The following is a 144,179-nucleotide window of genomic DNA, read 5'->3' on the forward strand; positions in this document are numbered from 1 at the left end:
ATCTGGAGGGCTGGTTTTCTGCATGCATAGAACTAATGGTATAAGGGGAAATCTATATGTACTTGAATACTTCATATCATAATTATCATATCATAATTCATAACTATTCATATCACAATTATCCAGAAATCAGTATGCAAACAGAAAATAGGAGTTCCTTTTTGTGAGTGTTAGGGTCCAAGAGTAGCAGAAGAATGATACCCCCAGACTCAAATAGTATACAAAAGCAAAGAGTGTTTATTCAGCAGAATTTCCTGCATGCAAGAGTCTCCTCATTTGGAAATGAAAGCCTAGGTGTGTGCTCTGTAGGGTCAATCTAAAGTCTGTTAAGGTAGGGTGGGTGACATTTACTTTTCTTTCCCTTGATTGGTTGGCTGGTGTGGGTGCTTTGGTGATTGGTTAGGGCTCTGTGGACTTTCCAGGGTGGCAAGGCATCATCTGATTGACTGCCTGCTGCTGTGGCTGGCTGAACACGGGTTCCTAGATCCAGGTTCTCATTTCTGAAAAACAGAAACTTGGGCCTAGTCGCCCAAACTGTCAGTTTGAAGCCTGACATAGAGTTAGCCTGGCTCTGGCTAACTCAGTGCTCTCAGAGAGCTCTTAGTTTCGTTAATTTTTAAATGGACTCAGAAAGAAGCTTAAAGACCATTTTGTAAAGTTTGAATGACTACAGAGCAAAGAAGCTACAAATCTTCCTGCCAACTGGTGGAAAGAAAGGGACTGGAAGCAATAAAGCTATGCCTTTTAATTTAGAGTCTATGGGACCACTTTCCAGAGGAGTTATTTCCTAAAAGGGTGATCAACAGGCCCTATTGAATTAGCGAACCTTTTTTATTTTAAAATTTATTATTTTAAAAAAGGTTACAAGTTTAACACTGAAGTTAATAAGACGAAAAGACTATACAACTCAATGAACTTCTTTTTTTTTTTTTACCTCTTTTTTTTTTTTTTAACTTGAGTATTTCTTATATACATTTCGAGTGTAATTCCCTTTCCGGTTTCGCAAACATCCCCTTCCCCCCCTTCCTTGTATGGGTGTTCCCCTCCCCACCCTCCCCCAATGCCGCCCTCCCCCTGACAGTCTAGTTCACTGGGGGTTCAGTCTTAGCAGGACCCAGGGCTTCCCCTTCCACTGGTGCTCTTCCTAGGCTATTCATTGCTACCTATGAGGTCAGAGTCCAGGGTCAGTCCATGTATAGTCTTTAGGTAGTGGCTTAGTCCCTGGAAGCTCTGGTTGCTTGGCATTGCCATACATATGGGGTCTCAATGAACTTCTATACAGTTAGAGTTCATAGCAGAAGCTATGGAACTTCACATTGGATTTTATACTTTCATTATCAAATATATTTCCACTCATGTATCCATTATCAAAACCACAATAAAACAGGGACACCATTGGAACTAGAATTAGATTTATATACTCTTTCACTCATGTCCATTACTAGCACTCAGTCCATCCTCATCACATAACATTTAGCATTCTTGTTCTCTTTTCTACATGTTATACACATACATTTGTTTGCATATGGACGGTTTTGTGTCAATTTGACCCAAGCTAGAGTCATCAGAGAGGGAGGAACCTCCGTTAAAGAAATATCTTCATGAGATCCAGCTGTAAGGGCATTTTCTAATTAGTAACTTATGTGGGAGGGCTCAGCCCACTGTGGGTGATGCCACCCCTGGGCTGGTAATACCTGGGTTCTATAAGAAAGTGGGCTGAGTAAGCCATGGGGAGTAAGCCAGTAAGCAGCTCCTTCCATGGCTTCTGCCCCAGCTCCTGCCTAAAGGTTCCTGCCCTGTTTGTGTTCCTGTCCTAACTTCCTTTCAATGATGGACTACAGTGTGAAAGAGGAAGTATAACTTTAATTTTTTTCAAACCTTATTCTTAAAGATGGTTATTAAATGCTTTAACCTCCCTTTTAGCCCACCACCCACCAGAGGTAGTAGGAAAGAAAGGATATGTGGGAAGTGGACCTGTTTGGAAATGGTTTCGTTAAAATATCCAATTAAAAAAAAAGAAAGAAATGGGGTTGGGGATTTAGCTCAGTGGTAGAGCACTTGCCTAGGAAGCGCAAGGCCCTGGGTTCGGTCCCCCGCTCCGGAAAAAAAAGAAACAAAAAAGAAAGAAAGAAAGAAAGAAATGGTTTTGTTTTGTTTTGTTTTGTCTTGTAGCAAGTCCTCTCTGTGTTGTCTAGAAACCAGCAGTTCAGTTCACAGGTTAGCAGTGGCAGCTCGATCCACTCACAAACACTTTATGGATGCACCAGCAGCCCAGTTTGGTAGATTTGGTTAGCAACAACAGTGACATACCCTAGTAGAGACAGCCAGGCCTCAGCCTCAGTTCAAGTCAGCAGGAGGGACCAGGAGGAAAGCCAGGAGAATTTCTCTGCTGTGCCTCTCTCAGGGAAGCAAAGATCAGCAAAGACTCAAGACCAACAAGCTTTGCACGCTAGCTCTACTAGCAAGCTAAGCTCAGCCTCCATCACTGTCAGTTGAGTCCTTTTTATACTCCAACCATCACATATCCTCCATGGGTCTTGCCTCAGCACATGTCTGTCTCAACTGACATCACTCTGCCAATCAGCCCAAGTCTGCACAAGCAGCAAGAAACTGCAGCACACCACCAGAAGATTTTTGGTGCGTTCCTCTCTATGGAGTCCAGACAAATGCAGCTCAACTACACAATGTAAGGTGGACCAATACATGTGTGTTGTTAGCAAAGAAGCCCTCATCGTGTGTCCGTTCATGTGCTTGTTTTACCAGAACTTCCTTTCTCCTATGTCTGCTTCAGCCAAATGTTTCTTCACAAGTCTGCCTTAGCCTTTCACCAAGTCTACATCAGGAAAACAGTCCATCACATGTTTGCCCCAGCAAAACACCATCCAACACAACTGACTTTCCAAAGAACCTGTAAGTTTCCACTTCATATAAACCAAATAGACCCCTTTCTCCCCGACTTGCTTTTTGGTCATGGTGTTTCATCGCAGCAATAGAAACCCTAAGAAAACATATTTATATAGATTATTAAAACAATCTATTTATTGTTAGCAAGATTCTTCCTGAGGGGGAAACATGCAGGGATTTTTTTTTCTGAGATTGTATGATCTCACTTAATATTATACAATATAATTCCATCTATTTTACACAAATTTTGTGATTTCACTATTCATTATAGCTGAATTGTAATCCAATTATATATAAACATAATTATATATTATATATTTTATATATAATTATATTATATATATTATAAATTTTCATTATCCATTCCTCTACTGATGGGAAGCTAAGCTGATTTTAATTTGTTGCTATAGTGAATAAAGCAATAATAAACACAGGAATACAAATAGCTCTATGACAGGACATGGAGTTGTCTGGGTATATGCCCAGGAGTGAAATATCAGGATCATATAGTAGTTTTAGTTTTAATTTTTTGAGAAACCTCTAAATTGATTTTCACAATAGTTGTATTAATTTGAAACCCCCCAAACAGTGAATGAAGCTTCTTTCTCCTCCCATCCTCTCCAACATTTGTTGTCAGATTAACTGATCACAGCCACTCTGACATGTGGTATCTCATGGTAGTATCTCAAAGTAGTTGTAATTTTTAATTTTTCTCATGGCTATGGATGATGAACCTATTTGTTGACTGAAAAAATGCATTTCCTTGATGTTTAATTTTAATTTTTAAATTCTGAATATTATTAGCCCTTTGAAGTGTAACTGGTAAAGCTTTTCCCCCATTTTGTGAGCTGTCTATTAAGTATGCTGCTTGTTTCCTTTGCCGTACAGAAACCTTTTCTCCTCGTGTAGGTTAACTACCATCTGTTGAAACTTAGGTTTAGTTCCTGTGCTGTCGGTATTCTATTCAGTTATTCCAATATCTTGAATAGTACTCCCATGTTTTCTTCTACAAGTGTCAGTATTTCAGGTTTTTAAATTAAGGTTCTTGGTCTATTTTTAATTGATTTTTTTTTTACAAAGTGAAAGACACGGATCTAATTTCTGTCTTCTTCAGATAGAAATTCAATCTTGCCACCATATTTCTTAAGTAGGTCATCTTTTTTCTCAATATATGTTTTTGCTTCCTTTGTCAAAAATTAAGTGGGACTAGCTTTGGCACTTTATTCTGGATTCCCTTATTCTATCACATTGGTATAAATGTCTACTTTTACGGCAGTACCAGGCTGTCCTTATGACTATAGCTCTACAGGAAAATTTGAGGTCAGGTCCTATAATACCTTCAGCATTGTTCTTATTCCTTGGGATTTCTTTTCTACCCATGGTCTTTTGTGGTTTCATATCAATACTTGTATTATTTTTTTCTAAATTTGTGAAATATATCAGAATTTTGAAAGGTGTTGCAATAAATCTGCAAATTAATTTTGGTATTATGGCCATTTTCACAATATTTTTTCTACCAATTCAGAAGTATGGAACTCTTTTTCCCCCTGAGCTCTGGCTCTCCTGGAATTCACTTTGTAGAGCGGGCTAGCCAGAAATTCACAGCAATTCACCTGCCCCTGTGTCTTAGCCAGGGTTTCTATTCCTGCAAAAACATCATGACCAAGAAGCAAGTTGGGGAGGAAAGGGTTTATTCAGCTTACACTTCCATGTTGCTCTTCATCACCAAAGGAAGTCAGGACTGGAACTCAAGCAGGTCAGGAAGCAGGAGCTGATGCAGAGGCCATGGAGGGATGTTACTTACTGGCTTGCTTCCCATGGCTTGCTCAGCTTGCTCTGTTATAGAACCCAAGACCACCAGCCCCGGAACAGCACCACACACAATGGACTGGGTCCTCCCTCCTCGATCACTAACTGAGAAAATGCCTTACAGCTGGATCTCATGGAGGCATTTCCACAACTGAAACTCCTTTTCTGTGATAACTCCAGCTTGTATCAAGTCGACCCACAAAATTAGCCAGTGCACCCTGCCAAATGTTGTGGTTAAAGGCAGCATGGAACTCTTAAGGTAAGGGACAACATGTAATATTCTCATTTGCAACAGATCAGAATACTATGTCTCCACCATTAGGGCCAGAGGTAGATCTCAGAATCCAGTCTTTTAACAAGATGAAGTAACTTTCCCTTAATGAGCTTTAACAAAGCTCTGATACCTCCACCTTTACATGTGGCATTTTAAACCTTAAAGAAAGGCAAAGCTGAATATAATGGCCCATCCTCAATGGCCTCCAAGCTTACTAATGTCTGTGTAGCTAACTAAGAAAAAGAAAGAAAAGATGATACACGATGTGTGATAGAACCCATATAGAAAATTTAATTCATTCTGCATATATATGTCTCTATGAGCATCTGGTCATGAACCATAATGTTGTAAAAGTGAAGGTCCAGAGATGCATAGTTAGCAGTCTGAGTGAGCCTTATTCAGAGCACCAGATAGTAGGCCATCCATAATAGCATTCGATGAGCGTACCATCAAGTGTACCATCAAGTGTACCATCAAGTGTACCATCAGGTGGCTCAACCCACATCCAATTTCCTGCAAGAAGCAAAGGCTGCCCAACCGTGACAGTCTCTCCTCTTGGATTCTGTCTGTGAACTGGGGACTGACTGCCTTTCCATCCTTGCTCCAATGCAGCTGCCCCCTCTCCTCCCCTCCAACCCTGCTATTCATTAACTTCATCAAATAAAATCTTGCCAGTGGAAACTAAACAGTGACAGATTGCATACGGGTTTTTATCTGTTCCTAGAAATCTCCATTTGCTTTGTTGGTAGGGCTAAAGTAGGCACTTGCCATGTAATAAGCTCGCAGGTGGTACTATCTTGCTAGCTTCTTCTGGTAACTGTGAAATAAGAGAGTTGGGGCTCCACATAGGGCTCAGTTCTCTGCATTCAGAAGGAAGCTGGAGCATAAGAGGAAGTGAGGCCAGAAAACGAAAGGATCATTTATGTTGAGAACATGAGGAGCATTCCTAACTTTTGGGTTTAGTAGAAGTGCTCATTGGTTTTGGGTTTGTTTTGTTTTGTCTGAGTCAGGGTCTCATAAAGCCTACACTTTTGCCTTGAACTCCTGATTCTCTTGTCTCTCTCTGCTACCATACTGAATCAGCAGAGAGGCTCTGAAACTGAGGGCACTTAAAATGTTCAAATACTATGGATTTTCTGAGATGAGACCTTCAGGTCCACTGCTATAAGTGGCAAGTCAGACTTGGACCTGTAAATTTGTCCACTGCAAAGGAGTCAGAAGAAAAGAAGCAAGGAAACCAAATTTTTTCATGTTTGTGTTTAGTTAGTAGGAATTGATAAGTTATGATGCCTAGAAAATATCCCTAAGTCTGAGTTGAAGGGGATAAAGGTCCAAAGTGCCCTCTAACCTTACCACTGGAGAAAAGGAAACTGATTTGTCATCCATGGTGATATCTACCAATAGCACTCATTAGCAGTTGCTGTATGTAACATGTCATACTAGCTAAAGAATTCAAAGGTAGTCAATTTAAAGAATTCAAAGGAACTTTTGGTTAATCAATGCCCTCTTCTTATCACGCACGACATACCCCCCAAACAGTTTCCTTCCTGATTTCCCTATTACAGCCATGAAAATGCTGGTTTTCAGATTTCCTAGGCTCAAAAACACGATTTTCACCTTTTGTTCTTATTTCTTCCCCAGAATCCTCATCCAATCACCAACAGCTGCTTCAGAATCTGTGAGCCATATCTCTTCAAATTCCAGTCTGATAACAAATAATTATTACCTCCAGTTCTTTCAGTTCTCATCATAACTGCCCTAACCTCTCTCTTCTCCGGGATCCTGTGCGTAAAGCTTTAAATTCATCTAACTTCCACTTGCCTACATTCTCTTGAGTTTCAAATATTATGCAAACTACACACTTGGGCTGAGAAAAGACATACTCTGGGCCACCACCGTCTCTCTGATTGAAACCTGTTTAAACTCCAAAAGCCCCATTCAGTCTTTTCTCTAAAAAAGGAAAACAAAAACAATCCCTCTCTCCATTCCTGCTAGTTACTAGTGATGGCTCCTACTTCTGAATTCTGTAGCACTTCAAAAATCTTTTATATTATCCCCAAAAGAGACTGTCAGATCTGGAGAGCTAAGGTTCTGCTCTTGTACACCCTCAAGAAAAAAAAGTAAAAAAAAAAAAAAAAGTCTTCGTTTCCCATTGGTCCCTGTCTATACAATTATAGAACTCATATCTTTATGCAGATACTACTTCTGTTTTTATTGCTGTTATCTTGGCAGAGCATTCCTGGCATTTCTTTCCTTTTGCTATTTATTCACTCACTCAACAAATATTTAACAAACATCTGTCAAATGTCAAATGCTACCCTAGATGCTGGAGATATACCAATGAACAAATCAAGCAGAGTTCCTGTCTCCATGGAGCTTGTATTCTTATTGAAGAAGGTGGAAATGTGATGTAGAAGTATACATCCAGTGTCAACAAATGCTATAAAGGAAGAGTGAGGCAGGCTAGGACAAAGCGTGACGTGGTTTTACTAGTTTATAAAGGGAAGGTGATTGATCAAACTGAAAACTTATGGTCTCTTTAGTATCTTACCCTCAAATTCTGACAGGCACCCAAAAGCACGAGCGCATGTATATAAGCATGTGTGTGGAGCCCATGCCTATGTACCTCAGTCATGTGTAAGTGGTATACATGTGCGTGGAGTTTGACATCGGACATCTTCCTTGATCACTCACCATCTTCTATATTAAGGTAGGGTTTTTCACTCAAACTCAGAGCTTACACATTCAGCTAATGTAGCAAGCCAGCTCGCCCCAACGATTCCATGCTTCTTCTTCCTGAGAATTGACATTCCAGACAGGCTGGTATTTATGTGGGTGCTGGGGATCTAAACTTAGCTTCTCATACTTGCATGGCAAGTGCTTTACCCACTGAGCCATCTTCCCAACCAATCCTTTACTGTTCCTTAACTGAGACCTGACTCAGGACATCCGTATTAACATTCCCAAATTTTGGAAAGCTCTGATTCCAATCCCAGAGCCATGGGAACATTGCTTGCTCTTCATTTTCTTGTAGGTCTCTCCTGTTTCACTTTTAAAAACTCAAGAATTTTTAAAATTCTTGAAAACACAGGTAAAATGGCATTTTGATCATATGTGCTTCTCCCGCCTCCCTTCACCTCCCCCCACTTCCCCTATTGCAGTAAATATTAAAAACAGAACACCAGCCCATGTTATCACCGGCACAGTCCAACCACATGGCATCAGCTGGCCAAGAGCACTCAAACTGTCTCCACCTAACTCGCTAAGTTCCCAATTTTACTGCCAGCTACTCTCTGGGCCCTGCAGTGATCTCACCATGGCTAGCCTAAGCATCAACCACCCTTGTGGTTCCCATGGCTGGTTGCTGCCATGCCAGCCCCATGCAACATCTGCCCAACTCACGACTCTCTTGCTGTTGACTCTGTTCAGTCACAATTCCTAGTAACCCAGTAAAATCAAAACTCTAGAAGCTTGTAATTTATCAATCATATTTAGAGCAGTAAATTCTCACCCCACAAAATGTCCACACAATGAATTCAGAGCCAGTTGATATTGATATAAACTGCCCACCTAGATAAGACAAATTGTCCTATAATCCCTTTTATTCATAGCTACCTGTGGCTATTTAAAGCGGTCGTCCTTCTCCTCCTCTGTCTTGGTTCTTCTCCCTCCTTTTATCTCTCTCGCCTCTCAAAAACTCTGTGCCCGCCTTTCATTTTCACTGCCCAATCACAGGCCTTGCTTTATCTTGTGCCTGACCTCACCTGCATATAGACATCAACCCACAGGTAAAATGGCATCTTGATCATATCTACTTCTCCCTCCCGCCCTCCCCTCCCCCCACGTCCCCTTTAATCACTCCCTCCCAATACCTGTCTTCTTGTCTTCTTCTATTACACACTTACACCACATGCACACACACACATACACACACACACACACACACACACACACACTTATGCCCTCACACACTCATACAACCACTTTTGCCTTTGGTCGTGCATCTGCTGGAAATGCTCTCAGCATAGCATCCATCTACAGTAGTGACTGTCCTCAAGGCCTATCTCATCTGTCAGCCACTTATCTGTATGAACTTCCCCTGACGATCTGTTTTTCACCCTCAGGTCTTATAGTAACAATTATTTCTTCCTCATCTGATCCTGATGCCGGTCACTCACACCTTCCCTATGACATTAACCACTCTGTATTGTGCTTATTCAACCTATAACTTTTAAATAATGAAAGTCTTTCCGGTCACCAGGTTCAGAGAACTCAAACAATTGCTGACCTGGAAGAGTCTTCCTGGTGGTTAGCTCTCATAGTGTCGAGTGCAAGCTGCCACAGGAGAAGAGTAATCAACAGTCCTGCCCAGCTATAAACCCTGCAATCAACAATGATTGACTCAGCAAGATATGCCCAACAGTGCAATGTGGTACTAACATCTTGGATGAAACAAAGCTGTCTGACTGGACTAGAAGTCTGCTCTACAGGAGGGAACCTAATGCTTGGCACTGTTGGCACTGAAAACCTAGCCAGGAACCCATGGCTGGAGGTCTAGAGGAGAACCTACTACCACCATTTTTGCTAAAGTAATAACTGCCTTCTAAATATTTATTCTCATACCCAACGATTAGTGTAGTTCTTAGCCCTCAACGAAGAAGTCTCTTTTTTGCAGAGAATGGAAGTTATTGCAGAGATCCATAACTGGTCAAAGTGCAGAGAATAAGGGACTGTCAAGTGACTGTCCTCAAACATACCGCCAACACTCAAAGCTTAGGGAACATCTCACCCCTATTTGAGGACACTTGTGAGCCTTACCCCTTCAATACTGAAACATTGCCTGGTGTGTATTGTATAGGTCTTAGGGAAGCAATCATAGCTTCGAGCAGCATCCCTGTCAAGTTCAGAAAACACCGTTTTGTAACAATTTTATTGCTTCTCTGGCTCTTAAATATTTCCATCCCCTCTTCTGAGATGTTCTCTAAACCCTTTTTGTCAATTTGACTCATCTAAGAAAAGGAAAACTCAACTGAAGAATTGACTCCATCAGATTGTCCTGTGGACAAGTCTGTGGGGCATTTTCTTGAATAATAATGAATGTGGGAGGGTCCTACCCACCATTGATGGTACCATTCTTGGGCATATGGTCCTGGGTTGTATCAGAAAGCAAGCTGAACTTTCTTGTTTGTTCCTGATGCCATCTACACACCACAGACCTAGCCCCAGGGCCACAGATTAATGATCTGAGTTTATTTGAAAACTATCATTACCTAGAAAGTCTAGCTGTGATGGAGAACATCACAGAAAACCACAACTGGTCAAAACACAGAGAACAACTGATAATAGTGTACCCAGCCCCAATTGATACATCTACAACAGAACTCCTATCCCTAATGGTCAAGGAACATCACAGAAGGGAGGATAACAAGATTACAAAAGCCAGAGGAAGTCTGCTATGAGATTGTGTCTCTCAGAAATGACAGGTAAGCTCTACCCATGACATCACAACAGTATGCCTCCCTAACCAAGACACAAACACAACACCAAGAGACACGGGGGTACATCAAAGTGACCCACACATAGACTAATAACTAAAGGTAAGTAATAACTGCTGAGAGAGAGAGAGAGAGAGAGAGAGGGGGGGGGCCAGGGAGATGAGTCTCCTAGTAAGATATACAATGCCAAGCAGTCAGAAATCTTGTACATACAAGCAACACTAAATTGACTCAGTAGATAAAAAAGAAACCATAATAGGACACAGATTATAGGACACAGATTATAGGAGAGGCTGATGGGGAAGATGTAGGATGCATTGGAAGGAAAAGTGAAGAAAAGGGGGGAAATGCTGTATTTACATTTTAACTAAAATGTAAAAACTTAAAGATGAAAGCCAACTGAGCAAGCTGTTTGGAATCAAGTCAGTAAGCAGCTTTTCTCCACAGTTTCTGCCTCTGCTCTTGCTTGAATTCCCGCACTGACTTTCCACAATAGGAAACTGTGACCGAATGTGAAAGCCAACAGTTGCAGCATCCTGCCATCCTATATTTTACCTGCTTTCGCACTGGGGACTTTAAGGATAATTCTGGTTACTGAAGCAAAGGGTTAATCTAAAAGAATGAATGTAGACTTCCCAGCCCTGAGTTGAAAAAGTTGTAGATGCATATTGGTGTAAAAGGCCTGTTCCATAACTGTGGATTCAGTGGGAAAATAAAGAGAATAATAAATGTGCTATGTCACTTCTTCCAGGGTATTAAGCTGGGATCCATTCATAAGCTCCAGGGAGTCTATGGTGATCCTGAGTTTGGAGGTCTGTATTCATATGAGCATGTACATTTTGAACAGGTTTAGGACGTCCCTTAGATTCTAAGAGAGTACCATGGCTTGAAAACAGCAGCCAATGAGCCCTGTTTTAGAGTATTAAGCATTACCTATGGATACTGCCATCCAAAGTCAACCAAGAGCAGTTCCTAAGTTTTCAAGAAGTTGTTGCAAAGGCATTAGCGTGATTTGTGAGAATTAGCAATATGATGCTTAAAGAGAACCTGGAGAGGATGAACCAAGAACCCTAAAATCTCAAAAAGAAACCAAGGTACTTCCAGGGTGAATATGCCTTTCAAAAGACATACAGTTGACATGTGTTTTGTTTTATCTCCACCTGGCTGCCAGTATTAACATTTAATTCACTTCCACTGTCCAGGTCAAAGCAGTAATTTCCATCCCCCAATCAGCAAAGAGTTCAAAGCTAAAGCAGCCAAAGTTGATTTTTAAAAAGAACTCAGTTCGAGAGAGAAATGGAGAAAGAAAAATGCTTAAGGAGCAGATGGCTGTGACGAAGTAGAAGGCACCATTGGTCACAAATCACATTTATTTCACATTCTTAATGCAAAGACCACATGCAAGTCTAAAAGGCATGAAGGCCAGATTAAAGAAATAGGGATAACAAGATCAGGTATGATAAAATGTGTTACTGGGTCGATCTAAACTAGAGCTCAGTGAAAAAAGAGTTTCAAGTGATAGCAGGAGCCTGCCGAGTTCCCAAATGGCTGTCACAACTGCACTGAAGCTTTGAGTTACTAATGGCCAGTTTCTGTTCTCTGAAAGACTGTTTGCAGGGGCAGTTTTTACCCTTTTCTCAGCCACTTTCCCTGTTTTCAACCCTGATTTTTCCAGGAGTGTTCTACTACTGAGGCAGATCACATGATGGCATAGCATTCCAAAGTGAGGTCACACAGCAGGAGTACCAGGCAGAACTTTGAGCCAGCAGGAGACAGTCTTGCAACTAGGGGAGAAAGAGGATGGGCCAAGGAGCAGGGAAGCCAATTAAGACCTGGCACTGGGAACGTATAAATGACCAAAGAAAAGCCATACAGCAATACCAAAACCTCAGACGAAGCATGGTATGGGCCTGTGTGATGGTTAATATTATCAATGTGATGTGCTCTAGAATTGTGGTTCTCAACCTGTTGTGACCCTTTAGTACAGTACCTTATGTTGTAGTTAGTGACTCCCAACCATAAAATTATTTCATTACCACTTCATAACTGTTATTTTGCTACTGCTATGAATCATAATGTAAATATCTGATATGCAGGATATCTGATATGTGACCCCCCCCCCACCAAGAGGGTCCTGACCCACCTGACCCACTGCACTAGAATCAACTAGGAGAAAAGCCTCCAGGCATGCCGGGAAGGGAGTATTTACCTTCTGAGTATGCCCAGGAGGGATTGCTTAGATAAGGTTGGTTGAGATGACAAGAACCCCTTACCCATGTGTAGCACTCCATGGTCTGGGAGAAGAGAAAGTAAGTTGAGTGGCAGCCTTCATAGCTCCATGCCTCCTGCCATGACTCATGACTTTCCTATCATGGTGGACTGTACCCCAAAACCGTGAGTTAAAGTAAATCTGTCTTTCATTGCCTTGCTTTTTGTTGCTGTTGCTTTGGGGGTTTTTTGTTTTGTTTTGTTTTGTTTTGTTTTGTTTTGTTTTTTGTTTTTTTTGAGAGAAGGTCAGTATGGTCCAAATTGGTCCAGAACTCACTGTACAGTCCAGGCTGAGGTTTTCACTGTATAGGTCAGGCTGGCCTATACCCCACTTTAAGCAGCTTTTTTGTGAGAACATTTTCTCCCAGAAATAAGAAAGTTGTGCAAGGCAGTCTGTCATGGCTCAACTTGCAATGATTATTCATGAAAACCAAAAGCCTAGGCCCAGGTTTTCAGAGCCATAGAACACAGTTTTCATTCTGTGTCTGGTCAGCATCTTACATTCCAGAAAGATGAAGAGGTGTAGTTAAAACCTAGAATCTGAGGTTTGGCAAACCTGGAATAAGCTAACCCCTGCTCCCCTTCTCTCTCTCAGACTGATTTGCTGTTACCAACACTAGCCTGAAACTCTATAGCCCAGGTTGGCCTCAAACTTGCCAATCTCCTACCAGTCCTCTAATCTTATTCCCTTAGATAAAAGTTGGAGTTTGGAGAGGTACTATATAAACGTACTATATAGAGGTACTATATAAAGTCCTTTATTTTATTGGATTTTTTATTACATTTCAAATGTTATTCCCTTTCCCGGTTTCCTGGACATAAGCCCCCTATCCCATCCCCCTCCTCTTCTTCTATAAGGGTGTCCCCCCCAGCCACCCCCTTCCTCCCTTGACATTCCCCTGCACTGGAGGGGGGGTCCAGTCTTGACAGGACCAAGGGCTTCTCTTCCCATTAAAGTCCTTCTTAAAGACACTCTCTCAATTGGAGAAAAAACAAGAAGGATTAGCTAAATATACTTTGTCCCCTGACTACACCTCATTATAGTCATTAACTAAAAATGTGTGTGCCGTATTACCTAGCTGCAGTGGAGGGGAACATTTCAACTTACTTGTCCCAATGATATAAATAAGGAAATGGGTTCTTTAAATATATTTTTATTTTTATGTGTATGTATGGATGAATGGGTGTGCACCGTGTATGTGCACTGTGTATATACATCATGTATATGCACCATATATGACAGAGAGACAGGCCCATGGAAGCCAAAAGATGGCATTGGATCTCCTGAATTTAGAATCACAAATAGTTGTGAGCTGCCATGTGGATACTGGGACCCAAACCTGGGGTCTCTTAAAGAGTAGCCAGTGCTCTTAACCTCTGAGTCATCTCTCCAGCCCCAAAGATAAGTTTTAAAAGAAGAAAAACAGGGGGTGGGGATTTAGCTCAGTGGTAGAGTGCTTGCCTAGCAAGCGCAAGGCCCTGGGGTCGGTCCTCAGCTCCGGAAAAAAAAAAAAAAAAAAAAAGGGAGATAGTTCAATGGCTAAAGTGTTTGCCTTAAAAGCATGAGAAACCTGAGCTCAGTCCCCAGAACCTACAAAAAAATTCTAGGGCTTGTAATCCCACCCAGTACTGCTAAGATGAGAGGATCCCTGTGGCTCACTGGCCAGCCAGTCAAGTATGCTTCAAGCCAATGACAGAGAGAGAGAGAGAGAGAGAGAGAGAGAGAGAGAGAGAGAGAGAGAGAGAGAGAGAGAGAGAGAGAGAGAGAGAGGTCAAAGAGACAGAGAGACAGAAACAGAGAGACAGAAAAGTACTCACGAAACACAGTACTAAGTTCTAAGTACCAAAAATTGTTTATACTTAACAGACTGCAGCTTCTATGAAAGCAACAGCTAAGACGCGGCACAGTTGGAGCAACCCAGAATTGCTGAACTGCATCGATTTCCTTTAGACACCTTTCCTTTGTTTTATCCATGCATAGTGCCCTCTGCTGGATGTTCTTAGTTACTGGCACCTTGGTGCCTCCTGCCTGCAGTGCTTCTGAGGACCCGTTTCGTACTTTGGCAGACAAATGCTTCACGGGCAATTGCCACTACCAAAAAGCAATATAAACAGGGACCAGCTTTTTTTCTCCTCATGTTAATCCTTTAACCTCATGCCTAAGTTTCCTATTATCGCAATAATAACTTATTGTAAACTTTGTGGCTCAAAATGACAGACTTATTTCCATTCGATTGTTTTTTTGTCTTGGTACCTGTTGATCGGTGTCTATTTATTTTGTATATGTGTTATGTATATATATTCATGTATGTGTGCATATGTGTGTGTACCCACACACATGTGTGGAGACAAGAAGTTGATCCTGGGTATCTCTAAGAATTGTTTTTCAAACAAGATCTTTCCCTGAATCTAGAGCTTGCCCATTTGGCTAGCAGACTCCAGGGATCCTTCTACTTCTGCCTCCCCAGTGTTAGGATGGGGAGCATTCCTGCATCCTAATATCATGAACTCCATGCCAGGGTTTTTATCAGGACACTAGAAATCACAACTCAGGTTCCCACGCTTACACAGCAAGCCATTCCATTGACTGAGCCATCTCCCTAGTCTCTGTTTATTTTTATCTAACATGCAAAATACAAGACTAATTATGGCATTCTCATACATGCTTTGTCTGGGCTGATCCTCCCTCTCTCTCGTACCCTTCTTCAGTCAATAGTCCTCTTTCCACTTTCATCATTCATGAATTCTATTGCCCTCTCCATGTGCTCCTTTAAAACCATTTCTTTCCATTCTTGAAGCCAGAATTCCAAAGTGAATTTGCCTGAGCTAACATCAGAGTGTCATCAGCTCTGGTTCCTTCTGCAAACTCTGAAAGAGAAGGCCGACTTGACTGCAGTTCTTTTTGACGGTCTGTTCCTCGCATCACTGCTGGCTCTTGTCACACTGCCAATATTGTTCACTCTGATCACCTGACTCCCTCTTATAGACACTTGTAATAATATTTTTAGATATTATCAAGATCCTTAGCTCATTCTTATCTCCAAAGTAGCTATTTCCATGTAAAGCAGCACGTTTATAGATTTCAGGGATTATAACATGAACACCAGCCAGACACAGTGATGTGTATCTCTAATCCCTGCACTCAGGAGATAATGAGTTTGAGGACAGCTTGGGCTTGTCTCAAAAAGGAATGCCTGGTGATGTGCTCTCAAAGCCTTTTGCTTATGCTAGGTTCTGGTTCTTGAGCTACAGGAGAGGCAGGAGAAAAGGCTAGGCAGTTAAGAGAATGGACTGCTCTTCCAGAGGTTGCAGGGTTGATCCCTAGCACTCACAACCATGTATAACTCCAGTTCTGGGGAATATGATGCCATCTTCTGGACTCTATGAGCACCAGGTATGCAAGTAGTGCACAGAACAACATGCAGGCAAAACACCCATATACATACAAATTTAAAAATTAATAAAATATAAAAATGAAGCAGCAGGATCATTTAACCAGGGGCAAAGAAGACCACATTCTAGTTGCAAATCTACCTCCCTTTCCTACCTGAGTAACCTTAGGTAGGATCCAAGCATCACTTCCTTCGTGTATTAGCAGGTATTGTGAATAGTCCCTCATTCACATGTTTTGACTGAATATGGGAAAAGCTCTTTACATAGCAGAGTAGTACAGAAGATACATTCATTACATTAGCAGGTATGGTGGGTGTTGGCATAGGGAAACAGTGTGAGAAAGCTACAATAGGAAAGAGGAAAGGTAACAGTTTGGATGGAAAAAAATCCCCACAGGCTTTCTAATGTTTGAAAACTTAGTCCTCAGTGGATGGCTAATTTGGAAACTTGTGACATCTTTAGGAAGTGGTGCTGCTAGAGGAAGTGGATCACTGGGGAACAGACATTGCGTTACAGCTCAGTCTCATTTCCAGCCCCAACCTGTCAATTTTCTGGCCAACCAAGATGTAAGCAAGCTACTTCTTGCTCCTGCCACCACAGAGGTATTGGTCTCCATGGTGGGCTGTATCCAATCCAATTGGGAGCCAGAGTAAATGCTTCCTCCCTTAGGTTGCTTCTTGTCAACTATTTTGTCACAATGATGGGAACAGTAATGAATACAATGCTAAGTAATGGAGGTGACAAGCAAGACTGTTAACCAGGAAGAAGTTACATGGTGTACATGAGCCCACATCTGTGTTTCTTTGGGCTCAGAAGAAAATGGTCTTCATTTTTCCAAGGTTACTGGGCTTTATAAACAAAGAATGGCTTCCATTTGTTCTTATTTTGGCCAAGCCACCTTTGAAAAACCCCAAAGCATGAAAGCGATTCCTTAGCTTGTAGGTCAGTTGCAAAGGCACAGAGGAACAAACTGCCAAGAAGAAGGGGACAATACCCAAACTTTCTGGTTGATGTGAGAAAAGACAAATGCTAGATGCCTGTCCACAGGTCCCATGCAAGCTGCTGACCAGTCTGCAGTTGTATAATACCTCTTGATTACTAATTACAGCCTTGGGTAAGCACTTTACTCTCTCCATGTGCTTCAATTCCTTCACAGCCGAGGAGCCGATTACTGGTACTTACCTTTCAAACACATTTTAAGGATAAAGTGAAGCTTCTTATTCTAAATTTATCACTGTATCTGGCAATAAAGAACCCATAAATGTCAACAGGTATATATCTAAGATAGTTATAAGCTATCTTAAATACCTTAGGGGCCTGAGGCTATTTTTTCAAACTGCCTCCTACTCCAAGAAAGGACTAAAGCCTTCTCTCACCCTGTCTTGCTATGCCATTGTCCCCAATCCACAAATATTTCTCTCTACAACTATAGCACAGATAGGAAAGAACAACAGAAACAAATAAATGCCATGTGTGTGAGCCTGTGTCACATAGTGTATATAGATTGACCTTGACGGAAGTTTGGAGGTGACTCCTGTCACCACACCTAACAACTTGTGTTCAATCCCCAAAACACACATGTTGGAATAAAAGCTGCCTCCCACAAGTTGTTGGTTGACACCATATGCAAGCCCCCCTACACAATAAAATTTAAATCTTTTTTTTCAGTTCCCACCAATCCTACTTGACTCCTCCTCAAAGCTATCATACTTCATTCGTGCATTTTGTACCTTCATATGCATCTTCACTTTGTGTTCTGGAGGCTTTTTCATAAATGGATCTAGGCTTTACATACTGATGTGAACTAATATGTCAAGCAAAAATGTGTCTTGGATGTCTATAACAATACATACAAGTACATCCAGTTTTTTTCACATTGCTGAATACTATTTCATACTAACATATACACCAGGGAGATACTAAATATCACTACTACCTTTGTTCTTGAACAAGATGGTGCTGAATCATGGAAAGTAGTGACTGGTTAAGGCATCATAGGAAGCTAGGTGTAGCTTATTCTGACTACTATCCTAGAACTTTTCTTTTAAAAGTCTGGGTATGACAGCAGGCTCTCTTAAAACTTACCTTCTCAAAAAAAAGAAAGAAAGAAAGAAAGTAAGTAAGAAAGAAAGAGAAAAAACCACTTGCCTTCTCTTCCACTACCATTTCTATTTAAAACATCCACCACCACCACAAACAACAATGATAATAATAATAATAATAATAATAATAATAATAATAAACTACTCTTGGGTACTATGTCTGCAGACTGGATGAACTGCTATATCACATCTTTAGTGACATCTCACAATCACCACCGTTTGATATCCTGGTTGTGAAATAGTTTGACCAAGGTCTTACTCAACCTCACTATGTTTGCTTTATAGACACTCCACGAACCCCCAAGAGCCCTCATCTTACTCAAGAGTAGCAAAATTGTTAAGGGCTAGCCACAGCCCTCTCATTAATAAAGTGCTTTTATAGCATGAGTAAGTAGAGATGGCCCCGCTTGGGGTTTAGCGGCAGCTGCTGCCCTGGTACATGTCACCTGCAAACCAAATTAAAGATCTCGACATGAAAGATTATCTTGGTTTGTCTGGAGTCGTGGTTTCTCAACCTTCCTAATGTTTTAACCCTTTAATACAGTTCCTCATGTTGTGGTGACCCCCCCAACCATAAAATTATTTTCATTTCTACTTTATAACTGTAATTTTGCTGCTGTTACAAATTGTAAATATCTGATATGCAGGATATCTGATACACAAAAGGGTTGTTCAACCACCAACTGGTCACAACCCACAGGTTGAGAACCACTGGTCTAGAGAGCTCCAATATAAAAAATGGTCAGTCTAAGGAAGACAAAGAAAGTTAAAGTCAGAGAAGATATGACTATGGAAGCAGAAGTCTGAGTGATATGTCTTAGAGCAAAAGAAAAAGGGGAGCTTCTAGAAGCTAAATGGGCAAAGAAACAGATCCCCCCAGACTCAACTTGTCAGAACATAGTCTATGAATGGAGTCATATGAAAATTTTGAGGACCTGTGAGAAAACAACAAGAAAACATGAGTCTTGTGATGTCAGTTTCTTCAAAACATAGAATTGTTCTTGGAATGTGTTTTCACGCTCCTCCTAGGTATATCAAACGGGAGTGAGTTCACTTGTTATTCATATGGCACTGTGGAAAAGCATGGTTTGGCCACATGTGACTGCCGGTGTGCTTGCATACTTTACTCATGTGATTCTTAACGTCAGAGTATAAATTGTCCAATGCTCTGAATAAAGCTGCCTTTTGCACGAGTTTAGTCCAGTTTGTTTTTAGGCCCAACTCTTCCAGGTTCACATAGCCAACTAAAGCAGTAAGCACCTACAGAAGAAACACATCCTGACACCTTGATTTTAGCCCTGTAAAGACCCAACCCAGACTTCTGGCTGTGAGAAAAGAAGCGATTTGTGAGTTGCTTTGCTGCTGTTATTTTGGAGACAGGATCTCATGTAGCCCAGGCTGACCTTGAACTTACTACGTGACCAAGGATGACCTTGAACTTCTGGTCCTCCTGCCTCTACTTCTCAAGAGCTAGGCTTAAAGGCAAGTACCACCACTTCCAGTTTTATGGAGTACAGGGACCTAACCCAGGATTTAACACACACTAGGCTAGAGGTCTACCAACTGAGCTACATCTCCAGTCCTTGAAAAGATAATACATTGGATTTGTTTTATTAAATGTTGATTTCACTTTCAGTTATGTGTATGAATGCATGTGTAGGTGTAGGTGTCTAAGATGGCCAGAAGACAGTGTTCAATCTCCTGGAGCTCGACTTACAGATAGTTGTGAACCACTCAAGACTAATACCGAGAACCTAACTCCAGTCCCCTAAAAAAGCAACAGTCCATCTTAAAATGCTGAACTATCTCTCCAAGCCCAGATTTGTTTTATTATAAATCAAGTGTGTGGTACTATGGTACAATAGCAAAAAGAAACCAATATGACCAGTCACCTGAGACCAAAGGAAAACAAGGAAAAGTTCAGAGATCAGCTGGAGATGCTGTTGAAGTGCAGACTCTGGTTCGGGTCCTGTGCAAGGCCTGAAACTGCGCATTTCTCCTGATCTCTCAGGCCATACAGATGTTTCTGACCCACGCTTGAATTGGAAATGTGCCAACCACCAATGTGCACATTAACTAGTATTTCACATTCATTTGTTTCTATCAATAATTTTTGATATACAAAATAACGGATTGCATAGTGGCATTTTCAGACATGTGCATCACTGCACTTTGCTCCTATTCAGCCCCTCTCTTACCTATGAGAGAGAGAGAGAGAGAGAGAGAGAGAGAGATATTAAAGATAGATTCTACATAAAAGAAAAAAGTGATATTTGTCTTTTCTGCCCTAATTACCAATGTTTTAGTATCACTCAGATGTACATTTTGGTTCGCATTGTGTTAATACAACTAACAGATACTAAAGGACAGTAACACCCATGCAACCTTTTACAATTTATGTAGCCTTCATTTTGCCATTCTCACAACCCTGTGATATAGAGAGCATCTTCCCCAGAATAAATAGGGGGAAAATAACAAAAGCTAAAAAAAACAAAGATGAAGCCATCTGTCAATCAAACTCAGGAGTATAGATCCCCAGGCTCTAATCCTGGAGCCTGTGTTTTGTCTGTTAAACAGTTGTTCTCAGTCCTAATTAAGTACCTGAATGGCCTTATATGAATCCAGATGCGTATCCCAGACTACCTTTTGTGTGTTGCCTAAATAACAGTATATTTTTGGAATTGACAGGTACTTCCAAAGCACAGCTGGGGGTGGCAGTGCTTGCCTTTATTGCCAGCACCTGGGAGGCAGAGTCAAATGGAAGTCTGTGAGTGGAAGGCCAACCTGGTCTATATAATGAGTTGAGGCTAGCCAGGGCTACATATCCTGGCTAAAAACAAAATTGAATCATCACTCTAATGCCAGGTATTGTGGCCCATGACTGTAGTCCCAGCCAAAGACTGAGACAGGAGGATTGCTCCAAGTTCCAAGCCAGCCTAGGCTACAGAACTGGACCCTGTTTCAGGAAAATATTAGTATTCTAATATAGTTCTTTAGCCAGCAATAGTAGTGATTGTAAACTTAGAGATGCTTATTCAGGAGCTGGGGATGCAGCTGTTAAGAGACAGCTTGCCTGGAATTTGTATCTGATATCCATATTTGGTCCTCAGGACTGCACAGATTGTATTTGGTGGCACATAACAGACCTGCAATCTGAACATTATAGAGGAGGTGTCAGGAGAGTTAAAAGTTCAAGGTCACCCACAGCTACAAAGTGAGTTTTGAGGACCAACCTGGGAAAAATGAAATGCTGTCTCAAAAAACTTTACAGATTTGAAGGCTCATTCAGACCTACTGAATCAAAAATCTGACTTGTAAAAAGCCTTCAAAGTTATTCTGATGTCCTCACAAGTTTGAACATTAGCTTGCAAAGGTTCAAGTTAACGTTACATATAAAGTCAGAGCTGTGGAAGCAAAAACCACAAATTAAGTCCAGGTATAGGATTAAGGCAGATTCAAATCAGCATCCTAAATGAAGTTAACAAAGATTACAATATTGACTCCCCTGACACAGGTTTTTTTTTTGTTTTGTTTTTTTCCTGAGCCTTGGTAGAAGAGACATCTGCCCAAAGCCCTCTCCAACTGTCAAAACATCCTGATATTTGCTCCTACTCTGCACCTTGCTCTGCACTCTCTCACTGAAAACACTAACCTTTCCCATTTGTGCTTTCACCTGGATTGAGTAAACAGCTTCTAACCACTCTTCTTCCCACCCCTCTCTTCTTGGTATCCAAGATGAGAGCAGCAGGGAGGCAAAAGGTTAGTTATAATGTCCCCGGGTAAATGGATATACAACCTGAGGTGGCCTGACTTCCACAGCTGGCCTCTCTGTACTCATCATCTGCTTTAGCAACTGGCTCACCCTTTGACCTAACTCCCAAGAGCCCTATCCCTGGAAAATTCCACTGCCAAATGCTGAGCTCACCTCTTCCTCAGAGATAATACTGGGTCTACAGGATGAAAGTTACAAGGCTGCCAGCCATTCCTTACTGACCACAGATATAACCCACCCACCAGTATGGAAACAGTTACCAACCACTGTACCCATGAAACAACAGAGATAGGGAATTGTCCCCCTTCTAGACCAAATGCTAGCTATTAAGAATTTTTTGCCTTGTCTTTACTGACCTTCTGAATCAATGTGTGGATATCCAAAGGAGAAGAAATAGGGAAGGTGTACATCCTATTTGAGAGAACTTTGCCATACTGGGAATTAAAAAAGCATAGGTTAAATGTGTGGGAACACCCCTGAAAGGATACTGTGCCCCTCAAATAGCATATCTGCCTCACTTTACTTCACTGATTATGATCATTTTTGCTTGATTAAAAGCGATCATAATAGTAACTGAGAATTATTTATTAAGCAAATGTTTAATTAAGCTGAGATCAGTTACTAATCTAGCACTTGACCCATAGGAAGAAATGAAAGTTTAATATGCAGCTACAGAGAGAGAAAAGTATGATTAGAGTCGATTAGATCTTCTGTCAGACAGAAAGCCTGACAAAGGTTCCTATCCCTTCATAGCCCTTGGTGCATCAATGAAGGGAGGGGCCCCAATGGACAGTGTGTGCTAGGTACTTGGGAGTTGTCTAGTAACTTGGATGGTAGAGGGGAGGGACTAGCTCGGGGCCTGGGGACAGATTTGTTCTGAGATTGCTGCCTTCAGAAAGCTAGAAAAGCCGGAGGCTGAGGACTGACAAGGAGAGGATGAGTAAGCCTTGATGACATCAGGAACCCAAAGATGGCAGGCTGCCAGACTGGTCTGCCGGTAATGGCCAGAACTGCGCTGTGACTCTGAACCAGAGCACATCTAATCCTGTCCTGAGAATCTGAGCTCAAGACCCAGCATGCCCTTATAAGTGGAAGTCCTGCTACCTCGAACCATGGAGTCATCTTTCTCATTTGGAGTGATCCTTGCTGTCCTGACCATCCTTATCATTGCCGTTAATGCACTGGTGGTTGTGGCTATGCTGCTATCAATCTACAAGAATGATGGTGTTGGCCTTTGCTTCACCTTAAATCTGGCCGTGGCTGATACCTTGATTGGCGTGGCTATTTCTGGGCTAGTTACGGACCAGCTCTCCAGCTCTGCTCAGCACACACAGAAGACCTTGTGTAGCCTTCGGATGGCATTCGTCACTTCTTCTGCAGCCGCCTCTGTCCTCACGGTCATGCTGATTGCCTTTGACAGGTACCTGGCCATTAAGCAGCCCCTCCGTTACTTCCAGATCATGAATGGGCTTGTAGCTGGAGGATGCATTGCAGGGCTGTGGTTGATATCTTACCTTATCGGCTTCCTCCCACTTGGAGTCTCCATATTCCAACAGACCACCTACCACGGGCCCTGCACCTTCTTTGCTGTGTTTCACCCAAGGTTTGTGCTGACCCTCTCCTGTGCTGGCTTCTTCCCAGCTGTGCTCCTCTTTGTCTTCTTCTACTGTGACATGCTCAAGATCGCCTCTGTGCACAGCCAGCAGATCCGGAAGATGGAACATGCAGGAGCCATGGTTGGAGCTTGCCGGCCCCCACGGCCTGTCAATGACTTCAAGGCTGTCCGGACTGTATCTGTCCTTATTGGGAGCTTCACCCTGTCCTGGTCTCCGTTTCTCATCACTAGCATTGTGCAGGTGGCCTGCCACAAATGCTGCCTCTACCAAGTGCTGGAAAAATACCTCTGGCTCCTTGGAGTTGGCAACTCCCTGCTCAACCCACTCATCTATGCCTATTGGCAGAGGGAGGTTCGGCAGCAGCTCTGCCACATGGCCCTGGGAGTGAAGAAGTTCTTTACTTCAATCTTCCTCCTTCTCTCGGCCAGGAATCGTGGTCCACAGAGGACCCGAGAAAGCTCCTATCACATCGTCACTATCAGCCAGCCGGAGCTCGATGGCTAGGATGGTAAGGAAGGGGTGTTTCCAAGTGCCTTTCCCATCCCCACTCTGGGTCCCAGCTAGGTGATAACATATGACACCCCCCAAAATGTCAGATCTTCCATTAGCAAATTGACCACCCTCCTATGTCTTACACCTTCAGAATGGGGCAAATGAGGCTGGATCCTGACTTTCATCTCTAACCAGTGTCTGTACCTGCGAATCCCCACCCTTTCTTGTCCTTTGAAAATAGGTCTATTTACTGTACAGGTATACTCGCTTCAAAGAGTGAAAGGGTGTTTGTATAGCAGACTCTATTTTTTATTAAATCAAAGCAACACTGTCCAATAGAAATATAATGTAAGGTGCAAACACAATTTTAATGTTCTAGTAAACATGTTAAGAAACAGGCAAAATTGAGGGGTTTTTAGTTTCAGCTTTGATTTCTAAATCCTTATTTTACTTGTATATAGCTATGGGGTGCAATGTGATACTTCAAATGTACAGTATATACTGGTCAAATCGGAGTTACATTCCTATCACATTAAACATTAATATTGATGTTTTATTTAACCTAGCAGTTCAAAATATTACTGACTCAACATTTAATCAATACAAAACTTACTATACATTTTTCATGCCAAGTCTTTGAAATCACGTGTGCATTTTTACTCTTTCAGAACATCTCAGTTCAAACTGACGACACCTCAATGCTCAAGAGCCATAAGTAGTTAAAGGGCCCATACTAGACAGCACAGCACTACCGATCCAGTTCTTTTTAAGTATTTATTTTGGTGATTGACTACAGCAATCACTCTCATCAGAGTCCCTACCATCTCTAACTTAAATCACAGGTTACACATGGCAAGTTCACACTGAATTCAGGAACCTAGATTATAGAAGCCAATGTCTGTCTGTCATCATGGGGCTCCAAACAATGTTTCTTTAGTAAATCCCCTCTCTAGTGATCATTTCTGTTGTTAGCATACCCCATGCACCACCTTTATAACTCTCTGGGTCACCTTGCCCCCTGTTGCCTCCTATGTCACTTTACAGCTACTTGCTGATGACAGTACACAACCCCAAATTGAGACACTGAAAGGGAAGGAAGAGAGAAAGAAGGTAGGAACAAAGGTAGGCACTGCTACGCTCTCCAGCGTGAACCCACGTTGCTCCTCAGAACTACGTTTTTCATTGAATTCGTTCTGAAATGTGTGTTTTCCTTAGAGACTCAATCATGTAAGGAGCCACTAATAATTGCACAGGAAACTAGCTCGTCTGTTTTGTTTCTGAATAGTATAGAAAACGGCAGTGTTGAAGGCTGAAGATGTAGTACACTGGCCTCGAACATATCAGATCCTGGGTTCCGTCCATCTTCAGTGCCCCACCCCTAGCAAATGTCCATGCTTCTCTCAGGGCACTCCAGGCAGTGATACTCAGGGCAAAATTGGGACGGGGGGCATCCAGGAACTCAGGAACCGTGCTTTTCCTTGCTCTGCTTCCCTCTCCTTCCCTATCCTCCTGCTCTCCACCATGGATTACTAGAGTCTGACTCTCAGAACGCCGAGTTTAATGACCTCCCAGAAAGACAGATGATAACAAACAGAGGGAGGAAAGAAAGGAGAACTGTGGATTGATCCTTCTTTGATTCAGACTTTAAACACCCCGAAATGCTATTCCCTCACTACCTTTAAGAGGATGGATTCATGTGAACAAATGCAAATGCTTATTCCGAGACACTATCGGAATTCTTCTTTCGAATCTGAAATACTATTCGGAAGCCATCCTCCTCTCCACAGGATGTCATCACAACATGATGTTTATCAATTGATTTTTCTTAATTCTCCTTTAGTCTTAACTCTCAACTTTCTTGCATCCGCCACTCAGAGGATCATGATGACTTCTTTGCTATTCTATGTGATACCCTATCTTCATCCTCAATTTAAGTATGAACCTGGTTCCTGCTGGTCTATACCATACACATCAACCCTGCTTGTGTAAGGTGCACTGCCTCAGGAGGACAGGGCTTGCTTTCACTGCAGCACATTTTATCTTCCTACACCTAAGGAAGTTTTTGCTTCTTGAATGGATTAGAGAATCCAATGAGACTCCAAGTACAAAGCCACCATCAAGTAATGGTTGGTCCGAGTTACTGTAAACTAACAAAATACAAATAAAAAGTGGATTTCGGGTAAGATTGAAAACAGGCTCAACGCAATTCCCTCTCTGTTGGTGTTCACAGCTTAATTCTTGGCTTTGGTGGAAAAGAGAGATCTTGCTAAGGTAATATAAGTTATGTGGGACAGAATTATTTAATTAACCTGATTTAATCATTCCATATTATAAACATATTAAAGCATTATGTTGTACTTCATACATATACACTTATTTTTCAACCAGAAACTAAAATGTAAAGGTGTTTTAAAGCCATAAGAGAAAAGCAGGGGCTAAGGGGAAGCTAGGTGATGCATGAAGGATTAGCTCCAGTGTAAGAACCCTGCAACCTCTGTGAGGCAGCACTGCAGCTGAGAAATCACAGATTAAGTGTTCAATTGGGATTCACTCAGTAATTCTTTTTTTTTAATTATTTATCTTTTACTTTTCTAGACTTATTTTTATTGTTTTGCATGTATGAGTGTTTTGACTCTTTGTATGTCTGTGCACCACATGTGTGTCTGGTGCACAAGGAAGCGGTAATCCTTCATAAGGGTACTAGAAAAGGAACCCGAATCCTTTAGCAAGAACAAGTGCTCTTAACAACTGAGTCAACTCTCCAGCCCCACTTGTTCCAATTAAAACAAAACTCCTGTTGAACTGGGGTAATCAGATTAACCCATGTAACTACAGTGAGAATCAACTCAGATATGTTCGTGAAGATGCCTAGTAAACTACAAGACATGGTTAGTTTTCTTCCATTCAAGAAAATTCTAAAGAATGAAACATGTAGGTGAAACGTTTAAGGGAACCCATCATATTCAGATATTATGATCTCCAAGGCAAGGGCAATTTGGCTCAGAACTGTGAAACCTTCACCCAATAAATAAGCTTTATTTTAAATAAGGGATAAGATGCAGTGTACAGGTCTAGAGGAATGACTCAATGGTTAAGATCACTTGTTCTAGGGGTTGGGGATTTAGCTCAGTGGTAGAGCGCTTGCCTAGCAAGCACAAGGCCCTGGGTTCGGTCCCCAGCTCCAAAAAAAAAAAAAAAAAGATCACTTGTTCTTTTAGAGGACCTAGTTTTGTTTCCTAGTACCCACATGTTGACTAACAATGTCCTGCTGTAACTCCAGTTTTGGGGGATCTGACACCCTCTTCTGGTCTCTGTATGCACATGTACATGGTTCTCAGCATACATGCAGGCCTACACAAATACATATAAAATAATGTTTTGAAATATATGCAGGAGTTCAAGGTCAGTCTGGTCTACATAGTGAATTTCAGGACAACCAGGGTTATAGAGAGAGACTCTGTCTCAAAACAACCAAAAAATAAAAAAAAAAATAATAAAAATAAAAATAAAAAATATTCAGGAAGAGGGGCTAGAGAGGAGAGCATCCATGTGGTAACTCATGAGTGTAACTCTAGCTCCACGAGATCTGACACCCTTTTCTGGCCTCTACAGACACTGTATACATGTGATACACAGACACTGTACACATGTGATGCACAGACACTGTACACATGTGATACACAGGCTTACATTCTGGCAAGCACTCATATAAATAAAATGAAATAAAAATAAATTAAATCCTCCCAAATAAAAGATTCGAGGTATAAAAAAACACGCAATAAATGTATTATCTTAGCAGCATCAAGGCAGAGCAAGATATCAACAAGGCTGTAGTATTACACACTAGGGTTTCAAAGTGACTGCGATTAGGTACATTATGTTAAATAAGGTTCCCAGACCAGAGATACAAAATGCTATGCAAAAGCTAATGGCTTCCTTTGATGAAGGCTCCTTCACGGAGAAGAGGAAAAAGACTTTATTCACACAGCCAATGGTATCCCACAGACTTACAAAGAAGGCAGATTCTATTCAGCAAGTGATCAAAACATCCAAAAGATATTAAGACACTGGCCTAATCAATATAGAATTATCAGTTATCTTCAGTTTCCAAGAGCAGCTTACTGTAAATTTGTTGGAAAAATTGTCTTACGATCAAGTTTCATATTAAATCCTTGAGAAACCCAACCAATGCATATCACATTTCTGTTTCAGCTTCAGGACTTCTCTCCAGAACATGAAATCACGTACCCTTCTGTATGATGTGCTTTGAATGTTTTACAGCTGGTAAAAGGAGGTTGCCCTAACCTGCCAACACTCTTGCATGACCATTCAGTTCATCTCTAGGAGTCAGCCAGCCAGAACCACCCTTGGGATAGCTTCTCCTTAGATGAAGTATTAACAGACTCAGAGGATAATTAATGTCACAAGCTTGATTTCATTCTCAGCAAGTTTGGTAACTGGCCAAACTGAGCAGATACCACTGAAACGAGCAAACATGAGTGATCCTCTGAGGACATGCAGGGGATAAGAAGAAAGAAGATGTCAACACGTGCACAGTAAAAACAGCGATCCAATCCAGGACAGACTGCAACTCCTCTTGTCAGTCAAAACTGAAGGATAACTTCAGTGCCTTCCTTACTGTTCCCTCAAAGGCTGCTGAGCCATGGGAACATCCCCTTTCTAGGAATTCTCATTTGCTAACACAGTGGTGACACCTACAGAACTGAACTCTCATTCATTAACCATGTCTCTCCTCCTGTCTCTCCCCCAAACATTTCAGAGGGAGGTGCTGCACCATGGCATCTTCGCTGCGATTTCTTTTAGAGGTGCACACTGATGTATGAAAGATATTTATTCTCCCTTCTCCTTATTAAAACTTTTACTCGTTTTAGAAAGTTTTGGAAATAATTTAGGTACTTATAATTATACCCTCCGGAGATGGCCGCTTTCATTCTCCATCTTTTTTTTACACTTTATATTATATTATGCATATATTCCTATGTCACTGTGTCTTCTTCAAAAGTATACCATAATAGCTGTATGTATATTTTCAACAACTGAATATGTACTATTTTAATCACTTCCTATAGTTGTGCCCAGGTTTAGTATTTGTTATATCAGCATAAATAACCTTTGCATAAATCTCTAATGTGCCTCTCTTCAATCACTGCAGGAGACAGTCTTCAAAGCAGCACTATTAAATAAACAATTGTTATGTCTTGATAAGAATTTAGATTCAGGCTGTGTGTGTGTGTGTGTGTGTGGCACACACCTTTAATCCCAGCACTAGGGAGGCAGGGGAAGAGTTTGAGGCCAGCCTAGTCTACATAGTGAACTCCAGGACAACTAGGACTATATAGAGACCTTGTCTCAAAAACAACAAGAACAAGAACAAAATAGATTTAGGCTGCGTTTCCTTGAGTTAGCTACTAAGGGACATCATTTCTAAACTGCACGTGACCATGCAGCCCTGACATGACTATCTCAAGGAAATAAAAGCCCACAAGTTGCTGAAACATAAGACATTCCAAGAAAACTTGGTTTACTTTATGTCTGCTTTAACAAAGGGAAATTTTTGATAAAGCGTGCTTATCAAGATGCTTAATCAATTCAGAAAGCTGGACTACAGAACACAGTAGTCTAAGAATGCCCTTTACCATGTAATTCCATCAATACAGCAAAGTGTGATATTCAGGTATCGATTTCAACATTGCCAGTCAAATTTTTCTGAAGCTATCTTTGTATAGTATCACAAACTACTAAACAGGAGTGAGAGCCAAGCATTTACACACAGATCTAGGAGGTAGTTCTTTATGTTGAAGATAAGCTGTAGTCCTCTGAAAGTCTTACTGAATAGGAAAGATGTGCGCTGACTGCTGGGTCAGGCAGGCAGGATAAGGTGCATGGGAGTTTAACATGCTCTCCAGCCAGATGTTTCCTACATTTACAAGCCGTCAGGTCACACTCAGTTGCTCCGCTCAAGCAGCCCTCTCATGAGGAAGCCTAGAAACGACCAATGCAGCTGCTAAGGCTTTAAGTGTGTTTTCACAAAGCACCCCCAATTTTTTAAAACTCTGCTCCATTACAGTGGGACAGGCAGGATTCATTTGCTCCTGAGTGCTGGAGGAAGTAAGATCAAGCAAGAGGAAGGAAAGCCTGAGGAAATTCCACATATGTTTGTTCCTTTTTGATATATGCTGCCTGACGATTCCATGATTTAATCCCATTTCCCATTCACCATAATAACTGGGTATCGGTCCCAGTTCTGTCTCAATTGTGTTGACATTAAGGCACGACAGAGCTGATAAATACACCGAGACAGCGCTGTCTCAGGTCCTGTAAAAGGCCTTACAAAACTGTTAAATGAATTTTTATAATGTGTTCACTGACACAGTCAACAGATGTGAAAGCACTTCACACAGAAAGGCAATTGACTATCCTCTCAGCTTGGGATGACTTCAGGAAGGGGTGAGATGCAAAAAACCAATAAATTATGGCTGAATGGCTACGAGATTATTTCAAGTGTGAAAAACTGATTCAGAATAACTGGTTCTTTATCCCTCAAAGTTTTGAGCACCAGGTTCCCTCATAATCTTATTACAGTGACATTAAACTTTTTTCTTACTAAGTGGGAGGAACACAGATGCATCATAAAACATTTAGAATGAGTAAGACATGGCCCAACCAACAGGAGTCTGATGCTGAGATAGTGAATAAAGAGAAGTACCCTTTAGACTAAAACTAGAAATGATTATTACAGTTCTGATGGGGAAGTCATTAATTACATACTTTTTTATTAAGGACAGTGAACCTTTTAAAAGATTTGTTTTGATGCATATGGCCTTTTTGCCTGTGTATATGTAGGTGTTTTGCATGCGTGCCTGGTACCTGCAGAGGCCAAAAGTAGGTTCTGGATCTCTTGGAGCTGAAGTTACAGTTGTGAGCTGCTGCACAAATACTAGGAACTGGATCTGCACATTCTGCAAGAGCTGCAAGTGCTCTTAAATTCTGAGCTCCTGAAAGGCAACTTTTTGTTTGTAACCCTCTCTGCCTCTGCCTCTGCCTCTCTGCCTGCCTCTGCCTCTGCCTCTCTGCCTCTGCCTCTGCCTCTGCCTCTGTCTCTGCCTCTGCCTCCTCTGCCTCTGCCTCTGCCTCTGCCTCTGCCTCTGCCTCTGCCTCTCCCCTCTGCCTCTGTCTCTCTGTCTCTCTGCCTCTCTGCCTGCCTCTGCCTCTGCCTCTGCCTCTGCCTCTCTGCCTCTGCCTCTGCCTCTCTGCCTCTCTCTCCTCTGCCTCTCCCTCTGCCTCTGCCTCTCCCTCTGCCTCTCTCTCTCCCCTCCCTCTCCCTCTGCCTCTGCCTCTGGCCTCTGCCTCCCGCCCTGCCCTCTGCCCTGCCCTCCTGCCTCCTGCCTCCTGCCCCCTGCCTCTCCTGCCTCTCTGCCTCTGCCCTCTCCTCTACCCCTCTGCCTCTCTGCCTCTGGCCTCCCTGCCTCTGCCTCCTGGCCTGGGCACCTACCTCTGCCCTGCCTCCGGGGCCCCCTCTGCCTCTCTGCCTCTGCCTCCGCCTCCGCCTCTGCCTCTACCCCTGCCTCCTCTGCCTCTGCCTCCTGCTCCCCTCCTGCCTCCGGGCCTCCTCTGGCCTGCCCTCCCCTCTGCCCTCCTCCCCACCTCTGCCCTCGCCTCCTCTCTGCCTCCGTCTGCCCCTCTGCCTCTCTCCTCCTCGGCCCCGCCTGCCCCTCTGCCTCCCTGCCCCTACCCCTCCTGCCCTCTGCCCCTGCCCCCCACCTGGGCTCCCGCCCTCTGTGCCTCTGCCTCTCTGCCTCTCTGCCTCTGCCTCTGCTCTCTGCCTCTCTGTCTGCCTCTGCTCTCTACCTCTGCCTCTGCCTCTGCCTCCTTCGCTGCCTCTACCTCTGCCTCTGCTTCTCTGTCTCTCTACCTCTGCCTCTGCCTCTCTCTCTCTCTACCGCTGCCTCTGCTTCTCTGTCTTTCTACCTCTGCCTGTGCCTCTGCCTCTCTGCCTCGGACTGCCCCTCTCTGCCCCTGGGCCTCTCCTGGCCTCCCCTCTGCCTCTCTCTGCCTCTTCCTCCTGGCCTCTTCCCTCTACCTCTGCCTCTCTCCTCCGCTACCTGCCACCTCTCTACCTCTCTGCTCACCCCTGCCCTCTGCCTCTGCCTGCTGCCTCTACCTCTGCCTCCCCTGCCTCCTGCCCTCCTGCCTCCCCTGCCCCTCTGCCCTCCCTGCCTCCTGCCTCTCCCTGCCTCTGCCTGCCTCTGCCTCTCTGCCTCTGCCTCTGACTCCACCTCCCCCTCTTGCTTTGCCTCTTCCTCGTTCTCTCTCTCTGCCTCTGCCTCTTCCTCTGCCTCTCTGTCACTCTGCCTCTCTACCTCTGCCTCTGCCTCTCTGCCTCTGCCTCTCTGCCTCTCTCTGCCTCTGCCTCTATCTCTCTGCCTCTCTGCCTCCTCTGCCTCTGCCTCTCTGCCTCTCTGCCTCTCTGCCTCTGCCTCTACCTCTGCCTCTCTGCCTCTCTGCTGTCTCTTATACACATCTAGATGTGTATAAGAGACAGGTGTAGATCAGGCTGGCCTCTAACTATCAGTCAGCCTCTGCCTCTCTGCCTCTGTCCTCTGCCTCTCTGCCCCTCTGCCTCTGTCTGCCCTCTCTCTGCCTCTCTGCCTCTGCTCTGCCTCTGCCTCTCTGCCCCTGCCTTTGCCTCTCTGCCTCTCTGCCTCTGCTTCTCTGCCTCTGCCTCTTTCTCTGTCTCTATGCCTCTGCCTATGACTCTCTGCCTCTCTGCCTCTGCCTATGACTCTCTGCCTCTCTGTCTCTCTGCCTCTCTGCCTCTCTGCCTCTCTCTCTCTCTCTCTCTCCCTCTCTCTCTCTCTCTCTCTCTCTCTCCCTCTCTCTCTCTCTCTCTCTCTCTGTCTCTCTCCCTCTCTCTCTCCTGCCTCTCTGCCTCCTCTGCCTCTCTGCCTCTCTGCCTCTCTGCCTCTGCCTCTCCCTCTGCCTCTGCCTCTGCCTCTGCCTCTGCATCTGCCTCTGCCTCCTTGAATTAAAGATGTACACCACCACATCTGACCTCAGGAAGGCAACTCTTTACTCTAGCTTATATGTAAAATATTACCAGAGGAAACTGGAGTGATTAAAATCTCAGTGAACAGAGAATTATTTATAATCAGGTACTTAATCATTTGTCCTATAAATTTGTTTATGACAAAATATAACTTTACATTGGAAGAGAGGGCTAGATGTCTAGCCCCGTGTCCAAATTAAAATTTTCAAAGTGGATCTATACTAATAACTCCACATTCCAAATATCTTTCTGAACCCTGCAGTGTTGCTCACTGTGAGTTGTGCTGGCTTAGACTGGAGGAAGAAGGGACAGGTAATAGAAGAGAGACCAACAAAGGGAAGTCGTAGAAAGTGGAAAAATAATGGGGAAATTACATAGACAATAGTCACAGTCTCTGAGAAAGCAATCAAGATCCAGTATCACAGTTAAGTGTCAAAGAGTAACGAATCACAAAAATCTACTGACCTCCTTCTCTCGCATGGTGCTGTAAGTATCGGGGAATTAATGGAATCAGATTCTTTTTAGTGCCCACCTGCTATAAACTTTGAGTGACTCCTAACAAGGTAATAGTGATAATAAGCATGGGCTCATGAGCCAGACCTTGCTTAACATCCTGGCACTGCTACTTTCCATGGGCCAAGTTCTTCACTATCCTATTTTCAATTTCTATTGTAAAAAATCCTGAGGTCCACATCATAGGAAAAAAAATGAGACCTGCCTCCAAGGGGGTTTTAAGGACTTGGTTTTATAAATACACTATATTTACAACAGTTATCTGGCATATGATAAATCACTGAAGTCTCCCGATCCCCCTCTATTCCTACCCCTCCCTCTTTCTTTCCTCTCCCCCTCCCCCTCTCCCTCCCCCTTCCCCTCTCCCTCTCATTAGAGATGTGGAATAGATAACAGCACACATACATAAAAAAAGTCCTCAGGTCAGGGGAAAGACATGGGCTGGAGATGTACATCCGGAAGTCATCAGTATTACAGGCAGTACTTAAAATCAAGACAGTGCTGCCTCTAGTATTGGCTAAAATTTGATTCACTCCTTCTCATAAATCATCTGGTAATATTTAAATTAATACATACCATAGTATGTTATGAACCTATACCATATTTTGGGGTAGTCTATCTGATCCTTTGGCTACAGTTTAATTCACATAATCATTTAACAAAGATGCACTGTGTGTAACTTTGCTAGGCATTAAGAATTCAGTAGTGAACAGAGTCAATATAATTTCTCTCTTTGCAGACATTACAGCCTGGACAAAAATGTGGATACTAGTTGAATGGTCACACAAATACAATGTAAAATTATAAACTGTGATACTCTGTAAGAAATTATAACAAGGAAAGGTATTGGCATTAGGTGAGAGGAAATGACTTCAAGATTTTTATTAAGGACTCTTAATAATGAAGAGACCACAGATGTGGGGAACTGGAGGAGCCAGAGAAGATGGGAGGAGGAATCAGAGGGATACATGTAGTACTCAGTTCCAAGTTCTCATAAAACAAGCTTAAAGGCTGGGGAGATGGCTCAGCGGTTAAGAGCACTGACTGCTCTTCCAGAGGTCCTGAGTTCAACTCCCAGCAACCACATGGTGGCTCACAACCATCTGTAATGGGATCCAATGTTTTTTTCTGGTGTGTCTGAAGACAGCGACAGTGTACTCACATACATAAATAAATCTTTAAAAACACAAGCTTGAAAATTACCAAAGGTGAATTTTAAAATAATAAACATAAACAAGGAGAAATTATCACACACCTACTAGAAGGTATCAAAACAATGACACCAACAAATCCGGGAAGGACATAGGGCAACAGTAATTCCTGTTCATTGCTGCTGGGAATGCAAGACTGTACAGCCACTATAGAAAGTTTGGCAACTCCTTGCACAAGTAAACCTTATCATACCATTCTGCAATCACGCTCCTTGATGTCTACACAAACTGAAATGTTACACCTATACAAAATCCTACGCACAAATGTTTGCCACTCCTTCATTACTGGCCAAACTTGAAAGCAACCAAATGTCTTCTGTGGGTAAATAGATCCACTATACTTACAACAGTACCTGGCACATAATAAATCACTGAAGTTTCGCTCCCTCTCTCTAATCAGAGATGTGGGATAGATAATAGCACGAGTACACGAAACAAGTCCTCGGGTCAGGGGAAAAACCCCGGCTGGACTGGAGCATGTAGAACAGAGGAAATAGAGTACTATTCAACACCATTTAGGTTTGGATCTTAAGCATTGTCCCCTTAAGGACTCTGTGCTGAGGAATTAGTTCTTGGCTGATGGTACTACAGGGATGTAGTAGAAAATGATGAGGTAGAGCCTAGTTGCCGGAAATAGATCACTGAAGGTACATCCTTCTGCTGGCTTCTACAAAGTAGTTTTCTTCAATGGTTTTATGCCACAGTGGGCTTCATCAAACACCCCAAAGCATGGCCATTTCACCTAATGGAACTGCAACTTCTCAAAACATGAGCCAAACTAAATCCCTCCTCCTTTATGTTTCGCTGCTATTCTGTCACAGTGGCAAAATGTTGTCTAATATAGCACTAAAGCAAAATGAGATATACAGCCATTAAGACATAGAACAGGAACAAAGAGATGGCTCGGTGGTTAAGAGAACTTGCTACTCTTGCAGAGCATGCACATTCAGTTCCCAGCACCCACGTGGCAGTTCACAATCTCCTGTAACTCCAGTTCCAGGGTTTCCAACACACTTTCGTGGCTTCCAGGGACACCGGGCACACATCTGATGCAGGCACAACACCCATGTACACAAAACAAAAATAAATAAATCTTTAAAAAGCACAGAGGACACTTAAGTGAACACTGGTAAGTGAAAGAAGCCCGTGTGAAAGGCTACTGTATGATTCCAACTATGTGATACTCTGGAAAGGCACTACCATTGAGACAGTAAAAGTCTTATTGGTTGCCAAGGGCTAGGAGGATTTTTAGGGCAATAAAACCATTCTTTATGCTTCTCTAATGGCAGAAATATGTTGGTAAAACACTTGTCAAGATGTAGACAGCCTTATCCACACAGTAACATCCACTCTTCCTTTCACTCAGCTTAAATGTCAACTCCACTATGAGGCTTTGGCAAATCCTCTGAGGCTCTTTCTCCTCCGTCCTACTGCAGCTCATCCCTCTCATAGTACTTAGAATCTCCTCTTATGATTTACTCCCAAACCAGTTTCTACTATAACGAGCTTAAGAAACAGACAGCCTCCTTCTTCATGGCCCCAGCATCCAGGAAATAATAGTCACACAATAAACATTTGAACAAACGCATGAGTGGATAATTATAAAGACCGTCACTCTGAGCACAGGGCTCTAGTTGTAAACCTTGGTTAGCATTTTTTCTGTAGAACCTTCCAAATGATCCACTTGATTATTTGTTTCATATCCTGGAAAAGAACCACAGACTGATATTTAAAAGCGAGTGGCATTATGCTGACAGATGCCCTTGCCAAACACATACGCCTGTTCTAACCCCCCCATAGATGTGCTTCAGGGAGTCCAGTTCCATTTCGGAGTCACATTCTAGAGAATGCAACTTAAGAGTTATGAAAGGAGAGAGTAAATGGAGACAAAATGATTCAATCAATAAATACTTTAATGAGAACTGAGGTCAAAAACACACATAGCAGTAACTGTGCTGGTAGCCTGCTGCTGTAGCCTGTCTCGGGAAAACCAACTACATTGAAGCTACAGTTAAAAAGAAGGCCCTTTTGAATGTCACCCATCAGTATCCATCTTCACAGAAGACACCAATCTGGGGTCACACTCTCAATGTCGAAACTTCCTCTCAGGGAAGAGGGAACACAAATGCATAAACTTAAGTCGTCCTACTACTCTTCAGTCAGGGGCCCTGCGAGACTGCTGGTTCTGTAAACACACACATCTTTGTCAAAATACATCAGGAACACAAAGAGGAACGGTAGAAAGGGCAGCAGGGCTGGGCTGATGGATTTCCAGTTCTTAGATCTGAAGCCTCTTGAGCTGCTCATAAGTAATAAAAAACTGAAGAACGAGTCATGGAAGATTGCTGAGTTAATATTGAAAGCTAAGCCCATTTCAAAAAGTGTGCATTTCATTCTCTTCATTTACTTAGCCTAAAGGGAATTGGCTTAAAAGTCTTTTCTTGAGATAAAATGTGTTGAGTGTCTACCATGTACCCACTATGATCAGGAGCACTTAGCAGTGAAAACGCATCAATATACATAGAGTATTCAAAAGCAAACAACACACACATGCATGCATGCACACACACACACACACACACACACACACACACACACACATGCATGTGCACACCTTGGCACTAGAAAAGCTCTTATACACAATTCCAAATAGATATTCTGCCTATTCAGCCTGCAGATTCCAGAAGGGCAGGGAATTATTTTTCAACCCTGCTAAGCTCACAGGTACACACATAGCACCACACACAGTATCCAGCATGTGGCTCTATATATAGGAAGCACTCATCACATCTGAAAGAAAGAGATGCACACAGCAAAAGATTCCTGCTTGGCTACGGATTCTTTGCTTCTATGAATGCTTTGTGTCCTCTTAGTATTTTCCAGCTATTTGGGTCTCATAGTTATAGGTTAAGAAATCTCAACCACAATAGCATGGACGTCTTGCATCTTCTATCAGTGTTGCTAAAAATTTCATAGCCCTTCTAAAACTGGCTATGCTTGACATCTTGTTTTATTACATTTATTTGCTTATTTGCTTGCTTATTTACATATTTATTTGCTGGGGAGTAGGGAGGGTGTGCGTGTACCCACCACAGCATGTACGTGGAGTTCAGACGACAACTTTATGGGAGTCAATACTCTCCTTGCACCACCAGTCCCAGGGATTAAATTCAGGTCATCAGGTATAGAGGTGAGGACATTAAACCACTGAGCCATCTCAATAGATGGTTTGTTTGTAACACAATCGCTGGGCTCAGCAACTAGCATCCTAATTTGTAAGCCATTCTAAGTTAAATCCTCCAGTATCGGGTCCCAATGGATCTGCCACCTGAACAGGGATTGTGGGGTGAGGGGAGGAGGGGTGTGGGGGGTGTGGGGGGTTAGGGGGACGTAGGGGATGTGGGGGGAGGTAGAGGGGGAGCATTACCTACCTACATTTTGGCTTCCAAGCTCTCTCTCATCCAAAAGCAAGTCACCTTTTTCTGCCTCTCCTCTTGCCCTCTCCAACCCAGAAGTCCCGCCTACTCCTTGCCCAGTTCATCAGATGTTTTTATTTAAAGAGAACATTTGCCCCATCTTTTCTGTTCCTTTAAATGTGTACTTGCCTCCAAGGGAAAGTTATTTCTCTACTTGTTTCCATTCACAGTAGTCTCCAATGGGATGCTTGTTCTTCTTATTTGCCTATAAATGATTTAGTAATAAAATTTGTCTTCTTATTACCTAGAATCACCTGAAAATTTGAAGCACTGTCTTCCATTCTCAATTTCTAAAAGGATACAATGATGTTCCAGGGTCCAAGTCGAAGCCAGTTTGGCCAAAATCCTTTATAGAGTGCAAAAAATCCCTCATGTTTCCACATCTGAGGTAAAGACATAAGCAAAAATAGTGAATTTCACTTTCTTTTTTACATTTGACATCCATTTTCCATGCCCACCCTAGCAACTATCACTATTATAAAGTAGACTCTTTCCTGAGGATGTACTTGGTAGTCTAAAAAATGTGTAGTGTAAATCCATGAAGCCATTCATTATTCAACAATTATTTACTGAGTACCTACTATTTATGACACATACTTCTTACTACTGGGAATATAATTGTAGATAAGAACTGGGCACAGCACTCTGGGAACAGAGGAAGTAAAATCAAGAGTTCAAGGCTATCCCAGCTACACAGAAAATTTAAGGCCAAGCTAGGGGCTATAGGATACCCTCTCTGTCATAAAAACAAAGCACAAATTAAATGTAATGTGTCCCAAACAAACAGAAAAGACAATCAGAAGGTGTTGGGTAGTACACGGAGTTTTGAGGGAGAGAAAGAGGAAGAAGAGAGGATGATGCAGGACGATCCATCCAAGTATATGACAGTACATGATATGCATGTATGTAATGAAACTGTGAAAACCAGTTCAAAAAGGACAATGTCTGCAGTAATAAAGATAGCTTCATAAAGTGATGGCACATGTTAAGGACCCTATCCCCAAGTCCCCCATGCCCCTGTGTAGCCCTCACACATCAGGACTGTTCTGTATCACCAAAAGAACATAGTGTGAATTAACACTACTAGATTATGAAAGGTATTGGATAGATAAGGTACCTATCTCCTCCTTTCTCGAATTATTCACTCTGAAAGAAACCACCTATCACACCATGATGAGAGGGCTACACCATAGGGAACTGAGACATTTAACCACCACCCGTATTAGTCATCTTTGAAGCAGATACGCTAGCTCCATTCAAGGATGACTGAAGCCCTAGCTGGCATGGATTACAACCTTTTAGGGGTCGTAATATAGAGTCGCTCAACGAAGCTGCTTCTCACTTCCTGATCCACAAAACCTAGAAAATAACTGTTCTTTTTAAGACCCCAGTTTTTGAGGGATTTGTTACACAGCTATACATAATTTATATGGTCCCTGTCCCTATGGAATATATATTCTAGTGAAGTTGACAAGCAAATGCATACATTATCATAGACAGGTTTTTTGGTAGATACTAATATGTCGACACATATTATACCCAGAAGTTATAAAAGGGATAAAGAAAAGCAGGGAAGTGAATAAGGACTTGAGAAAGGCACTTTCCCTCTCTGGCTCTTGTCTCCTACCTTTAAAATTAGTGGGACTCCATGGTGGCTTTCATGCTTTGAGGACTGAGGGAGGAATAACACGAACTGCTTTGCATTTTGGTGCCCTGATTTATACAGGAGGGGTCTCTGTATGCATCAAATGGTTTCAAGAACTAGATGACATAGGAAAGGTCAAAAGCTGATGTCATATGAATTCTGCCATACCTGGTATATAATAGACAAATATCTATTAAGTAATGACAATATGTTGGGTGTTTTGTGAGATACTGAAAAATGTTGTTCTGCCTTTCCATTAGTGAAATGAATTTTACCACTGTTAAGAAACTGATACATTTTAATAAGATAATGATATGAGAAGCCAGATTTTCAAAAATCACTCTTTTTCTTATCCCGCCATTTAAAAGCCCAGAAATTAGTGTCATTATTAACCACTTGGGGGAGGGGATAGCTAACAGTGAAGTTACTTATGGACAGCCATTGATAATATGCTTCTACCTCTAGTAACTTCTGAAGGACTCAGGCCAAAATTCATGTTTTAACTTTGAAAATGACTCAAAATGAAGCAGAGGTGCAGATAACCTTAAATTACGGGATTAAATGACGAGGGACCTCGGACATGATCCAAACCTCTTATTTCAATCACTACGATAAATTCCTAACTGACCAAAGATCTCCACCTACACACTAAAATCAAAGAATTATACATCATGCCATGTTGTGGGGGGCGAAAGCACACACCTTTAACCCCAGCACTCTGGAATCAGAGGCAGGCAGATCTCTGTGAGTTCAAAGTCAGCCTGTTCTACAGATCGGGGTTCCAGGACAAACAGAGAGACCCATCTCTAAAAACAAACAATTTTGAATCAGACCACATTACATTTGTACTTAAAAAGTTCTGAGGTGGCTTTCATTCTAATTTTAAGTTTTCTGCAATGGTCCACAGGATCCTACATGATTCAGACCCTGCCCCTTTCTGCAGATTGATGTCCTGTTTGTTATTTTCTCATTAATTCACCACACTCAGTCATATAATCCTTTTTAACTCTTGAATATGTCAAACCCATTTCAACTCAGGCCCTTTATAATCTGTTCTTTATTATTTTCACATGACTACCTCCTTCCCATCATTCAAATTATCCATAAGCCTTTCTTAAGCATCCTACTGTGGGAATTCAGACCACCAAGTTACTATTTCAACATGCTCTTATTTTCTTCCTAGTATTTACTTCTAAAATTATGTAGCTTTCCCAACTACAACAGAACATCCAATAGGGAATGAACAATGTTTGCCGTGTTGGCCTTTATATCCCCACCACCTCATAGATCTTGGCATGTTAAAGTTTTGTTGAATATAAATTTGTTGACTAGAAAGACACACAAAAATAGTATGTTGTTCTAACAGTTCTAAGACTTATCTGAATCCTTATAAAGCTCCAGGATATTTGAAGAATCAGGTTGTGTGTAAACAAATAACTTCTGCAGGTAAAGACAGATAACAGGGCTCTGCATTAAATATATAAAAATATATATCAACACGTTAATATCTACCAATATCTGTCTGTTCTGTTTACATTAATTTGTGCATTTGTTTGTCAACCTCACTAGAACATACATTCTATAGGGGCATGGATTGTATAAGGTATCTATTGCTGTGCAATAAAGGAATTTCATAAATAATTTGTCCTGGAAAAGTGATAAATGGAAATGTTTGCCTCTCTATTTTCATGAAACTTTACTGAGATAACCAGTGAAAGCCAATCCAATAAAATGTAGTAAATATGAATAAAATGTGATATAGCTATAGAATGTAATTAAAACAGTACAATTCAGCAGAAAACAGTACAATTCAGCAATAGAAAGAAGCAAGGAGTTGATATATACTACTACGGATGGACACTGAAAGCACGTTACTTGAAAGAAACCAATTAAAAAGGTCACACAATATGATTCCACTTCTATGAATATCTAGAACAGACATATTGATAGAAATAGGAAGGAAGCTAGCATTTTCTTGAACTAAATGGATAGGAGAAACAGAGGTGGTGTAAAGGGTATATAGGTTGTTTTCAGGTCATAAAAATGTCCTAAAATGTAAGTGTCATGTTTATCTGTTATTTACTACAATGCTGTCTTCTACAAACCATTTTGAATACATTATCTTGACAATATGTTAATTTATTTTCAGGGAAGGTTTAAATTGAGAAAGAGAAAGTACGTGGGGGCGGTAATACTTTGACAGAAACTATAAAAACCCTTCTTGCACACTCAAAAAGCAGAGGTTGGGGAAACTTATATTTGGGACCCGTGTGGGGTAAATTGTGAGTTTCACACCAATCTCAGCTACATAGCAAGATACTTTTTTTGATTAATTAATTAACTAATTAATCACTTTTCAGGAAGATAAGAAAAGAAGAAACTCTAAATTTGCAACCTAGTGCAATGGTCAGTAAAGGCCTTTCTTTGTGGGAAGTGATAGGAGATGTGGAGAATGAAGAGGAGTGTGGAAGGCAGAAGGCACATTTAAAGTGTTGCAGCGAGTGTCTAGGACAGTAAGTTATGGATGGGCACTTGGAAGAAAAACATCTATGCTGGACAACTCTCAGTACAACTGGAATGCAGAAAAGGGAGAGAATAATGAGTAGAGGAAAGCAAAGGATCCTAAAGACTCTACATTTCCTTACAAAAGTAGTGAGCGCCCTGACTGCCACACAGATTCTGTGCAGGATGCCGTTTGGAACAAGACTTTACTACAAACAGTTCTATAGGACTTTAGATCTTCAAGAAGGAAAGAGACTGTGAACTACTCTACCTTCTCCAGTTGGTTATACCCTGTATGCAAATGACCCCACAGATGCTCGCCTTTAACCACAAACTACCCCCAGTTAGAACTATTGTCTCCGAATACCACTGGCTATTCCCCATACACATCAAACTAACCATCAAAAACCACGTCTCCCTGCAAAATCTGTTCTTTAATTTCTTCGTTTTATTTTGTATGTGTATAGATGCCTTGTCTGCATGTTTGTCTGTATACCAAACTGAAGCCTAGCACCCACAGAGGTCAGAAGATAGTGTTGGGATTCCCTGGAATTGAAAATGGTCATAAATTGGCATGTGGTGCTGAAAACTGAACCCAGGCCCTCTGTAAGAGTACCCAGTGTGCTTTGAACTACTAAGCCCTGTTCTTATGATGTGTCCATCACTAAATGTCATCATCTGGTCACCAAATCCAAATCCAGGAAGTCATCTTTGACACCTCCTCTTCCTGTCTATATAATCTCAACAAAACTGTAGTGACTTACTCAACTGAATTAGTCTCGATTCTGTCCCTTCTCTCTGCCTCGGTCATATTGAGGCTTGGGCCTTCATCCTTCAGCACTCAGATAATATAAGACTTCTAATCAACCTTACCTCCAGGTCAGTGGCTCTTTAAGTCAATCAGATCAGCATCAGTACTACCTGGGACCTTTCTGGAAATACAAATTCTCAAATCCCATTTCTGACATATTAAGTTAATTCAGGTAGTTCTGAAGCAAGTTAAACTTAGAAGACCCATTTACTGCCCCACCCTTATGTACTTAGATTGGTGGTCTTTTAGGTTTAAATGAACATACAACCACATGTGAATTTCTAAAAATATTGATAACCCCAGTTCTGAGTTGACTGATTTACGGCAAACATGGGAGCTGTGAGATTAGTAATTCCAATGTGCACTCAAGATGGAGAACCACTATCTTAGACCCTATTTCCACACAGACAAAGTGATATGCTTAAAATAAAAAATGGAACCTGGAGGGGTTGGGGATTTAGCTCTCTCAGTGGTAGAGCGCTTGCCTAGGAAGCGCAAGGCCCTGGGTTCCGGCCCCAGCTCCAAAAAAAAAAAAAAAAAAACAAAAAAAAAAAAAAATGGAACCTGGTTAAAGCTTTCATTATCTCCAGCCATCTCAGTACAACACTCAATACATCTTATAACCCAACCTACAGTCACTAATGGGAGAAAAGTGTCAGGTGTATTAGTAAAGAATGCGTCTATAACCCAAAGGTCTGAGTTTATTGCAGCATTCCTACTTGCTAACCATGAAATTCTGAGGGAGGTGATCTGACCCTTCAGTGCATCAATATCTATCTCAGGGGATAATGGGGAGAATTAAATGACTAAATACACATAAGTCTCATTAGAGCAGCTCCTGTCATATAATAAAGCATACAACAGATGTGAGCTATTATTCCTCAATTTACGAACATCCCCCGAGAGTTTATGTCAAACTTCTCAAGTGTGGGCTATAATTTCCTACCATAGATTTCTGAGTTTATCACTTACTAGGCTATATTGATTATCTGTTTGTAACTGCCAGTGCTTTAGGAGTAGCGATAATTTCCCTGTAGCTGTTAAGATAATGTCCCATAAATAATATATACCTGTTCACTGAAACTGATAAGAGCATGAAAAACCATATGGCCCCTTCATATTTTATCCCTGAATTTGTTTTTATAGCAGTAATGTAACCAATACTTCTATATACATTTAGAATATTCAACCCCAGCAGAAATACTAGAAACAAAATGTGATCAAGAGAACCTGAAACTTAAATCAAGGACTGGGTTTTGAGGTTTCTTAAGTCCCAGGCTTTCTACTACAGAGTCACTCTCTTATTTGAGCTTGGCAGATATGGGTTATAGTAAATCTTATTAAAATATTTTATTTTATGTGTATAGGTGTTTGCCTGCATGTGTATCATACACCATGTGCATGCAGTACTTATGAAGGCCAGAAGAAGGTGATGGATCCCCTGGAGTTTTAAGTACCTTGTGGGTGCTGGGAACCGAATACAAGGCCTTTGGAACTTAACTGCCGGGCTATCTCTCCAATCTCTTAATTAAAAACTGAGCAGTTCACAGATAAGTACTCATTTACATCATTTCTATTCCTCCTTCTCCCCTCTAACTTCCCCTTCCACATCCTCAGATACATTAAATCTTGCTATCAATAATTCTTCATAGTGCTATTAATGTATCTATCTTGTATTTTCAAGCACTCAAATTGGAATAATATTAAGACGCAATAGACATTAACAATTTTCCAAGAGATGGGCCTTGAGATGATTCTCAGAGGCTACTAAAAAATACGTATAATGACTGTTTGATGTTCAGAGTATGTAGCAAGAAGAATAAAGCCTGGAAAAGGTCTCGAACAAAGAAAACAGAAATTGTAACAAACTGCACAGTGTACATACCTTTAAAATACCATCCAAAGTACCCTTGTAGAGGTCCACATGTCCCACTATTGCCCTCTGATTCATCATTCGAGTTCTCACCACATCCACAGGATTAGATGCCAGAGCCCCAGCCAAACCACAGGTAAAGCTGGAACTAAAGGTGAAAACTAATTTAAGATCATAGCTTACACCTCCACTTCCACCACCTGCCCACTTAAACAGAATTCAGGCCAAATGCAAAAAGTATAACTTAGATCCGTCAGATAAAATCTGGCCTCCCTTCAATTATAAAGAGAAAGAAAATCTTTTCTAATGAAGCATCATTCAAAGGTTGTCCCTTTCATTTCCTTCTGAAACTTAGCCTGATTTTTAAAGTCCATAAACCTAACAAGATCTCTAAGCAGGACGTGTCCTAAAACATTGATCAGTTACATAAAGCTGTCAGACCACAGCATCATATGTCAAATACATTTAAGGAGCACAATATTAGAGGCTACATGACAAAGAAAATGTAGTTGGAGAGCAGAAATAGTCTTTGGCCAAAAACTGTTTACCTTCAGAAACTCAAAAAAGATTTACCCTTTTTTCTTGGTTCCATTGAGAGGAAATTTGCCTTCTGGTAAAGAAAAAATAGAAATAACATGTTGATGGGGCTGGGGCTGTAGCTTATTCAGTGTTTGACTAGACAGCACGAGCCCTGGCTTCAATCCCAATACCACATACACACATTGTGGTGGTGCACACCACATATCTATAATCCTAGCACTCTGTGAGACAGGCAGATCAGAAATTCAAATTCTGATATATATGAGACCTTTCCTGTAAAGTCAGTAAGTAAATAAAGTACAAGCTGTTTAAGAATATCCAAAAGCATCTAATAGGGTTCTATATTACACCCAGCTGCTAAGTTCCCAGGTATCCACAGCATCTGAGGGGAAATGTGGATAATGGATGGTGAGAATATAATCAGAGTACTTTATATGCATGTTATGAATATGAACATAATATGTAATACTGACATTAGAAATACCATACTGAAACACATAACCTATAATCAATAATGAAGTATTAATGAGGAAAGTAAAATAGGAAAATTCCACAATTTTATAGAAATACTCACTATTTTATATAATTCGTATATAGCAATAAGTAAAAAATTATAAAATAGTCAGAAGGCTTGAAGTATTGGCGATAGGAGATAAGTGTTAGTAAAAGAGGCTTTTTATGTTGAAACTGTTAAACACAGAGTATAAATCAAACATAGCTCACTTACACAAAGTGTGTTAAAATTGTGTCTCCCAGCATTCCCGAAACTATCAGGTGCTTCTTGGTAATATCATAAACTGGCAACTCTACTCCCACAACGATGGCAGCGCGCTGAGCAGTTGGGACCACACCCTATAAAACCAAAGTGACATCAGAGAACTCACAAGAGTAACATAAGTCTTACAGTGAAAAAGAATTGTCAATAGTGGAAACTGCCAGAAAAATAAACTCTCAAATATATAGTTCTTTCTTAGAAATTGGTGACTAACTCTGGGATGTTGATAATTCTCTACCAATAAATCTTGTACTACAAATAAAGCCATTCATAACACCTAAAGCACAAGAGACAAAAGAAAAATAGTTAAATATGAAAGTTGGACTTCACCATAATTAAAACGTTGTAATTTAAAAGATAACATGAAGTGAGCAAGAAGAGAACCCACACAATGGAGAAATATTTGAAAATCTTAAACAATTTAAGGCATTAGAAAAATGTACGTCAAAACCACAAGGACAGCTGGGTTGTAGTGCTGCCCGCCTTTAATCCCTCCCCTAAGGAGGCAGAGCAGGCTATGTCTGAGTCTGAGGCCAGCATGATCTACAGAGTGAGTTTCAGGACAGCCAGAGCTACACAGTGAAACCCTGTCTCACAAAACAAACAACCACCACAGTGACATGCCATTTCACATGTACTTGGATGACTCTAGATATTTTTTAAATATAATAGTAAGTGGTGGTAAAAATGTGGGGAAATTGGAACCCTTACCAGCTGTTGATAAATATATAAAATGGAGCACGAACTTGATAAATTTGGCATATCCTTAAAATGTTAAACATAAAATAACCATATGATCTAGCAATTCCTTATATGTGTGTGAGTGTATGCATGTATGTGTGTGTATGTGTGTGTGTGTGTGTGTATATATATATATATATATATATATATCCAGAACTGAAGTACATTTGCATGCAAAAATATACACATCAATGTTCATAGCTATAGTTAGCATATTATTGAAAAGTACAAAATAATCCAAATGCTCTTTAATTAATAAGTATGTAAGTGAAAAAATGTAGCATATCCAGTTTGATGGTTTGCTTATGCTTGACCCAGGGAGTGGCACTATTAGAAGGGGTGGCCATGTTGTAGGAAGTGTGTCACTGTGGGGATGGACTTGGAGACCCTCTTTCTAGCTGCCTGAGGATGCTCAGTCTGTTCCTGGCTTCCTTTGGGTGAAGATGTAGAACTCAGCTCCTCCTGCACCATGCCTGTCTGGATGCTGAGATGCTGCCATGCACCTGCCATGATGATAATGGACGGAACGTCTGAACTTGTAAGCCAGCACCAGTTAAATGTTGTCCTTTATAAAACTTATATTGGTCATGGTGTCTGTTCACAGCAATAAGACCCTAACTAAGACTTCTCCCAAATGTAATTGCTATCTATCCATAAAAAAAAATGACATACTAGGACTTGGGGTTTAGCTCAGTGTCAGAGTATTTGCTTAGAAAGAGAGGAGGGGGGGGAGGGAGGGAGGGTGGGTATACATTATGGCTGACATAATACAATTCTACTTCATGGAAATATATAAAGTAGGCAAATCTATATGAACAAAAAGAAGAAGAGTGGTTTTGCAGTGTTCTGAGGTTAGCTGTGATGGAAATGACTATTAAACAGTAGGGAGTATCTTTTGGTAACTAAAATGTTCTCAGCTTAGACAATAGCAATGGTGGCACAAAGCATGAAACCACCAGATATAATTGTATTTTAAAGATGAAAAGTTTTACAATGTGTGAATCTTCCCAATGAAGCTGTCAAAAAAATTAAATCAGAAAGCAAAAAAAAAAAAAAAAACACTAAAGAGGGTAAGTGGTAAGATGGCAGGTTAAAAGTTTCCTTCCCTGCAGGCCGACAGGAGACAGATGTAGATCGCCTCCTGAGAGACACAGCCAGAATACAGCAAATACAGAGGCGAATGCCAGCAGCAAACCACTGAACTGAGAATAGGACCCCTGTTGAAGGAATCAGAGAAAGAACTGAAGAGCTTGAAGGGGGCTTGAGACCCCATATGTACAACAATGCCAAGCAACCAGAGCTTCCAGGGACTAAGCCATCACCTAAAGACTATACATGGACTGACCCTGGACTCTGACCTCATAGGTAGCAATGAATATCCTAGTAAGAGCACCAGTGGAAGGGAAGCCCCAGTCCTGCTAAGACTGAACCCCCAGTGAACTAGACTGTTGGGGGAGGGCGGCAATGGGGGGGAGGGGTGGGGAGGGAACACCTATAAAGAAGGGAGGGGAGGGATTAGGGGATGTTTGCCCGGAAACCGGGAAAGGAATAACACTGAAAAAAATGTAAATAAGAAATACTCAAGTTAAAAAAAAGTTTCCTTCCCATGAAGTTTCTACATAAGTAGTCAGGACAATGGGGAGTCTGTATTCAAAGGACAGAAAAGAAAGAGCAATCAAAAAAGAGGACAAGACAGCTAAAAGACACAGACACAGAAAAGCGAGGCAAGGAAACCTATGGAGCAGTCTGAAGCTCCAGCCCCAATAGGAAGGTGAGAAGGATGCTCGCACATCAGCAGGAGAGTCCAAGCAGCCTGAGTGGCACTCGTGCAAGCCTTAAATCAAATAAGATTTGGTGCCACACTAAGTGCTCCTGTATGGCAGAATAACATTGGAGCAGTTTACTGCATCACTCCCCAAATGCTGGAGTGCAATAATCAGGTACCAATCTTGAAAGGGATCCATTGCTTGACTGAACTAACTTCGGGATAAGGATGCCTGGGAAACTTAGAAATACCCTGTCACACTGCCTGGATGGGAGATGGCCATCAGAAAAGTCACATTGAGAAGTCGAGTTAAGACACAGACCTACTGAATGTTAAGTAGAAGGAAGTTTGAGGCGTGGAGGATGAAGTAGAATGTGCTTCCATCCTCCATAGTGAGCACCGAGTCTTGCAACCTGTGTTACATTGGAGGCTGAGAACTCTAAGCTCTTGCAGAAGACCTGAATTCAGTTCCCAGCACTCACACTGGGTAGATCAGAAATGCCTGTAACCCCAACTCCAGAGGGATTCTAATGCCTCTACTTTAACCTCCAAAGGCACCTGAACACATACAAGTACCCATAGTTAAAAATGTTTTTAAAATACAAAAATCAGTAAATCCTGATAAAATAAATCTTGATAGAGCAGGTAAATAAGAATTAGGAAGACTCATTATTAACTCTGTTTTTGGAAAAATTTTTTCAACAATTGATTTATCTTTATTTTATGTGCATTGGTATTTTGTCTGCATACATGTCTATGTAAGATATTAGATCTTCTGGAACTGGAGTTACAAGTAGTGGAGCCAACATGTGGGTGCTGGAATTGAACCTGCGTCCTCTGAGTCATCTTTCCAGCCCACATTGTTAACTGTAAATGAGCCAATTCCTAAGGTAAGGAAGGAACAGAAGAGTACATACCTTTTCAATAATAACCTTAAGTAATGTAATGGGATTATGTCTCTAATAAAAAACCACAAACTGGCTACATGGAATTAAAAGAACACACTCAAGATCTAAGTATTTGTTATCTGCAAAGACATACTGAGACTAAATAGGAAGTAACAAAAATTATATTCAAAGCCAAGAGAATCTGAAAGCAAACAAAATTAGCTATAGTTATAGGTGACAATTCTGACTTCAAAACGAAATTATTAAGAAAAGTTAAAGAAGGTCCCTAGACAGGGTTATGGCTGAGCAGTACACTGCCCGTCTGGGCATACACAAGGCCCAGAGTTCAATCTCTAGCACGGCAAAGAAAATAAAGTTGGTCTCCACATATTAATAAATAGAATCATCAGGGCTGGGGATTTAGCTCAGTGGTAGAGCGCTTACCTAGGAAGCGCAAGGCCCTGGGTTCGGTCCCCAGCTCCGAAAAAAAGAACCAAAAAAAAAAATAAAATAAAATAAATAGAATCATCAACCAAGAAAATATAACAACTGTAGATATACATGTACTAAATATGGAGACATACAACTTAATAAAAAAAAAAAACCTAACCAACATACGAGTGGGCACAGATGCGATCACAGTGAGAAGCTTCAGTCACTCATTGCCACCAACCAATCTCATCTGGGCAAAAAAGTCAAGAAATTTCAATTAAATCAAAATACAGATAAAATTGATAAAATAGAATCTATAGAATATTCTACCCAACAGTTAGATGACATAAATTCTTCTCAGTAGCCCATAGAAATTTCTACAAAACAGATCATATTTTAGACCATATATCAAGTTTTAAGAGGGCCAGGCATGGTGATACCGCCTTTAAATCACATAACTTGGAGGACAGAGGCAGGCAGAGCTCTAAGTCCAAGAACAACTTGGTCTACATAGCAAATGCACACCAGCCAGGGATACTAGTTAGACCTTGTCTCAATTTAAAAGAAAAAACCAGCCCTATTGGGTTGAAGAAAAGGTTCAGCAGTTAAGAAAGTACTGGTTGCTCTTTCATAGGACACGAGTTCAGTTCTGGTCACCTACACGGCAAATCTCAAGTACCTGTAACTCCAGTTCTAAGAGACACAGCACCCTTGTCTGGCCTCTGCAGGCAGCAGGCAGCAGACACTCATGGGGTACACAGACATCCATACACATCAACAGAATATCTTTAAAAACTTAAAGGAGGTGGGGACTCAAGAGAGCTCAGTGGCTAAGAGTTCGATTCCCAGCACCCATGTGAGGCAGGTCAGGACTCTATGTAACTCTAGCTCCAGGTCCTCCAATGTCACTGGCTTCCAAGAGCACCTGCAAAAAGCACACAGACACACATAATTAAAAGTGAGAAAAGCAGGGTTGGGGATTTAGCTCAGTGGTAGAGCGCTTGCCTAGCAAGCGCAAGGCCCTGGGTTCAGTCCCCAGCTCTGAAAAAAAGAAAAGAGAAGAAAAAGAAAAAAAAAGTGAGAAAAGCCAGCCTGGTCTGTGGAGCTAGTTCCAGGACAGCAAGGACTACACAGGGAAACCCTGTCTCAAAAAAAGATACAGATAAGAGGAAGAAGAAAAAGAGGGGGAAGAGGAGGAAGAGAAGGAGGACAACGACGATGACAGTTAAAAAATTTTTTCAAAAGTTAAGGGACTGGAAAAATGGTTCAGTCAGTGAAGCGCTAAACTTGCGATGCAAATATGAGAGCTTAAATTCAACTCAGAACCCACATAATAAAAACTGGGTTGTGGTGATGCGTACTTGGAATCTCAGCATTGAGGAGGCAGAGAGGGCTCCCTCCAGTAAGAGACCTTATCTCAAAACAACAAAGTAAACAGCTCTTGAGGAATGCTACGCAAGGATATTCTCTGTCACCCACACAGACGGGCACGCGTGCATGTGCAAATACATGCACGTGTGCACGCACGTGCATACATACACACACACACACACACACACACACATCAAAGCAGAAAGGGCATAATCTGTGAAGATGAAAGGAATGAGAGGGCAAGTGCATACAATAAAGGATGGATATCAAAGTATGTTATATACATATGTGAAAATAGCATGAAACACATTTCTATAATTTACACTGATAAAAAGGTTTTAAAAAAACATGATAGGGCTCAGGGGTGATATAGTCTTGTAATTAATCTCAGCTGCTCATGATGCAAGGCAAAGAATCCAAATTCAGGGCCAGTGCTGGGTACAAAGTGAGTTCATGGCTAGCATTACTGGAGTGAGTCTCTGATCTCTCAAACTACAGAAAGAGGGCTGCTGGTACAGCTCAGTGAGAACATGCTTACATAGGACCGATGGGGCCCTAAGTTCAATCTGCAGTAGTACAGGAAGAATCTCTTTAAACAAGGCAAGACATGAGTATACAGTCATCATAAGGACAAAATAATACAAACATTTGGCAGCTGGACATGGTGGCACGCACCTTTAATCCTAGCACTTGGGAGGCAGAAGGAGGTAGATCGCAGAGTACAAGTCTCCATAGCAAGTTCCAGGCTAGCCAGAGATACACAGTGAGATTTTTGCCTCTAAAATAAAAGTATCAGTGAGGAGAGGAAAACTTCCCTGTGTAAGTCCCAAAAGCAAGGATGAGAGTAGGTGGAAGCAGAAGTCTCAGAAGCTAAGGCAAGAGCAGAGAGGAGAGATGGCGCTCCCCTGAAGGCCCGCATGTGCTGAGATACCAATGAATTAGCATGACACCCTTTCCCAACTCACAGGACCACAGAGGCTGGCAGTGGACCACAAGGCAAATTTTACTCGTTATCCCACCACAGAGACAAGCAGATCCCTGGGACTTTCTGGACACCTACTCTCGCCTGAATAAGTTAGTACCAGGGCAAAATAAAGATGTTTCCAGTTGTCCTCTGGCCTCTACATAGAGTGCACACAAGTGTGGCCACAAACACAGAGGCAACTACACATACACAGAGAGAAGGGGGGGTAAATCTCTGAAGAATATTAATTACACAAGGAAATCATCCTAATGCATTGTTTAACAAATCCATGATATGAAATTATATCCAGCACTGCTATTCGAAGTTCAGAGAGAAAGGAATATATACTCTTCAGAAAGGGGATTTGAAGGAAACATATTATAAAATACTTTGTAGGATTAGAGATAAGATGATTTCATTTTTATACCTTCCCTTTTTCTTATTTTTGTGTGTGCATGTGCATGTGTTTTATATGTGTGGGCACGCACATCATGTTACGCATGTGGCTATCAGGGGACACCTTGCAGGAGTTAGCTCTCTCCTTGCACCATGAGAGATTGAACTCAAGCTGCCAGGCTTACAGAGAGATGTCATCACCCGTGAAGCACCTCGCCAGCCCCTCGTATTATGCCTATCATTTTTGACATACTCACAATAGATTCTTTCCCTTCATAAGTTTAGTTGAACATTGCTCATTTTGTGTGGGGGCAGGTACATGTGAACAATTCTCTGCAGTAGTGTACTTTGGTTTTTGAGACTGGAACTTTCAATTAGACCTGGGTTTTACATATTAGGCCATGCTGGCTGGCCAGAGAGGCTCCGAGACTCATGTGTCTCTGCATCTCTGCCTCTCCAGTGCTGCGATTGAAGCGCACACCCTTGTGCCCAGCTTTTGATACTTTTATGGGAACTATGGGAATCACTCTTGGGTCCTCACATTTGTACATCAAACATTTTACCATTAGAAATATTCCCACAATCCATAGGACCTCTTAATTATGTACAAGGGAATTGAATAAAGATAATCAATGAAAATAAACTTTAAGTGGTGAAAATATCATATTATGTAGATAACTGTTTTCTGATACAACTTTTATGTTAAAATATTTTGCCATGTCTGAATTCCCAAAGCCCATTTACAGGGGATGTGACTGTGCTGATCCTGCTGACGTCATCTAATGGGAGCTTCCTCTAGGACTGCTAAACAGTGTGACCACCCCGAAAGACCATGCTGATGAACAGTAAGGCTTTGAAACTACTGGAAGATTTCAGTCCACAGACGTATTTATATATGTGGCCTCTAGAATATTCTTAAAAGATTCAGCCAGCTGTCAAAGTGTTTCAAAAAGAAATGCAAGTTTCTAGCTTCTCTTGGAAAGTCAAATTTAGGGGCTGGAGTGATGGCTCAGAGTTAAGAGCCCTTGTTGCTCTGTGACCCAAATTCACTCTCCAGCACCAGTAGAGTGGCTCACAACGTTCTGTAACTCCCAGTTCCAAGGTACTCGGTGCCCTCTTCTGGCCTCTGCTGGAACTGCATGCATGTGATGCACTTACATAACATTCAGACAAAACACTCATATACATAAAATAAACAAAAATCTGAAAAAAAATGAAGATTTAAGCACACTCACTTTCTCATTAATGTGTGCCACAGCTAAGAAGCAGAGAAGGGATGTTCCAGCTCACCAGACAAACCTCACCTCACAACTATTTCTCCACTCTTACGTAAGCTCTATTTTTGTTGCTGTTTCTGTGTATGGTGGAGTTAGGAATTCCCAGAAGCAACTGTTACAACTACAGCAAGAATAGTAAGTAGACTGAAAAGATCACATATCTGCCAGGGAGGGAATATAGTTCTCTGTTGAAATTTTTAAATTTCTGAAACAAAATTAGAGTTATATTTTAATATAAATTGATGTTCAGGCATACTAGGATTTGAACCTAAGATTCATGCATGCTAGCAAAAGTATCCACCACTGAGCTGTATTTTCCCAGAACCGTATTTTTACATTTACATAAAATATACCTATCTCAAGGAAACACATAACAAAATACACTTTTCTTTTTGTTATGCACCTGAATAATGTTAAGTAGTCTAGAAAAATAAAGGTAACTGTCAAGCTCCTCAAAAAAGTAAACACAGTTACCAGATGATCCAGCAATTCCACTTCTAGATATATACTCAAAAATATTAACTACAGCATCCCCAAAAGGATATTTGCATATCCATGTTCACTGCAACATCATTCACAATACCCAAAAAATGAAAGACACCCAAACATCCAGCAATGGTTGAATAAATAAAATGTACTGTGTGTGTGCTCATGTGCTCGTGTGTGTGCTCATGTACTCGTGTGCTCGTGTGTGTGTGTGTGTGTGTGCGTGTGTGTGTGTGTGTGTGTGTGTATACACATGTGAGTGTGTGAAATGTATAAATTCTTTTTTCAATCTTTAACAGGAAAGAAATTCAAAAACATTCTAGCACATGGATGAATCTCAGGGACATTATGCTAAATAAAACCTCTCAAAAGGCAGACTTTTTTGAGTCCACTCAGAGTTACTTCGAACTTGACAAATTCACAAAGAATTGTATGAGGGTTGCCAGAGGCCAGGAGAAAGAGAGAATGGTTGTTTATAGTGATTACACAGTTTCAGTTTATGAAATAAATTCTGGATCCATCATGGATTACAGAGAGGCTCAAGAGGCCCCATTCCTCATTGAGGATTTAAAGGCAGTTATAACACTTGCTAGAAGGGAGGGTCTCCTGAGGCCCCACCTCTGCCCAAGGATCTATAAACAGATAAAGATTGCTGGGGGAGGAAAAGACATTTTTTTCAGTGGTGTAGATACTGGTAAGGTGTCTATGTTCCAATAAGTAAGACTAATAAATCACATCAGTTCACAACTAAAACCATGGACATAGAGGGAGACCAGCTGGAAAGAGGAAGGGATAGGCGGAGGGGAAGGGAAGCAAGATAGGGTAATGAGGAGTGACTATGATAAAAATACATCAGATATATGGAGTCAAATATAATGGAACTCATTAGCATATATTAATATATGCTAATTTAAATTCTCTGGATCCTGGTAGCAAACAATGTGAATAGATCCAATACCATTGAAATTTTGTGTGAACTTTATAACAAATTATTAACAAATAAAAATAAAACGTCTGAGTTCCCCTACCTAACTTATCATCTCGCTGTTTGGTCTTTGTCTCTTGGCATTGACTCAAAAAATGTTCTAGTTAGTTTTATTCTGGTTTTAAATTGAATTAATCAAGAAATAATACCAACTGTTACCAAGAAGCAAACCTCAAGGATCATTAGTGGGTGTAGTGATAATTAAGTAAAAGATATGTCTATTATCAAAAGAATACATAACAATGTACTTTGCTCCTGTAACATTCTGTGCTAGGCTCATACAAGTAACATGACCATAAAAGTAGCTACACTTGATTATTAGGTATTGGAACATATCCATGTTATCAGAATTTCACCCGATAAATTACTTGCTAATTGCAAAAGAAAAGTTTACCTTTTACAACAGCAAGACATGCTGGATATCATATGACTAAGTAGGCCATCTCTGCACTGTTAAATGTGGTATAATCAAACATGCACATCTTGCCTTGATTCAAAAGGTTTAGAATGACTATAATTAAGCCAGTAGTCTCAAGTTTCAGGCAATAGAGGGTCAAGCCACAGACCACATGAAAACACTGTATAAAAACCATCCTCAGCTCTGAAATAGGTGACTTTGTAATATGGGTTAGGTTTCAAGCATTAGATACATTTTTCAGAGTTATTATACACACACAAACACACATACAGGCACGTGTTTTGCCTACATGTATGTCTATGTACCATGTGAGCCTAGTGCCTACAAAAGTCAGAAGAGGGCTTTGATTCCTTTGATTCCCCTGCAACTAGAGTCACAAATGATTGTTATAGCTGCCCTGTGAGGACTGGCAACCCAACTTTGTCCACTCGAAGAGCAGCAGTATTTTTTTGGTTGGTTGGCTGGTTGATTGGTTTGGTTTGGTTTTTTTCAAGACAGGGTTTTTCTGTGTAACAGGACATCTCTCTAGAGCAGGCTGGCCTCAGACAGAGCTCCATCTGCATAAAAGTATGCATGGCAAGTTCTTAACCACTAAGCCATCCCTCCAGCCCCCTTAAGTATTTGTTAGCTTTGTTACACTTGACAATAGTCTTGTTATCACAGAGAATCTTGCTCTTTCTAAATTTTATTTTTTATTTTCGGTTATGTGTATGTCTATGAGAGGGTATGCAGACACAAGCACAGCCCCCTGCATTCTATGCAGCCCAGACATGGTTCCTCTGTCGGAGCAGTCTGTGATTCTAATGGCAGAGACATCCCTCCACTTCGTCTGAGACACATCACCCAGTTTAGGGAACTTTTATAATGTCTACAATATGCAATTATATTGTTTTGCAAAATAACATATGAGTTTATGTAATCAGATGGATCTAAGTAATTATGCCAAAACTTCATCAGTTGTCTAAGCTAGATGATGTGTATTTATAATTCAATTCTTCTTTCAGCTCTAATTTTGCTTGAAGTTTTAAAAGTAAAATTAGCTGTAAAAAAGTATAAAGAAAATAACAAAACTTTATTTAAAAGTCTATCAATGGATTTTCCATCCTATTCTGCTCTCAGTCTCTCAGTCTCCTCTCTGTCTCCTCTCTCAGTCTCTGTGTCTCTCTCAGTCTCTGTGTGTCGCTCGATCTGTGTATCTCTCTCGGTGTGTCTCTCTCGGTGTGTGTCTCTTAGTCTCTGTGTCTCTCAGTCTCTGTGTCTCTGTGTCCCTCTCTGTCTCTCTCTCTCAGTGTCTCTCAGTGTCTCTCTCTGTGTCTCTCTCTCTCTCTCTCTCTCTCTCTCTCTCTCTCTCTCTCTCTCTCTCTGGGTCTTTCTAGTCATCTCTCTCGGTGTTTCTCTCTCGGTCTCTGTGTCTTTCTCTCAGTCTCCGTGTCTCTCTCTCTCTCAGTCTCTGTGTCTGTGTGTGTCTCTCTCTGTCCCTCTCTCTCTTGGTGTCTCTCTCTCTCTCTCTGGGTCTCTCTTTCTGTGTCTCCCTCTCTGGGTGTTTCTCCCTCTTTGTCTCTCTCTTGTTCTCTATCTCTCGGTGTCTCTGTGTGTGTCTCTCTCTGTCTCTCCCTCTCTGGGTATTTCTCAGCCTCTGCATCTCTCTCAGTATGTCTCTCTCAGTCTCTGTGTGTCGCTCGATCTGTGTATCTCTCTCGGTGTGTCTCTCTCGGTGTGTGTCTCTTAGTCTCTGCGTCTCTCAGTCTCTGTGTCTCTGTGTCCCTCTCTGTCTCTCTCTCTCAGTGTCTCTCAGTGTCTCTCTCTGTGTCTCTCTCAGTCTCTCTCTCTCTCTCTCTCTCTCTCTCTCTCTCTCTCTCTCTGGGTCTTTCTAGTCATCTCTCTCGGTGTTTCTCTCTCGGTCTCTGTGTCTTTCTCTCAGTCTCCGTGTCTCTCTCTCTCTCAGTCTCTGTGTCTGTGTGTGTGTCTCTCTCTGTCCCTCTCTCTCTTGGTGTCTCTCTCTCTCTCTCTGGGTCTCTCTTTCTGGGGGTCCCTCTCTGGGTGTCTCTCCCTCAATGTCTCTCTCTTGGTATCTCTATCTCTCGGTGTCTCTGTGTGTGTGTCTCTCTCTGTCTCTCCCTCTCTGGGTATTTCTCAGCCTCTGCATCTCTCTCAGTATGTCTCTCTCAGTCTCTGTGTCTCTCTGTCTCTCTCTGTCTGCATATTGTAACACAACAGATTAAAAGTTATCTAATACCGGTTGTGGTATCACAAGCCTTTAATTCTAGCACTCAGAAGGTAGATGCAGGGGGAGCTCGGTGAATTTGAGGCCAGCCTGGTCTATAGAGTGAGGTCTAGAACAGCCAGAATCCATAGTAAGATCCAGTTTCAAAAAGAAAAGTTACTACAGCAGAAGACATATATAGTAGAGCAGACTTGCCTTCTCAGCACTCAGAAGACAGAGGCAGGAGGATCACAAGTTCAAGACCAGCCTGGGCTACTTACAAAACCCTGTCTCAAAACAAAACAAAAAATATTGTAATAATACAACAAAAGACAAAATATAAATAAAGATTAAAAGATAATGATAAAATGTTCAAAATGATTATCTCTAAGTGGTGAGGCTATTGGAATTATTCCTCATATTTTTGTAAATTTTATCAATATTTTATCACACATCTTTCACTTTGTAAGGTTAAAAATACTGTTATACTCTTTGAACATACACAATACAAAGACCATTGGACAAATATTAATGTGGTTAATCCAAAACTGACAAAACTATATTGAAACAATAAATTCACTGAAATTTAAGAAAACAAAATGGCTATGTCAAATTTTACATGCAACCCTACATCATATGCATCGAAATAGGAAGTACTGGGCAGTTTTTGGTCCTTTCATGGGTAGCATGAGCTTCTTGACTTGCTTGGAGTTTTAAGTCACCATTTCACGGCCTACTATAAGACTCAAGTGTAGAGTGTAATGTAACACCAGTAACAGGTACTCACTCTCCACAGACCCCTGGTGCCTTCCTGCTGGTATATATCTATGAAGCTGCCAATCATGCTCCCTTGGAACAAGCTTCCTTGAGCCTGCATTCGAATCTAAAACAAAGAGGGAATATTTGATTTTGACAGAGAAAACGAAAATAAGATAGTTCACTCCTTTAAAATTAAGAAAAATGGTTTTTGGGTTGTTTTTAAAACTGTTATTACAGTGAAATTAATGAATTAAATTGTACACCAATATAACAATTTGTGACAAAGTACCTCTATAAAGATTTTCATTGGACCTCATATTTCCCATACTAATAATTTCTGGAGTTGGACAATAATAAGTATTCAGTGAACTATAACTAGTTTGAACCAGGCATGGTTGCACACGCCTTTCTTTAATCCCAGCACTCAGGAGGCAGAGATAAATGGATCTCTATGAGTTCAAGGCCAGCCTGATCTACAGAGTGAGTTCCAGGGCCATCACAGCTACATAGTGAGAGCCTGTTTGAAAAGAGAAACATACATATTAGCCAGGCAGTGGTGGCACACACGTTTAATTCCAGCACTCTCGGGACAGAGGCAGGCATTTTCAGAGAGTTTGAAGCCAGCCTGGACTACAGAGCAAGTCCCAGGACAACCAAAGCTGTTTTACAGAGAAACTGTCTCAGAAAACCAAAAAAAGAAAGAAAACAAAAACAAATGTACATATGTAATTAGTTTAGTAAAAAATCAGGGGCAATTCAAATGCCAAAAAACTAATAGCAACAACATATTGGTTACATAAGTAATGACACATTCATTTAACAGAATACAGTGGAATCATAACATTTCCTCTTAAAATATACGTAGGCTTTAGAAACTGTTAAAATTGATTGCTAAACAGAAAAGTGCAAAGCAGTATATATAATTCTTATCAAAACATGAGAAATTTTAAAAAGCTACAAACATAGTGAGAAAACTACATAAGCGTACATACCCAAATATTAACAAAGGTTTGCATATGAATGGGAGTCTACAGTCTACTCTTCTGAGTTTAATCCCTAGAACCCACGGCTTAAAGAGAACCGATTTCAAAAGGCTTTCCCTGACCTCTGCCATGTATGTGCCCCCTCAAAATGATGATGGTGGTGGTGGTGGTGGTGGTGGTGGTGGTGGTGGTGGTGGTGGTGATGATGATTTTAATTTGGGGGCCAGAGAAATGGCTCAGTGACTTAGAGAACTGGCTGTTATTTCCGAGGACCGGGGTTCATTTCTCAACACCAGCATGGCAGCTCACGACTCTCAACTCTAACCCCAGGGGACCCGATGCCCTCCTCAGGCTCTATGGGCAGCAGGCACATGTGGTACACATGCACACATGAGGGCAAAACACACATACACAAAAAGGATTTAAAATTTTATTTTTTTTAAAGATTTATTTATTTATTATATATAAGTACACTGTAGCTGTCTTCAGACACACCAGAAGAGGGCATCAGATTTCATTACAGATGGTTGGGAGCCACCATGTGGTTGCTGGGATTTGAACTCAGGACCCTTGGAAGAGCAGTCAGTGCTCTTAACCGCTGAGCCATCTCTCCAGCCCTAAAATTTTAATTTTTAAAAGAACGATAATTTAACTTCTTCGGTTCCTTGAGATCTTTATTCCTTAGGGGAAGGGTCTGCCCCACACACCTCTTTCATCTTCTGGGCACATGCACAGACACACATGGATATGCATAAATAAATAATCAAAACGTAAAACATTCTGTGAATTAAAATAAATGTTAAAGTTAGAACAGCAAGGCTGGAAACCCCGAGACCCACCTAGGAGGAAATAGAGGAATCTAAAAGCCTGAGGAACAAGAAGCAGGAGTGCTGATCTGAGCGGAGCAGGCTCCCTGAAGCTGGAGTTTCATTCAGTTGTAAGCTGCCTAGTGTGCGTGCTGGGAATTAAACTTGGATGCCTTGCAAGAACAGTATGTGCTCTCAACCACTGAGCCATTTCTCCAGCCTCCACGTAAATTTTTTTAATAATACTTTAAGTTAAAAAAAAATCCATACATGTGTATAGTGTATATTGGTCATATCCTCCTCCTACTACTTCCCCTCAGCTCCCTCTGGGATCCATCAACATATCTCTCTCCTAATTTCACAGGTTCTTACATTTTTATTTTGTTTTAAATTAATGACCCACTGAGTCAACTTGGTGCCTCCCATGTGCTCAGGTAGATTGCTGTGTTTGAATGCTTGGCCATAGGGAGTGGCACGATTAGGAACATGGACTTATTGAAGAAGGTAAGGCTCGGTGCAGGAACTCTGTTACTCTGTAGGCAGGCTTTGAGGTCTCCATGCTCAGGCTCTGCCCAGTGTAGGAGACAGACTCCTGGTTGCCTTCAGATGAAGATGTAGAACGCTTGGCTCCTGCAGCATCATGTCTGCCTATAGGCTACCTTGTTTCCCACCACGATGATAATGGGCCAAACCTCTGAAACTTTAGGTCAGATACAATTAAATGTTTGCATTTTTAAGAGTTGCAAAGAGGGGCTGGAGAGAAGGCTCAGTGGTTAAAAGCACCGACTGCTCTTCCAAAGGTCCTGAGTTCAAATTCCAGCTACCACATGGTGGCTCACAACCATCTGTAATGAGATCTGATGCCCTCTTCTGGTGTGTCTGAAGATAGCTACAATGTATATAATAAATAAATAAACTTTAAAAAAAAGAGTTGCAAAGAATGATAATTTATATCAAACAATGATTAAAATGGCAGTCTTATATTTGTGGATTCAACCAATCACGAATTGAAAAATATTTGCAAAAAATTGTATTTGTAATGAACACATGTAGACTTTTTTCCTTGTCATAGTTTCTGAAATATAGCAAGTATTCATATATGTTTACATTAAACATAAGTAATCTAAAAAGGACTTAAACTATATAAGGAAATACACCCAGAGTGTGCATAAATAGTGTTTGGGTCAATGGAAGGGACTTGAACATCCAAGGATTTTTGATACTTAGCAGCACAAAGTCCTGGAAGCAAAACCCCTATAGATTCTAAGGGATAAGGATTTTTTTATGCCTGATAATCTCTGCAGTTAACTGCCGAGTCTCTTAAACTTGCTTTGAATTATCCTCGATCCTGATGTGTACTTTCTCTTATTATAATAATTCACTTGAATTTTTTCTCCTAACTCATGACTGGAGATCAGGCTCAGCAATAAAGCATGCTTGGTGGTCTTCTAGAGGACCCAGGTCTGATTCCAGCACCTATTGGGTATCGCACAACAGTCTGTGACTTCAGTTCTAAGGACTCCCTCTCCTGCATGCACATGGCACAAAGGCATACATATAGGTGAAACCCAACACGTAAAATACTTTTTAAACTTGAGATTCAGAGTTGTAAACAGCTGTATTCCCAGTAAGACAGGAGGACCAAAAATTCAAAGTCATTGCTCGCTACTTAGTGAGCTCAAAGCTACAATGGGCCACATAAGATTCTGTCTCAGAAAAACAAATATCCTAATTTGTGGTTCCCTCACATTTTAATCATACATTTAGGCTTTATTAATAAAGTAGGAAATTTTTCCATTAGTCAGATAAAGCTTAAGGCTGGCATTAAAATAGATGTTTCATTCTGTGATTGATAAAACACTAAGGAAGTCCAGTTACATTCTTATCAAATCAGCACAAGCCAAGGCTCATCCTTAATAAAAATTTGGATAAGGAAAGACAGGAACAATATAACTATAAGGTAAAGCAGTTATGAAAAGAAATTCCTGTAAACATCTCTACCTTAATCTATTCCTTTGATGTCCCAGGTTCTGCAACAAGTCAACACAGCATCTGAAGGCTTTGAACAGATAAGGGATATGCCTTTGTTTTGTAAAATGGGAAGACTATTGGAAACGTTTTCACTATCCCACCACTTGAAGGCCAAGAATAAAGACAAACTACAAAGGCTTTGTATTTGTTCGAATAGGGATGGCCCTCATAAGACTCATGTGTTTGAATGCTGTGGCCCACAGGGAATGGCACTGTTAGGACCTCATTGGAGTAGGTGTGGCCTTGTTGGAGGAGGAAGTATGTCACTGTGGAGGTTGGCTTTGAGAGACCCAATGTGGCACTCAAGTCTCCTCCTGCTGCCTGTGGACCAAGACACAGACTCTCAGCTCCTCCTCTAGCACAGTATCTGCCTGAACAGTGCCATGCTTCCCACCATGATGGTAATGGATCAAATCTCTGAAACTGTAAGTCAGCCCCCATGAAATGTTGTCCTTTGTAAGAGTTGCATTGGTCATGCTGTCTCTTCACAGCGATGAAACCGTAAGACCTAGCCTTGAACCTAACCTATAGGATTACAAATCCTAGGCTGAAAACCAATGGATTAATACACATCACATTAAACAATGTTTGTACATCTATCATGAAACATATAATGTTAGACAAGGTTACATATATTATCTCTAATTCTTAGCAACTTTATGCTATAAACACCGCATTATCTTCATTTCAAAACAAGAAATGAATGAGACAACACATAGTTAAGAGATTTGCCCAAGATTTTAGAACTAACAATAGACAATACAAGAATTTCAACTTGAATGTGAGTTAAAGCTTTCGGCCTTTCAACTTCCGGGCAGGCGTGTCTCTTACCTTTAGAACATCAGTAGGGTTGGCAATAGTAGATGAGATCACTCCTGACACTACTCCACAGATCATATTAATTAGGAGAGTCTCATCTGTAAAGATATAGAAGCAGTAAAGGAAGGTTCATTTTACTAAGGACTGATTTCTGGAGTACCTGGGATACTGCATGAAGAGCATCCTTTCCGGAGAGATGACTTAAAAATGAACTTCAAGGTTTATCAAAGTAAGGTCTCTCAAATAATTATGAACCATCCCAAATCAAGACAAAATGTATACAAATTATATAAGCCATTGTTTCCATAAAACATTATTTTGAAGATAAAATACATCCTATTCTTCTACATAACTGTCAGTAAACTACATAAATTAGAATATGGCATTTCCATTTCAACCACCTCAAACATATTAATACATCTGATTTTTGTCTTTTAAATTCTTTTAAAATTATAATTTAAACACAACGTTTCTCCCTTCCCTTTCTTCCCTCTAAACTCCCCCACATATCCTTCCCCACTCCCCTTCAAATTCATGGTCTCTTTTCACATATTGTTATTACATGCACATATGGATCTATATATACATACATATCCCTAAATATAACATTTACCCAAATAACATTACTTGTTTCCAGGGCTGACCATTTGGCACTAGACAACCAATTGCTATGCTCTTCCCTGGGGCAGACCACCTCCCTTTCCCCCACCTTTCTGTAGTTGCCTGTGGTTCTTAGTGTAGAGTTGAAGCTTTATGGGCTTTTCCATGCCTAGTTTGGCATATCATCTGATAACATCCTGTTCAATTTTTAAGTCTTTTAATTTAAAGACTTAATAACCAGATGTTAAAAAATATGGTCTCGTGTATAACAAAGTTATCTAAATATTAACATTGAGTGGCTTTATAAATCTCCCAGCCTCCATTTATGTACAGAAGGCTTCTATAGTCAAATATGAAAAAGCAGTAGTATAATCCCTGGCATTGGGGGATGAATAGAGAGACATAGACACGCTAGGCCAGCACTCTGCTACCCAGTAATACCCTCAGGTCCAGAAGAATTTAGAAGTAAATTCCCCCAACTACGAATGAGAAGAGAGAACTACAACAGAACATATTGTTCTACAGAGAAAATCCAATCTTCACCACTCCTTCTCCTCAGAAGAATCTATAAATAGAAAATTAGTAAATCAATGTGAGCAATCCAGGAAAGGAAAATATTTTCAGGAGAGATGAAAGCAAATCCTTGAGGAGTCCCACAGAAGAGGCTCCAGAAAATACTGATCTAGAATAATGAAGTGCTTCAAGAAATACTGCTAACAGGAAGTCTGTTCAGCTTTCCCAAGCACCCAGTAAACCCAGGCCTCTGATAAAATAGCCATCACGTAAATATCAGGCTGAAGTGGAGAAACATAAAACAACTCTGCATATGGGTAAGGTGGCCATAGGTGTATCAGAATCCAGACTAGAACAAACTAAAATTTTTCTACCTACCCAAAGATTACCAAAATTGACACCTAGAAAGTGCCTTCAAGTCCTCTAACTGATGAAGAGTGCATTCATTTTCAAAGACATGGCTGATCTAGGCTTCTTCAAGAATGACGATAAGTTTTTTCTTTTTTTTTTTTTTTCAATCCTCACAGGTATTCTTTATTTCTTTTTTCCTTTTTTCATATTTGAATTTCTCCTTTATTTTTTTTTTTTTTTTTTTTTGTTTTTTTTTTTTTTTTTTTTTATTAACTTGAATATTTCTTATATACATTTCGAGTGTTATTCCCTTTCCGGTTTCCGGGCAAACATCCCCTCCCCTCCCCTTCCTTATGGGTGTTCCCCTCCCAACCCCCCCCCCCCTCCTCCCCCCTCCCCCCGACAGTCTAGTTCCCTGGGGGGGTCAGTCTTAGCAGGACCCCGGGCTTCCCCTTCCACTGGTGCCCTTACTAGGATATTCATTTCTACCTATGAGGTCAGAGTCCAGGGGCCGTCCATGTATTGTCTTTAGGTTGTTGGTTAGTGTCTGAAAGCTCTGGTTGCTTGGCATTTCTTTTTGTTTTTTTAAAAGAATTATTAGTTTATCCAGGCAATAGTGGTATATGCATTTTGTTCCATTGCTTGAGAGGCAGAGGCCGGCTATGAGTTTGAGGCCAGCCTCATCTATAAAGCAAGTTCCAGGACGGCCAGGGCTATACAGAGAAACCCTTCTTGAAAATCAAAACAACAAACAAAACAACAACAAAAATATGAATTATTATTTTGGGGAGGATATACTGGCACATGTATAAAGGTCAGGGGTCAACTTTGTGGAATGTGTTCATTCCTTCCACCTTTGTATAGGCTCTAATTGAGTAGTCACACATACGTGGAATTTACCCATTAAGCCATCTTGCCAGCCTAGAAGCTTTGGAGTTGATAGGAAAAGACAGATATGAAGAGCAGGAGCCTCCGACCGATGTATCCCTCTGTAGGGATTTAGCCCAAGTCAACGCAAGCTCGCCTTTATCCATGCAGTAAGTACCTTTCATTGACTGCCAGCATAAGATGGTAAACATTGCACACTAAGCATGATTTCAACAATCCCTTTGAGGATAACCTCAAAAGAAAGTTGAGCATACTGACCTTCCAAACGTTCTACAAATAATCGCTTCAAGCTTTGATAAATACCAATTTTGATGGTGCCATATGATGCCTGTCTTAGTAAAGCAGGGGCAATTCTGCCCAAAAAAGAGAGAAAAATAAAGAAAAGTTAATATTACTTAACACACAAATTTGTAGATTTTTACAATTTTTAAACCTGTATATTTCCAAGCAGTAACAAGCATCTATTCAATAGCCGTCGAAAAACTGCCAAAGAAAACTCGCATCCCAGATCATAAAACAAATGTCAACAAAGTAAAAGAACTGAAATTATGCGGAATGTATAGTGGAAGCAAATCAGAAACTGACAAGAAGGATGCTCAGAAACACTTAGAAATCAAACGACACACATCTAAACAACATATGGGTTAGAGAAAGTTGAAAAACACATTTAATGTATAGACCTGAGTAAAATTTCACGTATATCCTATAAAATATGTGGGACGGTAACAACTAAAGTAAAAGATGCTATGAACATGAGAGAGCAAACAGATACATGAGACGGGTGAAAGAAGAAAGAGGAGGAAATTATGTAATTATAATTTTAAATTTAAAAATATCAGAAACAATAAAAAAAAAAAACCCATGAGATGCAGGCAGGCTTAGCAATACAGGTCTGCAATCCCAGATGCTATTTGCAGGCTAAGACAGGAGAATGAGGAGTTCCCGGCCTGTTTGAACTAGGGTTAAGTAAAAGGCCTGCCTGAACACCTTCCTGTGACTCTCTTACTATAAAAAGTAAACTAAGAAGACTAGGTAGCTCACTGATAGAGTACTTGCACACCATGTGTTTAGGCCCTGTGTTCACTCGCCAATAATGGGGGGAATGGGATGGGGGATATGCAGCCAAAGCATAGCTGAGAATAAATAGTCAAATGCTTACAACTACAAGAGTAAACTCCCCAGAGGCCAACCTCTAGAACTGTGAAAAATTAATTCCTGCTATTTATAAGCCTCCAAGTATATGGTATTTGTTACAGTAGCCCAAACTAACAGCACTAAAAATTTTACAAAATAAAATTGAATTCACAGTTTTTAAGTTTCCAGATTTTATTTACTTTCATTTTATATATAAGGGTGCTTTGCCTACTAGTATGCCTGTGGATATATGCATGCAGGGCCCATGCAGGTCAGAGGAGAGCATAAGATCTACTAGGAACTGGAGTTACAGACAGCTGTGCGTCGCCATGTTGGTGCTAGGAATCAAACTCTGATCCTCTAAAGAACAGACAGTGCTCTCACCTACTGAGTCATCACTCTAGGCCCATGGAATTCATTAGAAACCCTTGGTCCTGCCAAGGTTGGACCCCCAGTGTAGGTGAATATTAGGGGATGGGGGTAGGATGGGGGGTGGATAGGGAGGGGAACACCTTTATAGAAGAGGGGGAGGAGGAAGGGATAGGGGGAGGAATTCCCAGCCCAAAAAAGTTTACTGAAGAACATCACAAAACTGTTGAAGAATTAACATTAACTTTAACAAAACAATATGTCCAAAAATAAAAGAAGGAATGTTTCCCAAATCACTTTAGCTAATTATCTTGACAGCAGAACCAGACAAAAATAGTCCGAATAAAAACCACAGACCCAGGGCTGGAGAGGTGGCTCAGAGGTTAAGAGCACTGTCTGCTCTTCCAGAGAACCTGAGTTCAATTCCTAGCACCCATATGGTGACTCACAACCATCTATAATAGAATCTGATGCCTTCTTCTGGCACGAATGCACACATGTGAATGGTGAGCTCATACATTAAAAATATATAAATAAAAAACTTTAAAAAGGAATATTAAAAAACACACACCCATATTGCTCATGAACTTAGATGTAAAAATCCTTTGGAAAAGATGAACAAATTGAATGTAACTGAATGTAGCAATAATAAAAAAAAGTCAGACACTGTTATGCATACCATATAGATTTTTTTAAAAGATCAGCCTTTATTTCCTAACAATTGTAGATACATCTTTAACCCAATGAAAAAGGAAGCAATAACACCAAGATCTCAACCTACTTAAATTCTGCTCATAAATGAAGATGTTCTCACTCGTGCCTCCTTTGAGATTCCTCCAAATTGCAGAACTATACTTTAGGAGATATAAATAGAACTAAAGCAACAGCTCAAATGGTTAGGACTGAGGAAGGAAAAAAAGAAACAGATGACTAAATATGCATATTTCTGACTCTATTACTTGTATCAGAAAAAGAAAATCTTGAGATTATCTATGCTAATGAAAGAACAAGGTAAAAGAGATGACCCAGGAATCACTCACTTCTGCATGAGGGTCTGCCTTCGGTTGTTTTTTTTTTTTTTTTTCTCCAAGAAAATTATATTCTAAATAAGCCCAACATAGGCTACTGATAATTTTTATTTGGATTCTCTGAGCAATACTGGTAGCCTAGACCTAGGCTGGCCTAAGGAACTGCAGCAGGTGAAAGACAAGCTGAACAGTAAATCATAAACTGATGGCTAACCAAAGAGTGAGGGAAAGGATGGTCCTCCCTTTCTTTTATCCTTCGCTACTATTTAAGCTGCCAGAATGTTTCTTTCATATAAGAAATCTTACAGTATGCTAGCATTTGCCAAATCAGGAAAATTCTCACAAGAATATATCCAGCTAATTGGTGCTGCTTTTACAGCAGCCATCAAAGAGTGTCAGGAAGCCAGGAACAAAAGCTTATGCTGCAATGATATTATCCATTTTTACATGTATTATATACAGCTAGGTTAACACAAAACCCACAGCTCAAGCCTCACAAGCAGATGAAATGTACAAAAGCCAATGAACAAGTTGAAATGCCGAACGTGAAGGGTGTAAAGTATCATGTAGGTGAAAGCTGTGGTTTCCTTAAAAGAAAAACGATAACAAAACATTCTGTTCATGGTATAAAGAAAGAAGCCGGTCTTACCCCGAATACAGAGCCAAGATGCCTTCTTCTCTATAGATTCGGAACAAGGCGTGAAACATCCCTCTATATTTTATTTCTTTGAAACGGACATCGATACTCTGACCTTGGACTTGCAGCCGTGTTTTAGTAAGATCCACAGGGAACGTGCCTATGAAAGAACATACTCCTAAGTATTTTCAAATAACAGTTAGGTTATGATTAAATATAAGGCTCATGAAAATACTGGAAACATAGGACGGTCATCTGCATAACACCTGGATATCTACTCCACCATCACTGCCAGAGGACAAAGGCTATAAGTAAAATGTACTGGCCTTTCTAGGAAGTATAACTTGATACACAATGTGCCTGACACTGTGATATAGAAAACTCTTGAAGACAATGATATGCTGTCAATGCAAAGGGATTTAAACATCTTTCACTCTGTCTCTAACACCAATGTCACTGGCATTTATTACTCTTTTCCTCCCATCCTCTACCACGTCAAGTCTCCCTACCTCCTCGCCTCACATCATCACAAGCATAAGAAAGCATTAGATGTTCTTTTTTTTTTTTTTTTTTATTAACTTGAGTTTTCCTTTTTTCCATTTCGAGTTTTTTCCCCTTTCCCGGTTCCCGGCCAACCTTCCCCTTCCCCCTTCCCTTCCTTTTTGGGTTTTCCCTTCCCACCCCTCCCCCATTGCTGCCCTCTCCCCAACAGTCTAGTTCACTAGGGGTTCAGTCTTAGCAGGACCCAGGGCTTCCCCTTCCACTGGTGCTCTTACTAGGATATTCATTGCAACCCTACGAGGTCAGAGTCCAGGGTCAGTGTATAGTCTTTGGGTAGTGGCTTAGTCCCTGGAAACTCTGGTTGGTTGGCATTGCTGTACATATGGGGTCTCGAGCTCCTTCAAGCTCTTCCAGTTCTTTCTCTGATTGTTCAACAGGGGTCCTGTTCTTACATGCCATTACAATCGTGTGTGTGTGTGTGTGTGTGTGTGTGTGTGTGTGTGTGTGTGTGTGTGTGTGTTTACAAATTCCTAATATTATGAAAGAAAATGGTAAAGTCTCAAGTGGGTCTATTCCCCATGGTGCCTTGGATGATTGAAGACTAATACCAGCAGAGAGTATTTAGGCCATTCTTTTTTAATTGTGCTTTATTGAATTATTTGTGTGCATGTACGCATGTGGGTATCTGTGGAGGTGAGAAGACAATCTACAGAAGTCATTTCTGTCCTTTAGCCACATGGTTCCCATGGATCAAACTCAGGTCTATGAAGCTTGGCAGCATGCATCCACTTTACCTGCTGGGCCATCTTGTCTTCCCTAGCAGGATTCTTCAGTAAAGCTCCCTTTTCTTATATCAGCACATAAAAGTGGTATTTGCATTAACAAAATGGGATTTAAGAAAGATTTAAAGATCTAAAAACTAGTAAGCTCTTTATATATATAGTTCAAACCTTTGTGATCTGGATTGTATAAGACCAGAGTATATAACAAGAAAATCAAGGGCTGGAGAGATGGCTCAGTGGTTAAGAGCACTGACTGCTCTTCTAGAGGTCCTGAGTTCAACTCCCAACAACCACATGGTGGCTCACAACCATCTGTAATGGGGTCTGATGCTCTCTTCTGGTGTGTCTGGAGACAGCTACAGTGTACTTATAGATAAAAAATAAATAAATCTTTACAAAAAATAAAATCAACAGGCTGGGAATTGGTGGTATATGCCTTTAATCCCAGGACTCAGGAGGCAGAGGCAAGTGGATCTCTGTGAGGTCAAGGCCAGCCTGATCTACACAGTGAGTTACAGGACAGCCAGGGCTACACAGAGAGACCCTGTTTTGGAAAACCAAAAGGAAAAAAAAAAAAGTCAACACACACTGCTGGATTGTAGACACTGAGGAATCATTTAGGAAAAAGAATCTGGAAAATGAAGTGACAATCTAATGATCTTGTTTGCTTCTAAAATAGAAGAGAGGTTTGCAAAAAAGCCTTGATAAGAAGAAAATATAACCTTAGCATAAATGAAAGACCATTAGCACAGAATACACAGAAACCACTATCGTATATAGTCCCTTTATGATCATGCATATTTTTTTGACTTGAAAAATTAACAAACCACTAAGTTATCAAAAAAAGTTCAAAATTTGACTTAACTTCATTCCCCACATCATCACTAGAACCTTCCCAGAAATATTACTTGATAGTCATGCAACAATAATTTTTAAAACAAAAATGACAATATTTTTCCCCACTGGTTTTCTCCAAAAACAATCAGTACCATTCATGATGCTCTGTGGCATGAAACTCAGATTTGTCACTCTTCTCAATTCTTACCGAACTCGGCAACAATAGAGGCAAGGCCGCCATACACAAAAGGTTTCCAGTTCAGACCAGACATCTCATGGCTTAAAGCGGAACTTTTCTGATGCTAAAAATAAACATGAATCAGAACAGGGCACAAGAACGAGGAGAGCATTTGTTAATACTTGATTATATGATTTAAATAAATAAAACTGGCAAATCAAACAAATGTAGAGGAAAAAAATAAAAGCCACCACGTGGAATGAGACAACATGGAGAGTCCTGTTTCATGTGCTGGATGATCATGAGTTTGTTCTTTAATGTCATTCTGTAGCGTAGGCGTACAATCACTCAAAAAGGCAACATGTGTCCTTCATTCTCTCTAATTTTACACTCTTTCCCACCCAAAGAAGCTTCAGCCCATCCAGCACACCCATCTCTGACATTCAACTAGACAATCACAAGTCAAGGAAACCAGAACTCAAGTTACATAGGCTGGGCATCTTATAAAAAGCAGTTCATGGTACTCAGTTAGCTTGATTCAGGCACAAAGCACAAACTCCCAACACTACCCCTTAATGTTCTCAGTCTTCTCAGCTCTCCTCTGAAATTTAGCATCTCAGTTCTAAGAACTGAGCTAGCTACCACACTGCTACTCAGTGAGACCCAGGCTGAGCTAAACAGCAAGTCCCCCTTGCTTCTGGTTCTATGGACTATGGTATACCTCCTAAGTTTACCAGAAAAATAAATTTGAAATCAGATGTAGTGGCACAGGCCTGTAATTCCAGCACTTGTGAGGTAGAGTCAGGAGGATCAGGAGTTCAAAGTCATCCTTTGCTACACGCTTCATGTAACAGAATCATCTAAAAGGTAGATTAAAACATGGACTAAGCCTCTCCCCCAGAGTTTCTGATTGGTGGTTTAAGTCTTGCCCTGAGAATCAGAGTTCTCAAAGACGACTGATGCTTCCTCCTTTAAAAACTACTGTTGTAGGCATCGCTTCCTAAATCCAGGTCCACTTGGAAATACTTTTTCTTATCGAATCTCCGATTTTCTTGAGATCTTTCTTTCTTTTTTATAGCTTCACAGTATGAATACTTCCCATTTTCAAAAGGATTTCCAGTCAAAAAGGAACACTGAAATTAGATCATCTAGAGTCGATCACGGCTCCAGATTCAATGCTTCGCTATCACTTACTAGTCGTGGCTCTGGGAAAGTTAGTCAATCTTTCTCTGCCTCCATTTTCTGAAAACAATAATAATAAAAACTTATGTCATAGGGTTGTTGTGTTGTATATAAATATCGTCTAGTACCTAGAAAAAAATCTGCTCAATAAGTTCATTACTATTACTACATGGTTGAATTTACATCTTAATAGATAGCATTTGCTGTCAATGTTCCCCTCACCAATTTGGGTTAGTACCTTAGAGCCACAGTCTGCTCCTAGAGGAAACAGGGTTTTGATTTATTTTATACAAAAGTAATTCTCTGAAACAAAGCAAAAGGAGGCTAGTGAGCATTCAGACACATGTCTTAGTTACATATAACAAAAATGATTGTTGAAACTTCCTTTCAAACAGTACTCGTTGCATATGCGAGAGATAACCCCTATCAGAGGAGAGTTCGTTAAAACTCTAAAGAGCAAATTAAGAATTGAGAAGAAAGGGGTTGTGGATTTAGCTCAGTGGTAGAGCGCTTGCCTAGCAAACTCAAGGCCCTGGGTTCGGTCCCCAGCTCCGAAAAAAAAAAAAGAAAAAAGAAAAAAAAAAGAATTGAGAGGAAAAATAGGACTATGGCATATTTCCTGAGTTTACAAGAAAAAGAAATCTGAAATCAGATGTAATGGCACAAGCCTGTAATTCCAGCACTTGGGAAGTAGAGTCAGGAGGATCAGGAGTTCAAAGTCACCCTTTGTTACATGGGGAAGTTTGAGACCAGCCTGGGCCACAGAAGACTCTGTCTCCAAAAGAATGCACCAAAGGGGAGGGGATGACTCTCTGCTGTCAATTTTTGAGATTCCCCTAAATAGCCTTTGATGCTTCAGATGTCTGCTGGGCTACTCCCCCGAATTTTCCCTTTACGACTTCATGCATCCTTTGTCAGTACAGGAGGAAAAAAAAAAAGATCTCTACCGCTTTGCTACCTACTACTCAACGTTTTATCACTGTTTTTAATGTGTTTGAGTGTTTGCATGTGTGTCTCTGCACTGCATACATGCCTCATAGCCACAGAGGCCAGAAGAGGGTAGTTCATCCCCTGGAACTGGTTACAGATGGTTGTGAGCTGCCATGTGAATGCTGAGACTTGAACCTGGATCCTCTAAAAGAGCTGCTACTACTCTTAACAGCCAAGACATCTCTCTAGCCCCTACCCAATCTTTTAATTAAGGAGAATGTGCCTAGGGTGCAGGAGCAATAACTGCTGAAAGCTGGGGACAGAGTTACACTAGGAAACAGAAAGATCAGCTGCTGGATCCTAGGTCCGGTAGCTCAGGGGTTCTCCAATGGAGCTTTCACGGTTCAGGGAATATAAGAAAAAAGTGTCTAGATATTTTTAGCTAAATATGTTATTTAAATGGCTATTACATCATGATCCCTGGGACACTGACAAATCACCTTATATCAAATGATAATGGCAGTGAGTACTTGATAATATTTAATGCCTCTGATAAAATAAGCATAGTGATCTTTATCTGTATCCCCTCCACGCTTTGATTTAAATTTCATTAGCCCATAAAATTATACAACCCTGTAGACAAGTGACCAAAATCAAGACTGTCCCTTAGAGCACCTCCCCTATATAGTTTTCACTCCAATGTCAGAAATGAAAGTCATGAAATTCTGTATCCCTTTGTATTAGACTTTATACCACCCTTCTTCATGCTAGAACAATTTAGAGGCACACTGAACAAATTAAATTTTCCCCCAATGGAGCCCTTCAAATATTTAAAGTCATTTTTCACGTTTCTACATTTTCTCTTTCTCAAGCTAAATAATCCTGATCATTTTCTTCATCCTATGTGTTTTAATTCAGTTACTATAGCTGAAAACTTCGGTTTCTTTTGAGAGAGGCATATCACACAACTGAAATACTAATCTTCCAGCAAATACCAGAGTCTTTCATATAAGACTGTATCGGTATGCAAGTTATACCCCACCTATTCTAAAGCTATGGAATTCTTTTTGAGAAATTTGTTTCTTTGACATCTTAAACTCTGGCAGAAAACGATGAGTAGGCTGAGGTTTATTCTCTTGGTGCCCTGTCTTGTCCCCTCTTAAATAGGTAAGACTCCCCAAAACGTGACACATTTCACAAAACTTCTTATAAACCTCATAAGAGCTCTCAAAGACTGAGTACAAACCAACCAACCAGTAGGTGACTGTCTTATGTATGCAACTGTATATAAACAATTACAGAGGAAGCCACAAAAGGAATTTGCTGGACCTGGACAATACTATACACCCTGTTCAACACTCTCCTCATTTTCAGATTCTCTACCTACATACCCTTGCCTCTTGGTTTTGTTGCAGAGAATTGCTTTGGAAAGTGTACCAAACTCCTTGAGAAGGTATATTGACTTGCAGAGGCTAATCTCAGTTTGGGGTGAAAGTACAGAAGTCATATTTAAGCAACAATATAAATACAGTCCCCTAAATATATTTATTATATAAAGATGCCACTGAAATTTGGCTTTAGGATTTGTATATCTCTTCATAAGATCTGATTATGGCTATCTTGACAGCCTAACAAGTGATAATAAAAATATCCTAGAATCCATATTATATAGCACCTACACTTACTTCAAAGTCTGGTCAGGAAATTCTGGGTAACCTTCTTGGTTTCTCCTTTAAGAAAGAGTAGGTATTACAGATTCTTATGTTTGGAAGATTGCAATTAGGAGCCTAAAACTATGTGTTGAAGGCATACTTAATACTCAAACTAGCAATTTGTTATAAATCTAATTGTTTTGTTTTTTTTTAAATCATAGCCGGGTGTGGTGATGCCAGCCTTTGACCCAGAGATAAAGGGTGAATTTATATAGTAAGACCCTGTTGCAAAAAATGAAAATCTAACATAAGACAGTATTTGCCATTCTTCCTATCTTTTCTGCACAATCATCTGGTGGATGAAATTAAGTAATTTGTCTGAGACAAATGAAGTGTTAAAATATATAGCAGTCTAGAAGAGCAAGAAAAGCACAGAAAAAAAAACAATTGCATGTGTGTAAATAATTTGTAAAAGCTCTTGGAAATGAGAGAATTTAAGCTGGGTTTCCACAGAGCAGACTGAATCTCGATAGGAGCAGGTAAGGAGACATGCAGGACGGGTAAACAGAATGTATAAAGATAAATGTGCAAACACAATCATGTAGAAGTATGCATCAATATGGTTTGTACTGAGACAGAAACGAAGGACCCATGCAGAATATAAAATAAGCTTGTTGGCTGAACCAAATAAAAGGGGTAGGTTCTACTGAAAGGCTTGGAAACAAGGTGCTGGAGGAAAACTAGTTCTATTAATAGGCAAGTGAATTAAGGTAATAGCCTATTGTAATTAGCTACACTAGGGACTCCAAGCAAGGTGGATTGCAAACAGAAGAGGTAGGGAAATAGCTTAGCAGAGTGGGAAGTAGGTAGAAAAGAATGCTACTTGGCAATGAGGTTAAACTGTTGCAAGGGACACAAAAGGCACTTCATGATATAAATGAAGTGGAAGAAAGAGTCGGTGTCTAATCTAAGCATCTCTAGGGTTGGGTAAGGAAATACTGGTAGGAAACTATAAATGCCCCTGCTACTACCTTGTCTGAGAAGCAAAATTCATGTTGATAATAGCTGTGATCCCAATCAAGTAACTGAACTGCATTTTAATAGATGCCTTCAATGCCTCAACCTCAGGAGTGACAGGGGATAGAAGGAGCATCTTTCAACAGCATCCCTCACACTGATACAATGGAGGTGTTTGCTTACTCCGCTTACAATCACTGCTGCCGTTGCAAACTTCACCCTTAGAAAAATTAGGATTATTCCAGGAAAGATACCCATTCACCCTCTGGGTACAGGATCTTGCCAGTTCCTCGGCTGTCAGAGCGAGTTCGTAGAGAGAAGGGAGGCGCCTGAAGGAGGCGGCCTCCCGGGGGGGTCGAGGAAGCAGAGCTCAATCGAAGAAGTAAAGCCACCGATGCCAGAAGAGTGAAAGACAGGGAAGGGACTCAGCTGAGGGGAGAGAGAGATCAAAGGACCGTTAAGCCCCTCCCAGGCCGGGAACCATGCCAGCCCGGCCCCGCGCGGCCTGGCGCGGCCCAGCCCCGCTCCCCAACCTGGAAGTCCAGGAGCTTCCCCCTCACCTGCTCAAGCTCAGCAGACGACTGGGAAGCGGAGGCTACCACAGTAGGAAACGCCACCGCAGCGCCAACCCGGAAGCATTGAAACCAACGGAAGTAACCAAGGCGTCGCCTCGGCAACAGTGGCGCAGCCATCCTAACTCCGCCCACTCCTAGCGAGAAAAAGCGAGGCGCGAATGAAAGGAAACCTTTGAGTTCAAAAGGCCAGAGTCCAGAAGCCTGTGAAAAAGGTAGGCAGACAGTCACCAGCCTTCAGAGAGGCTTCGGGAGAGGGAGCTAAGGTGTGAGAGTGTAGTAGCCTCTGTTGCTAAGGTGCTCACCAGTGAGGGCAGAGGAGGCGCCTTCTCACCCACCCACCCACCCGGCGTTAAGCAGGGAGAGCGGAGGCTCTGCTTTGCCCTTTAAAAATACTGCCAGAAGGGGCGTCACGTGAAGGGAGGTGGAGCAAAGGAGTTAAGATTAAAAGTGGGAGGAGATCTTTTGCCTGCTTCTGGGACCCTTTATCTAGTGGGTTGCCTCATTCAGCCTTGATATGAGAGTTTATGCCTAGCCTTATTGTATCTTGATATGCCATGTCTGGTTGATATCACTGGGAGGCTGGCTCTTTTCTGAATGGAAACAGAAGAGGAGTAGATGGAGAGAGGGGAAGAGGGATGAGAGGAGGGAGAAAAACTGTGGTTAGGATGTTAATATATGAGAGAAAAATAAGTAAATTCTTTTGAAAGTGGGAGATTTTAAGATGAAAGTGAGGACTAGAAGCTGAGCGGAATTTAGAGACTGAACCTAGGCACAGAAAGGAAAATAAGAATGGGGGAAGCAAATAACCCTCATCTGCTGATTGTCAGACAGCAGTCGCTGAAAAATTACACACATGCGTTGTTCTCAAAGCCCAGAGACAAAGTTCGAAACAAGCTGCATACAGAAAGAGAACCCTGAAAAGTTAAAGCAAAGGAATCTGAAGAGAATAATGGAAAGAATGTAGCAAGTTAATCCACACCTCACAATCACAGTCAACCAGAATAGCTTAAACGCCACCTTCAGACCCCAGTTCCCAGTGACATTAGAGAAGAACCACAAACTTCTTGGTGAATCCATTAGCTAAATTAAGACAACCCCATTTTCTTTTCTTTTTTTTTTCCAGAGTTGGGGACCGAACTCAGGGCCTTGCGCTTGCTAGGCAAGCGCTCTACCACTGAGCTAAATCCTCAACCCCATTTTTTAAACATGTAACAGTTCCCACAATCACACAAGAGTTAATAATAGTGTTTGTTGTTTACATAAGTATAAATCAGTGACTTCAAGGTCCATGGTCCTAAGAGATTATTTGTTGAATGAATGAGTTTTTAAATTCATCTTTTCCAAAAGAATCTTCCTCATCTCATTCACATCTTTTTTTTTCATTTAAATAAATTCTTATGGCAACACACATGATAATAGATAGTATCATGGCTTAACCATGTTAACAGTTGTATGATGGCAAGAGCTTTTTTGCTTGCTACTTCCTTATAAAGTTGATACACTTATTTTCCCATCCTAACAATTAAGAAAAATAAGGTCATAAAAGTTAAGCAGAGTTATGTCATAACTGGCAGAATTCTGATTTCGACTTGAGACTGACTTCAGTGCCCAAGCTCTCTGTTAATGTCAGAAAATCCATTATTTCAACATGTGACGTCTTTAAGACTAGAGAGACATCTCAGCAGTTAAGAGAACTAGCTGCTCTTCTAGAGAATTCCCACCACTCAATTCCCAAGGCTCAAATAAACTTCCAATAATGCCAATTCCAAGGGATCCAATGGCCTCCACTGACACCAGGCACTCATGTGTGCAGAAACACATATAGACAAAATACTTGTACACATAAAATAACCTTTTTAGTTTAAAAAGTGAATTCTCTTTCATCTTAGACATCAGCAAAGCAACACCCTTTCAGACAAATGAAGGATGGAAAACTATATCTTAGAGTCCTTATACCTTGTAAGATTTGGACTCTCTTTGGTAACATGAAGTATTTGTGCAGCTGTCACCTAGCTTTGTGTTTCCCATCCAACGCTCTGAAACTTGTAGGATTATGGTTTGTACCCTAAGCAAATTGCTATCTTAGCTTTTGTAAAAGACTACATTTTCCTACCTAGTCCTTCCTACCAGCACTTAATCTGGTTATCCACTAGGTAAATTTTTAAAAGGCCCTTTGTTTTCAAATGAATCATTTTTAAAATTATACATGTAAGTAAAAAATAGCAATTGTAGAAATATTATAAACATACAGCACACTAATACATTTGCAGTTTGGTTCTATCCTTTCGGTTTTAGCAGCTTTAATGCTATAATACACAAAAATGTAAGCTGGCCATTTTCCTTATAAATTGCCTTGTGGTATCTAGTCTCTCCCCACAAGTCCAGTTTTGACCATGCATATTGTGTTTTGAGTTTTGTTTAACTTATGATCTACCTAAAATATAAGCTATTCAAGAGTACAGAATTGTGGAATCTAATTCTAATGTAACTTAGAAATTCTTTTATTTGCAACTCTTTTTTTCCTTTTATTTATTTATTTTTATTGGATATTTTTATTTATTTACATTTCAAATGTTGTCCTCTTTCCCGGTTTCCCATCCATAAACCCCCTATCCCATCCTCCTCCCCCTTCTGCTATGAGGGTGTTCCCCCACCCGTTCTTTACAGACATTTCTTAGACTCTGCTAACGCATCTCCTGCTGTTCCTGAGACTCACTGTCTCCCTCTCCATGTACCCTTACTATCAGCTTTGAGTTCTTTCCTGATTACCAAAAGAAAGAGAAAAAAATTCTTCATGAATGTGTCACCTTCGAGCACTCCCCTTAGATTCATAGGTGCTTCTAAATCTTTCTTTCTTTTCATATTTTCCTATGCTTAGAAGATCACACCTAAGACCTCATGTATGCTAGGCAAGTACTCAAACACTGAGCTCTACCAAAATCCCTTACATATCCAAACCATTTCCATTTCAGCTCCGAGTCAATAAAACTATTAATGAAACAATTAAGTCTACTTTGTGCTGAATCACTGTGTATTTTATACTTGTGTTACCACTCAGATTCCTTCCTTCATCTTAAGCATTATCTATCACATACTTTCTAGCATCTAGTTCCCTGACACTCAAGTGAAACCAACTGTCATTATCAGGATCACTTAGTCCTTGTAAGAAATGCTGACATTCAGATTCTAGCCAAGTCCTATTTATATCAGAATCAGCATTTTTCACTAACCTTTGTGATTAGTTTACATATGAAACCTTAAAAATATGTTTTACTTCTTCTTGCACACATCAATTCACGCCAGTGGTGGCCCATTCCTTTAATCCTGAACTCAGGAGTCAGAGACAGGCAGATCTCTGTGATTTTAAGACCACCCTGGTCTACAGAGTGAGTTCCAGGACAGTCAGGGCTACACAGAGAAATCCTACCTCAAAAAAAAACCAAAAACAAAAAAACATACTTTGAGAATTTCACATATATATATATACATATGTATACATACATATATATATATATATGTATGTATGTATTTTGATCATATCCATTCCACTCCTCTACAACCTCTTCCAGACTCACCATACTGTGTCCCCCTTTTCATATCCCCCTTGTCTTAGAGTTTTACTGCTATAAACAGATACAATGACCAAGGCAACTCTTATAACGACAACATTTAATTGGGGCTGGCTTACAGGTTCAGAGGTTCGGTCCATTATCATCAAGGCAGGAGCATGGCAGCGTCCAGGAAGGCATGGTGCAGGAGGAACCGAGTTCTACATCTTCATCTAAAAACTGCTAGAAGACTGACTCCTCAGGCTACTAAAAAGAGGATCTCAAAGCCCACCCTAACAATGACACACTTTCTCCCACAAGGTCACACCTACTCCAACAGGCCTCTTAATAGTGCCACTCTCTGGGCCAAGCATATTCAAACTATCACACTCCATTTTTAACTGAGTCCTATATGGGCTGCCTGTGTGTTCAGGAGTGCAGGGCTATCTCCTAGAGGTCAAGCAATCACGGAGAATATGGACATTTCTGAAGAAGACTGACTCTCCCTCCCCCAGCAGCCACCAACTACCAATAGCTCTTCAGGTATGTGGTACAATCAAATCCATATGGTGGATTTGATCAGCATCGGGGTCTTACCATCAAATATTCGTGAGTAACTCTTCTGGTTCCATTTTTGTTACTATGAAAATACCTTAATAAAAAGAAACTAGTGGAGAGAAAGATTCTTTTACTTCAAGTTTCAGGCCACTATTGAGGAAGAGTCACAATGGTAAGAATTTGGGCATTTCCCATCCACAGTCAAGAACAGAGAGAATGTATACATACATACTTGCTTCTTAGCGCTCAAGTCAATTTCTCTACTCATACACAATCTAGGACTCCCTGCCATTGGTGCCACCCAAAGTGGGCTAAGTGGAAGCCAGCCACATGAACTAAGGTACTCAAAACAATTCCATATAGATAAGACCACAGGCTAGCAGCATGTAGACAATTTCTCATTGAGGTGCTATTTGCATGCGGTTCTAAGTTGTATCAGGTTGAAAATTAAAACTAAACAACTCCATCCTTTGTCAACTTTACACACAAACACATCGGTTTCTTTGTCTTTTCTTTTTTTCAGTACGAAGAATATATTTTACTTCGAGAAGAGTGAAAGGAACAAATGCAATTTATGTAGCTCATTAAAAGGTACAAATGCTTTCTGTTACATGTAAACAACGACAGTAGAATGGTGTGGCCTACTTAGTTGCTGTAAAATCAGCAGACTTTGAAGTGTAGCACTTGAACAAAGTGTTACTGCAAGAAGTTACCACCCAAAGGTTATGTCCTTAATATATGTGTAGATATGCCAGCATTTAGGTGAGACTTTCAAAAACTAAACACCGTGTAGGTCTAGGCAAAACTAAAGAATGGGGGTTGGGGATTTAGGTCAGTGGTAGAGCGCTTGCCTAGCAAGCACAAGACCCCGGGTTCAGTCCCCAGCTCTGAAAAAAGAAAAAGAAAGAAAAAAACTAAAGAATGGAGAATGTGAGGGAGCTGGAGAGATGGCTCAGTGGTTAAGAGCGCTGACTGCTCTTTCAGAGGTCCTGAGTTCAATTCCCAGCAACCACATGGTGGCTCACAACCATCTGTAATGGGATCTGATGCCCTCTTCTGGTGTGTCTGAAGACAGCTACAGTGTACTTATATATAATAAATAAATAAATCTTTAAAAAAAAAGAATGGAGAATGTGAGGCAATATAGTGCAAGGTACACAGTATATGTATCCATATATTATGTATAAATGGCTATGAAACGCTCCCATAATTAAACCTCAATGTTGTTTTTATTATTTATTTTCACCTCTTATTGAAAATAGATTGTTTTTCTCACATAATATATCCTGAGTATAATTTCCCCTCCCTCTACTCTTCCCAGTTCCTCCCCATATTCCTTCTTATTCAGATCCACCCTCTTTCTGTCTCTCACTGAAAATCGAACAAGCTTCTAAGAGATACTAATGAAGTATAATAAAACAAAAACTAACGCATCGAAATAGGACATACTAAGCAAACAAACAAAAGGAAAAGATCCCAAAAGAAGGCAAAAGAAACAGAGATCCACTTGTTATTACACTCAGGAATCTCATAAAACCACTAAACTGGAGGCCATAATATACACCCAAAGGACATGTAGGATGAATATATAGATATAGATATATAATATTTTTAAAGTGCTGACATAACATTATGATGCCACTGAATTCATTTTCTGTTGGCCATCTACTAGTGGGCAGGTAGCCCGCCCTTAAGAGTTGTTTTCCCAGTGAGACTCCCTTAGAGAAAACTAGATTTTCACTTGCAAGTAATTATCAATTAGAGATATCTTCTGGGCTAGGGGCTGGAGCATGTGTACACGTCTTTCAGCACTAGGATCCATCTGGTGCAGACCCATGGAGACCCTGTGCTTGCTGTCTTAGTCTCTGTGAGGTCATATTGCATCAAACATGTTGATTTAGAGGGCCTTCTTTTCTTGGTGTCCTCCATCCCCTCTGGCTGTTACACTCTTTCTGTCTCCTCTTCCACAGGGTTCTCTGTGTCAGGTATGGGTTCCATCTCATGGAATGGGCCTTAAGTTTAATTGGGTATTAATTAGCTCGTTCCTTCCACAAGCATTGGGCCACCATTGCGCTAGCATATCTTGATGGCAGGACATCATTGTACACCAAAGGATTTGTGGCTGGATTGGCGTTTATGTTTCTCTTTCGGTACATACACAGTGTCTTCCTATACCAAGGGTATTAGCACAAAGGGCTGAAGTGTCTTTGTAGGCACCAACTCAAATTCTCCATGTTCAATGGCTTTTGAAGGCGCTATCTTTGGCAGTGGGTTCTTGCTGTCTGTGGAGAGTAACCTATACTCTTGGCAACAGCTTGGGTTGCTTAGAGGTTTTCTTGGGACACCTTTAGCCAACCTCTAGATATAACCCAATCCCACTACTGGGAGCTTCATTTGTTGACAAGAAATGTCCAGCTGAGGCTTCTCTCCCCATTATTTGGCAATTATTTAGATTGCCTTTCATATATGCTTATATTTCAGGAAGTTCTACTGTATTAGGTTTCCATAGTACCCCTCAAATGAACCTTAATTTTAGCTGTCTTTTGCAATATTCCCTCCCCTGTGCCCCTCCTCTCCCCCTATCAACCTGATTCTTCCATTCTAGGCCCTCCAGCCATTCATAACTATGTCTTCTAGGGCTAGAGTGATGGTTAAGAGCATCTGCTGCTCTTCCAGAGGCCCTTAGTTCAGTCCCAGCAGCCACATGGTGGCTCACAACCATTTAAAATGTAATCTGATGGCCTTTTCTGGCATGCAGGTGTACATGCAGACAGAGCACTGATATACATTTAATTAAGTAAGTAAACCTTGAAAAACATCTGTTTAGTCCATTTCCCTTTCCTAGGAAGTTCTGTCAGCTTCCTGTAATTCCTTACTCTAAGTCTATTTCTGACCTCTATGGTTCTACAGACTGTAGACAAGGGTGCTCTGGCTAAGCTGTTGGAGGCTACTAGGACCAATTATAATGACAGATATGATGAGATCCACCTGCACTGGGGAGGCACCGTCCTGGGTCCTAAGTCTGTGGCTCGCACTGCCGAGCTGGAAAAGGCAAGAACCCACCACGAAACTAGGTTAAATGTACACTGCTAAGTTTTCTGTACATAAGTATAACTACAAAATTAAAAAAAGAAAATCTAGGGAAGAATACATTATAATTTGAGTATTGTATTAATGAACACGACAGAGGTTGGTCTATGGTCCACTACCTAAACAGCTCCCAGGTCCCTGTGGTCTCCATAGCAAGTTGGACAGAGTCAGTCTGGTCATCAGACCCAGAAGACAAGAAGCTTTCTCCTGTGGAGTAGATAGGTGTGGCATGAGGAATGACCCACCTTGACTTAGGCAATATGAGACATTTGACTTCAGGGTAACCTTTTTGTCCATAGTGTAGGCCAAGTCCTTGCAGTGGACAAGGCAATCGAGCAGTGTTTCTCAGTGGTTATCATACCACAATCTAGGCAGAATCTTCTGTTGTCTTCTTTGGAGACCCAGGGGTGGCAATGGAGGTAATCCATCAGGCTTTGGGAGTTTCTGTCTGTCATGTTTTTTAAAAGATTTCTTTTACTTATTTTATTTATATGAGTACACTGTAACTGTCTTCAGACACACCAGAAGAAGGTAGCAGATCCCATTACAGATGGTTGTGAGCCACCATGTGGTTGCTCGGAATTGAACTCAGGATCTTTGTGCCATCTCTCAAGCCCTGTCATAAGGTTAAACTTATTACATTTAGCAAATCTCTGACAAGATTGAGAGCAATATCTATTAAGCACAATCGGAGTCAGACAACCTGTGTTTGTTTAATTACATGTTTGAGAATTTATCTAGCAAATAGAGCACACTATAACTTAATGGCAGTAGCAAAACTAAGGATATATATATATATATATATATATATATATATATATAAATGATCTTTAACCTTTATACTGTTTACACGTCTTGGCCATGCTGCTATGTATCAGCAGAGAAAAACACATGAAGAGACACACTTGCAAAGAGATAAATGGCCGAGTTGTGTCTAGTGTACACTTTGCTTAGAGCTGATGTGGACCAGAATGGAAAGAAACCAGAGAGCTAAGAGCTGTGGCATGAGCTGTGGGCAGGGACAGAAAGCAAGTGCACCTAGACAGGTTCAGGCCCACCGGGCTGGGGGGCTTCATCCTGGGGCTGCATAGAAGGTAGCTGAGGCAGCAGAATCAAGAGGGTAGGCAGCACTGCAAGCAAGCAGGCGGGGCTAGAGGTAGCCAGCAGCAATCCCAGACAGGGAAGGTAAGATAGTGAGCCCAAGAGGGCACAGGGGGAGCCGAAACGTCCCAGCAGGTAGGGTCCTGGGCAGAGCTGAGAGTGGGGGTAGGGAAGGTGGGGGTGGGGGAGGTGGCTGCTTTTCTCTGGCTGCAGAATAAAAGGGCAGGGTGGCGCCAGGCTGGTCCCACAGGGACAAGCTCCCTGCTCAAAACAGGAAGCCCCAGGCCCATCCCATAGGAATCTGCAGGGGAAGGGAGGTACCTGAGTAGCATTCTGTCTCCTAGCAACTCAGCTCAAGCCCTGCGAGAAAGCTCAGGGCCGCTGCCACGAAATGCCAGAGAGGAGTTGAGCAGGCAGGGGGCGAGGAGAATGTGGAGGGCTAGGGCAGGAGGCACCAGAGCGAGAACAAGAGAGAAAACGAGATTGAGAACAAGAGCCAGAGCAGAGAGAGAGAGCGAGAGCGAGAGCGAGAGGAGCGACTGAGAGAGAGAGAGAGAGAGAGAGAGAGAGAGAGAGAGAGAGAGAGAGAGAGGGAGAGGGGGGAGGAAGGAACTCTGTTCATAGCTGTGAGTTTTTTGTTTGTGACTCTGGTGTCTCTTGGAGAGTTTGTGTCGCTGTGTTAGTTTTTTCTCTCTGCATCTAGACAGAAGTGCAGAACAGAGTCCTCTCTGTCAGCAGTCTGTGCGCGCGCGTGTGTGTGTGTGTGTGTGTGTGTGTGTGTGTGTGTGTGTGTGTGTGTGTGTGCGTGCGCGCGCGCCTGTTGGGGGGAGGGCTGCTTTTCCAGCATCTCATTGACAGAATGGGGAGGGGGGAGCGTACTGATCTCTAGTAAGAGAGTTGTTTTTAAAGCGCTAGTTAAGTGGCCATGTAGCTATATTGCTTGCTAGGTACTGTGAATTCGACCCGGAGATGCCCCAGTAAGACGAAGTCCAACCCTTTAGGTATGGACATTATTAAAATGTTCCTACTGGTATCCCGAAAACAAAATTAATAACATACAAACAAAGGAGTTCAGGAACAGCTTGAGAACAGGGGTCACGAAAACCACTTCTGAGAGGAGGAGGTGTCACCCAAAGGTTAGAGGTCCTAGAACGAGTGTTGTGTTTTATAAAAAGATAAAGAGAGAAGGAATATGTTTGGTGGGTGTGCAGTCAGGTGCGGAGAAAGGGTATGACTCCACAGGCCCATGCAGAGGCATTCCTTCCCCCTGAGGGACCAGCCACACAACATGGGAGAGGGGAGTTGTGAGGGTAGTAGAGACAGAGAGACAGAGTAGAGGAGTAGAGGCTGGCCATGAGCACGTGGAGAGAGAGGGGAAGGGGAAATGAGAGAGAAGGGGGAAGGGGCAAGAGGACAAAGCCAGAGCAAGAGCAAGAGAGTGAGGAGGGGGCAAGCAGCCCCTTTTATAGTCAGTCAGGCATACCTGGCCCTTGTTGGGTAACTGTGGGGTGGAACTTAGACAAAATGCTAACGATGAGGGTCAAAAGACCAGTCATAAAGGCTGAATGTCCCCATCCTCCAGGACAGCACAGCGGGTGACTGCAAGCTTAAGGACCCTCCCTTGGGACCAATGGGGGGAGAGCAGGGCTTACCAGTTCTCAGAAGTTTGGGTGGATAGGTCTATTGAGGGATGGCTCTCCATGTGGCAGTGGGGGATGTGAACCTTCAACTTTCTAAATCCAAGTCACTAGGCACCAATGTTGTGTTTTATATAAAGAAGCCAGGGATATGTTGGTGGAGGCATGGTATAGTATGGGAGAAGGCAGTGCCTCTGTGGGTCCATGCTAAGGCATCTCTCCCCACTGAGGTACCAGCCACAGGAGTATATAGTATAGACTTTATTTAAGGCATGGGGAGGGGAGTTGAGGGGGGTAGTAGAGACAGAGGAAGGCAGAGAGAAAGAATGTGTAGAGGAGTAGAGGCTGGCCATGAGCATGTGGAAAGAGAGGGAAGGTGAATCGGGGGAAAGGAAATGAGAGGAAGAATAGCAAGAGGAGAAGAGAGGAGGGGAGGGGAGAGGAGAGGAGAGGAGAGGAGAGGAGAGGAGAGGAGAGGAGAGGAGAGGAGAGGAGCAGAACAGAGCAGAGAAGAGAAGAGAAGAGAAGAGAAGAGAAGAGAAGAGAAGAGAAGGGAAGGGAAGAGGAGAGGAGGGGGCAAGCAGCCCCTTTTATAATGAATCAGGCACACCTGGCTATTGCCAAGTAACTATGGGGCAGAGCTTAAAAGAAATGTCAACAGTCCCTATGTCCAGCATGGGCCCTTAGATAAGTGAAGAGGAAGCTGCCTATCCCCCAGAAAAGAGAGGTAGGCCTTTTATTCTCTAGGGACATGCTACCCCTTCCCCGACATGGCTCAAGGAAGGTGGTTTCATTAGCAGCTCCCAGATGCCTCCCAACCCGGAGAGAAAAGCTCCATGTTTACCCTTTAGTTCCCAGTTTGCTTCTGCCACCTGCTGGAAGGAAATGGGAGGCTGCAGAGCAAACACATGGGCACCTTTAAAAACTTGGGAAGCCTAGTCAGTGATTGTAGAACAAGGCCCTTGGTGAGGGGATGGGAAGAAACTTCCAGAGCTCTGCAAGCCAGGCCAGGGGAACAATGCCTCTTTAATGCCATGAGGCTGTAGACATAGAAGACCTTCCCATCCCTTCCTCCTGGAGTTTCTCAAAAGTGGAGCAGAAGACATAGCTGCAGAAGCATGCTGTCCATGCTAGTGATGGTTGTCATCCTGCTCTCCTGACTTCCGAGAAACTCAGACCCAGGAAGGCTGAACTCTAAGAGGCTCAAAAAGATGATTAGCTTACAGAAAGTCAGAGTGTCCTTGGACAAATTGGGTATATGCCCAGTGTTTTAATTTTCGCAAGGCAAAGTAGGCTTTATATTCCCAAATACATCACTCACTCAATTTCCAACATCTATAATACTTTCCAGTAAGACTTAGGGCTGCAGAATAACAGAACAGGAAGGAAAATAGAAGAAGAGCTTCATTTTGCATATTAAAAGTAGCTACCTTTCTGACCAGTTCTGTATTTGTCCTGAGGTTTAAACAGAGCAGAAGGAACAGATTTCAATGTTGTTCAATTTGAAAATGGGAGTAGGAATCTTTTCAGAGATAGCCAGTTTAGGGGTCTAGACTTAAAGGGCCTATGCAAAGGTCATATTTCTGAGAAAAAGACACATCTAGAGAAGCAATTTGCAAGGGAAAAGGCAAAGTTTGAGGACAACAGGGATGGCATATAGGAATCAGTTGAACTCTGACTTGAAATATAATGGAAATGATTTCTTCTAAGCCAGAATTTATATTCATTCTCTCCTCTCTCTCTCTCTCTCTCTCTCTCTCTCTCTCTCTCTTTTGTGTGTGTGTGTGTGTGTGTGTGTGTGTGTGTGTGTGTGTGTGTGTAGCTAGAGCAAGTAAGCCATGATGAGCAAGCCAGTAGGCAGCACCCCTCCATGGCCTCTGCATCAGGTCCTGCCTCCAAGTTCCTGCCCTATTTGAGTTCTTGTCCTGACTTCCTTTGATGATGAACAGTGATGATGAAACATATGTCAAACAAACCCTTGCCTCTCCAACTTGCTTTGGTCATGATGTTTCATTATAGCAATAGTAACCATAACTTGAACATCTCTGATGTCATGATTAAGCCACCAAATAAAAAACTTTCTGAATATAGCTTTACATTTACTGATTAGGTCATCAGGATTTGAGATGTCTGTTACTTATAATACAGTGTTTCTAACTAGTATAGGTCTCATGGCACTTTGGAGGGGAGGGGGTTAATAAAGTCCCAAATATGAAATGAGTATATGTATTAGGTAAGTTTTAAGGATTTACTCCAGTATTTACTCCACAATCACAATCAGTTGTATTATTCCACAAGTCAGTGATGAGGCTACAGGGAAAGCCCAAGGGAGGGGGGCATGTAATCTGATCTGATAGAGTAGCATTTGTTTTCCAGAGACATGCTTATCAGTTTGTCACTCTTGCTAGACAACTAAGTCAGAAGAAGAAACAGCCATTTGCTCAAATCATCAGTCATGGCATCTCCCATATAATAAATATGCTTTCATATTTATTATAACCCACAATGGTTGGCTGTATACTTCCTTCTCTTTGTTATACAACAAATTCCTTGAAGTTTGGGACGGTCAGGCATCATTTCTGCACCATTCTGTGAACAAATAGGACACTCAAAAACTGAGGGCTAGAAAGTAAGTTATCAAAATTTTTGACATATACCATTTTGAGGATTTTCATTTCATGTTCTAATGCAGCCTTTGCATGTGTCATATTGATGGGAGGATATTATATTAGTTCCACCAATATGATTCCTATAATAACTGCCCACATGGTGTTAGAAGGAACAATACATTTTCTTAAAATGGTTTAATAATAATTGAATCCTTCAGTTCATAGCATAATAATGCCAGCTGAATTGTTAATATTCTCCTCGATCAGGCAGCAAGACCATACCACTTACATGGTTTCCTAGTAGAATTATTTACATTTAGAATTATCCACATTCTTACATACAATGAGTTCTCTATGCTCTGTTAGCTTTCATATTTATTTTAAGAATAAAATTTACCTAATACACAAAAGAACTGTTTTCCAGTGTTCAGTTGAGTGGCTTATAATATTTTCATTATTCTAGACATCCATCATCTCTGGGAGTTTGAAATCCTTTCATCATCCTAGAAACAACTCCTGCTCACAATTCCCCTTCTCATTCACTCTCAACCCCCACCCTGGCATCCACTAATCTACTTGGCTCTATGGATTTAACTATTCTGGATATATGATTTTTTTTAAACTTCAAGCAACCTGTGACTTTTGTGTTAGGTTTCTTCATTCCATTCTCAAGATAAATAATATCCCATTTAAGAATGCATCACATGTCCCAACCATTCCATGATGAAAATAATAGTATTTGCACATAACAAACAAGGATCTTGTAACACATCCTTTAATATAAACATGAATTGATACAAAACAGACCAAAGAGTTAACTATAAGGATTAAGATTTTAAACATCTTAGACTGGTGAGATGGCTCCGTGATTAAGAGCACTGACTGCTCTTCCAAAGGTCCAGCACCCACATGGTGGATCATCAGATGCACTTTTCTGGCATGCAAGTGTATATGCAGACAGAGCACTCATACATTAAACAAAACAAAGACTTCTCAATATCTCAAAATGAAATATATGTGACATACACACACACACACACACACACACACACATATATATATATATATATATATATATATATATATATATATATATATAAAACTTACCTTGACCTTGTATGGTCTTTAAATTTGATATCAATGGCACAAAAGAAAAAGGCAGTTAAATTGAACTTCATCAGAATAAAAAAATGCATGTGCCTGAGACCACACATTGAGAGAAAATATTTAAAAAGTATTATTACAAAATTATGGTTAAGACTATTAAAAGAACTCCTACTGGGCTAGAGAGATGGCTCAGTGGTGAAGAGCACTGGCTGCTCTTCCAGAGGTCCTGAGTTCAATTCCCAGCAACCACATGGTGGCTCACAACCATCTGTAATGAGATCTGATGCCCTCTTCTGGTGTGTCTGAAGACAGCTACAGTGGTGTACTTATATATGATAAATGAATAAATCTTAAAAAAAAAAGAACTCCTACAAGTCAAAAATATAAACAACTTACTTTTCTTTTTTTTTTTTAAGATTTATTCATTTATCATATAAGTACACTGTAGCTGTCTTCAGACACACCAGAAGAGAGCATCGATCTCTTTACAGATGGTTGTGAGCCACCATGTGGTTGCTGGGAATTGAACCCAGGACCTCTGGAAGAGTAGTGCTCTTAACCACTGAGTCATCTCTCCTGCCCCAACTTACTTTCAAAATAGGAATGGGGCAGGACACAGCAAGATAGCTCAGTAGGTAAAGGAACAGACTGCCAAGATTGAAAACATGAATTCAATCCCTAAAACACATGAGGCAGAAGGAAAAAAAAACAAGAATTTACACACACACACACACACACACACACACACACACACACACACACACAGACATTTACACTTGTAAAATGTAATAAAATTTTAAATGGAAACAAGACTTCAGTAGTTCAATATTCCTCCAGGAAAGATAAACAAAAGTTATCCCAAGACACTATTAATCCTGTGGTGTTGATGTGTTTGTGTTCCCCAAGGACCCAAGTATTTGAAATTTACCCTTTACCATTCTAATGTTACGACATAAGGAGAACTAAAGATGATTAAGTGCCTCAGAAGTAAGTTATATCATGGAAGTGCTGGCCTCAGAAGAAACTGATGTTGATCGCTTTTTGCCTTGAGTAGTTCTCATGAGGAATTTCATAAAAGAAAAGCTTGACTACATATGTTCTAGCTTCCTGTCTTGTCCTATGACTCCTCCTGCTCGCACTTCGCCATTCTACTACCTATCAAAAGGAGCTGACTTTCATGCAGCTTTTATTCCAAAATAACTCCTGATTCAAAGCCGGGACAGAGAATGAGTGATAAGCACAGCAATCATTATCTCTTTCACAGGTTGTCCTCAGGGAGAAAGTCTAGCCCGGCTGTATAGGAACTGCTTTCATGATGTCCCTTGAAACACTGTTGGGAAAGGAAACATCTAGCCAGAGGCATTCCTTGGCAGCTAGAGGCAACCCCCCAGGGGAGTAAAACAAAGGTCTAAGGGAAAAGCTTCACAATGCAGGATAATGTAGGAAAATCTATATTATATACAGGTTACAACACACACACACACACACACACACACACACACACACACACACACACACACACACACAGGCACACACCACCACCACCACTACCACCACCAACAACAACAGCAACAACATTTAAAAAATTAGAGACTGAATTTGAGAGAGAGCACAAGAGTACACGAAGGGTTGGAGGAGGGAAAGGGAGGGGGAAATGATGTAATTGTACCTAATCTCAAAATAATTAAGTTAAAACAAAGAGAAAAAAAACAAGAAACAGGGGTTGGGGATTTAGCTCAGTGGTAGAGTGCTTGCCTAGAAGCGAAGGCCCTGGGTTCCCAGCTCCGAAAAAAAAGAAAAGGAAAAAAAAAAACAAGAACCAAAACAAAACACTACTACTTCAAGAATAGAGAGGCGGTTCAGTGTTTACAAACATTTGCTGCTCATATGAGGGACCAGAAAAAGATAATGCCTGATGCAGGGGTCTCTAGTTTGACAAAGGCCGAGAGATATGATGGGTAGCCAAAGATCAAACATGGGACACAAAAGAACAAACAAAATCTTGCTAAGTAGCTTTGTTTTGCCTGGAACTCACTACATAGAGCAGGCTTAACTAGAACTCACTTGAGCTAGACTAAGATTTTCATCTTTATTTTACTTTATTTTTGCATCGGTTTATTCACACTGGAAAGAACCCTTGTGACTGTATTTGAGTCAAAGTCTCTCAAACCTTGCACTTCTAACACATTTGAGCACTCACACTAGAAAAAAAGGCCATATAAGTTGGCAATAGGCTACAGAGGCAGAGACAGGTAGATCTTTTTGAGTCAAGGCCATCCTGGTTTTACAGAGTTCAGGACAGCCAGGGCTACATAGAAAATATCTCTCCAGAAAGAAAGAAAAAAGAAAGAAAGAAAGAAAGAAAGAAAGAAAGAAAGAAAGAAAGAAAGAAGGGAGGGGGAGGGAGGGGGAGGGAGAAGGGAAGGGGAAGGGAAGGAAGCATTATATGTAATGGGGTGGGAAAGCTTTACTGGTTGGTCTGCCTTTATCTGGCAATTAGAGCCTCATACTGGAAATGACTGCAGTCTCACAGTTGAGAATGAGAGACATAGAAGGTTTCTGTGACATACAGCCCCCCCAAAAGAAATAGTCTACACCGGAAAGAAGCTATTTGAGGAAAACTCAAATTGTGATAAAGATGCTGAAGTGTAGCTCTCACAACTGATGGCTACTGGTGGGGTGGGGTGGGAAGGGCTGTTTTATTTAAGGGACTGGCCACTGGGAGTTTGACTATGTGGGCAACATAAATTGGACTAGGAAGTTTTCTCTCTTCTTCTTTTTTGAAGGGAACTCAGAAAAGGAACTGTGTTGGAAAGTGGACCTGGGAGGACTGGGAAGTGAATCAGGATGCATATATGAAATTTCCAAATAATCAGTAAAACTATTATGTTAAAAAAATGTGATAAAGCCTTGAATCTAAACCAACCTCTCCTAAAACATAAGGAAATCACACTGGATAAAAACTTCACAGGGAAAGCCTTCCAGCCAGAGTTTGTCCCTGATTCAACATCAGAAGATACATTACAGAACAGAAATCGTCAACTGTCAAAGAGCTTTCAGTACAAGTGCTCATCCTATTCAACACTAAAGGATCAGCACTGAGAGATGGGCAGGAGATGGCTCACTTTATGAGCACTTGCTGTTCTTCCAGGACTCAAGTTCAGTTCCCCAGCTCTCAACTGTCTGTAACTTCAAATGTCAGCAATCTAAGGCAAAATTGAGAAATCCATATGTTCACATAGCTCTAAAGAAAGAAGGGAGCTGGATATATGTGGCTCAACAATTAAGAGCCCACATCGCTCTTACAGAGAACCCAAGTTCTGTTCCTGACCCATGTCTGTTGGCTCACAGCAGCCTCCTAACTCCAGTTCTGGGAGGATCTGATGGCCTCTTCTAGATCCCATGGACACCCAGACACATGCACATGCCCACACACAGACACATACACATACACATAAGTAATAATAAAAATAAATCTTTAAAAAAAATCCCTTTAAAAATGAAGAATAACTAATCATAATCATAACTATCAAGACTTCAGGGGCATAGCTTATGATATGGAAACCTCTGACTTAATATAATAAAGGGTTTACAACAACCCCCAAAGTCAACATTCTATTGTATGGAGGTATACTGAAAGTATTTTCTCTAAACCGGAAAAAAAACAACTGTTGTCACACTCACTACTCTCCCGTCATGCAGCACTTGCACATTTATCTAGGGCAATAAGAAAATGAAATGAAGAGAAGTCACATTATGACTTCATAGACAATACCCTATATTTAGACTATCCTAAATATTACAACAAAAGACTTTAGAGCTGATAAACAAAGTCAAAAATTTCAGAATATAAATTCAACACTCAAAAAACAGTAGCTTTTTCTAGACACCAATAATCAATCCAGTGAGAAGAAAAGGGAGAAAAGCAGATCTTATTCACAACAATCTTCAAACAATAAAGTACAAAGGGTAACCCCTAACCAAGCAGGAGAGAGAATTCAATAAAAGAGAACAATAAAAGCACTCAAAATAAAACAAAAAACTGGAGAACATGCTGGGGGGGTGGCAAGTCTTTTAGACTCAGCACTAGAGAGGGAGAGGCAAGTGGTTTTCTGTAAATTCAAGGCCAAGTTGGGCTACATAGTGAACTCCAGGTCAGCCAGAATACATAGTAAGGCCCTGTCTCAAACAAAATATTAAATTGAAGAATATTCTAAAAGGTGATAAATGACTGCCTATATTAATGAATCATGTAAATAATATAGTTAAACTGTCATATCTCTCTTTTCCATTTATTTACTTATTTATTTACATCCCAGTCAAAGGCCCCCTCCTCCCAGTTCCTCCCTCATACACCCCCTCCTCTCCTCTCAGAAGGCCGGCCCCTTCCAAAGCCTCACCTTGTACCAACCCACCCTGGCACATCAAGTCACTTGCAAGGCTAGGTACATCCTTTCCACTGAGGACAGACAAGGCATCCAGGGGGGAACAAGATTTGTTGACACACAACAAATTTAAAATGATCATATTCTTGAAAGTGATCCAAAATTCAAGGACAGCCTCAGTTACTATGTGAATTTAGGTCAGACTGGGTCAGTGAGATCCTGTCTCTGATAAATTAATTAATTAAATATGTATATATGGCATGAATATAGAAATAAAAAGAATTAATGGGAGCAGGAGAGACACAGATGGGAGGAGTAAAAGAAGGATGCTTAGGAAAATATGAGAGGAACATGCCTAATATTTAATACAAACTTATACAAAAACTGAAGAAAGGAAGCATTAGTCAGAATTCTAAAGTATAAAAATTAAGTAGGCAACCTAGGTTTTAAACTTCATGAGTTTGGATTAGGCATTGGTTTCTTATTTATAATACAAAACAGGAAAACAGTGGGTGGTGTGCTTCATAAAAAATCGCAAAATGATGGTGCTTCAAAGGGGTACTTTCTAGGACACAATAAAAGAAATGATAGAACAGAAAAAACATTTATAGATTATGTAAATGCATATGGTTCAGACGTAAAAAGGCTCCCCAACACCTCTAAACAGAATAACATCATTATTACACTAATATTTTTATAATAGCATGGATGGTCAATGTTCAGATATGCTTCCAACTGTATCAAAATATTTTTTCTTGTGGTTGGTTTGATCAAACTGAGATTAAGTATGTTCACTAGCATACAGATCCAGCAGTTTTCAGGAGGCATCCTAGTTTATTTTGTAGGCCAAGTCTCTGGGGGTTTACCAAATACTGAGTTAAAAAGTGGCAGCAGATATGAAGGAAGCCTGAGGGAAAGAATGTATCTATAAGTAGCTCTGGTACTCATCAGTTCCTCAAGATATTCTTGTAATCATAATTCCTCTGACAGTTCCCTGGGCATTTCATTGTTAGTCAAGTTAAAACCTTAGTTAGAATAACAACTGAAAGATTTTTTCTTGTTAAGCAAAATTGAAATAGCTTGCTACATGTTCATCCATATAGGTAGTTTTTAATCTAAAACGATTCTTTTACCACTAAGAATTACAGATGTGAAAGTCAAACCACACATTTGCTATTCTGTTGCTTGGTGATGTTTTATTGGCTAAAATGTAAGGATGAATCAGCCATCCTATACATAAATGTAGTTACATATTTTTCTAGCACTAACATTTTTCTTTAAAAAATTTAACACTGTGCTTCTGATTGGACATCATAAAACTGCCTCTCCTTAACTGACTGGATTTGAGACCTGCTGTTTCTCTGTGAGTTTTAGGTCAAGCAGCAGACTTTTTTTCTTTTCTTTTTTTTTTTTTTTTTTTTTGAGCTGGGGACCGAACCCAGGGCCTTGCGCTTCCCTAGGCAAGCGCTCTACCACTGAGCTAAATCCCCCAACCCCAGACTTTTCTTTGTGGGGGAAATTGAAGCATTCTGGAAGAAACTGCCCTGTTATGGTGGTGTGGGAGACACTCAGGAGGAGTTGAGGCTTCTCAAGCAGCAGGGTATCAGCTCTCTAGGCCTGAATTCTAGCAGCTTCTGCACTTCTTATTGTTATACAAAGGCACTTTAGCAAGTCAATTAATGTATCAAAACCTTTTATCTCAGCTTAGGGTCCTGTGAAGTGGTTCTCAGCCAGCTAGACATCCGGGTTTTTCAAAGTATGTCTAGGGACTGTTATGCAAAAACTCTGAGAATCCTTTAAATGAATAGTCCCATAACATTTTGATAACAGTCACTGACAAAAGGCTACTTCAGAGCCTAGGTGCCATCCCTCAGGTTTATTACTAGAAACAGTGGTTCTGCTAAAAATTCTGCTACAGGAAGCCTAGTATGGTGTGTGTGTGTGTGTGTGTGTGTGTGTGTGTGTGTGTGTGTGTGTGTGTGTGTGTGTGTGTGTGTTTCATGTTCATGCTAAGGTTTATGTGGAATCAGAATAATTTTTGAGGCTCTGTTCTCCCCTGCATACTACCATTACCATGTGGGCCTCAGGGATGACTTTCATCTACTGGCCATCTCCCACAAACCCCAGATTTTTTATGTTATTTTGGCCTTTTTCAGACAGTGTTTCTCTGTATAGCTGTGGCTGTCCTGGAACTCCATAATAGCCTAGGTTGGCCTCCAACTCAAGAGTTGCCTGCCTCTGCCTCTGCCTCGTGGCGCCAGATAAAAAGTGTAGGATACCACCATTGGAGCAGCCCACCCAGATTCTTATTTAACTTGCTTGGAAGTGCCAAAGCAGAATCACTTGAGTTGCAGGTCCCTATCTTTAAGTCACACCAAAGAAGGAGGTAGGGACAGGAACGCTGTTTAAAAGACAAGATTTGAAAGTTGATATGTGAGAATGGCTGTGGGGAGCCAGACTGTTGTCAGCTGCCTTTAATCCTAGCACTCTGGAAGCAAAGACAGGTAGATTTTGATTGAGGTCAGGCTAGTGGACATAGCAAGTTCAGTACAGTTAGGGCTATACAGATAAACCCGTGTCAGGGGAAACAAAACAAACGAACAAATCAAGAACAGAACACAAAACCAAACCAAAAACAAAACCAACTACCACTGACAACCCAAACCCCTATAAAACAATCAAAATAACAACAAAAATTTTTAAAAAGAAAATTATTATGTAAGCAGTATTTTAGAAAGTTTTTTCTTGTAAATAAAAAAAAACAGTTTATATAACTACAAGACTATATGACAGGAGTGAAAAGGAAAACAAATTTGTGTTTAAAAATAACCGTGGTACCATCGGCCAATGACTGAAACAAGTCCGATTTAATTCGTCTTTTCTGTTAAAACATGAAAAGGTATATCAAGTCTGGTGTTTTACAAAAATTGGTACTTTTAGTAATGTTAATTCCCAGGGCGATCGCAGTTTTTGTATTCATGCGCTCAGACAGAATCTGGACCTCTCTGCTTTGAGGTTACGCCCAGGGTTAGCAACAGCATGGCTGATGTGGTTCTCATAATTCTTTCTGCTTTCCCAAGGCGGTATCAGTCTCGGGTCAGGGCCTTCAGGGGCTGCTCGTGGCAGTGCACGTACTGCTAGCACTCATCAATGGCCAGCTGGGCGGTTACTAGGGCGCCGGATGTACGTTCGAGAATTGGGGGTGGAGGGGTGGTGGTTTTCCCCATCGAGGCAGTGCGTCCTGTTATATTCTGGGGTGTTCTGGCAACAATGGCTAATCATTTGGCGCTGGATGTCTCCAGGGTTCCTGCTGTGGTCACCGCCGCCGCCATTTGGTGGCACGGCAACCGGTGTTTCTGCGCCTCCTTCTCGCTCCGCCTCCTCCTCTTCTCGCCCCTCTTTCCCCTCCTCCTGTCTTCCTTCTCTTCCACCCCTGCTCCTCCTCTTCTCTGAGCTCGGACGTCCTGCAGCAGTCTGGGTGCTCCTCCGCCTCCCCGCTTCCAGAGGTGAGCAAGTAGCCGCGATCCGCGCCCAGGGCTTCGTGCCCCTGGATAGTAGAGACCAAGCCCGATCGTTGCATGGCCCTACATCTTGTTCGGGCCACCAGGAAGGAAGGTCGCTGAGCAACCTGAATCTTGGGCTGCTCTGGCGATCGCCGGCGGCCGCCTCCCAGGCCTGGACTGTGCATGGGTGGCCTCATGGGCCCCGGTGGCAGTAGCTTGGGCTCCCCAGGCCTGGGAGAGTCCGGCCCCTAATATCTCTGGCAGCTTCTGGGTCAGCTCCTGCTGCTTTTGGTACATTGGATATGACGGGACCCTCCTGTCCCTGATCTCTTCAGTCTTGGGAAGGCTGATGGGCATGCCTGAACTTTCCAGCCTCAGGCTCCTGCGGCCCTGTTCTGCCTACCCCTTGCCCAGGACTGCTAGCAGTTTCCTGTGCTAGTACTTGATTCTTCCCAAAGGGACTGCCCTCCTCTGTCAAGAAATCTTGCTCTCTTCAGGTTATTGTCAGAGTCTAGATTCTAGATAAAAAAAAAAACCCAGATGGGAGAGACGTGGACTTAGATGAACGATTTTCCATCAGTGAGCTGTGCAGGATTTTTTCGTTTTTTTAAGCAATGGGGAAAGCTTGTTTCATTCGGAGGAGGAAAACCTGCTGCAAACATGGGAGTTCCTTTCAATGCTCCTCAAGTTTGAATTCTTTTTAGGGAAAAGTCTTAATGTAAGTGAACCAGTTTCTTCCAAATGTGGGAGACCTTTATCCAAGGACCTCTCTTTTGTTTGGGAGGATTAGCTAATTTTTTAAGTCTGAGCTAAATTTTTCGTTTGTTGTTTGAAAGTTGGATTATGAGTTTCAGTGTCTTTTAGCGCCTCTAAAACTATATTTGATACATAAATCCAGTTTTAAACTACAAAAGTTCCCCCTAAATTTTGTGAGGTGTAAAAAGTTAGTATAATTTCAAGCCATCTTAAAAATAAGAACTAAAAAGAAACTCTCTATCTGAAGGGCTAATCTGTGCCTTTGCTTCAATAATTGTGATAACATTTGGTCTTGCATGATGCCACTACTTCACAGGGTTATGGGTATGAGGGAACTGTTTTGAAGGTGAAGAAATGGCTTCAAGAGGTTATGTGGTCAGTGAATAGAGCCAGTTGGTGGTTTTTAAAATTACATTGTGTGTGTGTGTGTGTGTGTGTGTGTGTGTGTGTGTGTGTGTGTGTGTGCGGGCACGCGTGTGTATAGTTGAAGGGTCAGACGACAGCGTGGTAGTTGTAAATTTCTTACCTTTACTGTATAGATCCAAGAGGTGGATCTCCTGGTCATTTGAGGAGCACCCCCATTACTTGCTGGGCCAGTCTCACAGAACTCTTTGCTGTTTTATTTATTTGTTTTTGTCTTTGAGAAAGGTCCCATATAGCCCAGGCCTTATATTTGATATGTAACTGAGGCCATCTGTGAACTGATCCTGGGCTCAGCCTCCAAAATACAGGGATTCCAGCTAAGAGCCCTCATGCCTGTCACCTTAAAACCAGTTCTTTTTTTAAAATTTATTTAATCTATTTTTACACCCAGATTTTATACCTCCCGGTCCACCTCTGACTGTTCCATACCAACCTCCTCCCCCCATCTCCACAAGGATGTCCTCATTCCCCCGCCCTCCCACTAACCTCCCCCACTCCCCTGGGGCCTCCAGTCTCTTGAGGTTGTGCATCTTAAAACCAGTTCTTAAGCCAATGACTTCTGGCTTTACCTAAAGTTCAATTCGTTAAATAATGCCTCATTTTAATAGGCATCTCAAAGTGCCAGAGAAAAGAAAAAAGCAAGGAGGCTCACCTAAAATTTTTAGAAGTGTTATTCATTTCCTGTCTATAATTTTTCAAAATCATTTTTCTTTTGTTAAGATTTGTGTTATTATATATCTAGCATCCTGACTGCATATATATACCTGCCCAGGCCAGAAGAGGCCTCAGATCTCATTACAGATGGTTGTGAGCCACCATGTGGCTGCTGGGGATTGAGACGCATGAACTCTGGAAGAGCAGTCCATGCTCTTATCCTCTCCAGCCCCTTGTCTCAACATTTAAAAGACTTTTGGTACATTTTGGTATTTGAATAATACTACATCTAAGAATGTTGAAAACTGCAGAAAAGTATTGGAAAGAGTTCTGATAATGATTCCGACTTCAGCTTTTCTATTCAGTCCGCTGACTCCAGTTGCTAAAATTTCAATATAGGCTGGGCCTTTTCAGACGATGTTTCACCCTTAGCATTACCTTTTTATTATGGGGAGAGATATTAGAATTCTATGCCTTCCTTTTCTTCCACTTATTTATTTTATTTTCTAGGAGAACATTTAGAACCAATGCAGAATTTTTTTTTTTTGAAGTACTAGGGGTTCTGGATTTGTACATACTAGTTATAGCTGAATAATTTTTTCTTTCTACTTTCAGGAGGACTTTTTGTCTTTTCTGGGCTAGGAAGGTGACAATGGCTGCCACCAAACCTGACAGCCTGAGTTCAATCCCAGGGGCCCATATGAGGCTGAGAGAACCAACTCCTTTAGGGTTGTCTCTGACTTTCCATGCGTGCTAACAATTTAGACATGTATTAATCTCTTTTATACCTAGAAAAATGAAAAGCATCAAGGTATGATGGTGCGCACCTTTGATCCTAACAGTTGGGAGGCAGAAGCAGGAAGATCATTACAGAGATTTAAGACAGCCTAGTGCATACACAAACAGAGCATTCAAATATTGGTTAAAGGACAACTTGCACTTAGTTGGTTTCTCTCCTTCCATTTTGGGAGCTCCAGAATTGAAACTCAGATAATCAGGTTTGGCGGCAGGTTCTTTACTTACTGAGCCATCTGCTCAGCTAACTAATGCATTTTAGGAGCTGGAGGGATGCCTCCTTTTTCCACCCCAATCCCTAAGTATTGGGCTCTTGTCATGCTGAGCAAATTCTCTTGTTGAGCTACAAACTAGCTCTTGATTTCCCAAGCCAGGGTTTCACTGCTTCCCTGAACCTCCTATGTGACAGCCAAGCCTGTAATTCATGATTTCTCCCCCACCCCTCTCAGGTTCTGGGATTACCATAAATGCCCCACATCTAGCTATAGCCAAGATTATTTGGGGAGGAGGTAGAAATTGTAGATTAGGTGTGTGTATGAGAGCTGAAGATATAATTTAAACTGAAATTCCTTTTTAATGGCTATTCAAATTTTTTTGCTTTTTATTTTTTTTTTTTCGAGCCAGGACCAACAGGGCCTTTACTTATGAGCAAGGCTCACCACTGAGATAAATCCTCAACCTTTTTTTTTTAAAAGACGTTTATTTTTTTGCTTTTTAATATGGCGCACTAGCCATTCTTAGACACACCAGAAGAGGCATCAGATCATTACACATGGTTGGAGCTACCATGGTTGCTGGGATTGAACTCAGGACCTCTGGAAGAGCAGTCAGTGCTTTAATCCACTGAGCCATCTCCTCCAGCCCTCAGAATTTTTATTATCTTAATGTAACACCTGTTTTAAAGGTCCAAGTTAGGGCTGAATAAGTTTTATGGAAAAGCACTAGCTTAGCCCATATAAAGCCTTAAATTTGATCCACCAACACACAAAATAAAATCTTAAATGCCTATAACAGTCTCCCATTTGCGGTTGGGAATAGCTATAAACAGCCTTGCCTGGATGTTGTTTTAGTTTTCTTTTTTTTAAGTTATTTGTTTTATGTATATGAGTACCTATCTGCATATGCATACCATACAGAGAGTACAGATTCCTTTATAGATATTAAACCACCCACTACATGATTGGTGGTAATTAAACTCAGCACATTTGGAAGAACAGCCGTGCTCTTAACCATTAACCGATGAACCATCTCAAAAGCCCCTAGTGTTACATATTTATTTTTTAATTTTTATTATGCATTGCATTGTTGTACAGGTGCACCTGTGAATGTATATATGTGGATGCTTGTGAAAGTCACAGGCCAACCTCAGTGTCATCCTCAGAAATTCCATCTACCTCCTTGAAACAAGGTCACCAACTAGGAGAGACTGGTTGGACAACAAGCTCCAGGAGTCCTCCTGACTCTGCCTCCTCAGCTCTGGAATTACAAGTGCATGTTTTTATGCTGTTGGTTCTGGTGATAAGACTCAGGTCCCATACTTGAAGGGCAGTAAGACTATCACAGAAAAGAACTATCTCCCAAATCACCTATCACTTTTATTTAAGTATAACACACACACACACACACACACACACACACACACACACACACACACACACCCCAATCACTCCCTAAGATCTCACACAACACCAGGTGAAAAACAAACTGACCCTAAGTAGGATGCAAATCACAACATGAAAATATAAAAATATGAAAGCAACATAGGTTAATATGATAAAACTTCCAACTTTTGAGAATTCCAAAAGATATCAAAATGATTTTTGTGTGTGTGTGTGTGTGTGTGTGTGTGTGTGTGTGTATACATGTGTATGGGCATGTGCATGCTTGCACATGAGAGGACAACTTGCAGAAGTTGGTTCTTTCTTAAAAAGGATGTTTTCAGACTTGGAACAAAATTGCCTGTATTAAAGAAGTTTCCACCAGCACGATGTTTATAAGATGGAAAAACAAAGTCCTAGGCCTGTTACCTTTTCAGGAGTCATATGGTAAGTTTGCTTAAGATTAAATTAGATTCAAAAGATTTTGACTCAAATTTCATGCTTTCAGTATTTAAGATTATTTTGAACTCACAAAATTAATTGGCATCTTGCTTTGTTTTTTAGTTGATTCTTCAATTTTATGAGATAAGACAACTCTCTTCAAGAAAAAGTAAGTATCATTTCTGCTTGATACTAGCATATATGGATTTTTTTTAAAGATTTTATTTAATATTTGTATATGAGTACACTGTATTTAATATTTATTTGCACACCAGAAAGAGAGCATCAGTTCCATTACAGATGGTTGGCAAGCCTGCAATATGGTTGCTGGGATTTGAACTCAGGACCTCTGGAAAGAGCAGTCCGATTACTCTTAACCACTGAGCCATCTCTGCAGCCCCGGATTTTTAAAATTACATCTATTTGTTACTTACTTACCTGTGCGTGTATATGCATGTGTGTGAGAGAACAACTTGGGGTGGTTTTCCTTCTACATCTTGGTGCTGGGTATTAAACTTATATCATCAGTCTTGTGGCAAATGCAACTTTTGCTGGCTGAAACCATCTTGACAACCCATGAATGGCATTTTATACTGATAACCTTTTTTCAATAGATTTACTGAGAGGTAGTACATTTACTTTTTACTTAGATTTACTTAGATTAAAGTTATAAATATAATGAAAAGTGAATGATCTACATATGAATAAATGGGCAAAGAAGTTGACTCACTGGCTAACTGCTTGCTTGCTGCACTAGCATGAGACTCTTAGTTCAAATCCTCAGCACTGGTGTAAATAAAAGCTGAGGTGTGGCTGTTTCCATCTGCAATCCTAGCTTTGACTGACAAAGGGGCCAGGGAAAAGTGAATTATTGGTAGCCAGCCTAGCTCCACATTCAGCGAGAAATCCTTTCTCAAGAGAATACAGTAGAGAGTGAGAGAGTTTTTCCTCTGGTTCTTATGAGCACACACATCTGCACATACATCACACATACACAAAAATGTAAGATAGAAATCATATGTATGAATTAAGTGACTTTTAAAACTATCGATAAACACAAATTGTCTTTGTTTCTTCAAACCTATCAGATTTTGTAGCCTGTGAATTAATACCTGATTTATATACGTCAAGCAAAGTAGAAATAATATGTCCTTCCCTCTGATGTGGGCGATGTACAGTTAAGATGCATTAAAAATTTGAAGGCTCAGCGATAGAGGTGCTTCCTAGGAAGCACAAGATCCTGGGATTCAGTCCCCAGCCCGGAAAAAAAAGAAAAAAAAGATGCATTAAAAAAATAGTGAAAAGTTTGAGGCTGTCATGTTAAAATCTTAAGTTTCTGATAATGCATCAAAGAATGAATGATTCTAGGTAGAAGAATTAATTGATTAGAGGTAGAAGAAAACACATTGAATGTAAAGATGTGAAACTCTGAATTATGTTTTATGTGTTTAACTTAGAAGATCCTGCATAACATTTTAGGGAATTACAGGCGGCTGCCATATATGCTCAGCATTTTTCCTTTAAAAAAAAACATTTTATTTTATGTGTATGGATGTTTTGCCCGCATGTATATCTTGTACCACATATGTACCTGTTGCCATTTGAAAGCAGTGAACTACAGTTACAGATGAATGTGAGTACCATATGGGTGCTGGTAACTGAGTCGAAGGCCTCTGGAAGAGCAACAAGTGCTCTCAACTGATGAACCATCTTTCCAGCTCATCTTCCCAGCTTTTTTGTGGGCTCTGGGGATCTGACACCTTTATCCTCATGCCCATAGTAAGTGCTGTATCCGTAGGCACTTTCATTTGACTGCCTTCCATCTCCCCATCACCCTTTTATTTAGTGAGCGTGTGCTTATGTGTGCAGTGTGTGTTTGTGTGCAGGCATGTGGCATATGGGAGGTCAGAGGACACGTTCTGAGAATCATTTATCTCCCTATTTAGGTGCTGGTACTGAAATCCAGGTGGACAGACTTGGTGGTAGAGTATCCTTCCTCTTTTTCTTTCTTTACTTTTTTTTTTTTTTTTTTTTTTGGTTATAGGGACTGTCATGTATACTAGATATACCTTATCATTACAATTAACAAGTGTTGTGGAACACTATGTCCCCTCTGAGTCAACTTCCTAGCAGTCTCCTGGCCTGGAGCATGTTGAAATAGTCACAGAGTCAGACTCAGGTGTAGCTTTAAGACTTATGGCCTCCAGACATTTTGGCTCTAACTATACTAAATGCTTGTTGATAAAAGCTTCTAAAAGGTCCTAGAAACTTTCTTGCCTGAGGATTAGGCAATTAACATCTATAGCCTAAAGCTACAGCCTTTGTTCTATCTCCACAGGAACTGCGCAACTCTAACTTTGAGCCTGCTAGTTAAAGTTGCAGAAAGGAAAAGGGACACTTTGAAAAGTGATTTTAGTGTTTATTTCTAAGTTCTAAAAAGTTTCCTAGGAAAGTTTTTCTAAAAAAAAGGAAGGAAAGGGCTTCTAAGAAAATTGGGAATTAAAGGGGTATGTCTAAGAAAGAAAAAGGGAGATGGGTCAATCTTGCAAAAAAAACAGGATAAAGGAAAATATTAAAAATGCAGGACAAGGAGGAATTACTCTCTCTCCTTGTCCTCAGCACTTATCATCTTTCAGAATACATGATCACATAGTAAAAAGTTCATCACAACCTTACACATAGATTCAAACCATAAATCGAATACGAAGTTTACAACAGATAATGTTTACATGCATAATCATTAGGAGTAATTATCTAGCTAAACGTTAATCACCTGCCTCAGCTCCACAGGTTCAGGGAGAATTAAAAAACATAACTTAGTTATTAGTAAAAGGTTTTATAGATAAACCAATAATCTTTTTTTTTGTCTTGCAACTATAATAAATCATTCATTCCCTTTTATGACCTTTGGTTAATTGTTTTACAACCTCTTGAAATGTGCTGTAAGTAGTAGAATGTCTGCTTACTATCTAAGAGGCAATTAACTGGTAACCTATAGGAGACTTGCAGAATTCTTATTGCAGTTTTGACTATAAGAAAGGACCTAATAGCAGTCCCACTATAAAAGGCTTAATAAATACTGATAATTTTAGCAATTCTTATTGGATCATCATTAAATTAAAGTCATCTATTTGTCTATATAGCATCACTATAAGACAATAGTACATCTTTATTGTTCTACAGAGAATCTGCTCAAAGAGGTAATATAATATCTAGTATTGTTATATATGTTTTAATAACAGGAAGAAAAACATATTAATAGTAGGACTCTCCTAAAATGAATTTCTCATGGGCCTTGCCTACTGGAGCAAATCTGTCATGGATTATAATTTCATGGTGGACTCATCTCAGGAAAATCTACCTGCTAGTTGATAGCTTCTCCTATGAAGACTCCTGACATCTGGGAATTACAGCCTTTTCCTTCTTGAACTGTCAGCAGCTATGATTACCTGAAGGAGACCTATACAAGTTTGACTTTTCTTCATAGAATGGGAAAAAGGCTTAAGACTCCCTTTCTACTCCAAGGTTTTATAGAGAGCTAACGGTTACTAGAAGAGGGGATTCATGAGGCCATATCCTCCCCCAAGGATTTATAGGCATTTAACAAATGATGGGACTGAGATTGTGAGATGACTCAGTGGTACCAAGCCTGGTGACTTGAGTTCAATCCATTGGACCCTCATGATAGAATGAGAATTGTAGCTGGTCTTTGCTACTGTGGTTCTTATTTTTCCCACCCTTTATCCCCTGGTTTCACTCCAAACACTGAAAGGAAAAAGCAAAGATAGAGGGCAGAAAGAATTAGAAAAATCCTTGAATATAATTTTTTTCTTTTGTTTTTTATTTGTATTTTTTTTAAGATTTATTCATTTATTATATATAAGTACACATGGCTGTCTTCAGACACACCAGAAGGGCATCGGGATCTCTTTACAGGTGGTTGTAAATACTATGTAGTTTACTTGAAATTGAACTCAGGATCCTGGAAGAGTAACCAGGTGCTCTAACCGCTGGAGCCTCTCTCAGCCCCTGTTTTTTTTTTTCTTTGACCACGGATACTAACAAATTGCAACCAACCTCCCTAAACGATCAACAAGCACCCACCCCATTTATCTGGGCTCCTCTGAAAAGTTTCCAGAATCCCAAACATCATACAGTTGCAGAAATTATCGGCAGCTGGGAAAACCATGCTTCTGCTAGAGCATGAGGCAAGTCATAGTCAACTGCTGTGGACAGTCCAGAAAAGCCCTATACCTGGGATTAAAACAAAATCATGTTCTTATATTTCTTCGCTTTTTAAGATTTATTTATTTATTTTATGTATATGAGTACACTGTCACTGTCTTCAGACACACCAGAAGAGGGCATCAGATCCCATTACAAATGGTTGTGAGCCACCATGTGGTTGCTGGAAATTGAAATGAAATCTCTGGAAGAGCACCCAGTACTCTTAACTGCTGAGCCATCTCCAGCCCCATATTTCCTTGTTTGGTTCTTTTTTTCTTTTCTTTTTTTTTTTTTTTTTTGGAGCTGGGGACCCAGACAGGGCCCTTGGGTTTCTTGAAGACAGCGCTCTACCACTAGAGCTAAATCCCCAACCCCAATTTCCTTGTTTTTAAAAAACAAAAATTGAAAATTCTAAAACTGTTACTACAGAGAATGCCCTCAAAATAAATGTAAAACAAAAGGGTTGACCAAAGAGGGGCTCAGGTAACAGTTCCTAAGAGGAGGGTTCATGAAGCACTGCACTACACCAAGGAATCATAGACAGTTAACAGTTGCACAGTTAAGGTTGCCAAGAAGTGGGTCTCACCCCTCCCAAGGCTTTATAGATAGTAATCACTAGGGAATGAGCTCCAGAGAACATAGATCTGGCCAGGATTTATGTAGCTTGATTAATGGGGACAAGTTCAGGGGCCCCAACCCTCTCGGAACTTATAAGCAGTTGTTTCTAGGGGAAAAGGTTCATGTATGTCTTCAAACAGAAGAAAACTTTTGCATGGAGGGATGGGCTAATGAGACTACTTGGTAGACAGAGAGACTTTTTCTTCAATAGTAAAGCCACCCTCCATAAGTTGCTCATGATCTTATACATAACCCCCAACTAAAAATAATTAGAGGACACGTACACTGCTTAATCCCACTGCTCCAGGGGCAGATTTTTGACAATTTAAATTTTTGGCTTTTTAAAACTATAGAAATATAAGAATATGTTATCATTATAGTCTCTCAATTGTGGGATGTAGGCTGCTTCAGATTATCCATAACAGCTGGCTATGATTTATCATGTGCTCTAGAGGGGTGATTTGGCAGCAACAGATAGTTTCTGCAATGGTGTGCCACTTGGAATCCTGGGGACATTTAAAGGGTATATGAATAGTAGAAACATGGTCGGTTGTTGGTATTATTGGCTGTCATTGGTTGCAGTTTATTAAGTAATCTTAGGCTTTATAAAAATTAGAATATCCTGATGGTGAAATCAACAGCAACAAAAAATTGAATATCCTGGTATTCAGGGACCTCTTGCCTTTCCAAATCTCTATATCCTGTTATTTAATGGTAGGGAGTTGAAAGGGTATAAAAAGAGTGGAAGAAAGAAGAACCCACAAAAACCACATACAGGCAGAGGCAGGTGGATCTCTGAGTTCAAGAACAATCTGGTCTTCATAGCCAGTCAGTTGCTAGGCCAGCCAAGACTATCTATAAAGGAGACTAAGAGGGTAAAAATAGGTGATAAAGAAGGACATGGAAAGAGGAGAGTGTGCAAAAGGATATATAAAACATAAGAGAAAAATAGAAGGTGAGGTGTAGGACAAGGCTAGCAGGGCAATTGGGAAAATAATTTTACATTTTTGTTTCTAACTGAGCATGGGGGTACATGTAACTCTTGACATTTAGGAGGCCAAGGCAAGAGGATTACCAAGGGATTACATGGGCTACAAATCAAATACCAAATCAGCTAAAAACTATATAGTAAGTTCTTGTCTTAAGAAAAATTGATTTTTAAAAATGTATCATTTGTTGGTTGGAACTGGAAAATATCATCCTGAGTGAGGAAACACAATCACAGAAAAACACACATGGTATGCACTCATTAATAAGTGGCTATTAGCCCAAATGCTTGAATTACCCTAGATGCATAGAACACATGAAACTCAAGACGGATGATCAAAATGTGAATGCTTCACTCCTTCTTTAAAAGGGGAACAAGAATACTCTTGGCAGGGAATAGAGAGGCAAAGATTAAAACAGAAACAGAAGGAACACCCATTCAGAGCCTGCCCCACATGTGGCCCATACATATTCAGCCACCCAATTAGACAAGATGGATGAAGCAAAGAAGTGCAGTCCGACAGGAGCCGGATGTAGATCTTTCCTGAGAGACACAGCCAGAATACAGCAAATACAGAGGCGAATGCCAGCAACAAACCACTGAACTGAGAATAGGACCCCCGTTGAAGGAATAAGAGAAAGAACTGGAAGAGCTTGAAGGGGCTCGAGACCCCTTATGAACAACAATGCCAAGCAACCAGAGCTTCCAGGGACTAAGCCACTACCTAAAGACTATACATGGACTGACCCTGGACTCTGACCTCATAGGTAGCAATGAATATCCTAGTAAGAGCACCAGTGGAAGGGGAAGCCCTGGGTCCTGCTAAGACTGAACCACCAGTGAACTAGACTGTCGAGCGGCGGAATGGGGGAGAGATGGGGAGGGGAACAACCATAAAGAAAGGGGACGGGAGGGATTAGGGGAGGCCCGCCCAGAAAGCCGGAAAGGGAATAACATTCAGATGTAAATAAGAAATACCTCAAGTTAATAATAGAAGAAGAAGAACAATATCAACCAACTATTAATTCCCGCCCAGAGCTCCCAGGGCCTAAACCACCATCCAAAGAGTACACAGGTATGGACCTATGGCTCCAGCTGCATATGTAGGATGGCCTTGTTGGGCATCAGTGAGAGGAGAGGCCCTTGGTCCCCAGTATAGGGGAATGTCAGGGCAGGGAGGTGGGAGTGAGTGGGTGAGTGGGTGAGGGAGCACCCTCATAGAATCAGGGGAGGGGAGATGAGATAGGAGGATTCTGGAGGGAAAACCAGGAAAGGGGATAACTTTTAAAATGTAAATAAAACATGCAATTAAATATAAATAAAAATATCCAATAAAAAATTCATAGCAGAAAAAAATGTATCATTTGTGTTCGTGTGTGTGTGTGTGTGTGTGTGTGTGTGTGTGTGTGTGTTTCACTCTCACATACACTCAACTTTTGCTTTTAGGATACATTTTAGTTAGTATCACCTGATTTGTTTATCATTTTCTTAATGTTATTGTTTGTATATTTAAATTTTATTTTATTGTTATTGCTATGTATGTGTATACTATGTGTGTGCACACATGTGGAGGTCAGAGGATAACTTTTGTGAGCCCTTTTCCTTCCACTTTTCCATGGCATGATCAAGGAATTCAAACTCAGGTCATTAGGCTGGGGCAATAGGCACCTTTACCCACTGAGCCATCTCTGTAGCCCTTATTATTACATTTTGTCAAATTTCTCTAAAAGAATCTCATCATATTGTTTTAATTTCTCTTGTCCTTTTTATTATCTGTTTTGATTAAGGTCTTTTAACTTGTCCTATTGCTTTGATATTTCACAGTAGAGGCTTTCCTCAAATTTTTGTTGCTCACTAGTTGTCCATATCTATTTTTGCTACTTTTATTTATTCTTAGATTTTTAAAATAATTGTGTTTGTTATGATCTGTGTGATTATTCAGAACTGGTAGTATTTGCAGTACATTCTTTGTTTAATTTCTTCAGATGAGAACTAGAATGGGATAAGCTTTTCTATTTTCCCTATTACTATCCTAGTATCTTGGGGGAGGAAGTGTTTTTCATTCTGTACCCTAATATGCAGTTTTTCCTCCTTCCAATATAATTACCACTTATTTTTGGTTTATTTCCTTTCTAAAATACAAGTGATGGCTTTTTGTTTCAGGTAATGATTATATACTCTCCTTTTTGTACATATAATTATATCCTAGTCATATAGCATAAACTTAGTTTGACTAGATTTTTATCTTAAATTTTTGGTTACCTGGGGTTAGAGAGATGGCTCAGCAGTTAAGGGCACTATTTATTTTTCCAGAGGACTCCAGTTTGGTTCCCACAACCCACTTGGCTGCCAACTACTATTGTCTGTAAATCCCATTCCAGATGATCCACCCCCTCTTCTGGCCTCTGCAAGCATTGCATACATGTGGAGCATAAACATACATGCAAACAAAACATATCAAAAACCTAAAAAAATAAAAATTTGACCACTGTAACTCAACTGCTGTCCCCAATCTTCTAGCTACCTAGTCAATTTTGACTCGTTTTGTTTCAAGATAGGGCTTCATGTGTAGAGCAGGCTGTCCTCAAAAATGTCACCCTGCTACTTCAACCTCCTGAATGAATGGTAGGTAGGGTTTCAGGAGTATACCATTGCACTGAGGATTTGTTTTCTCAGTTTATTCTTTCTATATGATATACCACCTATGACTATCAATTCATAGTTGTTATGTAGTTATTCAGTAGCTTCCTTTAGGATTATTAAAGTTGATCTTTAATTAGCATACTTTCTATCACAAATAAGTAGTTTTTCCTTTTAAATATAAGGATTCTTCCTGGGCTCCAACTGCATAGGTAGCAGAGAATAGCCTTGTAGGGGCACCAGTGGAAGGGGAAGCCCTTGGTCCTGCCAAGGTTGGACTCCCAGTGTATTGGGGGGCGGTAATGGGAGGTGGATGGGGAGGGGAACACCCATATAGAAGGGGAGGGGGAGGAGTTAGGGGGCTGATGGATAGGAAACTGGGAAAGGGAATAACATTTGAAATGTAAGAAATAACCAATTTAATAAAAATACAAGAAAAATATATAAGGGTTCTTTCTCTCTTCTTGGAAACTAGATAAATCAAAAATGGCTGAACTTATCATGGAATGTGAAGAAGAAGAGTTGGAACCATGGCAGCAGAAAGTAGAAGAAAGTCAAAATAAAGATGATGATGATGATGATGAGTTGATCTTTGTTGGAGAGATATCAAGTTCCAAACCAGCCATTTCAAGTAAGCATTTATTTCAATGAAGTTTCATATGATGGCGGTTGTTGTTGTTGTTGTTGTTGTTGTTGTTGTTGTTGTTGTTGTTTTGAATGGGACAAACTGGTGACTTTTTTATTTTTAGTACGTGTTGTATTTGTTCTGAAATGAGCTTAGATGAAAAGGTAAGGCTAGGGAATACTTTAGCAATTAAAGCACTTGCTGTGCAAGCCAAAAGTGTGAATCCTGGAATTTGGATCCCCATGTAAATGCCAGGTGGGAATGGCAGCCTTCCTATAATTTTAATTCTTAAGAGGCAGAGACGGGGAAGTGACTGGGTAGACTCCAGTCTTATTGGCAAGCTCTGGATTCAGTTTTCTCACTCTGTGAATAGAGTAGAGAGGGATTGAGGAAGATCCCCAGCATCAGCCTGGGAACTCCAGTGTAAATAAGTTTTTGGTTGGTGTGGTGGTTTGAATAGGTATGGTCCCCATAGATTCATGTGTTTGGATGCTTGGCCTGTAGGAAGTGACACTATTAGGAGGTGTGGCCCTGTTGGAGGAAGTGTGGCTCTCTTGGATAAGGTGTGACCTAGTTAGGGGAAGTGTGTCACTGAGAAGGTGAGGTGCTAAGGCCTTAAATGCTCATGTTTCACCTGCTGTGAAACACATTCCTGTCCCCTTTGCTGCCTTTGGATCAATATATAAAACCCTTGACTCCTCCAGCACCGCGTCTTCCTGCACGCTGCCATGCTTCCCATCATGACAGTAATGGACTAAACCTCTCAAACTGTAAGCCAGTCTCAAATTTAATCTTTTCCTTTATAAGAATTGCCTTGATCGGGGTTGGGGATTTAGCTCAGTGGTAGAGTGCTTGCCTAGCAAGCACAAGGCCCTGGGTTCGGTCCCCAGCTCCGGAAAAAAGAAAAGAAAAAAAAAAAAGAATTGCCTTGATCATGGTGTCTTCCCAGCAATAAAGCCCTAACTAAGGCCATAGGGATATTTAGTTTAACTGCTTCTATTTTACTAGGGGTTATAGCTGATTTTGATTTAATTTTGGTAAGTGGTATCTATTAAAATTATCCCACTTTTCTTTTAGGTTTCAATTTGGTAGGGTACCCAGTTTTTGTTTTGTTTCATTTTTAAAGATTTATTTATTTATCTTATTAACATATGTGTAGTGCATTGTAGCTGTCTTCAGACATCTCGAAACATCAGGGCATCAGATCCCATTACAGATGGTTGTGAGCCACCATATGGTTGCTGGGAATTGAACTGGGACCTCTGGAGGCAGTCAGTGCTCTTAACACGCTGAGCCATCTCTCAGCCCTCCTTTTTCATTTCTTACTTGGTTAGTTGAGATTTTCTCTCCTCCACCTTTAGTTATTTTACGTGATTGTCAATCTTGATGTTTCTGGGAGAACTAACTCTGCTTCATTGATTCTGCATTTTTCTGTTTCCATTTTTATTGATTTCAGCCTCAAGTTTGATTATTTCTGTATATGCCTTTTGGGTATAATTATTTGTGTTTTAGAACTGTCAGGTGTGCTGGTAAGTGACTGGTAGGAGAGCTCTCCATTTTTTATATAAGCATGTAGTGCTATGAACTTGTCCTCAGAACCACTTTCCTCTGTCCCCTAAGTTTAGGTATGTTTATTGTTTGTTTTCACTTAATTCTAGAAAGTTTCCATTTATGTCTTGACTCATTTTCAATCAACAGTGTGTTGGTCAGTTTCAGTGAATTTGTGTTTCCTTTTGTTTTTTCTCTTGTTTAATCTCTTTGGTAGTCAGATTTATGCAAAACATTATTTCCATTTTCCATCTATTGTGACTTACCAGGTCTGAGTGTTTGTGCCAATTGTGGAGATAGGTTCTGACAAAAATGATGTGCTGAGAACAGTTATATTCTTTTGTGTCTGGGTGAAATGTTCGGCAAACATTCTGTTTTATCTATTTGGTTTTATAAGTCAGTTAACACCAGCATTTCTACGTGCAGTTTTTGTTGTTAGAGAGGGATGATCCTGTCTGTTGGCAAGAGTCAGATGTTGAATTCTCCCTATCAATGTGTAGAGTCAGTATGTGACATGAGCTGTACTTAATGCTTTTTATTAACTTGACCCTACTGTTTGGCGATAGATTTTCAATAATTGTAATGTCCTCTTGGTGGATTTTTCCTTGATTATACAATGCCTTTTCCTCTCTTCTTCTGATTAGCTTTTGGCTTGAGGTCCGTTAGCTTTGGTTTGAAATCCATTTTTCTCAGATATTAAAATAGATCCTTTTGTTTGTTTTCTAATTCATTTGCTTCAAATATCTTTCTTCATCCTTTTTTTCTGTGTGATGTCTGTCCTTGATGTTGAATATGTTCTTGGATATAGCAGAATGATGGATTCTGTTTTTTGCATCCGCTCTGTTAGCCCATGTCTTTATCGGACAATTGGGACTATTGATATCAATGGAGCAATTTGTTGACATTCTATTATTTTGTTTTTTTAGTTGTTGTGTGTGGTGGTGGTGGTGGTGATGGTGGTGGTGGTGGTGGTGGTATTTGGTGGTGGTGGTGGTGGTATAAATTGGTGTATGTGTCCTCTTTTGAGTTGCTGGTCTAGGCTTATTTTTTGATTCTTTTCTATTTAGTTGGGTGCATTAATCTCTTTAGGTTTGGAGTTTTCTTTTAGTATCTTCTTTAGCTGAGTTGTAAATAGATGTTGTTTTAATTTGGATATATCCTATGAATCTATTATTTTCTCCATCTATTGTAATTGATAGTTTTGCTGAGTGTAATAGTCTGGGCTGACACATTTACTCTTCTAGAGCCTGTAACCATCCTCCCAGGTTCTTCAGCTTGTACACTCTCCATTGAGCAGTCAGGTGTCTTTTTATACATTAGCTTTTTTTTTTTCCCTGTAGCTTTTTGTTTCTTTTCTTTTGTTCTTTACATTTACTGTTTTGATTATTGTGTGCTGAAGGAAATTCTTTTATAATCCAACTATTTGATGTTCTGTATGTTTTTGTCCCTTGATAGACATCTCCTTTGGGTTACAAGAAATTTCCATCTATGATTTTGTTGAAAATATTTTCTGCCTTTTGATTTTGGATATCTTTTCCTATTTTCCTATGATTTTTAGATTTGTTCTTCTCATAGTATCAGATTTCTTTTGGATGTTTTGTATAGGATACTTTTTTTGAAGATTTAACACTTTTTTGGAACAAACTTTGCATTTCTTCTATTCAGTCTTCAATATTTTAGATTTTTTTTTTGTCTCTTGTATTCTGTTAGTGAGGCTTAATAATATTATTAATTATTGGGTTTTTTCGGATTGGGATTCTCTGTATAGCCCTGGCTGTCCTGGAACTTACTTTTTCTATACAGGCTGGCCTTGAACACATAGAGTCAGATTTGCCTTCCTCTGCCTCCCTCAAAGTGCTGGGATTAAAGGCATAAAAGCATACATTGCTTGGCTTTTCATAGAGTCCTTTTATTTTTAAGATTTATTTATGTATTATATATGAGTACACTGTGGCTGTCTTGGACACACCAGAAGAGGGGCATCAAGATCCCATTACAGATGGTTGTGAGCCACCATGTGGTTTGCGGGATTTGAAACTCCAGGACCTCTGGAAGAGCAGTCAGCTCTTAACCACTGAGCCATCTCTCCAGTCCATAGATTTTAGCTTACCCTATTCATGTCCTCTCCTTGAGGACCTCTAAACATATTAATAAAGGGCATTTTAAGGTCTATTTCTTGTGTCTCATCTATGTTACAATATCTAGGGTCTGTTGTAATAGGTTGCTGGGCTCTGCAGAGACACATCTTGTCCTGGCTACTATTAATTGTGTTTTATTTTGATGTCTAAACATCTGGGCTTTAGAAGATTGTAATTCTAGGTGCAGACATCTGTTTTTGTCTTTGTTGGGTTCATGTTTTGTTCCTTGGTTTCTGCTACCTTTTCTGGCTCTTATTAGCTGATAGAGAATTCTTCTGGGATCTTGATTGGTGTGGTCACTGGGGGTTCCAGGTAAACTGTGTTAGATAGATATTGGAATCTGACATTTAGGAATGGGGAAGGTCTAAGTTGGGGATCCACAAGAGGGACAAAAGCAGGATCTGTTTAGTTCCCTAGAAATGGTAACAGAGAGTGTATAGAGGCCACAACAGGTGGTGTGCTACAGCTCTAAGAATGAGAATGGGGATTTGGCCTGGAAAAATGGAGGGAGAGGTGAAAATTTGCAGTTAGCCTATCTGCTACCCTGGACAGAGTGTCCCCCACCAAGTTTTTAAAGAAGCCCCGTAACCTGATTGTTTATTCTTTATCTTTTCTCCTTTTAGTTCAGATAGGCAGAAAAGGAAGTGTTTAAAATGCTTTGCTAAAATGCCAGGATAAACTAAATAAGATTGTTTGTGTCTAGTAAGGATTCTCACCTCCAGACAACTACTTCGTCATTTAAACTCTTTAATCAGAGGTAGAAAAATTTTAAATAATACAGTTCTCAGTATCACTTTTTTTGTAACAAAGAGTGAAGTACCAAGTGGAGTGCTTCTTAAATTAAAAATGAAGGTCAATTTAAAGTTGAATATATATCAAGTTTAAAAAAACTGTTAACAGTATTTAGCTAGTGATTATTTATTTGTTTTTCAGGATGGAACTACTGAAATATGTTTTCTAAATTATTCTATATTTTTAAATTCAGAATTCAAGTAGTTTTCCTAAATTTATTAATTCAAAATTTTGTTGATCTTTTATGCCTTAATATTTTTAGTATGTGGAATATACGAGCTAAACATTTATGTACAGCTATTATAAAGAAGTATATAAGTAAGTATAGGACTGACAAGTTATACTTTTACTGTCTTAATTTAGGGTTACTATTGCCGTGGATGGAACACCATGATCAAAAGCAAGTTGGGGAGAGAAAAGAGTTTATTTTGGCTTATACTGACAGCACTATTTCATCATGGAAGAAAAAGTCAGGACAGAAACTCAAACAGGCCAGGAACATGTGGGCAGGAGCTGGGATACAGAGGACATGGGGGGGGTGCTGCTTATTAAACAGTCCCCCAGACTTGCTCATCCTGCTTTCCTATAGAATCCAGAGACCACCAGCCCAGGGTGGGTGCATGCTACACATGCAATGAGCTGGGTTTTCTTCCCATCTATCAGTAATTAAGAAATGCCTACAGGCTTGTGTACAGCCCAATCTTTTTTTTTTTTTTAATGCTTTTTTTTTTTTATTAACTTGAGTATTTCTTTACATACATTTCGAGTGTTATTCCCTTTCCCGGTTTCCGGGCAAACATCCCCTTCCCTCCCCCCCTTCCTTATGGGTGTGCCCCTCCCCACCCTCCCCCCATTGCCGCCCTCCCCCCGACAGTCTAGTTCACTGGGGGGTTCAGTCTTAGCAGGACCCAGGGCTTCCCCTTCCACTGGTGCTCTTACTAGGATATTCATTGCTGCCTAGAGGTCAGAGTCCAGGGTCCCAGTCCATGTAGTCTTTGGGTAGTGGCTTAGTCCCTGGAAGTTCTGGTTGGTTGGTACACAGCCCAATCTTATGGAGGCATATTCTCAACACTTACATATTTGGGAATACATACACCATACATGTGCATGCAATATACATACATACATACATACATATGTATGGCATACCTATATGTGACAATTGATGAAAGAGAGGCCATGAGTTTGAAAAGGATGACAAGGACAGGGTATATGGTGGAAGAGTTTAGGAGAAAAGGGGGGGAAGCGATTGTCATAATAATCCTCAAAATATAGGAAAATTTTTTTAAGAAAATATGACCAAAGAAAAATATGATCAAAAAAAAAGAAGAGGTTTAGTGAACTACAACCACAACAAAGAAAACAACTTTGGCTTGTTTAATGCTTAAACTGAAAACAAGATCAAAAAAACTTAGCATGGGGGAGTAATTACTTATAATCCTAGTGAAATATTGAGAGTTCAAAGGCCAGTCTGGCCTATATGCTGGAGACCCCTGTCTCAAAAGTAAAAACTAGCAAAAAATCATGATATAAAATAATTTGAGGACAAAAAGGTTTTGTTTCCCTAGACTTCTGTCATGTTCTCATAGCACAGTGGTCTCAACTTTCCTAATGCTGCAACACTTTAATACAGTTCCTCATGGTGTGGTGACCCCTACTCATATAGTTACTACTTCATAACTGTAATTTTGTTACTATTACAAATTACAGTGTAAATACGTGATACTTCATTCCCAAAGGGTCAGGTTGAGGAACATTGTCATAAAAATGTTTTATTTCTGTGATCATATAATTCCATTTTTATGTTACATTTTACTAATTTTATGAGGAGATAAAAATTTGGCATAGGCTAGAGCCATTTTTGGAGAGAGAACCTCAATTGAGACAATGCCCACACCAGATTTGCCTGTAGGCAAGCCTGTGTGGTGAATTTTCTTGATAATTGATGTAGGTGGGCCCATTCCACACAACGTGATGACATCCCTTCGTGGGTGAACCTGGATGATATAAAAAAAGCAGGCTGAGCAAACAATGAGGAACAAGCCTGAAGCAGCATTCTTCTTCAAGGCCTCTGTATCACTTCTGCTTCAAGTTCCCTATCATACTTGTGGAGTTTCCTGCCCTGATTTCCATCAATGATGGTGTACAACTTATAAAATGAAATAAACTCTTTTCCTCTCAAGTTGCTTTGGTCATGGTGTTTCATCAACAATAGAAACCACAATTTAGGGCCGGGCGGGACTGCCGGGCGGGTGGCAGGCAGGCCATCGCGGACCCGGCTGGGCCAGGACCCTGACGGCCCTGCGCTGCGTCCCTCAAGGCGGTATCCGGGAGCAGGCGGGCCGAAGGGCGGCCTTTGTTCCCTACGCTGCCCGTCCGCAGGCTCCGGGCGGCGCTGGGATGCAACTACTCCGCCTGGGCTGGCGCTTGGGCTGGAGGAGGAGCTGCAGCTCCAGGCGGCATCTTGACCATGGGGAACTGCTGCTGGACCCACGCCCGGGCTGCTCCGGGAAGCCTGGTCGGCCAAAGCCAATGATGGAGGATCAGCGATATTTTTAGAACATGCCCAAGAGGAGAGCACTTGACCATAGAAAGGAGAATCTTGTGGAGAGCGATGAGGGGGAGGCCAGGAAGCAGCTTTTTACAGGCCACTTACTGAGGAAGAAATCGTTGACTTACAAGGGAGGGCATTATGACTTATTAAGTGAGAAGCAGAAAGACGTGGATAGGAACTCCAGAGGGTTAGCCTTACAAGAGGAGAAGTTAAGACCTAGAAGAGAAGCCGATCGCTGCCCAGCGTAAAACAGCCAGAACTGCAGGCAGCCGTAGCTCCTGAACAGAAACGCAGAACTGCCCCACGCTATCATCCCAGCAGTGGAGACTGTCAGCGCAGGACCAGAAGATCACTTTGGAAGCTTCCTCAAAAATATAAAGTCACAGTATGAAGTTTTTGATAGTAGACTCTCATCTGGCCACAGTGTTGACACCAAATAAAGGAAAGCAGCTGTGACCTAATGACCAAAACCAAATCAACCAGTGGGAATGGCGACAGCACCTCCTTAGACCTGGGTGGGAAGATGAAGAAGAAATGACTAGGATGCTGCCCATGAGAGAGCGGCTCCAAGACAGAGGCGGCGCTGAAGTGCAGCAACAGAAGCGCAGCAACCCCCCGCCTCCGATGACTAACGGGCTGGGTGGGAGAGCGACTTTGTCAGTGCGAGATAGCGATAACGGCAATTCTGGTAATGGGTTTGTAATCCTGTGTTGGACCTGTCGGAGTCTGGCCATCAAGCAGTCTGATACAGGATCAAAGCAGGGATCCGGTAGGGTGAAGCTGTGACCTTACCACCAAACGTTAACAATCGGCCTGAATGTACAGGTGGCACGCCCGGCTCTTTGTGAGGGCAGCAAAACACCACGTGAGCAGATGCTTGTGTTCCTGGAGGGACAACTGAGCGCTCAGTCGGGTGTGATGCAGCATCTGCCTTCTAAGCGTCCCAGGACCGACTCAGTGATTCTGACATATCAGACACTAGCGCCTTTCTGTTCACCCGCCAGGTTCTGCAAATTTTAAGTCACATTAGGTTTCTCCTCTGAGCACTTCCCCCCGCTATCTTCCCTATATAACGATCTGACAGTGTTTTATTTAGTTCAGCATATCATTACAGGCAGCGTGAGGAGGTGGGGTCCCAGGAGGCAACAGACCCTTCCAGAGGCTGCTTTGATTGCTTTACTCTTCTTGTCTTGTAGACATTGTAGGAATTGGAGATGACCAAACATACTGATGTCTTGGACACACACATTACGCCCACACGCACGCACACACACACACACACACGCACACCTTTGCACACACACACACACGCACACACACGCACACACACACACACACACGCACACACACACACGCACACACACACACGCACACACGCACACACACGCACACGCACACGCACATCCTAAGCCCTGCTTCACTCAATCTGGTGACAGGATTAAAGATGCTTCCAGAGTTTGGACACTTAGAGTTGGTAATAATGAAAACTAATACATAAAAATATATATTTAAAATTTTTACTTCCTTTCACATGCCATTGTAATTGACACAAATTGAGATTTTAAGTTTTTCACTTTCATTTTTTTTTAAAATTCTATATTGCCAGTGGTGATCTTTGAAGATTTTACACAGAACATATTCTGTGAGTGATTTAAGAAACATTAAATACGGGTATTTCAAAGTAAATAAACTCCTTTTCTGATATGAAAGGTCCCATTGTATTACCTTTTTTTCCTTGTATGGCCTACAAGGCGCTGTGTGAGTGGGACTAAAATGGTATGCATATTGAAGACCCATGTCTGAATCTAGAGAAGGCCAGGGCTGGGAAGTGTTTCTAACTGCGTTCCTTGCTTTGGCTGAGGACTGAGTGACCACGGCATTCTGTCTCCTTGCTGTTTTTCTCTCCTCAGTAAAGCGAGGTAACATGCTTTCAGCAGTACAGGGCGGGGTCAGGTAGAAATAGTCAAGTTCTTGCTGTCGTGAAAACTTACGTGGCCCTTTCAATATTTGAACTGCTGTCGATGACATCTGTAATCTTGTCATTTTAAATCTCATACAAATAAATATTCTTTGATATGTAAATATGCATTAGGTTATGCTATTTATATCTATCTTAAGATTTAAATTGTAGGTGTGTCATGGAAATGATTTAAAGGCACTCTGTTCACATTGCCTGTGTTCATGCTTTCTAAAGGTTTATATTACATCAGATGTATGTTTTTGGTTTGGCACAAGCTACTGTAGTAATTTCTTGGCTTTTTGTTCATAAAATTTTTCTGAGGAATGGTAACCTTTCAAGGATTGTGAATAAACATTTTACAATTAAAAAAAAAGAAACCACAATTTAGAATATTACCTTCTTGAGATGAGAAATTTTTAATCAAATTTTTTAACTTTTTGTAATTTGAATAAAATTCCTTGGTAATCAGGAAAATTATGTTTACAATAAAGACGAGATAACCATCTAAAATGATCTATTCTGGTCAGGCCCAGATTGACTTCAAGTAATATATTTAAACCTCTGAAACTAGTCAAATACTAATATCAAGGTTACGAATCTATTTATCTGATAATTTTCTTTTTTCAGAACACAAGTAATGATATTGAGAATCAGAAGAAGAGTAATCAAATCAGCTGGTCCATAATGAAACTTCCAGAAATCTAGAAATTGTCAAGTATACACAAGAATTGGGCATGGGCTTGATTTTTTGAGTTATAAGATATTGAGTCATAAAATCTTGTCATCATTAAAGGGCATACCATATATTTCTATTAATGGGTGTATATGTACATTTTAGACAATTTTATATTATCTTAATATATTTAGTTTCAGTAATGTGTTTTTGCAATATTCAACTTGTAGATATTTTGAACAGATGTAGCCCTGGTTCATCTTCAAAGGGACTAAAGAATGGCTCATTCAGTCCAGGTACTTTATTATTGTATTGTCTTTTTTTTTAAGATTTATTTATTTTTTATACGCCATAAGTACACTGTAGCTGTCTTCAGAAACACCAGAAGGGGCATCGGATCTCTTTACAGATGGTTGTGAGCCACCATGTGGTTGCTGGGAATTGAACTCATGACCTCTGGAAGAGCAGGCCAGGTGCTCTTAACCACTGGAGCCATCTCTCCAGCCCTATTGTATTGTCTTAATGTTAAACATTTTGTTTGTGTTGCATTTGTGTAGATATGTGTGTACCAGTATGAGTTTTTGTGCACCATTTGTGTACAGGTGCCCATTAAAGCAGAGAGGGAATTGGGTTCCCTGGAACTGTAATTAATTAGTGGTGGTTAACCACCTGATTTAGGTGTTAGGAACTGAAACCCAGGTCCTCTGCAAAGGGTAGTGTATTTAATGGCTAAGCCATCTCTCCAGTTTCTACTATTTTAAACTCAACTATTTGTGCCAATTGCATACCAATATGTTCATTATATTCTGGGTCTTTTTTTTTCCACATATATAGCTCTTTCTAATATCTTAAGCCTACAAATCAGTAAACCACTAGTAAATCCACCATCTCATCCACTGATTGCTTTACCAAGCTTTTATCCTGCACCCAAATCTTCCAGAGAGTTCTGATGTCCAGACTGTGTCTAAACCTGTAAGTTTGTTTTTGTTTTTAAACTGTACAATTAGTTCAAGAACACATTGGAGAGAATATATCTGGCTAGAGTTGAAAAGGTCATAACCAACTGCCATAATTACTCAAAGAAATTACTGTCATAATTACCGATTCTCTTTAGATTTTTTTGTTTGTTTTGGTTTTTGTTTTGTTGTTCAAGAAAGGGTCTTACCTATGTAGCTCTAACTGTCTTGGAACTCACTATGTAATCCGGAATGGCCTTAAAGTCAGAGATCTACCTCGCCTCCTGAGTGCTGAGATTACAAAGCATGAGCCACCGTTACTCAGCTTCATTTTTTAAACTAAATTTATTTCATTGTGTTAAAGAACACTGTTACACTGACAAAATTAGATAGCATAAAGTCAGTATATTGTGTGATTTTTATATTCAGATACAGTCAAGTCAACACTACGGAGATCAATGTCCAAATTCAATGGCTATCTTGTCTAGAATGTTTTTGTACCAAAGTCTTGACTATCTCCTTTGCCCTTCAAGCTCCAGTAACCCATAATCTACTCCAGGTATTTGACAAAAGAGGTGAAAGACATACCTTTGAAAAAAAGGCAGCATCCTTATCCAGTGGTTCGGGAACCTCAATGTCCACATGTAGATGAATAAAATTAGATCCATATTTATCACCCTGCATGAAAATTTAACTCAAAGTGGATCAAACACCTCAATTTGCAACCTGTAACATGGACATCGCCAGAAGAAAACATAGGCAGTACTCTACATGATATAGGTCTGGGAAGGACTTTCTGAATAATAGGACTCCATTTGCCTAGGAATCAAGGTCAACAATTGACAAGTGGGACCTCATAAAACTAAAAAGCTTATTGTACAGAAGAAACCCCACAGAAAATCAACTTTTTAACAGAGAGTAAACTTAGGTGTTCTTAGTGGGATGATCATTCCAACAAGTCATGGCTGTTTATTCTTAAAACTATTTTCATTGTTTAGTTTTTAAATGTTTTAAGCCATCGTGGCGGTTGCATGCAATGTAGTCCTAGTTCTTGAGGGCTAAGGGCAAAGAGGATTGAGTTTGAGACTAGTCTCTTCATAGTAAGTTCGATATTAGACTGGGCTACATGGTGTGACTCTGTCTCACACAACCAAATAACTAGTACAAAAATAATGAAAGGCTTTTAATAAGTAGGAAATAGCAGTAATACTTAACATTTGGAAGGAAACTATTAATATGTGCAAGTCTTCCTGCTAAATACTATCTGTAATTCTTACATAATTCTTAAGACATCCTTATAAAGGGAGTCACTATTATTCTGATTTTATGATTGAGGAAACTAAAACTCAGAGAACCTAAATGATTCACCAAAGAGCAACCAATAACTAATAGACATGGGATTTCAAGCCATATTATCTCAGGTTTGTACATATATCTGACCATACGTTTAAGTATATACTTTTAAAAATGGAAGGATTGCCTTAGGGCAGTATTGTGCAGTAGTATAGCTGTGTAGACTAACTAAGGTCCCAAAAGAGACTCCCTGGCTCATGAGATTAAAAATGTTACCAAAACACTGTGACCTTGCTCTTTTCACCTTAATAGCTTTTAAAAAGTCTCTAGGTGAAGTCAGGATAGAAAATGACAAAATTGTTCTGGAAAGAATTGCGAATATTTGTGAGAATTTTCTCTGTTTTTTTTTTTTAAATTAAAAATATTTATTTTGTTGTGTATAGTGTTGTGTTTTTCATGTATTGCCTGTATACATGTGCTTGCTGCCCTGCAGAGGAAAAAGGGAATGAAGATATTCTGGGATCTTCTGAAGACTGGAATTGAAGATAGTTGTTTGCTGATACATATGTGGGCACTGGGGATTGAACCAGGTCCTCCTGAAAGAAGCATCTACTGCTCTTAACTGATGAAACTCATCTCTCCAAAATGTTTAGATGATCTTCTTTACCCAACAATTATTTCGGTCAAAGAAAAAAGATTATTATCATGCACTCCCCCTTGACTTTTTGAGACAGGGGTTTCTCTTTGTAACAGCCCTGGCTGTCCTGGAACTCCTTCTGTAACTAGACCTAGCTGATTTTAAACTCAGAGATTTCTGCCTACCTCTACCTCCAGAGTGCGGACTTAAAAGCATGTGGCACAATGTAAGGTACTCATTATCTGTCAGTGTGATGCAGCTTAAAATTAGTAGGCTGGTTAAGAAAGATAAAAAAAAAAAAAAATTAGTAGGCTGTAGGACACAGGCCTTGATTTTTTTTTTAATAAACCTGGGCTTTAATTTCAGCTTCCTCATCATGAACAGGATAGTTAGAACAGGATACTTAGAGCCTTATTTAACCACACTAACTACCTATTTTAAAATGGAGTATGTTGATGATAAGGTCTTTATTAGTACAGTTAAAACAACTACTTGATTTAATGCATGTAACATTAAAAGCGTGTCGTCTGTGTGTGTGTGTGTGTGTGTGTGTGTGTGTGTGTGTGTGTGTGTGTGTGTGTGTGAGACAGTGTCTCTTTATTTAGCCCTGAGCTATCCTGGCACTAATATGTCAACCAGGCTGGCCTCAAATTCAGAGATCCACCTGCCTCTGCCTCCTGAGTTCTGGAATTAAAGGAATGTGCCACCACATTCAGCTACAAAATTATATTTTAAATAAAAAATGGAGGGCTATTTCAGTTGGAAATATAAATAACTTGACCCATAGGCACTTGGCTTTTCCAGTTAAATAGTTAAATAAAAGGACAGGTGTAGTATTGCCTTTAATTCAACACTTGAGAGACAGAGACAAGTTTGTCTGTAAGTTTGAAGCCCGTCTGATCTACATAGCAAGGTCAAGCCACTGAGGACTACATGGTGATACACACACACACATTCTCTCTCTCTCTCTCTCTCTCTCTCTCTCTCTCTCTCTCTCTCTCTCTCTCTCTCTCTCTCTCTCTCTCTCTCCTGTGCCTGGTGCCAGTGGAGACAGAAGAGGGTATCAGATCCCCTTGAGTTGGTGTTACAGATGATTTTGAGCTGCCAATATGGAAGTGCTTGAAATCAAACTTGAGGTCCTCTGGAAGAGCAACCAGCTCTGATCCTGCTGACCATCTCTCTAGCCCCCAACACAGCAAGTTAAGTGAGAGGATCTTCTGGTAAAGAAGGGCAAAGAGCTATAGCCACTGTTGCTGTTATGTTAAGGCATATTTATATGCACATGTTGTATTCATGAGTTATACTTATATCTCAAATTCTGGAATGGGGCCGTTTTAAGTAATTTATTTCATTTTTATTTTTGTTTTTTTTTTTTCATGATAGGGTTTCTCTGTGTAGCACTGGCTGGTCTGCAACTCTCTGTAAACTAACCAGGCTGGCCTCAAACTCAGAGATCTGCCTGCCTCTGCCTCCTGAATGCTGGGATTAAATTCATACCACTATAACTGTCTGTTTAGGTAATTTTCAATAGCTGTCTCCATACTGCTTTTTATTTTATATATTTGTGAGTGCCTGTGTATATGTATGTACAGTGTGTGTGTGTGTGTGTGTGTGTGTGTGTGTGTGTGTGTTTGTGCCTACAAACTCCAGAAAAGGTGTTGGATCCCTGGGAACTAGGTTGTATTCAGTTTATAAAGCCCTGTGGAGGTTCTGAGAACTAGTCCAGATTCCCTAGCAAGAGCAACAAGTACACAGGACCACTGAGGCATCATTTCCCCAGCCTCTGTCCCTTTAACTTTCTAACAAACTGATCAGAAAATTTAGTGATGTAAAAACAGACATGGTGGCTTATGGGTGATAACAACACTCAAAAAGACTGAGACAGGAGGATGAAAGAGGCCAGTCTGTTCAACAAAAGGCAGTTCAGGCTATGCAGAATTATATTGGAAAAACTGTTTCATTCACTCTCCCTCAAAATAAAAATAAAATTTAGTAAGAAAGTAAAATTCTTAAAAGTGTATTCATCTCTCAGCTTGAATGTATAAGACAACCAGACAATATCTTTTTGCACTCTCATTGTGAAAGTTATATACATGACAAGGATTAGAAACAAGAAAACACATTATATATTTTGATGTTTTGTTTTCTGTAGATAGTATAGTCTGTCAGTCAGGACCATATAATACATATATTTGATATCTATTCCTCATTATCACTGAATATTGTATTGAGAATATATTTCTTTGTCATTCATTTTATCTTCCTCAAAGCATAAAAGAATGCCCTAATAGTCTTTAAGCTTGCTTAAGTATTCCTCCTTTTTTGAACACACAGGTTTTTATATTTTGATATTATAAATATTCTATTAAACTTTTATTTCCTTAACTCAGATTCTTAGACATGAAATGATTATGTTGAGGATATGAACTTTGAAAGCCTTTAGTATGTCTTGTTATACCCGAAAAAAACCTGCCTTGCCAATGTTATCACTGCTGGTTTTCTTTTTATTTTAACATTTTATTCACGACTAATTTTAGTTTTCTAAGAAAATTATAAAATAATGAATGCCAATATGCTTCTCACCAGTATGTGGTCACTTTTAGCAGAGAGGGGTAATTGCATTTCTGTTTTCTAACCTGTCCTTTTGTAGTACTAACATGCCGTTCATTTACTTTTATAATAATTATGAAATAATTTTAACATTTTACAGACCTTTTAAAGACTTCACCACAAGATGATTCAAGTTGCTTCTTCTGCCTCGCTATTAGACTCAACCAAGGATATACCGTCCTCAGCATTACTGCAGAAAGAGCACAGGTTTGATTTATCATTTCTTCTTAAGTTATAAAAAAGACTTCATTAATACACATATAAAAGTTCTGTATGGAAGCCTGAGGATGGGTTACATGGTAAAAGGTGCTTGAGACAAACTGATAACCTAAGTTGGGTCCCTGGAACCCCTGAGGTCAAACTGAGAATGAACTCCATATCATGCAGAGATGACATTAAATAAACAAACTTAAAAAGATTTTAAAAGCCAACAAGGTGGCTCAATGAGGAAGAAAGTTCCTTGTCACTAAGTCTGGTGATCTGGTATGGTCTTTGAAACCACATAGTAGAAGTGAGAACTGACTCTGCAGGCTGTCCTCTAACCTCCACAGGTATAACACGAAGTGTGCATGGACCCACATACATACTTACACATAGTTTAAAAAGTTTTCTTCTGAAAAATGGTATATTTTGCATATATTATATGGTGGAAATAAGAGCTAATCATTCTTGAATGCTTCTCATGTGTGATCGGGGTGTGTGTGTGTGTGTGTGTGTGTGTGTGTGTGTGTGTGTTTTATTTATGTGTTTTTAATGCAGAAGTACTTTGTGTGCACATATACCTACATGCCAGAAAGGGCATGGATCTCATTACAGATGGTTGTGAGTCACCATGTGTTTTGCTGGGAATTGAACTCAAGTAGCTAGTGTTCTTAATCACTGAGCCATCTCTCAGCCCTCAATCTTATATTTTTATATTCATTATAATAGACTGTTTTTCTTTGTGCTAAGTTAGTTTATTCATCCTCCTTGCCTTCCTTCCTTCTGTTCTCCTTTTCCTCCTCTGCCTTGCCTCCTCGTTGCTGGAATTAGAGACTGTACTGCCACGGCATTAGCTGGGCTTACATTCATTTACAATACTTGTGAAACTCTCAAGTCTTAATATAGTTTCTGTGAGTCAGAGAAGTCACCCGATATGTTAAATACCCTGTAAAATGTAGTTATTATTTGGTGACCATTAATTTATGCAAACTTTTTATGTAATAAATGATATATATGATAGCAAAATGTGATATAGAGTAGTATCTTAAAATGGCAAGACTAAAGAGATAGTGATTTATATATGCTCAATTACCTAGTACATATCCAATGAAGGAACAGAAATTGAACAATTAAAATTCTTTGTTTTTCATGAATGCTTCCTCCTTCTTTAAAGGAACAAGAATACCCTTGGGGGAATAGAGAGGCAAAGATTAAAACAGAGACTGAAGGAACACCCATTCAGAGCCTGCCCACATGTGGCCCATATATATACAGCCACCCAATTAGACAAGATGGATGAAGCAAGTGCAGACCGACAGGAACCAGACAAATCTAAGATCCTGAGAGACACAGCCAGAATACAGCAAACACAGAGAAGCGAATACCAGCAGCAAACCACTGAACTGAGAATAGGACCCCGTTGAAGGAATCAGAGAAAAGAACTGGAAGAGCTTGAAGGGCTCGAGACCCCATATGACCAACAATGCCAAGCAACCAGAGCTTCCAGGGGACTAAGCCTACTAAAAGACTATCATGGACTGACCCTGGACTCTGACCTCATAGGTAGCAATGAATATCCTAGTAAGAGCACCAGTGGAGCAGAAGCCCTGGGTCCTGCTAGACTGAACCCCCAGTGAACTAGATTGTTGGGGGGGGGCGGCAATGGGGGGAGGTGGGGAGGAACACCCATAAGGAAGGGGGAGGGAAGGGAAAGGGAATAACACTTTCGAAATGTATATAAGAAATACTCAAGTTAATAAAAAAATACCCAATTTAATAAAGATGGAAAAAATGTAAAAAAAATAGTATATCTTGTTTGGATAGCAGCAAGCGTTTACAATTATAACTAACAATAAAATTTAATATATAATTTAACTTTGGATATAGACTACAATGGCACAGCATCAACTCAGCTCCCAATCAAGGGAGGAACATAGTTGGAAAAAAAAAAAGATACAGGTTCAAATCTCTGTTCTAAAGATTTTTTGTGTGCTCTTTCAATCCACCAAGCTTCTTTTGTCTTACTTTTCTCACATTGCCAATATATGTTTTATGTTTCTCACATAATATTCATCCTTTGGACCCAGTGTGAGCCATTGTGAGATTGCTATTCTTAGGATTTTATCAAGGCAAAAAGCAAAAAAAGGAAAGTTGCCTTATAAGCTTTAAGTGATTTCTTAAAGTTTCCAATAATAATTATAAACATGTAATATGTTTAAAAGCACATCTTGTCTAGGATGGCCATGAAGAGTTCTTAAAAAATTATATTTGTGTTTGAATTTGAGTAGGGAAGTAGGATTTTTATGAGAATAATATTTTAGTTTTTTAAAAACCTCCAGGTCTGGGTTAGAATTTAGCTCAGTGGTAGGCGCACCAAGCCCTGGGTTCAGTCCCCAGCTCGAAAAAAAAAAACTCAGATCGAATGCATGTATCCTATTCTGGGAGATGCACAGACACCAGCTCAGCACATCTGACACACCTTCTTCTGGGCTTTGCAGGCCTGCATGGAATATACATTCTGAACATGCACAAACATACATACATACATAAAATCACAAATAAACCTTTAAGAAGTTATATATTTAAATAGTCTTTATTATCTGGCATTTTTGTGTAATGTCACCTAGTGCAAAAGCCAACAATTTTTTATATTTATTAACTTGGGTATTTCTTATTTTACATTTAGATTGTTATTCCTTTTCCCGTTTTCGGACCAACATCCCCTAGCCCCTCCCCTCCCCTTCTCTATAGGTGTTCCCCTCCCCATCCTCCCCCATTGCGCCTGCACATCAACAATCCACGTTCACTGGAGGTTCAGTCTTGGCAGGACCAAGGGATTCCCCTTCACTGGTGCTCTTGCTAGGCTATTCAGTGCCACCTATGAGTTGGAGCCAGGGGTCAGTCCATGTATATAGTCTTGGGGTGGCTTAACCCCTGGAAGCTCTGGTTGCTTGGCATTATTGTTCATATGGGGTCTCGAGCCCCTTTCAAGTCCTTTCTATGATTCCTTCAGCGGGGTCCCGTTCTCAGTTCTTCTAGCGGGTGTCTCTCAGGAAAAGATCTACATCCGACCTAACCATTCTCACTTTCATCTTGTGGTTTGTGTATTCCACATTTGCAGGCTCTGAATGGGTGTTCCTTCTGTGTCTGTTTTAATCTTTGCCTCTCTATTCCCCAAAATTCTTATGAAGAAGGGGTAGAAGCATTTTTTGGTCATCCTTCTTGAGTTTCATGTGTTCTGTGCATCTAGGGCAATTCAATCATTTTGGGCTAATAGCCACTTATCAATGAAGTGCATATCATGTGTGTTTTCTGTGATTGGGTTACCTCACTCAGGATGATATTTTCCAGTTCAACCATTTGCCTATGAATTTCATAAAGGCATTGTTTTGATAAGCTGAGTAATATTCCATTGTGTAGATGTACCACATTTTCTGTATCCATTCCTCTGTTGAAGGGCATCTGGGTTCTTTCAGCTTCTGGCTGTATAAATAAGGCTGCTATGAACATAGTGGGTATGTGTCTTTGTTATAGGTTGGGACATCTTTTGGGTATATGCCCAAGAGAGGTATAGCTGGGTCTTCAGGTAGTTCAATGTCCAATTCTCTGAGGAACCTCAGACTGATTTCCAGAATGGTTGTACCAGTCTGCAATCCCCAACAATGGAGGGAATGTTCCTCTTTTCCATCCTCTTCAGCATTTGCTGTCACCTGAGTTTTTGATCTTAGCCATTCTCACTGGTGAGGTGAAATCTCAGGTTTGTTTTCATTGCATTTCCTTATGACTAAAGATATTTGAACATTTCTTTAGGTGTTTCTCAGCCATTGGCATTCCTCAGCTGTAATTCTTTGTTTAGCTCTAGACCCCATTTTTTTAATAGGGTTGTTGTCTCCCTGCAGTCTTAACTTTTTAGTTCTTTGTATATTTTTGGATATAAGCCCTTTATCAGTTGTAGGATTGGTAAAAATATTTTTTCCCAATCTGTTGGTTATCAGGACCTTGTCATGGAGAACAATTCATATTTGATTATTTTATAAAATCACTTTGTCTGTGCTTGGGCCTATTTCTCAAACAGATGCCATGAATTATATAAGCCTTTGGATGCTAAGATGTGTTCTCAAACACAAAGGAAACACTTTGTCTGACTTGCCCATTACATTTAATTAACACCGAGGATAATAATTGGAAGGCCATTGTGGAAACACTAGATTTTTTTTTTCACATGAATGAGTGAATTATTTTGTTTCCACTACCCTTAAGGAACAACCAAATAAACTATTTGTTACATTATTAGTTGGAAAAGACCAAATAAAACTTTTTATCTCAAGATTTTTTAAACACCTTTTAAGAGTTCTCCTGGATTTTAGACTGATTATTTTTTAAGTTTAAGTATATTTAATCCTTAAAACATAGATTCATTTGTAAAGAACTTAAGCTCAGAAAGCTGATCTAGCTTTCTTTTATCTGTCTCTTTCTTTTTACTTTATTATTGTTGTTATTGTTGCTTTTGTGTTTTGTGGGATGGATGCTTTTTTCCCTCAGCCTGTCTTCTTTAATAAGTAGCTTCATTTGAAAGTATCTTTTTAACTTTATTATAAAATTTCTTTTGTGAATCTGAAAATGCTTCCTTGTATAGTTTACTTTTTTTTTGGTTATATAAACTTTTTGTCATTTAAGTTAGCTCAAGGCATTTTTACAATATTTTTAAATCTTAAAAGCCATTTTCATAGCAATTTTACATAAGTAATATTCTGTGCTAAACAATTTATAAATACCTTTTCTGGTGCTCAAATCGTTGTAGGTGTCAATCAAACTTTACGATTAAAACATCCTTCCTCGTCCAAAAGTAAAAACAGTGTTAATCAAAAGCCAAAAGACTAATGCAAGCATTTCTAGAAACAGGCCGTGGCTCAGCATCATCTTTAAACAAGTCTCCTTTAGAGGGCTTCTTCCCAGATTGTACTATCAGGTAAGTATGAAATCTTACATAGGAAAACCTATTGATTAGAAACAAATTTTAGGAATTATGGTATTTTTTAAAAGGTGTTTAAGTTTTTTCTAAAAGATCAATTTTTATTTATAAAAGTCCTTAATATATTTTAGATATGAATACCTCATCAATTCAGTCTGCAGCGAAAACCTTCACTTGATCTTGTCCAAAGTGCAATGTTAGTTCAGTCTTTTGGATCCTTTGAAGTGCCACATGAAGGTAAAATAGTTTTGAATTGAGTTTTGAAAATGAGGAAATATTAAGAACAATACATAAGTAAATATTTGTCTATATATTTAAATAATAAAAAGCTTCTTTTATTGTCATTTTCATATGAGTAAAAATTAAATTTCATAATGATTATACAAAATTTAAATTCATCCTAGCCAAGAAATTATAAAACTTAAGTTCGTCGTAAACACCATCATATGTGTTTTATTTTTATTGGCTAAAAAGGTATGCATTCTTTATACCTCTCATAAAGCAAGGATTTTATTAGTCTTTCATAAAACTTAAAATTTCCTTATTTTAATTTTTCCATGGTGTCATAATCACTTCATATTTCTCAATAGAAATCTTAGTTTTATGTCTTAATTTTCACAATTTCCTAATGGAAATTATCAAATGAGTTTTTAACTCAATCCAGAAAAGGATAGGATTATAAATGAATTCTAGTTTTATATTGTTATTTCAAGCTCCTGAACTTGGATTTTTAGATAAATTTGAAGCTACTAAAATTATGGGATTTAGAGGATTTTAGTTAAAATATATTTACTTATTAATAAAAAATAATAAAACGTATTTATGGTATCTTTGTAAGATAGTCCATCGTATCTTGCCTGCCCCCATATAAATGGAAGCGAGAAGAGCAAGAAAAAGTAAATACAAAAGTATACATGGTATGTGGACAGAAGGATCTGGGAGTGCAAAAGAATCATCTTGGGAAAAGATTCTGCACTATTTCCCAAAACAGATTTTTATTTAATCCTGGAGAAAAGTAGAGGGGTGAGGATGGTGCTCAAAATTTCAAATACAGGTTATCTATTCTGGTACTGGACATTAGTCATCCACCTTCCTGACTGTGTGAGAACAATGGGTCAGTACTACCTGTACTGTCTTTGATATTTGTGCAATTCCATTTTGTATTCTCTTTGGGATATAGTTCTCTTCCTCTCTCTCCTCTGTCTCTTTCTCTCCTCCCTTTCCCCTCTCTCCTTATAACTTCACTAGCATTTAAATAAAAGTATCGTTTGCCCTTTTTTGGCCATTCATTTATTTATTCATTATCCTTTATGAATAAGTGTGGATGTGTGTGTGTGTGTGTGTGTGTGTGTGTGTGTGTGTGTGTACATTTGTACATTTGATTCTTTTTTTTTTTCGGAGACTGGGGACCCAGAACCAGGGCCTTATTTCCCTAGGCAGCGCTCTACCACTGAGCTAAATCCCCCTTGTTATGCGTTTTTGAAAGTGTGTGTTTCCCACTGTGTGTGTGTGGAGATCATAGGACAGCCTCAGGTGTCGGCCTTTGCCTTCCACTTTGCTTGAGATGGAATTTCTTTGCTGTTTTGGCTGTGTGCCAAATTCTCTTGTCTCTGCCCTCTCATCTCTTTGTAGAAGCACAAGGACTATGACAAAGCTACCATGCCTGGCCATTCCTGGGTTCTCAGGATTCAAGTCAGGTCCTCACCTGTGTACAGAAAATGCTTTGTCTCTGAAGCATTCCCCCAGCCCTGTAATCCTTCTTTTCTGTTTATGTAAACCCTAATTATCTTTTTTCTAACAAGATTTTTTTAATGTATGTACACCTGTTCGTTTTGTGTGTTGTTAAAAAATGTCTTCTCAGCTCCTTTTGCCTTTATTTATTTACAAATATTTATTTGGAAAATTTAAACATTTTTGAACTAATGAAAGACAAGGACATTACTATAAAACTAACTTGGTGTGTGAAAGTCAGTGAAATGACTGAATGTGTGGAAATGTGGGAATATAGGATACTTTCTTTTCAGTAGGGTTACAAAATCAGCAAAAAAACAGATATGGAAAAAAAGGTTGAACTGTGATTCTAATAAAACATACCAGTTTATTATCATGGTTTCCTAAAGAACAGGCATGATATATGGAAAATATATATTAAATTAATGATGATAATACACACACACACACACACACACACACACACACACACACAGACAGATTTGATTAAAGTGGCTTATGAGTGGTCTGTAAATCTTTCCCTGAAGGAAAAGGTCAAGAGATCCAGAAGTTATTCAATCCTCTAAACCCGAAGGTCTCCTCAGTTCAGTCAGTGCTGGAAATCCCAAGTCCTAAGTGTTGCACTTTTGCAGTTCACATTGGAATCCCAAAAAATGTGTTCTAGCACCAGGAAGGAAGAATAGAACAGAATAGATGAATTTGTCAGTGACGGTGAGAGAAGCAGGCAAACAGCCAGCTTCACCTAGTTTCTTTATGTGGGTTGCCAATGAGTAGCTGAGATTTGGGTGAGTCTCCCGTCAAAATTAATCAGAAAAATCCCTCATGGGTGTGCCCTGGCTGCCCATTTTAGGTGAACATTTCTTAAGTGAGTCAACTTGACAGCAAGATTAGCCGCCCATGATCAGTAGTATAAATTCTTTCATAAATGGCCAGATACCAATGCAATCAACTGTGACTTTGAGGTTCGGAATACAGCACAGATAACATTTACTGATTTAATTACATAGTGATCTTCTTCCCCAAGTATTTTTTCCCTGCTCAAGCATAAATACCTTTTCTTTTCCTACCATCTCTATATGTTTTAAATTATTTTAGGATATATTTAATGTTGCTGAGTGCTACTGAATTATAAAATTCTCACAGTTGTTTTCTCTAAGACTTTAAAAGAGTTTATATATTTGACAATTATAATTCTATGATTTACAAATATTTTCTCCCATTTATTTTTGTTCTCCAGTTATTATTTTAAAAGATTTACTTGTTTTTGTTTTTATGTATTTTGGGTGCTTTGTTTTACATGTATGTCTGCATCATTTTGCATACACCATTCCTGGAGGCTGAGAATAGGCCTTGGCTGCCCTGAAACTGATCCCAAACGGTTGGGAATGATATGGTGCTCCTGAGTTGAACCTGGCTTCTCTGAAAGAATGGTCAAGTGCTCCAACTGCTGAGCCACCTCTCTAGTCCTGCTCTAGTTATTTCTTAAGGCTCATCCCAGAGAAATTCTACCCTGTGAAAATTATAACACAATAAAATTAATTTCATTGAATAAAATTTATATGTGGAAATATTCTACATTAGAATCAATAGTTTAAATGAGATTTTGACTTTTTCAGGTAAATATCTCACCGGAAATGTTTAAGTTTTACAGATAGACTACACTTTGAGTTTTTTTTTTTTAAGAATATAACTGATAACTCTTTGTGGGTCACACATTATCTAGTTCCTTGTGTTAGGAGAACACCATATATCCTTTGTGTTCAAAATCTAGTTTTTATATGCTTTTACTCAGGTAATAGTATGTCATTAGATATGATATTAGATAGTTTTTCATTATGATTTTAGGCACTAGGCTGAGAATAGCTCAGTAAGATTTTAGGAACACTGGTTGCCTTCCGGAGCCTGGGTTCAATTTCAGCAACCCACATGGTGGCTCACAACCATCTATAGTGAAATCTTGGGCCCCTCTTCTGGCTGGCAGGTATACATGAAGATACTCATTAAATAAAAAACTTTTTAAATATAAGAGGTAATTAGGATTCATATAATGATGTATGTAACTTTTAAGTTGTATGTTGACATTAGTACATAAAATCTTATAATTATGGGCCAAAAAAGCAATTGCTTAAATCTTAGTCAAAAACTTAAAGACTTAAAGTTTTTCATTTGCTTTGGAATTATTTCTTTCCTTAATAAAATGCTAGGTATTTTATGGTTGGGATTTTTTTGCATAAGAAGAAAGCCAGTGTTTTTGGTGGGGTATCTTTTCATATTACAACATAGATTTTATAAGAGGTACAAATAAAACATGCTATTTCTCCTTTTCAGCGTTGCTGCTTCAGACATAAATAAATAAGTTTCTGGAAACTCTCGTCAGAAAATTCAAAGGCTGTAAGCAGAGCTATCATTAGCTCAGATAAAGAAAAACTGATCATACCTGATTATTGACTTTTATTATGGAAGACATGAAAGACTATGGGGAAGACCAGAAGGCTCCCACAACTTTTAAATGCTTCAGTTGCATTTTAAAAGTTCTTAAAAATAATATTAGGTATGTAATACTGATTTTCTATTTGTTTGAAAAACAAAACTTACACCTGGATCTTTTAATATAAATATTGTAATTTTTGTCATCTAAAGTAATTCATTGTAATAATACTTATTACTAGGAAAGCTCTTTTCTTGTGCTGGATGTCTTTATTTTTCTCTTCCATTTTTGTAGTTTGATATCTGAATCTACCCGGTTATAATTTTTCAGATAGCTTAAAAAACAGGAGAAATTCATGGTATTTTTACACATAATGCCTTTTGGTTTTTTACAAGTTGAAATATTTTAAACACAGATATAATTCCCCAATGAAGTCCTAAAGATTTCTTTTTTTGTGAGACAAGGGTCTCTCTCTATATGGAAGCTCACTATGTAGGCTAGGGTGGTCTGAAAACTCAGAGATGTGCCTGTTTCTGCCTCCTTGAGTTCTTGTGTTAAGGCATATGCTACCATGCCTGCTTAAACTCCTAAAACTTATAAGTTTTGTCTTAAAATTTAAGAACATGAATTTTATTATCAAAAATTACACTGGCCTGTTGAATATTTATCAACATTTGTAAAAACAAGTAACAAACAACTGATTTACCATTTGCTTTTGTTGCCTGATATTTATGGTAGTGACAGTTTTCACCAGTATTATTGTATATGATATCTTTCTCATGTTGTTATTAATACTGCTTCAGGATTTTCTATAGAAAAAGCAATTTTTTCTGTTTTGAAACAAGGTTTTCCTCTATATGTGGCCCTGCAGCTGTCCTCGAACTCAATTTGTGAATGAGACTGGCCTCAGGCTCTAAATCCACCTGCCTCAACACTCAGTCCCTAGGACTAATGACATGTGACACCATGCCGATGAAAAGAAACAGCACTGATGCAGGGTCTTCCTGACTAGTAACTCTAGCTGTCCTGAATTCATTATGCTAATGATTGGTTCCTCAGAGCTTACCTCAGTGCGAGATCACCTCTCTCTGCCTCCCAAGTGCGAAAGTAAAGGAGTATGCTACTGTTCCTAGCTTAGAGACTGAGACAGGGTTTCACTGTACCTCTGACTGTCCTGGAACTCACTCTGTAGACTAATAGGCTGACCTCAAAATCATACAGAGCTGCCTTCCTCTGCTTAAATCCTAGGTATGAGCTATGATGCCCTACTAGGGTCTTTTATAAGTATAACTTAGTAGATTGCTCTAAGCCTGGTCTTTTATACATTCTTTCATGTAAGATTTGGGTTATGAGCTCTCTCAAACACAAACTCCAAGAAGATCTTCACATTGCTTGTAGGCAGAATAGACACTACACTACACAGTACAGCTTTGGGAAAACTAAAAATCAAAGTACAGGATAGTAGCCTTTTTCTTGTCTTTATTGTTTAAGAATTTCATATATGCATATGATGCATTTTGATCAAATCCACCATCCATTTCTTCAGCCTCAATACTACCCCTATTCCCCTACTCCCACTTTTCCCTCCCAAGGCATTGCTATGTTTTTTCTTTAACCCGCTGGGTCCACCTAGTGCTGCTTGGTGTAGGGTGTGAGGCATAGGTATATGGCCATCCACGGGAGCATGAGCCTGCCTTTCAGGGACCACATTTCTGAAAGAAATTGGCTCCTGTTAATAGTTCCCCAACTAGGAATGGGACTTTATGAACCCCTTTCCTACCCATACTGAGATTTTGGCTGGCTTAATCTTACGCAGGCCTTGTGCCTTCACTCACAAGTACTGTGACTCCATGTGTGTAACAGTGCTATTTTCCCAACATTTATAATAAAAATGTTAAATATTCAACAACGGTTTTGAAAAAGTTTTACCATGAACATCTATTTACCAATTTGATTTTACCATTCACATTGTACTGTAGAAGTCAAATAAGTAGTAGGTTTGTGTTCCTTATACTTTATGATATGTAGCCTAAAGGTAATTTTGCATGATACTTCTGATTTACCTGCACTGTATATTATCATGTGTCTTAGTTTGGGTTTCTATTGCTGTGATGAAACACCTTGACCAAAAAGCAACTGATGGAGGAAATTGTTTATTTCACTCACTCACAGTTCCATCATCATCAAAGGCAGTGAGGGCAGGAACTCAAACAGGGCTGGAACCTGGAGGCAGGAGCTGGTGCAGAGGCCATGAAAGGATGCTGCTTACTGGCTTGATCCCTGTGACCAGATCAACCTGCTCTCTTATAGCACCTAGGACTACCAGCCCAGGGTTGGCCCTACCCAGAATGGACTGGGCTCTCTTTCCTTTATGAATCACTAATTTAAAAAGTGGCCAGCAGGCTTGCCCACAGTCAGTCTTACAGAGACATTTTCTTGATCGAGGTACTCTCCACTTTGATGACTCTAGCGTGTATCAAATAGACATAAAAGTTAAGTGCACTTGTGGAGTGATGAGTTGCTCAAAGCCTTTTAGATTTCAGAGCATTTCAGATCAGAGTTTAACAGATACTCAATTTACAACATGCTTATTTCTCCATAGAACCATGTGATATTTGAATACTTCCAAAGTTAATTGTAGACTTCTACCAAAACCAAAGGAGTAAAGAAGATACTGGACTTCAAGCATCGAGGTGCATGGCAGTAATCCCAGTACTTGGGATGGTAAAAACAGGATTGTGAAAACATCCTGGGCTACCTAGAGACCCTCTCTCCAAAAAAGTAGATATTATAGATCGTAATTATAACCAGCTATAGCTCACAGTTCTTTATAAAGCCTATAATTTTAAAGGCTATAATCCCATCACTCTGGAGGTGGAAGTAGGAGGATCAGAAGTTCAAGAGAGACCTTGGCTATGTAATGAGTTCAAGGTCAGCTTAGGTTATGTGAGACTGTCTCAATAGAAATAAGGTGTGCTTTGGTGATGATGTTAAAAGAGATGATGTCCGAACCCTTCGCAGTTTCTTCTTTACACTGATAATTTATGGTACGATGGTTTTCTATAGAGACTCATAATGAATTATTGTAAATAGCCAACCTAATATTACAATTGCTTTTCGTGGCTGTTCTTTCTCTTCCCTCCCAACGTAGCCTCCCCAGTTCTGATAGGACAGATGGGAGCCACCATACCAGCAAAAGCATTTCAATTCATTGAGTTTTTACTTTGAAATTCAGTTTGCTAAGGCTTCGAAACAGTTATACACATTTGTATCATAAGGTCTCCCATGAAACGTTAGTATTCCCTCTTACTGAATCCTTTTTTAGGGAAGCTGAGATAACAGGATGTAAAACTGACTGAGTGGGTGGTGTTGCAGAGGTTAACACTCTGCAAGGAAAATATTTTCTGTATTACAGTTTTTAACATTGTGATAGACTTACTTGGTGATAGAATCTGCTGTGTTTCCCTGGGACTAACAGCAAGTTCATAACCTCAAATGAATCCTACCTTCTCAACCCTCCAGTAATTTAGTTCTACAGATACATGATACCCTGTAGCTAAAGTATTGTCTTTATTAATGTCGTGTTGCTCTGTAAGAATACCATGACCAAGGCAACTAATCAAATAAAACATTTAATTTGGGGTCCAGCCAGCGTGGCAGGGGCATGGCAGTGAACAGGCAAGCATGCAAGCAATGCCGGGCAGCTTACATTTTGAGAGCTAAATAAGGCACAGAGAGAGGCAGAAAAGTTAACTGGGAAAAGCAAGGCTTTTGAAACCTCAAAGCCCACCCCCAGTGACACACCTCCTCTAAAACTACAACTTATCTAATCAAACAGGGCATGCCTGATATATAACCTATAGGGGCTGATCTCATTTCAATCACACTACTAGTGTACACTTTTCTGGAATGACATTAAGCCTTATAAGGTGATGTTTTAAATATCAGTCATGTACAGTTTTAGGATCAACGAAATATTGATGTGAATCTTTTGGTTGTTGAACTGTTTTGCATCTGTTTTTATTATCATTTTATGGGGATTTCATGAACCACATGAAACACCACTTGGAATTTGAAAAACAGAACAATAGAGACCTGGGAAAGCCATACTACATGCCAACACTGTTATCGGCAGTATCAACCCTTTCCAGCTACAATGCCACATTAGTACACATACTCCTCAGGATTTTTTCTAGTAATGAGTTTTACATAATTTAATTATCTGGTGAGGGAATAATAAGGATTAAGTTTATGAGGATTTTTTCAATTTAAAACCAATGCCTTTAATTTATACTTAATATAAAAACTAACAATAGTTGTAGTTAGCACAGGCTAGGAATATGTAGCTCTACAGCCTAGAGTACATCATGATTTCCCTCAACAGTATTACAGTCAATAGTGATAGATTGCTAGAATGGCCTATTCTAGTACAGTGTTACTTTTCCTTCATTATTTAATGCTGTGATTATACAAAATGAATCCTGTTTTCATAAGCATGTGAAAAATGCTGTAATGTGATTTTTCTCCCTTTCAGCTATTTGCAAAATCTGTGAATTGTCATTTGAAGCAGAGCATCTGCTTTTACAACATATGAAGGACACTCATAAACCTGGTGAAATGCCATATATTTGCCAGGTATGCACACGTTTATTACATACTTGGCTGTCTGTTCAATATGTCTGCAGTCCATGAAATAGTATTGTTTCTTCTGATTTCTTAAGCATATCAGTAAAATGTGTTAGTATTACTCAAATTGAAAAGCCCTTGTTCTCGGTGACTTCCACTTGGCTGAATTCATGCATTGTGTGGGTGTAGTGAGCTAGATTTGGCCTTCCTAGCCATGGTTCTCTGACTTTTGTAACAGACATTTGTCCTGCTGGAGAAAGACAAACATGGCCTTGCTTATCTTACAGCGAGGATTATACACATGTCAAGGAAATAGGAAGTACTAGAGAACCTAACTAAATATATTTTGACAAGTGTTTTTCCAGAGTTTGAAGTGACTCCCAGTATAAAGAAAACAACATAAAGATAAACTGTCTCTGGCTTAGCCTTTAAAAATCAGAGTGGTGACCCTGGGCTCCAACCTCATAGGTAGAAATGAATGGCCTAGTAAGAGCACCAGGGAAGGGGAAGCCCGGGGTCCTGCCAAGACTGAACCCCCAGTGAACTAGATTGTGGGGGGGAGGGCGGCAAGGGGGGGAGGATGGGGAGGGGAACACCCATAAAGAAGGGGAGGGGGAGGGATTAGGGGGATGTTTGCCCGGAAACCGGGAAAGGGAATAACACTCGAAATGTAAATAAGAAATACTCAAGTTAATAAAGATGGGGAGAAAAATCTGAGTGCTTGAAAGTGTATGTCATGGTAGATCAGAAAAGAGGAATAAAGGTTGGCTATGGTTTGAAATAGCTCTAGTGCAGGATGTTTTTCTAAACCAATGATATATCACAACGAAGTTGATATAAATTATATGCAAATTATAAATTTTTGTATTTGAACCAACTTTATTTATATTTCTAGGTTTGATTTAGAGTCATGTTTTTCTGATGTAGAGACTCACTTTAGATCATCTCACGAAAGACACTAAGAACTTGCTATGTCATTCTGCCTCAAAAGTTAGTAGAGACCAAGCCCATATATGAATCACTACATGAGACATCAGGTGAGGCCCTGCTTTTTTCTTCACATGTCGTCTTATCGAAAGACATGGTACTTAGAACAGTAATTAATTTATGTACCCAGACGAAAGCAAACGTGTTCAAAATGTCATGATTAATTTGATTTATAACTGACATAAAACATCTCCTCTTTTCCTGCTTTCAGATAATATAGGGTCCATAAGCCAGTGAACTTTCTGAAAGGCAATCCTAGACAAAGGAACCATGAGGAGGCGAAAAGTAAATCAGTGGGGGTTTCCTTAGGCTGCATATTTTGGTATCAAAGATGAGTAGAAACTTCTGTGATCTTGTAGGTAATTTTGAAAAGCAGAGGAAAGCATTTTTAATTGAAGCTAAAATTTTGCTTTTCTCTCTCTTCAATATCCTTTCCTCTTCCCAGTCTGTTGTTATTGTTGTGAGACTCTGGCGTATTTGTGATGGGTTCCCAGGGTGGTTTCTCACAGTGCTGCGAGAAACAACAGCATGACCCTTATTACCACATTTGTAAACACGTATTTAATTATGACTTGCTTCCCATGTGAATTTTGCCAGTTCTATAATTTTCTAAGATACCCAGTACCAGTGCCTTTATGTTTTCTTGAGGAATTCTGATTTTTTGGGTTCACCTGGTCTTTTTCTGAAACCGTTCTGTTTGTTTGTTCAGAAAGCTTCAGTGAAACTGGAATCCTTTTATTTGCCTAAAGAGCATTGAACAGGTTTACTGGACATATATTAATATTTTAAGCTTTGAATTCCCACATAGTTAGCTCTGTATCTTCTTCTTATCAGTTGTATTGTCATTGCCAATGTCCTCAGCCCTGCTGCTAAACATGACGTCGGTTCAGTCATTAGGTAATAAAATTAACTTCTTGGTAACTAGGGAAGAAAACTTTTCACTCTTAAAAACTCTGACAAAAATCAATCTGTGTGCCTGCCTTCATCTTTCTCTTTCCTTCCCCCTCTCACCCCCTCTGTTAACAGGAACTCACTATGTAGCCCTGGCTGGCCTGGAACTCTCTATACAGACCCTGCTGGTCTCAAATTCACAGAGATCCACCTTCTTCTGACTCTGTGTCCCAAACACTAGCATTGAAGACAGTGGCTTCCATACCCAGCAACAAAATCTAGTAAAGGACTTCCCTAAGACAATTCTCCTTTCAAATACTTTCTGATAAAAGGAATGACTGGACTTTTAGAATTCAGAGTTAAAACAATAAAGACAGGTCCCTATATGTATTTGTCCTGGCTGTCTGGAACTTAGTATGTAAACCAGGCTGGCCTTGAATTCACCAGAGATCCTTCCACCAGCTGTCCTGGTGGCAGGATTAAGTCTGCGCCACACATTTCAGGCCAATTTTTGTTTATTGCTCATAAACAGGGAAATAATGAAATTTTTATTTTATTACTTCAGGTTTAACAAAGTTATTTCATGCAAGTCTATAATGTCTTTTGAACATCTCTCTCCATTGCTTACTACCTTCCTCTTTCCTTATCTGTACTACTACTAATTTAGGACCCTCTGTTTCCCCAGACAAGGTTCAAAATTCTGTTTTCGATGATTAATTTTCAGGGGTTGAATTAATAGCCACTCCATTCAGAAGAATGTGAAGCGATTGGTGCCTAGTGTCACTCTAGAATCTACCCAGGCTGTACTTTATCCTTAATCTTTTCCTTCCTTTATGTCACTGTA

General features: G+C 40.2%; 2 protein-coding genes and 1 pseudogene across 9 annotated transcripts; 2 read left to right on the forward strand and 1 right to left on the reverse strand.

Annotated features, from left to right (window-relative positions):
- Positions 1-22,980: 22,980 nt before the first annotated feature.
- Positions 22,981-24,262, forward strand: Gpr119 (G protein-coupled receptor 119). The gene has a single exon (XM_032889647.1). It carries the CDS (start codon positions 23,130-23,132, stop codon positions 24,135-24,137), a length of 1,008 nt encoding a protein of 335 aa, XP_032745538.1. The 5' UTR covers positions 22,981-23,129; the 3' UTR covers positions 24,138-24,262.
- A 12,549-nt stretch (positions 24,263-36,811) lies between these two features.
- On the reverse strand, positions 36,812-77,152 carry Slc25a14 (solute carrier family 25 member 14). 8 transcript variants are annotated; one of them, XM_032889639.1, is made up of 13 exons: positions 77,021-77,109; positions 76,644-76,889; positions 75,477-75,521; positions 72,874-72,921; positions 71,710-71,803; positions 69,394-69,541; positions 66,472-66,566; positions 63,874-63,959; positions 59,251-59,346; positions 46,491-46,615; positions 45,236-45,371; positions 38,695-38,775; positions 36,812-37,236 (listed from the first exon to the last, which is right to left on the reverse strand). In XM_032889639.1, the coding sequence occupies exons 2-13, from the start codon at positions 76,716-76,718 to the stop codon at positions 37,195-37,197; spliced, it is 1,071 nt and encodes a 356-aa protein (XP_032745530.1). In that variant the 5' UTR covers positions 76,719-76,889; positions 77,021-77,109; the 3' UTR covers positions 36,812-37,194. The 8 variants fall into 8 exon arrangements, with proteins under 8 accessions (XP_032745530.1, XP_032745537.1, XP_032745533.1 ...); XM_032889646.1 differs by lacking the exon at positions 76,644-76,889 and having other exon boundaries at positions 77,021-77,069; XM_032889642.1 differs by lacking the exons at positions 72,874-72,921; positions 75,477-75,521 and having other exon boundaries at positions 76,653-76,889.
- A 35,047-nt stretch (positions 77,153-112,199) lies between these two features.
- Positions 112,200-120,156, forward strand: LOC116888148 (annotated as a pseudogene).
- Positions 120,157-144,179: the final 24,023 nt, after the last annotated feature.

Source organism: Rattus rattus, chromosome X (assembly GCF_011064425.1).
Source record: "Rattus rattus isolate New Zealand chromosome X, Rrattus_CSIRO_v1, whole genome shotgun sequence".
NCBI classification, from domain to species: Eukaryota; Metazoa; Chordata; class Mammalia; order Rodentia; family Muridae; genus Rattus; species Rattus rattus.

What these genes read in the sequence shown, in the direction of transcription:
- Gpr119 (XM_032889647.1), top strand. Translation starts at nt 23,130, where the DNA reads ATGGAGTCATCTTTCTCATTTGGAGTGATCCTTGCTGTCCTGACCATC.
- Slc25a14 (XM_032889640.1), bottom strand. Translation starts at nt 77,152, where the DNA reads ATGGCTGCGCCACTGTTGCCGAGGCGACGCCTTGGTTACTTCCGTTGG. An exon ending in ACAATTTTAACACACTTTGT is followed by an intron (nt 45,372 to 46,490) that starts GTAAGTGAGCTA and finishes TTTCACCTTTAG; the next exon opens with TTCCAGCTTTACCTGTGGTT. An exon ending in CTTTGGATGGTATTTTAAAG is followed by an intron (nt 38,776 to 45,235) that starts GTATGTACACTG and finishes TCTTTACCTCAG; the next exon opens with ATGTGGAAACATGAGGGATT.